Source organism: Camelus dromedarius, chromosome X, assembly GCF_036321535.1.
Source record: "Camelus dromedarius isolate mCamDro1 chromosome X, mCamDro1.pat, whole genome shotgun sequence".
NCBI classification, from domain to species: Eukaryota; Metazoa; Chordata; class Mammalia; order Artiodactyla; family Camelidae; genus Camelus; species Camelus dromedarius.
In genome coordinates, this window is record NC_087472.1 from 25,542,584 (window position 1) to 25,661,374 (window position 118,791).

The 118,791-nt window shown below is 43.2% G+C and overlaps 3 protein-coding genes and 1 pseudogene across 4 annotated transcripts; 2 read left to right on the forward strand and 2 right to left on the reverse strand.

The window, feature by feature from the left end:
* The first annotated feature begins 1,028 nt into the window (after positions 1–1,028).
* Positions 1,029–22,689, forward strand: STEEP1 (STING1 ER exit protein 1). The gene is made up of 8 exons (XM_010985865.3): positions 1,029–1,226; positions 3,837–3,954; positions 15,675–15,716; positions 17,734–17,872; positions 18,413–18,502; positions 19,109–19,201; positions 20,556–20,648; positions 22,269–22,689. The coding sequence occupies exons 1-7, from the start codon at positions 1,040–1,042 to the stop codon at positions 20,616–20,618; spliced, it is 732 nt and encodes a 243-aa protein (XP_010984167.2). The 5' UTR covers positions 1,029–1,039; the 3' UTR covers positions 20,619–20,648; positions 22,269–22,689.
* Positions 22,690–64,349: 41,660 nt separating this feature from the next.
* Positions 64,350–67,341, reverse strand: SLC25A5 (solute carrier family 25 member 5). Its single transcript, XM_031446281.2, has 4 exons — positions 67,142–67,341; positions 65,614–66,100; positions 65,140–65,280; positions 64,350–64,763 (listed from the first exon to the last, which is right to left on the reverse strand). The coding sequence occupies exons 1-4, from the start codon at positions 67,250–67,252 to the stop codon at positions 64,606–64,608; spliced, it is 897 nt and encodes a 298-aa protein (XP_031302141.2). The 5' UTR covers positions 67,253–67,341; the 3' UTR covers positions 64,350–64,605.
* Positions 67,342–74,820: 7,479 nt separating this feature from the next.
* SLC25A43 (solute carrier family 25 member 43) lies at positions 74,821–109,677 on the reverse strand. 2 transcript variants are annotated; one of them, XM_064482808.1, is made up of 5 exons: positions 109,325–109,673; positions 102,687–102,928; positions 99,517–99,689; positions 76,987–77,121; positions 74,821–76,112 (listed from the first exon to the last, which is right to left on the reverse strand). In XM_064482808.1, exons 1-5 carry the CDS (start codon positions 109,597–109,599, stop codon positions 75,912–75,914), a joined length of 1,026 nt encoding a protein of 341 aa, XP_064338878.1. In that variant the 5' UTR covers positions 109,600–109,673; the 3' UTR covers positions 74,821–75,911. The 2 variants fall into 2 exon arrangements, with proteins under 2 accessions (XP_064338878.1, XP_064338879.1); XM_064482809.1 differs by lacking the exon at positions 76,987–77,121 and having other exon boundaries at positions 109,325–109,677.
* On the forward strand, positions 84,281–85,990 carry LOC105093943 (tripartite motif-containing protein 60-like; annotated as a pseudogene).
* Positions 109,678–118,791: the final 9,114 nt, after the last annotated feature.

The following is a 118,791-nucleotide window of genomic DNA, read 5'->3' on the forward strand; positions in this document are numbered from 1 at the left end:
ACATACATTGCTGGTGGTAAATGTAGAATGGTAAGGTTGCTTTGGAAAACACTCTTGGCAGTTCCTCAAAAAGTTAAAGTTATATGACCCAGCAATTCCACTCCTAAGTATACACCCAAGAGAATATATGTCCTCACAAAAATATAAAAACATATGTTCTCACAAAAACTTGGATACAAATGTTCATAGTAGTACTAGTCATCATACCCAAAAAGTGGAAAGAACCCAAATGTCCACCAATTGATGAATGAATAAACAAAATGTGGTATATTCATACAACAGAACAACAGAATATCACTCAGCCATAAAAAGGAATGGAGTTCTTTTTTACTGACTTATTACTACCTTTTACTAATTCATGGTACAACACGGATGAACCTTGAAAACATTATGCTAAGTGAAAGAAGCCAGACACCAACAGCCACATGTTGTATGATTTCATTCATATGAAATATCAGAAGAGGCAAATCCATAGAGGCAAAGTAGATTAGGGATTGCCAGGGGCTCGGAAAGAGATGGAGAGAGTGACCACTAACAAATAGGGGATTTCTTTTGGGGATGATAAAAATATTCTGGAATTAAGTAGTGGTGATGATTGTACAACTTTGTGAATGTACTAAAACTCACAGAATTTGGTGAATTTTTACATTATGTGAATTAGAGCTCAATTTTTAAGAGATGTTTCTCTACTTCATTAGTTACTGATCCTGAATATAGCCATCAAAATCAAAATTATATTTAGAAGCACACCTAAAATCTGTATTATGCATGTAACGTGTAAATATAGACCTTTGTTATATCTAGTTATGTATTATGCATATACATATGCATACGTGTATAGAAATATAAATGAATAATTTATGTTATTAAGTGTGAACCAAGTAAAGCAGTCCCAGCGAACTCAGGGCAGGGAAAAGGAGGTTCTAGGAGGCTCAGGGCGTCCCCCGTGTATTTTAGCTTAATGGGACCGCCCGGAAGCTCACTTGACTTCTACAGACACGTGACCTGCCTTACCGTAGGGGAAAGCCCAGACGCGTGCATGACGTCATTTCTGCGCGACCCTTATTTCTGGCTTTGCGTTTTCCGGCTGCTCCTCTCAACTATGCCTAAAGTGGTATCCCGGTCCGTAGTCTGCTCCGACACTCGGGACAGGGAGGAGTATGACGACGGCGAGAAGCCTCTCCATGTCTACTACTGTTTGTGCGGCCAGATGGTCCTGGTGCTGGGTGAGTAGTCGGGAACTGGAGGCGTCTGCAAGGAGCGAAACTTAGGGTTCTGGAACGCAAATTTCCTCTGGCTGTGATCTGGGAGCCGCGTCTCTGATTTCCTCTCCATCAGAATCCTCTTTACACATCTCCGCCCCACTCCAGGGCAGATTTTCTGTTGTCTGTTTAACCTTGTAATTCTGTATCCAGACCTCCCTCAAAACTAAATCCCTCCTTCAGAAAAAATACACTCCCTCTCCTCCCACTCTGTCTCTAGAAACTTTGTAACCTTTCTGTCGGATACAACAATATTGTAATAGCTCTCATCTTAAGTGAAAATAAAACCTTCCCTTGATCTTACATTCTCCTCCAGCTATACCCTTATTTCTTTGCTTCTTTTATAGCAAAACTTCTAAAAAAATTGTCTGTATGGACTGCCTCTGCATCCTCATTTCCCATTCCCTGTTGCCCTCACTTCAGCCAGGCTTTCCTTCCCACCTTATCATCTAAACCATATTTGTCAAAGTTACTAACTGAACGTGTTACCACTTCCAGTGATCAATTATCAATGCTCATTTAATCCTCTTAGTGGCATTTGACAGAGATGATTAGTCTATCATTCTTGAAACACTTTCATTTGCATCCAAGACTCTACACCCTCCTGATTTTCCTCCTACCTCGATTTTTCCCCTTCTCAGTGTCTGGCTTCTTTTTCTGTCTCAGGCTTTTAGGCATTGCAGGGACCTAGGGCTCAGCCCTCTCACCTGTTCTCAATCTGTCCTTACTCCCTAGGTAATCTCAACCATTCCCAAGCTTTAAATACCATCTATATGTTGAGGACTCCCAAATGTTCCTCTTTAAACTGTACCTCTTCTCAAACTCCAACTGCCTATTCAGCATCTCCACTTGAATGTCTGATAGATGTCTCAAAGAGACCATGTTCAAAATTAACTTCATGATACCCCTACTTTCTGGTCTCCACTGTTCCTCTTAGACTTCCCCATCACAGCCAGTGGTACTATTATTCATCCAGTATCTCAGAGTCATTCTTGACTTCTGTTTCCCATCCATCAACAAATTCTGCAGGTGTTTCCTTGAAAATCTATCCAGAATCTGCTACTTCTTACCACCTCCACTTCTACCACTCTAGTCCAAGCCACCACCATCCCTCATCTGGATTGTCACAGTAGTCTCTTGCTCTCCACTGTTTGTCCCCAGAGTCCTGTTCCAAACCAGTGTTTTCCTGTAACACCAAGAATAAAACCAAAGTCCATACCAAGACTGTACGTGATCAAACCCCCAGCTAACTCTCAGACTTCATCTCCTAACACTCTTCCCCTTGCTCACTGCACTCCAGCTCCCATGGCCTTTTTGATTCTTCTCCATCATGTCAAAATGTTCCTACTCCCAAGACCTTTAGGATTGATATTTCTTCTGCTTCACTCTCCCCTCCATGCTTCCTTACTTTATTCAGGTCTCTGTTGAAATGTCACTTCCTTAGAGAACTCTTCCCTGACTATCTTATCTAAAATAGCACCCCTGTCACTCTTTGTCCTTTTACGCTGCCTGATTTTTCTTGGTAGCACTTACCACTATCTGGATCACTGTTCATCCTCTTTATATCACATGTAATTTTTTATTAGCACTTATAATTATCCAAGGTCACTTTATATAATTATTATTTAAAAAATTTCTGCCTCCTCCACTACACTGTAAACTTCATCAGGTCAGGAGCTTTGTCTGCTTTGTCTTTGCTGAATCCCCAGCACAAATTCAAACTGTGCTTGGTACATAGAGGGCCCTCAAATATCTTTTGAATAATGAATTCTCTTTTGATCACCTAGAGATGAGTCTGAGTTCTTGTTCTACTACTTATTAAATGTGTGGCTGATCTCATATCCTTCCAAAGCCTCAATTCCCTCACCTTTAAGCTAGGAATAGTAAGTGTCTACTGCAGCAGGTCATGGAGAAGAGTCGTGAGCTGACATGCAAACTGCCATCTCCCCTCTCACCTCCTCCATGATTCTGCAATCACTCTGATCACTTAACTTCTCTATCATCCTTTACATATTTAATTTGCACTATAGCAATTTTCCATCTGCTTTATAACTGTACCTAATTTGCTTCCTGTATGTTTTCATTGTTTTTGGATTGAAACTCCTCTAACTGGGATGAGTCATTCACATGTCATATATAGCATATCGCTAGCCCCTCTCTCCTTTCCTGAGCACTTATCCACCTTCCGCAATGCCTTCCTCATAGGCCTTCCAGGACACTCGGTTGTCTCTTCTCATTCTAATGCGTTATAACACAAACCAAGTGTATCATGATCAGAAATACTCATAGAAAACTCGAATTGCAGTGCTGAGAAAGACTTTTGAGATAATCAAATAAGGAAAAAGACCCCTAAAGAGGAAGTGATTTGCCAAAGATCACCAGTAACCGAGCTGGGGCTAGAATCCAGGTCTCCTGACACCAAGTCATTTTTAGTTGGAAAATTCAACAACAGGCTTCAATAAGCATAATAATCATGGTAAAAATTACAGTGCCAAGGGCGCCACTGAAAACTTCTGATTGCCTCAGTGTATTTTTCAGTGGCTCTCGTGACCAGATGTTTTTCCATTCTTTTAGACTGTCAGTTGGAGAAATTGCCCATGAGGCCCCGGGATCGGTCCCGTGTGATTGATGCTGCCAAACACGCCCACAAGTTTTGTAACACAGAAGACGAGGAGACCATGTATCTTCGAAGGTAAGAGGTTGATGTTCTCTGTCTAGGATTTCCTTGTTGTGTGGGGGTCTAGTTATTGCAGAATATGAACACCCCATCTAGTATTGTACAGGTCAATCTTTAGGCCCCATACTTTGATATTTGTGGTAGTTCAGTAAATTCCATTAATGCAGCCATATCTTTATTGTGCTTTGTTGAAATAGTGCTTAGATGTGATTCTATTGCCATTTGATAGCTGTAATTTGGTTTTTTTTGTGAATAGAATGAGTTCATTCAACCCGTAATCTCTTGGAGCACACCATGTGCCAGGCACTGAGCTAGTGAGCTGTCATCTGTGAAGATGAATAAGGTACTGTTCTTCCCATTGAAGAGCTCATGGCTCAGCAAGGGAACGTGCTCCATATTGTGATATGATAAAATACTGATGTGCTGAACAGAAGGCTGTGGGAAAACAGACAGGAGCAGGTCATCCTGCCTGAGTGGTGGTCAGGAAAAACACCAAAAGATGGTGGCATTTGTATTTGGCCTTGTGCTCGGATGTCACCAAGTAGATGAGGAGCATTCCAGGTAGAAGGACTCTGGGAGCATTAAAAACATCGAATATGGTATGCTTGGGAAATTTAAATAGTCCCTGTGTCTAGAGCCCAGGTTACTCTCCAGGATGCATCCTGGGGTGAGGACAGAGTGCAATGTTGAAGTAGACAAGTTTGGACTTTATCTTTAGGCAATGACTTTTTTTTTTTTAAAGCAGAGGAGTGGCGTGGTTAGATCTGTTTTAGATTTGGGAGTCCTTGATATATAGGGAATTGAAATCTGGGAAAGGATACAACTACATAGAAAGTGTGTGGAGCAAGAAGAAAGGACTGAAGATACAATCCCAGGAAGCACTGGCGTTTGAAAAGCAGACAAAATTGTTGGAACAGAATCAGTAGAACCTGGTGATGTGGAAAACAGGCAGGAGAGAGTTTCAAGAAGGGAGGGAGGTGGGTAGTCATCAATAGGTACCAAATGCCCCAGAAGGGGTCATCCTAGGGAATTTAAAAGTCCATCCATTCATTCAGCAAATATTTATTGAGGTCCTACTGTATTGCAGGTACAGTCCTAGAAGACTGGAATATACCAATAGATTAGTTTGTTAGGGCTGCTGCAATAAAGTACCATACACTGAGTGGCTTAAAACTACAAAAATTGTCTCACGGTTCTGGAGGCTAGAAGTCTGAGATTATGGTGTCAGTAGAGCCATGTTCTCTCTGAAGTTTCTAGGGGAGGAGCCTTCCTTGCCCCTTCCTAGATTCTGGTGTTTGCCAGCAATGCTTGGCTTTTCTTGGCATGTAGATGCATCACTCTAGTCACCGTTTGCATCATTAGATGGCCTCCCTGTGTGTCTGTCTCCTTGTTTCTTCTCTTCTTATAAGGACACCAATCATATTGAATTAAGGGCATATTTCTGCTCATCTACATGACCTCATCTTAACTAATTATATCTGCAATGACCCTCTTTTCAAATAAGGTAACATTCTGAGGTTCCTGGAAGGACATGACTTTTTAAGGGACACAGTCTAAACCAGTAAAACTAGTAAACAAGCAAAGAACCCTAGAGCTTACGTTCTAGTGTTGAACTGGAAAAAGCTACAGGCTGACATCTAGCTGTGTTTATTGAAGAAACCAAACTATTATCAGCTCACACTAATGAAAACAGTTATAAACTATTGCTAGGTGACATTCAATAGTAAGTCAGGTGTCATTGTAACAACTGGGCTTCTAGAATTATGCAGTTGAAGAGAAACTTGGATATATACAAGGTACAGATGGGGGCACAGATTATAAAACATGTGAATGTCACAAAAGAAGACCTTCCAGGAAACATTGGGAAGTCCTCCATTGTACTATAAAGGAAGGTTGATAAATAACATGCCCTGTCTAAAGCTAATCCATTCTCTTGTACTTTTTGCTCCTCTGTTAATCTTTATTTATGTTTCTGATTTTGAAAATTATCAACTATCTTTAGGATCTCTAAAGTATTTATTACATGTATTATAATTATAATCATATATAATAATTCTAAATAATATATATTACATGAATATATATTATTCAGTTAATACAGAAAGTAATCTAACAACACAACTAGGCCATAGGCCCTTACAGCACTATAAGGCAGATGCCGTCACGTCTGGGCCAGGAAACCAGGTGGCCCTAGGCTGAAGTGGCAACCCTGGAATCCAGTCATCCTGATCCTGGAAGTGAGCCAGCTTTGGGCCCAGGCTTAGTGCCGGGTATTGCCCAGGCCAGTGGCCTCTGACCAAGTCACTTTGTTGGGCCACAGAGTTCTCAGAGTTTACCAACAAGGCATGGTAAACTTCTCCCTTAACTCTGTTGTTCCCTGGTACCCTCTTTCCCTGGTCCGCCACTCCCCCATTTGCAAATCTGTATCTTTGTTGACCACGCCTCCCTTAATGCTGTCTCCTTCCTTGATTTCTGTGAAGCTACTCTTGCGATTCTGCTACTTCTTTGGCTTTTCTTCTGAATTCTTCTTCTTCCTGCCCCTTAAATGTTGGCATTCCCCAGGGTTCTGACCTTGATTTTATCCTCTGTCTCTTTATACTCTCCTTGGACATTACCACCATTTCATGGCATCAGTTACACTTATATGCTGATGACGCACAAAATCTAGATCTGTTTCTCTCCTGTGCCCAGAACTGTACATCTAATTGCATATTCTACCTCTTACCTGATGTTCTACCTCAGATCCAGCATGACCAAGGCCAAACTCATCATTTCTCTAATGTGGAAAATACCACAGATTGGTTCATTCAGCACCACTCTAACGCTTCTGTTTTACCTGCCTGTATACCAGTGTGTGTACAGTTAGGATACATATTCCAGCTTCCCCCCACTCCACAAAACCCCCTAAGATTCTGACTGCGACTTAGCTTTTGCCAAGTAGAAGGGATAGAAGTAGAAGCTGTTGCATGAGGCTTCCAAGGAAAGTTCTTTTTATTCTCTTATTCCTTCCTGCTTTTTGGAAAATGGACATGATAATTGGAGCACCAGTGACCATCCTGGGAGTGCAAAGGGAAGGTCACAAAAATTGCAGTTTTTGCCATGCTATGCTTGGATCTCAACCATTACCAGAAACTACCTTCCTCTAGACTTATTTTACATGAGAACAAACTCTTGTGTTGAAGCCTCTGTATTTGGGTCTCTGTAGCTATCAGCCAAACAGTTCTTTCTTTTTCCTCCTCCTCCAGTTGTACCACCATTCATGCAGTGGCCCAAGGCAGAAATCTGGGAGCCAGTCCTGTCTTGGTCTTATCTATCCCCGCCCCCCACCATCCCCTGCACACATCTAGTCACTCACCATGTACTGTCGATTCTCCCTTCTGGTCACTCTTGTGGCTGCCTCCTCTCATTCAGCCCTGACAGGCTGCCATCATTCTGGTACCCCACATCACTTGCCCAAGCTGTTGAAGTGTCCTCTGAACCTGTTTTTTCCACTTCTAGTTTTGCTCTTCTCCAGTCTGTCGTCTACTGCCTGAATGATCTCAGGTGCACGTTGTGTCTCTCTGCTGCTTCAAATTTTTCAGTGACTCTTCATCACCTACAGAAGTGCTTTTCAAACATTTTTATACAATTAATCCTTTCTTCAAATGAAATTTTTACCCAGAAGTATAAATATAAGTAGAAGCTTCTCTGACTAGGGAAGAGTTGAGCCCAACCCATTAAGGACTTCTTGCTCCCCTTTCTCCTATCCGATTTCATTTAGGAATCACTTTGGAGCACAATTTACAAAATCCTGGTTAGCAGGATAAAATCCAAGCCTGAAGGTTTTCTATGATCTGGCCTTGGTCTACCTGTTCATCTTCATCCTCATCTCCTGTTATTCCCTTGTGTTTTTTTTTAAAACAACAAATGTTTATTATCTCATATAGTTTCTGTGGGTCAGGAATTCAAGAATAGCTTAGCTGGGTGGTTCTGGTCTCTCACGAGGCTGTGATTAAGAGATTGACCTTGGATGCAGTCTTTTAAAGTTCCAGAGGTTCCACTTCCAAGGTGACTCACATGGTTGGCAATTGAGTGCTAACTGTTGGGAAGAAACATTTGTTCTTTACCACAAGGATCTTCCATAGGACTGCTTGAGTCTTCTCGTGACCTGGCAGCTGGCTTCCCACAGTGTGAGTAATCCAAGAGAGAGCAAGGCAGAAGCCATAATGTCTTTTATGACCAAGACTCAGAAGTCACACACCATCATTTCTGCAGTGTCCTACTGGTATCACAGGTCAGGCCTATTCATTGTAGGAGGGGAATTATACAAGGGGGTCAATACCAGGGGGCAAGGATCACTGGGGGCCATCTTAGACGCTGGCTCTTACAACCAGGGAGAATGTTTTGTTTTGTTTTTGGCCTTTCCTATCTCACATATTCCTAGAGATTAAAGATAAGAAAGAAAACCAAGATCAGTTAGTCCAAATATCTAGCTCATATTAATCACTTCTTTATGATTATACCATTTAAAAGCCTTGTCTCATTTGTATTAGAGTCTCAATATCTCAAGAAGATGAACTTCTGAAAGCAAGAACCCTGCCTTATGGGTTATTTCTGAAACTCTTAGGACATCTTGCCTGATTCTTGGCACATATTTAGGAGTAGATAAATTTTTGTAAACTTAACAAAATCCCATTTGTCATTGGTATTTGAAGATTAACTCATTGGGAAATATGCAGCCACCTTTATTTGATTTTCCTGTGTTTTGAAAGCTTGGGGTTTATGAGAATGACTGACTTCAGGATTCTAGAAGTCACTTGTATGGTGAATCTATCCCTTGGGGCTGAGGTTGGATTTAGAGTCCCAGTTGGAACCAGACGTGGTACACAGAACCGAAAATATTGCTAGTGCCCTAGTCCAGTGATGTTAGTGAATTAGAGCACATTTGACTTGAGCAATGCTAATAAGTGTAGAGGCAGAATGTTAAAGATGGTGGAGATCATAGACTGGAGTAACACCCCAAGCAGCACCACTCTGGAACTTTGGGCAAGTTGTCTAACCTTTTTGGGCCCTAGTTTCCTTATCCCTCAACTAGGAAAAGAATATCCCTGCATTGTCAAAGAGCAACTGGACGTCTCCTGCAGTGCTAGAAGAACCATAAATAGTTATAATGCCTTTGGAAAGCACTTTGGCAATATCCAGTTTGGCTAAAGATGCACATGATGTATGCTTCAGCAATTCTGCTCTTCACATGCACCCCCATAAAGTGATTCTCAACCCTGGCTGTGTTAGAACCACCTGGAATACTTTTTTTTAAAAGTCCCAATGTCTCAGCTTCACCCTCAGAAATTTAGTATTTTTAATTGTGGTATAATTCATATTCCATAAAACTCACCATTTTAAAGCATACAATTCAGTGGTTTTAGTATATTGACAAGGTTGTGCAAACAGCATCACTGTCTACTTCCAGAACATTTTCATCACCTCCCCCCAAATAAGCATTGTACCCATTAGCATTCATTCCCTATTTCCTCCTCCCCCAACCCCTGGCGACCACCAATCTACTTTCTGTCAATATGGATTTGCCTATTCTAGATATTTCATTAATATGTAGTGAATTTTATTTCATAAAATATATAGCTTTTGTGTCTGGCATCTTCCATTTTAGCATGTCTTCAAGGTTCATTCATGTTGTAGAATGACTCTGTACATTTTTTTTATGACTGAATAATATTTGGGACTGTTTCCTCTTTCTTTTTAACACTATTATGGCTAATGCTGCTATAAACATTTGTGTACAAGTTTTTGTGTAAACATATTTTTGGTTCTCATGGGTACATATGTATGAATTGCTGGGTCATATGGTAACTCTATGTTTAACCTTTTGAGTAACTGGCAGAGTAGTTTCAAAAGCAGTTGCACCATTTTACACTTTTGCCAGTAATGTATGAGGGTTCCAATTTCTCCACCTCCTTGCCAATAATTGTTATTGTCTATCTTTTTGATATAGCTATCCTATATCAAATGGTATCTCATTGTGGTTTTGGTTTGCATTTCCATGGTGGCTAATGATGTTGATCTTTTCATGTGCTTGTTGGTTATATACGTATCTTTGGTTTATTCAAATTCTTTGCCCATATTTTAATTGGAGTATTTGTCTTTTATTGTTGTAAGAATTCCTTATATTTTATGGATACTAGTCCCTTATCAGATATATGATTTGCAAATGTTTTCTCCCATTCTGTGGGTTGCCTTTTTGTTTCCCTGATAGTATTCTTGAAAATAAAAATTTTTAATTTTAATCAAGTCCCATTTATCTATTGTTTCTATGATTGCTTGTGCTTTAGGTATCGTATTTTAAAAACCATTGCCTAATCTTGGGGGACGGGGGGTGGGAAGGGACAGTCTGGGATTTCAAAATGTAGCCTAAAAAAACAAGACTGTACTGTGTAGCACAGGAAAATATATGCAGGATCTTGTGGCAGCTCACAGCGAAAGAGAATGTGACAATGAATGTATGTATGTTCATGTATAACTGAAAAATTGTGCTCTACACTGGAATTTGACACAACATTGTAAAACGACTGTAACTCAATAAAAAAAATGTTAAAAAAAAAACCATTGCCTAATCTCAGGTCTTGAAGATTGATGCCTATGTTTTCTCCTAAGAATTTTATAGTTTTAGTTCTTACATTTAAGTCTTTCATCCATTTTGAGTTAATTTTTGTATATGTTTTGTGGTAGGGATTTAAATTAATCTTTTGGGGGGTGGGAAGGGATAGACTGGGAGTTCAAAATTTGTACATACTGACAGGCATATGTAGAATAGATAAACAAGATTATACTGTATAGCACAGGGAAATATATACAAGATCTTATAGTAGCTCACAGTGAAAAAAAATGTGACAATGAATATATGTATGTTCATGTATAACTGAAAAATAGTGCTCTACACTGGAATTTGACACAACATTGTACAATGACTATAACTCAATAAAAAATGTTTAAAAAGGAAAAAAAATTAATCTTTTTATGTGTGTATAGCTAGTTGTCCCTGTACTGTTTATTGAAAAATGATTCTTTTCCCATTGAATGGTCTCAACACCCTTGTTGAAAATACATTAACCGTATATGTATGGGTTTATTGTGAACTCTCAGTTCTGTTCCATTGACCTAATGTATCTGTCCTTATGCCAGTACCACCCTGTCTTCTTTACTGTGGCTTTGTAGTAAGTTTTGAAATTGGTAAGTGTGAGTCCACCAACTTTGTTCTTTTTCAAGACTGTTTTGGCTATTCCATATTCCTTACAATTCCATGTAACTTTTAGAATCAGTTTGTCATTTCTGCAAAAAAGCCAGCTGGGATTTTGATAGAGATTGTGTTGAAGCTGTAGATTCATTTGGAGAGTATTACCGTCTTAACAATATTAAGTCTTCAATCCATGAACATGGGTTGTTGTTCCATTTACTTTGGTCTTTAATTTCTTTCAATGATGTTTTGTAGTTTTCAGTGCACAAGTTGTACACTTCTTTTGTTAAATGTATTCCTAAGTATTTTATTCTTATTGATGCTATTGTAACTGGAATTGTTTTCTTTCTTTTCTTTTTTAATTTATTTTTATTTTTTTATTGAAGTACAGTCAATTACAATGTGTCAATCTCTGGTGTACAGCACAATGTTCCAAACATGCATATACATACATATATTTGTTTTCATATTTTTCTGGAATTGTTTTCTTAACTTCATTTTTAGATTGTTCATTTCTAGTATATAGGTCTACCATTGATTTGTAAATATTGATCTTATATCCTGCAGCCTTGCTGAACTTGCTTATTAGCTCTAATAGTTTGTGTTTGTGTGTCTATGTGTTCTTTAGGGTTTCTGTTTATAAGATCGTGTCATCTGCAAATATAGATAGATGGTTTTACTTTTTCCCTTCCAATCTGGATGCTTTTTATTTTTCTTGCTTAATTGCCCTAGCTAGAACTTCCAGTACAATGTTGAATAGAAGTGTTGAGAGTGGATATCTTTGTCTTGTTCCTGACCTTAGGGGGAAAGCTTTCAGTCTCTCTCCATTAAGTATGATGTTAGCTTATGTGGCTTAGTAGATGCAGATTTTTCATAGATGCCCCTTATAAGGTAGAGGAAGTTCCCTTATGTTTCTAGTATATTGAAAGGGTTTTGAATTTTGTCAGATGCTTTTTTTTTTGCATCTGTTGAGATGATCATGTGTTTTTTCTCTTTTATTATTATTATTATTACTATATTAATAGTAATATTAATAATATTACTATTATTATAGTGTATTGCATTGATTGATTATTTTTGTATGTTGTACCAATCTTGCATTCTTGGAATAAATTCCACTTGGTCATGTGGTATAATCCTTTTTATATGCAACTGAATTCAATTTTGCCAGTATTTTGGGGGGGATTTTTGCATGTATATTCTTAAGTGATCTTGATCTCTAGTTTGTTGTTTTTATTGTTCTTGTGATATCTTTGTCTGGTATTGAGGTGATACTGGTCTTATAGGATGAGCTGGGAAGTGTTTCTTCTTCTTTTGAAAAGTTGGTAAAGCATTGCTATTAATTCTTCTTTGAACTTTGGGTAAAATTCCCCAGTGAAGCCACTGGTCCTGGGCTTTTCTTTGTGCAAAGTTTTTCAAATTTTCTATTTCTTTTCCAGTGAATTTCAGTAGTTTGTGTCATTCTAGGAATTTGTCCATTTCATCTAGTTTATATAGTTTGTTGGTGTATAGTTGTTCATAGTATCATCTTATTATCTTTTTTATGTCTCTAAGATCAATAGTTCTCCCTTAATTTTTTTAGGTCCCAAGAACATTAGACTGTTTGTAATTCTGAGTGTGCTCTGCTGTTTTGCCTTTGCACATGGTTTTCCCTCTGCCTGAAATACCATTTTCTGTGAGGACTGTTGGCTTAAACATCACCTCATCATGAAGCCTTCCATGACTGCCTCAGACAGACTTAGTGCTCCCACCTGTGTTCCCATTACACTGTATACACTCCTCCATTTAAGAACTTACCTCCATGATTATAATTTTCCTCACTAAAATTCTTTTAAGAATTCATTCAGTCAATATTTATTGCATGTCTACTTTGTTTCCAGTACTTTGCTCATCTCTGAGGTTAGAGTGGTCAGACAGATAGGTGTGGTCTCTGCTGATCTCTGATCTCATGGACCTAGTCTAGTGGGGTGACAGAAAAATAAAGTAATTTTGATTTTGGAAATTTAATGAATGAAACAAAGGGCTCATACAGAATCACATGAGAACATCTTCAAAAAGATGTTCAGCGAAGGCCTCTATGACTAGGTGAGATTAGAACTGAGACTAAAAATGAGAACAGGACAGCCTTGGCAAAGTGGTGAGAAGAGCATTCTAGGCAGAGATAAAAGTGTGTGTGATAGGTCAGAGGTGGGAAAGCACTTCTTTGTTCAAAGAACAGAGGCAGATGGGTGTGGATAGTGCATAGTGACGGAGGAGGGAGTGTAGGAGATGAGGCCGGGCTGATTCTGTGCTCAGTCAGTCCTCAGAAGGCTGTGGTAAGGGGTTTGCATTTTATTCTAGCTAGCTTGGAAAGCCATTCTTGCCTCTATTTAGAGAATGATTTGGAGTGAGACAGTAGTGGAAGCAGGTTCTAGAATAAGCGGTCAGAATTTTTATTTTGGATGTAAATTTAGAGTGGAGAAGGCCTCAGTATCCCATAAACACAATTGCCTTACTGCATAAAAATCTAAAATTTGCACATGGAGGAAAAAGTCAAAGATAAATGTCAAACTGGGGAAGAAATATTTGCAAGGTCCATTAATATAAACTAAAAAGACAACTTAATAGACAAAGAATATGAACTGATAGTTCACAAAAAAAGAAAATACAAATGCCTATTAAATATATGAAAAGATGCGTAACTTTACTCTTAAAAAATGCGAATTACAAGATAATATTTTTCACATGCCAAATTGGCAATAATGCATTTTAATAACATACTGTGTTGGTGAGACTGTAGGGAAACAGGAAGTCTCACATTGGTGGTGGCGGTATAAATTGGTTCAGCTTCTCTAGAGAGGAATTTGGCAGTATCTATCAGAATTTAAACTGGATACGTTTCTAGGAATTTATCCAGCAGGTAGAAGACATTTTAGTTCATCCATACAAATGGATAGAATGCAGCCCTTATGAAAGAATGAAGAGGAGGGAGGGTATAGCTCAAGCCATAGAACAAATGCTTAGCATGCGCAGGGTCCTGGATTCAATCCCCAGTACCTCCTCTAAAAATAAATAAACAAATAAAGCTAGTTACCTCTCCTCACCAAAAAAAAAAGTTTAAAAAAAATGAAAGAATGAAGAAACTCTTTATCAATTGTTTGGGAAGGATCACATATTTTTTTTAACCAAGATTCACTTTTTAAATGAACAAAAAGGTTGAGAACTGTATAACGTTTGTCTAAAAAGGAAAGGAAAAAATTAAATATTTTCTATTAGTACCAATAAGGACTCTTTGCTTGTATCATTGACTCTCTCTGGGAGGAACAGAAGAAACCAGAAACAGTATTTGCCGCTGGCGAAGAGAACTGGGTGTGTGGAAGATGAGTGGGGAGGATATTTACCTTTCACTTGATACTCCTACGTATACCATGTGCACAGAGTGCCTATTTTAAACATTGAAACAGGGAGGGGAAGTGCGGAGACCAGTCAGTAAGCTGTGACAGCAAGTAGTCCAGGGAAGAAATGTTGGTGGTCTGGGCTAACATGGTGGCAGGAAGGTAGAGAAAAGCAGACAGGTCCAAGGCCTTTTCTGGAGAGAAAATCCACAGGATTTGCTGATGACGTCAGTGTGGGAGATGAAGGCAAGAGAAGATTGGAGGATGAGTCCCAGGTTTTGTTAAGCAACTGCATGGATGGAAGAATTTTTATCTCTCAGTTGATAATCTCAGGCAGTGTTGTGTGGCTCTTGAGCTTGACTGCCTGGGCTTGAATTCAGCCTATTCTGCTTCCTAACTTGATGACCTTGGGCAGACTATGTAACTGCTTTATGCTTAGACACCCTCATCTGTAAAATGGGAATGATCATATGACCAACCTCACAGGGTTGTTGTAAGGAGTAAACGAGTTATTACACGTACAGTTTAGAACAGCTCCTGGCACACAATGAAAGCTGTACGAGTGGTGGTGGTGGTGTTGCTACAGCTCTGTGACTGTGACAGCACTGCTCCTCCTCCTCTGTTGGGAAGTTTTCCTGACCCATGTTAGGGGCTTAGTAAATTTTTGTGGAAAGAATGCTTTAAAATGAATACATGTGTAAATAAGCAGCTGATCTATGAAATGGAAACTTTTTGTTTGTTTGCTTTTGGGGGTGGAGGGAGGTAATTAGGTTTATTTACTTAATGGAGGTACTGGGGATTTAACCCAGGACCTCATGCGTGCTACGCACACGCTCTACCACTGAGCTGTACCCTACCCCTATGAAATGGAAACTTTTTAAAATTTTATTTTTATTTATTATTATTTGGGGGGAGGTAATTAGGTTTGCTATTTATGTTTAGAGGAGGTACTGGGAATTGTACCCAGGACCTTGTGCATGCTAAATATGCACTCTACCACTTGAGCTATATCCTCCCCCCTGAAATGGAAACTTTCGAAAGGCCCTTTTAGCATTTGAAGAAGTGAATTAGTGAGATTGGTAGGTTATGAGATTTGTGCATATCTTTTTTTTTAACTTCCATTTTCTGTGCAGGCCTGAAGGTATTGAACGCCAATACAGGAAGAAGTGTGCAAAGTAAGTATTATCAGTGTGGGTTTCTCTGAGCATAAGCAAGTAGAAGCAATGATGTGTTAGGAAAAGGATCATTTGGAGACAATTCTCTGTTATATCTTTACTCTTATAATCTCATCTCCCTTCGAACTTCCAACTATCCAGATACCAATATGCTTCCTGAGGAGACTGGCAAAGTTACCTATCTGACCAGCTGGCCACAAAAATGGGTTTTTAAACAGAGTATAATTTTTAAATTGAGATGTAACTTATATATAATAAAATTTGCCCTTCCTAAGTGTGTAGTTTGATGAGTGTTGGCAAAAGCATGCAGTCATGTAATACCATGTCTCCCATGATATAGAACGTTTCCAGGGCCCCTCTGCAGTCAGTCCCCTTCCTCACCCCTCCCCTGGCCACAAATGACAAATGCTGGAGAGGCTGTGGAGAAAAGGGAACCCTCCTACACTGCTGGTGGGAATGGAGTTTGGTGTAGCCGTTATGGAGAACAGTATGGAGATTCCTCAAAAAACTAAAAATAGACTTACCATATGATCCAGCAGTCCCACTCCTGGGTATATATCTGGAGGGAGCTCTAGTTCAAAAAGATACATGCACCCCAATATTCATAGCAACCCTATATACAATAGCCAAGACATTGAAGCAACCTAAATGTCCATCGACAGATGACTGGATTAAGAAGCTGTGGTATATTTATACAATGGAATACTACTCAGCCATAAAAAAAGAATAAAATAATGCCACTTGCAGCAACATGGATGGACCTGGAGATTGTCATTCTAAGTGAAGTGGGCCGGAAAGAGAAAGAAAAATATATGATATCATTCATATGTGGAATTTTAAAAAAAAGGAAAAGAAAAAAGAAGACACTAATGAACTCATCTACAAAACAGAAACAGACTCGTAGACATAGTAAACAATCTTATGGTTACGGGGGAAATGGAGTGGGAAGGTATAAATTTGGGAGTTTGCGATTTGCAAATGTTAACCACTATATATAAAAATAGATAAAAAACAGATTTCTTCTGTATAGTACAGGGAACTATATTCAATATTTTGTAATAACTTTTAATGAAAAAGAATATGAAAATGAATATATGTATATATATGCATGACTGGGACATAAGGCTGTATACCAGAAATTGACACATTGAAACTGACTATACTTCAATAAAAAAAAATAAATAAGTAAATGGGATTTTAAAATAGATAAATAGATAAAGGAAGGAAGGAAGAAAGAAAGGAAGGAAGAAAGGAAGGAAGGAAGAAAAAAGAAAAGAAAGAAAAAGAAAGGAAGAAAGAAAAAGAAAGAAAAGAAAGAAAATGATTTCCAGCTTTAGGTGGTTAACAATGACACTATTAAACTATAATTAGTTCAATCTTGATGTAATCACATCTCCACCTTGGCTCTCAGAAGACTCAGACTAGGAGAATTAAAGCAGGGAACTGGCTCAGAAGGCATTTTACTTCATAGCCACATTGGATTTGTTATATTAATTTTATCATATCTTATGAGTCTACTTCATTTAGCCGAAAAAGTATAATAAAACGGCCAACCGAAGAATGCATGACTATTGCTACAGGGCTGGGTGGGCCAACCACTGCAGTGGCGCCTTTACTCTCTTTCTTGACTCTGCAAAAACAAAACCACCCCCAAACTAGTTTCTCAGACTTCTGGGAAGAATGGCAGCAGTTTTAACTGGAAAGCAATCCGTAGCAGGAGCCAAACTTGTCTAATGGGCTAAGAATCACTTGGAATGCTAAGATTGAATCCCAGGCCCCACCCCCTAGGATTGCTGAATCAGGATCCTCTGGGGGTGGGACCTGGGAATCTGATCAGCAGTTTTAACATGCATGCACAGTGATTCTTACCAAGTAGTTTTGGGTAACAGTGGGAAGAGCTAATCATTAGTTTATGCCACAAACAAAAATATTCCCAGAGACTAAGCACGCTTTGCAAAGCACTGTTTTGGGCCTTTGGACTCTGAAGCCTCCTGGAGATCCACTCTTCCGTTTGCAGGTGTGGACTGCCACTCTTCTACCAGTCCCAGCCAAAGAATGCTCCGGTGACCTTCATCGTGGATGGAGCAGTAGTCAAGTTTGGCCAGGGTTTTGGGAAAACGAACATATATACTCAGAAACAAGAGCCTCCTAAGAAGGTAATTATCACTGAAGGAAACAGGCTGGCTAATATAGCTACAAATTTAGCCCGAAAATTTTAAATAAGATTATAGTGCAGGAGAAGCTGCTCTTTATGGATGCTCTTTTATATTAAGAGAATGCCATTTCTGTGTATAAGCAGGTGTTAACAAAATTGTATCATCTGTTATGTGTTTTTTTCCTTTCCTACAGCTGCCCTGTGAATAAAGTTAGAAATTGTATGCTTTTTATTAACACATACGTCTTTGAAATGTCTTCTTTTTCCAGTGTGAGCAATTAAAAATGGAATGAATCAGGCTAATCTTTATACTTTGAATACCCTTGATGGCAAATATTAGAAAAATATATTGCAAATAAAAAGATGGGCACTTTAGATAGGCCAGCCTGTCCCAAAGAGATGGGTGTCCCCCAACAGTCCCTTCCCTGCCCCCAGCGCCCAGGCTTGTGCGCTTGCATGCATACACTCACACAGATGCACACACACGGCTCGCGGAACCTATTGAGGTGTACTAAACTGATTCCTCTTCCTGTAACTCCAGGTGATGATGACCAAACGGACCAAAGACATGGGCAAGTTTAGCTCTGTCACTGTATCTACTATTGATGAAGAGGAAGAGGAGATTGAGGCTGTAAGTGCTTCTGCTTGCAGGGGAATTGGATTGGGAGGGCGGAGCTGAAAGGAAAGGGGACCCTTAAACTAGAGCACTGAGCCACAGAATAACTAGAAACTTCACTCAAGCCTTGCTCGGCTACTAAGGAATGCTGTGACCCCGGGCTGGTTCCTGTTTCCCCAGACCTCAGGGACATCTGTAAAATGAGGAGCAGGAAGTCGGACTAGATCGGTGATTTTTTTCATCCTGTTTTTAAAGATGCTTTAGGGGGCAAATCCCTCCTCATCCCTCGTCAGTTTAAAACCTGTTGGGCTCAATGATTTCAGGTCCCTTCCAGTCCAACTTTGAAGGTGTGGGCATCTGTCCTTAGCAGGAGCAGCAATTACCTTTATGGTACTTCAGTGTAATGATGTTTACAGAGAGATGTTATTGGTTATTTAAACACAGCTTCGACTGAAACCTGACTCTCCTGGATTATTGAAAAGCTGAAGAGTTGAAAGGGAGCAGGGTCTTGCCATTTCAGTAATGATTTCATAATTCGAGGAGTATGAATTGCTCCCGGGGTCTGCGTTGTTCCTGTTTGGTGAGACTGCTGGTCTAAGGACGCTTGTTTCTTCCCCCTAGAGGGAGGTGGCTGACTCGTATGCACAGAATGCCAAGGTGATCGAGAAGCAGCTGGAGCGCAAAGGCATGAGCAAAAGGCGGCTGCAGGAGCTGGTGAGTGGCAAGGGGCAGTGGGCGTGGGCGCTGGGCTGGGCTGGGCTGTTCAGGATCCTTGGTCTGAAAGACCCTCCGGCTGGCAGAGGAATACTTTAGGAAGTCTGTTGAGGGTTCCTGGTGTAGCTGGCTACCAGGCGTCTAACCCTGGGCTGTGACTGTTAGTATATATGCTGCTCTGGATAGTGACCACAGGATCCGGGCCCCAAATGACAGTTCTAGGTAGCCAGCCCTGACTGGAATGTTAACGTAATCTGCCACTGGGGTTCCAAGGTCAGGAGTTCAAGATCAGGGTTCACAGTTATTCTCCCAGGATGTAATGGCACACAATAGTGCCATGTTGGGGTGCCAGGATTGGGGCTGGTCACTGCTTTTTTAAAAAAAATTTTTTTTGTGTGTGTTTGGAGAGATAATTAGGTTTATATATTTATTTTTAGAAGTACTGGGGATTGAACCCAGGACCTTCTGTATGCTAAGCATGCGCTCTACCAGTTGAGCTATACCCTACCCCCTTGGACACTGCTTCTTAAAGTACCACCACCGCTTTCTGTGCTATTCTTGCTCATTGAGGTGCCTACATTTTTGTTTTCTTGATAATAATTTACTTATGATATTTCTTTAAAAGCAGACATCACAGCATTGGTGCCTCATCAAAAGGTATATCAGTCTATTCTAAAGACTGTAGAGGATTTTTTGGTGATGGAGGTGGTGGGTCTTGAGAGCTGCTTTACTTTGCCATCGTGATCTAGAGCAGAGCTTATCAGATTTTCTGAGGTGACGGACCAGTGCTTTCTTTTTTTTAAATTTCCAATTTGTCAAGAGCTGATTTGTAATTTATAAAATGCAATAAAAATGAATTTGCGTCAGTTCTTCTTATGAAACTATTTTATTTTCTTATGACTTGGTCAAATTGCTATGACAGCCTCTAAATGCTTACCCTCCGTTTTTTTGTGTATCTTCGTGGACTGATAACAAACAGTTCATGGACCACACAACTTTAAGTAGCACTGTTCTAGAACAGTGTTTTTCCTCCCTTTCTGCCAAGAATAAAATGCTGATGTGCCACAATATTGATTCCCTCAGCCCTTCAGAGGTGGTGGGGCTGTGGGATCCCTACACTGATCGCCTTTGAGCATAGCCCTATTGACCCCATTTTGCCGTATGGGTGTTATCATTTTCTCTGTGTGCCGTAACGTCAGAAAGCAGTTGCTAGAGTTTCCTCACAATTTTAAAACCACAATTCTAGTTTGTATACTAAATGAGCATGAGGGACTTGTGTTGGGGCAGTTAAAATAGGCAGGAAAATCAGAATTTCATGTCATGTATCAGGACATATACTTTTCTTCCTTTCCAGGCTGAACTGGAAGCCAAGAAAGCAAAAATGAAGGGAACCTTGATTGACAATCAGTTCAAATGATCAGGACCTTTCTGTGGACCCAGACTGGAGGCAAGCATTTAGATCAGGAGGAAAAAGAGTTTTTTCTTAACTACATAGGCTGGTCCCTACCTTTATGCCCCAGCAGAAGGCTTTACATGGCTCCACAGTGATTCTCCTACATTCAGTGAGGTCTTTGAGTCCATCTGACCTGCTTTCTAGAGATGGGTTGTTCTCAGTCTTTCTGTGTATAGGTCTTCTGTACTATTTTTTGTCCATTTGATGTAAACTTCTTCATCTGTGTAGAAGCTCTGTGAATAGATCAGTGCTTGAGTGTCTCTAGTTTCTAAAGTAGCTCTTATTCCTTCTTCAAAGTTAATAAAATGTTTAAAGATTTTTAAAAACAATATTATGATGTGTCATAGAAAAAAGTGGCAGGAACTATATTTAAAGTTACAGCAAGCTCGATCCTTTTAAGTGGCTCAGTCTCTATTAGACTGGCAGGTATTAGCTATGGTTTGACTCTCTCTACTGTCAGAGAAAATACATAAAAAGCCAGAATCTGCATAAAGCTTCCTTTACTTCAAATATTAAAACTATAGGTGAGCCATCCCTTATCAGATGTACTTAAAGAAAGAAAAGCCAGAATTGAGTGAGGGGGTTTAGGATAGCTCTGATCTGAATGAAAATGGGGTCTCAGTGAACAACCCAAGGGAGCTACCATCCTGTCAAGCAGCTAAGAGTATTGCTTCCTATGCGGGTACATGGGAAGGGGGCATGATAGAGTAAGAAATGATACTGAGATAAACAAAGGTATCTGTGACTGTCGTTTATTTCACATTTGCTATTTGTGGAGGAGTACTGTATACACAAATATTTAATGTCACGCTGCTTCAGTGACATCAGTCTGTAGTGTTTGTATCCATGCTTTTATCTGTTCACCTGTCTTGCAAGGTGTTGAGGCAGGAGGAGCGCTTTAGCCTCCTTGTGTTATCTGTGTGGGCTGTACCCAGTAGGCGCCCAAGGTGTGTATGTGAGGTGCTATTGGGAAATAGTAGGGTATTTTTCTTTGCTTTTTCCCTGATTTCCATATTTGGAAGGAAAAGTAGGTTGGAGTCGGGGTAGATGCGAGCTAGCAAGAACTGGAAGAAGGAGGGGTGGGGTCCTGGGAAAGCCCAGGGTGGGGCCGTGTGGCCATCTTCCCAGTTACTCTCCTGCATCCATCCAGGCCTTTGCCACCGAGTGTTCCTCTCCACCTTATTTCCTGTCCTCGTTCTGAGCAATCGTTAGGCATCATGTGCATAAGCAACCGTAACCTCACAGTTTCTTGACCTCGACTCCAGCCAGTGACATTCACCTTCACCCCACTTTAGCCACAAGCTCCCTGGATATCATCTTCACCACCTGTGAAATCCCATACTCTGCTCTCTGACCACAATCTCCTCCCATTGCTACTCTCATACTATTACTTCCACTAAACTTGTTTTGTTTTTAGATTTGAAGGGTGATTATTTTATTAGTAGTAATAATCAAAAATAGTAGCAGTAATAATAACAATACTACTTGTATCGAGTACTTACTATTTTTATTAAGTCAGGTGCCATAGAAAGCACTTTACAAGGTATTATCTTAATCTAAACAAGACATTAATCCTATGAGATAGGTTTAACGGTTATCATTCTCATTTTACAGATGGGTACTCTGAGGCTTCGAGAGTTTATGTTTCCCATCCAGGAAGCAATAAACCCGGAAATCTGACTAGAGAACTGTGCTGAATTGCTTCTCCTGTGAGATTTAGAAAAAAAAAATACACAATTGAGAACAGATCACAATTTCATTTGAGCAATCAAATAAAATGCAGTGTAAAGACCCTTGCACATGGGGACGGTGGGTGGAAAGGGACTGGGATTTCAAAATGCAGAATAGATAAACAAGACTGTACTGTGTAGCACAGGGAAATATATACAGGATCTTGTGGTGGCTCACAGTGAAAGAGAATGTGACAATGAATGTATGTATGTTCATGTATAACTGAAAAATTATGCTCTACACTGGAATTTGACACAACATTGTAAAATGACTGTAACTCAATAAAAAAAAACTGTGCTGAAAACCATGCTTCTCCAGAGCAGTTCCTCAGAGTTACCTGAGAGGTGTCTCCTGTGCTGTACTCCTCAGTTTGGCTCAAATAAAACTGTTTTCTATTCAAAAAAAAAAAAGACCCTTGCATAGAGGACTCCCTATAGCAAATGTGTGGTTACCTTTCTGCATATTTTCTGTGATATTTGTCCTTAGATACTAATCCTGAACCATTTCAACGTCTGGTTCAAATTACACATTTTGTTTAATCTGTAAGACTGCAAATTGTTATGTCACTAGCACCAAACAATTGTGTGCTCTTCATTGTGTTTTATTTTCATATCGAATTAGTTATTAAAATAAGATGACATAGTCTCTCTATTCTATTTACTTATAGTGTTTTAGCCACAGTTGTAGTGTTTTAATGTTAGTATAAGGAGCCATATTGAAATTTGGGAGTCTTTTCCACTTTTTTGTTTGGTTTTGCACATTATCAACTATGATATAATAGTAAAATGTTGCCACTGCATTAACTGGTAACATTTAAAAGTGTAACTTTATTGTTTAAGAGAAATTGTAAAGCTTTTTAAAAACTAGCTTGTGTCGACCATTTTAGGAGCCTTACCGCTGTGGAACACTTCCTTTTCTTAAGGGAAGATCTGCCCTTTTTTATTTCTTTCAGGTTTTATTCTGCTTTTTCACCTGACTACTCCTCTTTTTCACTCAATTTTAACAAAGCACAGTCCATTACTCTTGAGCTTTTAATCTTTTACATTCCTCCAGGGAAACAAAAAGCATCACTTACGGTGAACTCAACCTGTTTTTAAATTTCACAGAACCTTGGTCTTCCTGTTTTCTCCCAGTATTGCAGCTCTGTCACCCTCGGTCTGTCTTCTGACCCAGCCTGGGCCTGTGATTGATGATCAGAATTCTCACGAGCACCTTTAACTGTTCTTCTGTTCTTACCTTGATTTTTTTTTAACTTAAAAAAAAATCTTTGGATAATTTTAGATTTATGGAAAAGTTCCAAAAATAGTACCAAGTTCCCATGTACTCTTCCCTACAGTTCCCCTGATAGTAACATCTTTTGTAATGTTATGAGCTGCATTGTTTCCCTCTCAAAATTCATATGTTGAAGCCCTAACCCCCAATGTGATGGTATGTGGAGAAGGGCCTTTGGGAGGTAATTAGGTTTAAATGAGGTCATGAGGGTGGGACCCTCGTGATGGGATTAATGCCCTTATAAGGAGAGACCAGAGGGCCCTCACTCTCTCTTTCTGTGTCTCTCTGTCTTTCTCTTTTCCTCAACCTCTCTCTCTTCCACAGCAAGAAAGGTAGCCATCTACAAGCCAGGAAGAGAGCTCTCATCAGGAACAGAATCAGCCAGCACCTTAATCTTGGACTTACTGGTCTCCAGAACTGTGAGAAGTAAATGTTTATTGTTTAAGCCACCCAATCTATGGTGTTTTATTATAGCGCCCCAGCCAACTAATATATATAAAACCACAGTACATTGATCAAAACTAAGAAATTAACATTAGTACAACAACACTAAACTACAGACCTCATTTGATTTTCACCAGTTTTTCCACCATATCCTTCTTATGTTCCAGGATCCAATCCAGAATTTCACATTGCAGTTACCTTTCATGTCCCTCTAGTCTCCTCTGATCTATGACAGTTTTTCCAGTGGTATCTCCTGCTTTTAATTTACATTTCCCTAATGACAGATGATATTGAACATATTTTTCTTCTTTTTTATTATGATAAAAAACACAACATAAAATTTACCATCTTAACCATTTTTAAATGCACAGTTCAACAGTGTTAAGTATATTCACAGTGTTGAGAAACAGATCTCTGGAACTTTTTCATCTTATATTTCTGGAACTATATACCCATTAAATAAATAGCTCTCCCTTTCCCCCTCTCCCTAGCTGCTGGAAGCACTATTCTGCTTTCTGTTTCTATGAATTCTACTACTTTAGATACCTCATATAGGTGGAATCATACAGTATTTGTCCTTTTGTGATTGGCTTATTTCACATAGAATAATGTCCTTAAGGTTCATCCATGTTGTACTGTATGATAGAATTTCCTTCCTTTTTAAGGCTGAATAATATCCCAATGTATGTATAGACCACATTTTGTTTACACATTCCTCCATTGATGGACATTCAGGTTGCTTCCACCTCTTGGCTATAATGAACAGTGCTGCTGTGAACATCAGGTACAAATATCTCAAGACCCCGCTTTCAGTTCTTTTAGATATATATCCAGAAGTGGGATTGCTGGATCTGACAGTAATTCTGTTTAATCTTTTGAGGAACCGCCATATTGTTTTCCACAGCAGCTGCACCATTTTACATTCCCATCAGTAATGTATAGAGCTCCAGTTTCTCCACATCCTCACCAACACTTCTTATTTTCTGTTTTTTGATAGTAGCCATCCTAATAGCAGTGATATTGCATGGTTTTGATTTGCATTTCTCCAGTGATTAATGAATGATGTTGAGCCACTTTTCATGTGCTCTTTGGCCATTTCTAAACTATCTTTGGAGAAATGTCTGTTCAAGTACTTTGCCCATTTTTAATGTGGTTTTTTTCATTGTTGTGAACAGATTTTTATTTGCTAATTTTCCATCCGTGTATCTTCTTTGGTGAAGCATCTACTCAGATCTTTTGCCTATTCTTAAGCTGGGTTTGTTTTTATATTGTTGAGTTTTAAGAGCTCTTTATATAGTCTGGATGTAAACCTTTTATCAGACATGTGATTTGCAACATCTCCCAGTCTGTGGTTTGTCTTTTCATTCTCTTAATAGTGTAGTGCCTTTCACAACCCAGGATCATGCAGGTTTTCTTCTAGAAGTTTTATATTTACATTTAGATCTATGATCCATTTTGAATTAATTTTTGCATAATGTGTGATGAATGTGTTAAGGTTCATGTTTTCTGACTATTATAGCTTTATAGTAAGTCTTGAAATCAAGTAGTATGAATCTTTTTATTGGAATTGTGTAAAATCTAAAGATCAAGTTGAAGAGAATCAATATCTTAATAATATTGCATCTTATAACCCATGAACATGATATATCTCTCTATGTATTTAGATCTTTGATTTCTTTCACCAGTCTTTTGTAGTTTTTCACCTACAGATCCTGCAAATATTTTGTTCAAATTTATACATAAGTACTTCATTTTTTTCTGGTGCTATTGTAAACCTTACCTTTTTTCAAACAAGGAAAATAATCTCAGGATGTATTTGCAAACTCACTAGGCCTATTCTGATACAAACTTGGGCTGAAATTCCATTTATCTCCTGACCCCAGACTCTGAGCCCCCCAGTCTGACTTGTCTCACAGTGGCGTCCTGGCTCCCCAGAGACAGTGCCTGAGTATTGCCCTTTTCTAGTTGATAGTATACTCTAGTAATTGTTTCGGCACCTTCTGGGGAAGGCCAAAAAGAAACTTCATATTACATACTTGTGGCAAGGTCAAGGGGCTGCATTAACTCTTGGTTCAGAGGTCTCTGGGTAAACCAGTCTGGAATTGGCAACAGGCCTGGGAAGTGGGTGAGAGGCAATGACACTTCATTATAGGGACAATGATTAGAGTTAGTATACACGGTCCAGACCTGTAGTTCTTTATTTTTTAAATTACACAAATCTGTAGGGTAACAGTCTTCTGCCCAAATATTTTAAGCCACTGCCAATGAGTCCTAATTGTCAAACATTTTGATTAACACTTCGGACTTGATTTCTATTACAGCAGCCATGCTTCATTGAAAAAGAAGATAAATCTTACCTCCTTTTAATATTATAACACCTGCCCTGCAAGCTTCCAATATAGAATCAGTCCTACAACCTGCTTTCTCTATCTTTTACCCAAATAGATGAGTGTCCCTATCTTGTAAATTAGTGGAGACCAACAAGGAGACTAGGGTGGTAGCTCAGGTGAAAGATGAGGGTAGTTGGACTGGAGTAGGAAAGGAAGAGTTGGAGAAAGTGAATGGAGATGTGTTTTGGAGCTTTTGTTATCAGGACTAGCTGATAGATTGGATGAGGGAAGTGAAGGAGAGGGAAATCAAGGACAATGTCTCAATTTGTAGCTCAAATAACTTGGGTGAATTGAAGTGCCATTTACTGAGATGAGGTGAACAGCTGTCAGGGGAAAGCCAAGCGCTCTGTTTTGAACATGTTATGTTTGAAATGCCAGTTGGCTATCGAAGTGGAGATATCAGGTAGGCAGTTTAGGGTATGTAGTCTGGAGCTCAACTGGGGAGGTCCAGCTAGAGATAGAAATTTGGTGTTTTCAGCACATAGATGATAGTCAGAACTGTGAGACAGGATGAGATCCCCAAAGATGTAAATGTGAATAGCAAAGAGAATAGGTTCAAGGATTGACTCCTGGAGCACTCCATCATTTAATAGTCAAGAGATGAGGAGAAATCAGCAAAGACAACTGAGTAGAAATGGCTAGTAAATTTGAAGGGAAACAGGGTGAAATATCCTGAAAGCTAAGAGAAGCAGATGTTTTATATCAGATGTGCCAATTAGAAAACAGAAACCACATTCAAAATTTTTAACAGAAAGAATTTAACGTGAGGAATTGGTTACTTAGGTGAGAGCTGTTTTTCTTAGAACAGCTGAGAAGCCAAGGAAGGGATGGTGAATTAACCCAGAAATTTAGCAACAGCAGGAAACTGCTTCACCTCTACTGGAGGTAAAATTAGAAGGTGGTGTTGCCCAAGTCCAAGATCAGGGACCACACAGCAGAAGCAGGAAGGCTGGCCCAGCAGGGACCTGGTCCATGGAGGGAGGGCCTGTTCACTGGGAGTCACAGAGGACATACAGTCACTGCTAGAGAAGGCGCTCAGAACAGAGGGAAAGGAAGGGAAATACCCTGGCTTCTCCCCTTCTCCTGTTCTTTAATCTTCTGCCAGTGATTCCCACTGGTCAAACCTATCAGGAAGTCAGAGGGGAAGGGCAGCTGGGAAATGTAGTCTGTTCCACACAGCAGAGCAGGAGAAGAGGGAGAATGGGTCTGAGAGCAAATAGGCAAATGACCAGCAAATGTAAGTAATATGAGGACTTAGAAATGACTATTGCATTTAGCAATGTGGAGGTCATTGGTGATCTTGACAAGAGCAATTCAGTAGAGTGGTATGAGCAAAAGTCTGATAGGAGTGAGTTCAAGAGAGAACGGGAGATGAGGAATTGGAGGCAGTGAATACAGGCAACTTTTGGTGAGGGGGAGTTTTGCTGTAAAAGGAAAGAAATGGGTGTGTTATGTGGAGTGGGAAATAAAATTGACAGTAGATATTGTCAAGATGGGAGAAATAACAGCATATTTGAATGCTAATGAGGAAAAAGCCAAGAGAGAAGTAAAAATTGGTAATACAGGAAAGAGAAGAATTACTGGAGTGATGTGAATTGAGTAGGCAGGAGGGGATGAGATCCGTTGCAGAAGTGGTATAATAATAGGATTTGTAGAAGGTTATTCATAGAATCTTCATCACTTAAATTTGGAAAAGACCTTAAAAATCATGTGCTCTAATGTCCCATATGCAGGAATTCCCCGTGCAGCCTCCCAGACACGTATTGTTCAAGCCTTTGCTTGAAAGTCTCCATTGATGGTAGACTTACAATTTCCCAAAGCAACCATTTCCATTTTAAGATAGATAGAATTGTTAGAAACATTTTTCCTTTTCAAAACAACCAGATGAAATTTAGTGCCTTGTTCTGAATTGGATTATGGTTTGGACAAACCAGTTATAAGGGTCATTTTGGGGTCATATAGGAAAATATAAATATGTGGTATTAGATCAGATGAGAATTTATTAAAATGGTAGACATTGTTGGCAGAAAAAAGTTTGCAAAACAGTGTGCAGAGTGATCTTATTTGGTGTATTATATGAAATTCTAGAAGAACTTCAATAAATAATTCTTAAACTGTTTTAGAGACTAGAAAAAAAAGAATTTTTCCCAATTTTTGATATGAAAATAGGATAACTGAGACCAAACCTGACAGTGATAGCAGGAGAAAGAAATATCTGGACTAATCTCACCTGCAAATATAGATATAAAAATCCTGAATATAGATGTAAAAGTTCTAAATAAAATATTAACAAATAGGATCCAGATGAAATTCTAGAGGCAGTTTTCATTCATGTCAGGAACAAGACTAGCATACTTGCCATCATTGCTATTACTTAGCATTATTCTGAAAGTTGTACCTCACTGAATAAAATAAGAAAATTGAGAGTTATAAATAAGACAATGTCAAAATTATTATTGTCTTAATTAGGCTCTTTTGGATGTTTGGAACAGATACTCAAGTTATTGTAAATGATAGGGATTTATTGTAAGGATACACATGGGAATAAGGAACTAGGAATAGAAGTTTCTTAATTATGATAAAGAGTATCTATAAAAAAATCCTATAGCAAGTATACTTAAAAGCTTGCCTCTTGAAATTAGAATTGAGATAAAGTTTCCCCATATGACCATTGTGTTGGAAATCCTACCCAGTGTAATAAGAGAAGAAGAAAAAACAAAAAGTTTAAAGATTTGGAAAGGAAGAAGCAACACTGTCATTGTTTGTAGAAAACGTGATTGTGTACATAGAATATTCAAAAGAATTGAAGGATCAACACTTGAATTGATAAATGAATTTAGAAAGGTTGCTGAACATGTGGTTAATATCAAAAATTAATGGTATTTCTGTATATAATCAACAGTTGGCAACTTTAAAAATATAAATATTATGTCATTACAATAGCATAAAAATACCTAGAGATGAATCTAGAAAAACATGTGCAAAGCCTTTAGATAGAAAACTGTAAAAGATTACTGAGAAAAATTAAGACCTAGATCAATGAAGTGATATACTGTGTTCATAAATTGGAAGATGCAATAGCATTAAAGTGTCAGTTCTCCACAAACTGATTTATAGATTCAGTGAGAGTCCATTTAGAAATCTCAACAGTTGTATGTGTGTGTAAGTGAGTCAGACCTGACAAGCTAATTTAAATTATATGGAAATAAAAAGGTCCAAGAATAGCCAAAGTACTATTGAAGAACCAGGTGGGAAGATTTGTTCTGCTAGATATTATTGTCCTATATAGTGAAAGTAATTAAAACAACGTGATATTGGCCCAGTGATAGGCAAATAGATCAATGAAATAGAATAGCAAATCCAGAAACATCTGGACGTATCCTACACAGATATAACAGATACACAATAAAGGTGCCACTGCTCTTCAACAGGGAAAGGATTTTTTAAAAAATAAACTTTGCTAGGACAACTGTCTATCCATATGGCAAAAAGAAAACTTGACCACTACCTCATCTACAAAAATCAGTTTCAGGTGAATCATAGATCTAAATGTGCAAGGTAAAATGTAAACCTTCTAGAAAAAATATAACAAAATATTTTCATTATCTTTAGGAAATGAAAGACCTTTTAATCAAACCACAAAATTAGTAATAATAAAAGAAAAGGTGGATACATTTGACTAGATTAAAGTTAAGCTTCTGTTATTAAGAGTGAAAAAGTAAGCCACAGGGTAGGTAAAGATATCTGTAATACAGAAAAGTACGAAGCTTATATCCAAAATATCTGAAGAACTTCAGATCATCTTTTAGATAATAGAGGGTTTGACATTGGACTCTTTGGAGACAGTGCAGGCCACAGGACTCAGATACAGAGATCCCCAAAGGAAGGCAAGACTGCTTATTCTTTTTGCTCCTGAAGGCAGAGCCAGAGGAAGAGAGGGAGGTGGAAAAGTGGGACTTTGAAAGAGAATTTGCTATCTAAAGACCCTAACTGAGAGTTTTTTTTCTCTCAGAAGGACCAGAGGGAATAGGTGGCCACACCCCATCATGCCCACCACTGTAACACCTCAAAGAACAAGTGAGTGGAGTACTTTCTGGAGGTAGAAGGATGGACTGTGTAAACTCTAAAGGTCAATTCTTCATCTCAGCTTGTTCCTACCGGCTCGGCCCTAATCCCAGACTAAGGAGGAGTTTCAAGGAAGCCCTTGTCGGTCTGCCTAGGCCTCTGGGGGTTGGGGGTGGAGTGGGGAATCTGGTCTTGAGAATCCAGTGATACCTTTGGAATGGAGCTGGAGGGAGAATGAGTAATTAATAGGCATTCCTGTGGGGCCTCCCCCTGCCCCCAGGGAGTCCCAGCAGGATTTGGAGGCTGTGTGCTGTGTAGCTGGTTTGGTTCCCCTAGGCACCAGACACGCTCAACAGTACCTGTTCATTCACTCTGACCTCAGTTCATTCCCCTCAGCCACAGCGGTCTCCTCCCTGGCCCTCAAACTTGTGAGGCACATTTCCGCCCTGAGCCCTTCGCATTTGTTGGTCCCCTGCCTGGAACACTTTTCCCTCGGGTATTTGCATGACTCATTCTGTCCCCTGCTTCAGGTCTTGATTGAAATATCATTTTCTCAGAGAGGTCTTTGCTACCCATTCTATCCAAAAAATCATTACCTTCCCATACTTCCTGTCTTCCTTCCTTGCTTTCATTTCCCCCTAAGACCCTATATATTTTTGTTATTCATTTTGTTTATCGTCTGGCACTCCCACAGTGAGGACAGGGATTTTTTCCCCCCCGTCACTGTTGTATCCCAGGGCCTAGTAGTTCCTGGTAGTGTAGGACATGCTTAATAAATATTGGTTGAATGAATGAATTAGATAAACATTTAGTGAGTGCTGGGCACGGAGGGTGTGAAGGAGAAACAGGCAGGCCTTGGCCTTGCCCTCAGGGAGCTCTCTGTCTCTGCCAGAAAAGATCGACAAGGAAACAGGTCTGTAGGGTTCCCCCTGTTCTGATACCCCAGACAAGTGGGAGGACCCTTGCTTGGCTCCTGCAGTTCCTGATGGGAGCCTCATTCACAGCGGTTTGGCTTCCAGGCTTCAGAGTGGGAGCTGAACAGGAGGCCCTACCACCAGAAATGGTTCCCCTCCTGTTTGGCTCCTTGGATCCTGGGCCTAAGAAAGGAGTCCCTGCAACCTGTTGGCTGCTACTCTGGAGCCCTGCCCCATGGCCCTCTCTGGAGCACGGTTACAGCGTCCCCACCCTGATCGAGGAACACGTCACAATGTGCTGTAACTGCCCGTTGAATGCTCTGGGGCCAAACTAGAAGGTAAGCACCTAGTAGGCAGGGACCAAGTCTGTGCTGCTCACAGCTCTATCCTCTGTCGCCATCACTAGCCAGTCCCTGGACCATACTCGCCTCAGAGCATGCGTGCTGTGGGCCACATTGCCAGAATTTGGATCTCAGCTCCACCACTTACTAGCTGTATAACTTCGGGCGAGTCACTTCATCTTGTTTGAGCTCAAATGTGAACTCCACATCTCTTTGCTTCTGAGCTCTAGGACAGCTCAAAGCGACTGAATTTCCACAAATGGAGGCCAATCTGTACCACCCAGCCTGGAAGCCCTCAGAGCAGGTTTCTGTCTGTGTCTTTCTTGTATCCTTGTCTAACTTGATCTCCAGTTCTGACCTGTAGCAGTGCTTGGGGCACCCTCAGTGTCATGACTTTTCATCTGCTCTGCCAAGGAGCTTGGTTTCCCTCCCCCTCTGTTTTTGCATTTGGAGCACTGTGCCTTGATATGCTTGTGAAAGATCTTAGAGCTTTCTTATTGTCTTTAGGCCAGGGCTGGGCCAGCCCACCAGAAACCTCATCCTGGTGCAGCAGTAGATGACACTGGGCACAGTACAGCAGGAAAATGTGAGGTCACAAGTGTCACGTCACAAAGCCAGAGCATTCTGAACTTCAGCTGTGAGAGTAGCCCCGAAGCAGCAGACACAAGCTCTCCCGGAGGAATCTGAGGGCCTGCTGAGCCAGGTGGGGGTCTAGGCCAAGCTGCTTCCTGGAAGGAAACTAGCATATGGCTGAGCTTCTTAACTTGGGCTCCACAGGGTCCGGGTCGACCCAGAGAGTCCTTGAACCCTTTGAAAGTAATATATTGTGTGTATACATAAGCAGATGGGCACTTTTCTGTGGAGGGGATTCATTGGCTTTACTAGATTTTCAGAGGAGCCCATGAAGAGAAAATGATTAGAAATCACTGGTCTAGTCCTCAAAATGTGAGAGACATCATAGCGTTCTGGAAAAAGTACAACCTTGCCATCAGATTGCCTGTGTTTATGTGCCAGCTCTGTCACGTACTGCCTGTGATCTTGGGCAAGTCACTTTACCTCTTTGTGCTTCAATATCCTCATCTATAAAGTGGAGCTAATCGCAGTTACAGGCATACGTTGTAGATATTGTGGGTTTGGTTGCAGACCACCACAATAAAGCAAATATAGCAATAAAGTGAGTCACACACATTTTTTTTTTGGTTTCCCAGAGCATATAAAAGTTATGTTTATACTATACTATAGTCTATTAAGTGTGCAATAAAATAGCATTATATCTAGAAAAATACAATGTACATACTTTAATTTAAAAATCCTTTATTGCTAAAAAAGTGCTAACCACCATCTAAGCCTTTTTGCAATAGTAGCATCAAGGATCACTGATCACAGAGCACCATAACAATTATAATAATGATGAAAACATTTGAAATATGGTGAGAATTACCAAAATGTGTCACAGAGACATGAAGTGAGCAATTGCTATTGGAAAAATGGCACCAATAGACTTGCTCGACACAGGGTGGCCACAAACCTTCAATTTGTAAAAAACGGTATCTGCGAAGAGCAGTAAAGTGAAGTGCAATAAAACGAGGTCTGCCTGTACCTACTTTACAGGGTTCTTCAGAGGAAAACATGTGGAAATGAAGACAACGCCCTTAAGAGATAGTCTGGAGCGTGATAAAGTAGGCATTATCATTGTACTTTGTGCAAGTGTGTGCGCGCATGTGTGCTTCTGAGACTAGGGGCGGAAGGATAGGGAACAGTGGTTGGACCCTCTGGCATTCGTGCCTAGTGGTCTGGCAGGCTGCTAGAAGGAGCTATAGGGTGATACTTGGTGGGAGCCATCTGCCCCGGAGGCGGTGGGCAGCTCCATCTCTCTTCTAAGGTACAGCTGGAAGCAGGGCTGACTCCTCTTGTATCTGGAATGACTTTAGGGTACAGCAAGATAATGCTTCCCTATCGGTCTGCCATTCTTTGTGTCCTAAAATTTCTACAGTTAGAGTCGCCGATAGCTTGGGCAAAAAAAAAAAAAAATGTACACTTGGTGGCAAATCTGTGTGGGGAAGCAGAGTGAGGCCCCATCACAAATGTTGACTTTGTTCTTGAATTGGATATGTCATTTATTTCCTAGGAACCATATTGCTACTGCCAGTTATAAAAGTTGTTGCTACTCACTGACAGTTCCTCTTGGATGACAAGCTGGTTTCCTGAGCGAGGCACAGTTGGCTGCCTAGCTCACACTCTAAGCCAAGTGAGTTTACATTCTAACCCCTCCCTGTTGCGGGGACCCTCTCTTCTCTGAACAGCAAAGCATCATTTTGAAATGACTATCCACATAATTCCTGTTTGGATTTAAAAAGCCCATTTAATTGGGCAGCGTACTTGTTTTTTGTCACTCTAGTTACCTGGTGAGCCACCTGTTCTGTATTTTATCATTATAGCAGCGGCTTTTCCTTTGTGGCTTCATAATTAATTTTCCTTTGAAATTTCCTACATTTTTGTCTTTGCCTACTAGTTAGGTTTAATCCTGACTCCTGTAATTTTCATTCATCTGCTCATAGACAACTGTTTATTTTCTTTATTGAGAACTCTGAAATTGTTTTCTGATTGGTTTATAATGTTTAATATCCACATAGTTTTATTTGCCATTACCCAGATTGTTGCCGTTAGAATGAGTAACTGTTGTCATAGCAAAAATGAGAGTTATGTACTGAAGTCCTTGAATTTAGGTCTTGTTTAGGAAATAGTTTAGGTAAAAAGTTTGTGAATTTAGGAACAGTGTACCATAAAATGTTCCTCTCTAAATAATATGGATGTTTCGTGGTATAAGCTAACTAAATCCGTGGGAGGACAGATCCACGTGGCTAAGGGTGAGGGACCTTGAAATGTGAACGCCATTTGCGCCTGCCAAAATGATTACTTCTCCTGTTCCAGCTAAGACCCCAACGCCACCTGGGAATCCTGTCCTATGTCCCTGGGCAGCTCCTCTTCAGGGTCCCAAAGCTGCCATCCCACCACCATTGCACTTTCCTCCAGCCCCCAACCCCCAGCAGCCCCCTTTTGCAGCAAAAGAACTTGTTTCCATTTTCACAGAGCAAAATTCAGGTGGGCAGTGTAAACTCCTTCAGCCTCACCCTGACTGGCCCAGATTCAATTCAGATGCAATGGCGCCCCCTTCCTCTCTGTAGCGGGCACTGTATGTGCTTCCTGGACCCCCTTCAGGACTGAAGGACTCAGTGCGTACAGCCACAGCCCTCAGTGCTCAGACCCCTTTGGGAATTGCCTCAGCTCAAGAAAGCTGCTTTGCCCAAGAGCGTGCCCACTTCCCGGGGCAGCCTGTTTCCAGTGAATGACTGATGCTGGGGTAAAGAGCCAGTCCTCGGTCCCTACTCCTGGCTTCAGAGCTTCCCGTGGGGCTGGCCGAGTCCTGTGTTGAGCCTGCATTGCAGCCCAGCGTCTTCCTCCTCCAGTCCCTCCATCTCAGAGTCGGCTCCTCAGCAAACCCAGCTTGCAACACCTGCTCCCCCTACCCGCAACTCCCTCCTCCTGCCCACGGCTGAGACCCACCTCCCCCGTGTGCTCAGGTCCAGTCCCCTCGCCTCCCCTGGGGCATTGCTCCATCACTTATGTCCTCTCTCTATCCTGTAGCTTTAACCTCTCCCTCTTTCTCCATCTCTTCCACTCAGCATGGAAATTTGAACAGGTACCTTCAACAAAAACCACCTTTGACACAGAGCCCCCTTCTAGCTTCTGTTGTTTCTTCCCCTTCACAGTCTGAGCTTCTGGAACCAGCCCACTGCAGCCTGGCTGTGCCTCCAACCCTCTCCTGAAATATCTGTCCTCGTAGATCTGCTCCATCTGATTTGCCTTCTCTGGTGCATCTGGCTCTGGGGGCCGTTCTCTCCTCCCTGCATTTCTGGGACACTTGGCTCTCTCCCACTTTCTTTACATTTCTTAAGCGCTTGTGATCACCAGAGTTCCAGCCTTAGCCCCCTTCTCATTCGTCATCTCATTCCTGACCAAGGCTTCAGCTTACCTTACATGCTGAAGACCCCCAAACTCCAGCCCAGACCTCTGCTGAGTGATAACACTTTTATATCCAACTGGCTAGTAGACATCGCCACCTTGATATCCCACAAGTACCTCAAAGCCAGCATATCCACAGTGGCACTCATCTCCCTCCCCTGCCCCAGCCTGGGTCCTCCCTGTGTTCCCAACCTCAGGGAATGGCACCACCATGCCCAGTGACACAGGCCAGAAAACTGGCACTTCCCTTGGCACAACCTCTCTTCCCTTCCCACCTACTTCCATACAACCACCACGTTCTGTTGATTCTGCTCATTTCAGGGCTCTCGAATCCCTCCTTTAGATCCTCCCTGACTGTGCCCTAGTTCACGCTTTGAACCCACATAACCTCAGTGACTGCCACGGCCTCCTCAGCAGCCTCCCTGCCCTCCCCTCTGCCTCCAGAGCAGCCTTTCTTAGCACTGATTTGGACATTGGGACTCCCCTGTCCACAATGCCCTGGCTGCGCCCTATTGCCTTCAGATGAAGCAAAAACACCTTTAATCGGCACCTCTCTGACCTGGCCGCTGCCAGCCTGGCTTTGTCACCCATCCAGCACCCACCCCCATTCAGCACTTTATGTTCTAGTACAACTGGACTCCTTGATGTGCTTTGAACACGCCTCATTCTCCCCCGTCTCAGTGGCTCCTTGGTGCATGCCGTTCTTTCTGGAAAGCTGCCTCTTTACTCCCCAGGTCCTCTCCCATCCTCCCCTACAGCCACATTTATTCTTCAGGTGTCCTTGCGAACTTGCCCGACTCCCTGAGGCCGTCTCAGGCCCTCACACCTTCCCTCCTCTTTACAGCACCCATTGGACTTATCACACCTTATTCAGCGCCCCTCTTCCCATGTTTTTCTTTCTACCAGAGCCAGTTCCTTGAAGCCAGCAGTTCCATCCTGTAGTCCCAGTACTTGGCACGGGCTTTGGCAACTGGATACCACTCATCGAAGGCCTTTGTGATGAACGAGTCCGTGGGGTGCAAGTGGGTATCAGGGAGAGAAAAGAGAAGCAGCTTGCGGGGAGACAGACAGCAGGCGCCCCTGTCCCTCAGTTTTGCCCTGACCAGACACCCTGTCTTTGGTCTCAGATTATCCCCAGATGCAGTCTGCTTTGGCCCAGAGGCCTGTGGGGCCGCTGTCATCTCTCTGCATCAGCGAAGCGGAGCCTGCAGAGCACTGCCCTGGGGCCAGGGCAGGCATGCCAGGCCCTTACCCGCTGCTCAGCAGCCATTCTCACCTGTACCTATTGGTCACTGCAGGTCTCTGAGAGGCGGGGCCACCCACCAAACCCTTTGCTGGCTGTGTCACATGGAAAGAGGGGAAAGAGAATCCTGATAAGGCTCACCACTGCTTCTGTGACTACTTTATATACAGCGGCGCTTGCCACCCCAGGTGCTGTAAAAGGATTCCAGGAATGCTGAGCCATTGATGCCTTCAGGCTTTGGGGGAGCTGAGCCACCTCTTCCTTTATATCCCAGTGTGCTGGGCAAATGCCCTCTGTGTGTCCTGTGACATGAAAAAGGTTGATTCACTTTATGAAATAAGATCTAGTCATTTCTGTTCAGGTACCAAGAATTTCATGAGTGTGGCCCTGGCTCTTGGCATCTTGAATTTATCCATCCATTTCACCCCAATTAAAGCTTTTTCTCAGGTTTTAAAGTATGGCATGGGGACGGGGGTGGGTCTTTGTTTATCCCCATTTTATAGGTGAAGAAACTGAGGCACAGCAAGGTCGAGACCTACCCGCTGCAGTACTGGCACAGACAAATCAACCTGGTAGGGAAAGCCGACTTCCCCCAAACTGGAAGATGTGGGAGCACAGAGTGGCTGAGGGCCAAGCCTTCTAAGGCTGCCTGGCCGCGGTGCATTTACACTCTTCCCACAAGAGGTCAGTAGGTTCCATAGTAGCAGAGGGGGTACCTGGAGGCTCTCTGCAGTGCAAGGTGGAGCCATCCTCCGTGGGAGCAGCTCCCTAAAAGGAAATCCTTCTACCACCAGAACTTCCTGGATGTGCCTCCTCCCAGGACATAGAGGTCGTGACAGGCCAGGGGTGTGCCTATCCCAGGAGGTCTGTGCAAGTTCCCAGGGCAGCTGCCTTATCCTCAGGCCAATCCTCAGGATATGATGAGCCATTTGTGGCAGGTAGTGTCTGTAAACAGGGGCAGCTGTCATATATGCCCTCTGTGGGGAAGGCTGCCGCCATCTCCATACGCAGAATTGGAGCCAAAAATGTCACAGGGCTGTGTCTGCTGGGCCAGAACCTTCCCAGGTGAGAAAGACTTGAAGAGCCATATATAACATCCCCAGGAATTAGAATCAAACAGACCTGGGTTGGAGTCCTGACTTGTCCTCTTATAATCATGACCTTGGGCAAGTTACCTAACTTCCCTAAGCCTCAGTCTCATAATCAGTAGCATGGGGAATAATAATACCTGCTTTTCAGGGCTGTTCTGACGATTTATTTATTCATCCATTTGACAAATAGCGGAGGCCCTATCCTTGACTTGCTACTAGGGTTAGGAGACACGACACTTTGTTCAATGCCTAGCACATTGTAAGTACCAAATTAATGATAACTTCTCTTTGAAGGTCAGGCTATGGGTTTGGACTCAAGATAGCAGGCAGTTGGAGGCATCCTGAACAGAAGACTAACAGGAGAAAAACACTCTTAGGGAAGGCTCCACTCATATCTGCAGTGCGGAGGCAGGATTGAAAAAGGCCAGTCTTATCATTCCACGGGTTATCATGAGCATCGAAAAGTACAGGCAGAGCCAGAGGCCTAGGGCTAACTTGTCAGGAGTTGAGCCCACACTGCATTGGGGACCGGAGGTAGCAAAGAGGAGGAGGGGCCAGGAGGAAACCTCCTGTCTGTGCTCTGAAAGCTGCCACGCTTCATTTTCAGATCACCTTGCCTGTCTTTGGGCAGTGGTTTTTCAGGATGTGGGAAGAAGGTGTGGGCACGCACACGCAGCAGCGAGGATGTGAGCCAGGGCATTTGAAGGACGTGAGAACACAAGGGTATAAAAATGCTACTCTGGTGGGGAGGCCCCCATTCCTCTGACTCAGATGAGGGCATCATGGGATGCAAAGACCCCACCACTGTCCTTGAGTCCCTCAGTAAACTATCAGCCATGAATTTATCTGAGCCTTTCAGAAGCTGCAGTATTTCTTTTCAGCCTGCCTCACCAACTGGGATGTTTCTCACACATTTACTTCCTCCTGAAGAGAAAGTCTTAAAAGCACACCTCTCCCATGCATCACATCCTGCCCTTCCTCTGATGTAGCAGCCCTCCCAACCCGCCTTCTCAGATTGAGCTGATTGTGTGTGTCAGCAGAAGCCCCCAACACAGCAAGGCTGGAGGAAACCAAGGAGATCTTCTAGAGCGGCCCCTTTAGATCATTTTCTGCATAAGCAGACTGACGATCACTGAGTGGTAGGCAGAACTGGAATTCTCCATAGGTGTCTATTCAGGAGACTGGCCTATACTTCTTCTCAAGCCAAATGGTTTCCCATTTGGGTTGTATTTTTCTGGACTTTCCTCATTGCCTCTATTCTCCCCACCCTACCCCTCAATTTCTTTTCATTCTGTCCATTTGTCAGGTGGTGGAGGCACTATGCTAGCCTAGGCCAACTTCTGGAGAGCCAGCATCCAGGAAGTAAAGCGGTGGACATTCCTGTCAGGCACCACCGTGACATGCTGGGGCGGCAGTCCTCTCAGAGCCAAGGTGAAACAAGGAACCTGTGGAGAGGGGAATTTCTAGACTAAGGAGTCAGGGCCATCCCTGGGTGAGATCTTGGGGAAGAAGCTAAATCAAAGTTTAGTTGGCATAGAAGAACCATTAATTTTTTTTCAAGAAGAATTCACTGAGTACCTCCCACGTGCCAGGCACTGACTAGGCGCCAAAGAGTCCACTATGAATGAGCGAGGCAAAGTCCCTACTTTCCTAGAGTTTAAAGCCTAGTGAGATTACAAAAGAAAGAAAAAGCTTTTTACTTGTTTGCTTTTTTAAAAAAAACACATAGGTGTTTTTAGTCATGTGTCTGTCCTCTACCAGATTTTGGTCAGGGTTGGGGTACCTCTTGGACCTTTGAACCTTGTGTTTCTGGTACCAAAGTATTTCTGAACCTAGGGCCTAACCAGCGGTGTGTTGGTAAATGTTTAACAGTCGGCCCTCTTCGGGGAAGTATGTGTATGTATATTTGTATATAAGTTAATTATAAGCTTTACTGATGTAATGGATGTATAGCACACAAATTATACATAATTATAAAATAGACAATATAATAGATGGATTATATTGATATTAATATGAATTATAATAATATTATTAATCAATGGCCAACTGAGTCTCACAGAATGCTTTCATTGCCTCTTGTATTTGTAACCTGTGGTTGCCACTGATGTACTTCTGACATGAACGTTGGTTGATATTTCCATTTGTTTGTGAAACAACAAAGACATGTCAGAATCTCATTAATTCATCAATAATGAGGTTTCTTTGCTGAATAGGATAATGATTTTCAAACACTGGAAGATTATTGCCTCATGTTTTGGTGTTATTCACAATGTAACAGTGACAGGCATGGCTCACATGTGAGTTTAATCTGCATTATGAAATTCCCCCTCACTTTCTTAGGTCCAGATAATCAGTAAAACAACAACTCAAACCCTGATTCATAGCATTTACTGTCTTCTTTTTTTTATGAGGGGGTGGTAATTGGACTAATTCATTTATTTCTGTTTGGAGGAGGTGCTGGGGGTTGAACCTGGGACCTCATGCATGTCAAGCATGTGCTCTACCACTTAAGCTATACGCTCCCCCCGATTTCTGAGTTGTAAATACTCCCACCTTGCCTGATTTCAAGCTGCCAACTTCACTGTGATAGTGGGAAGCTGTGTAATTGCACACTGTTATACAGGATTTCAGTCACACAGATGTGATAGACAATAAATAACCTCAAGGGCACAGATAATAGTAAAATATATTAAAATGATTAGGAAGTGATGAGTTTGGGGATATTTGTTACCTTAGTTTTTAATAGGATTTATTTCATGGTAAGCATATATGTTTCTAAACAATAGATGTGTTTAACAACCAGCTCCCAACATGTCCAAAAATGTACCATTTGGCTCTCCTGGGCCCAAAGGCCTCGGCTCCAGCATCCCCTGGGCCTAACTATATTTCCAGGTCATGAATGACCCTCATCCCTACTCCCACTCCCCTCTGCCATTAATTCAGGACCCCCCCCCACCGAAGCCCACCACTGTGGATGGGGAGTTCCGGGATTCTACAGCTAACCCTAGCTGCCACCTTGATTGAGGGCCTTGGGGACAGATTGACAATAGTGGCTTTTCCCTGAGTGGGTGGCCTCTTTCTGCCTGAACAAAAGCAGAGGTGGAAGAGAGCCAGGAACACTTGCAGTGACTCTGGAAGGCACATCTGGCAAGCGCTCAAGACTCAGGGGAAGAGGAAGGATGCAGGAGAGGGGGCAGGGGAGCTGTGGCCTAGCCTCTGTCCACTTGGCCCTGCTCCTGGCTGGGTTCTAATTTACTGTTGAAGGCTTTCCAGAAAGGCTGGTGACACTGAAGACTGTAGGTTGAGGTGGGGAACCCTTCTCTTCATCCTCTAGGATATCAGCCAGAGTCCTGGCAGCTACCCCTGAGGGTGGCCCGGGGTTTGCCCTTGGAGTTTACATTTGGGTTCCTGTTTCCTTTTCAGCAGAAAGAAAGGGTGGGAGGGGGACTTTGGATGTGAGGTTGGGCTTCTTGCTGACTGGCTCTGTCTGCTTTGGAATCTGACCCTCTCTGGTGGAAAGCCTGCCCAGCCTTCTGGGCCATCCTCTGCTGCAGGCCATGAATGAACCCTGTCTCCTTCCGGGCCCCATGTGCTGTCTCCACTCCCAAGGTCACCCTGGGCAACTTAGCAGGCACAGCTGCATCTAGTGAGGCCCTATTGGGATGTTCTGCTCTGAGGTCATTGCAGGAATGAGTGTTTTGTGTTTGCACCTAGGCTGGTAGCTCTCCAAGGGCGCAGTCCCTAGCCCCACCCCTCCCAACGCTCAGTACAAAGACCAGCCCTCAATGACTGAATGAATCAATGAGTACATATTGGCTGACATTCAAGATTTCTTCCTGGTGAAACAGAAGCTCAGTGTGGAGTCCTATGTGGGAGCTCTCATCTCGTCATCTTCTACCAGGAGTGCCCTTTGTTATTCCTAAGACTTGGAGGGAGGTGGGGAGCTCCCCAGTCCTCACCCCCATGTACACACAAATTTTTACTAGCTAGCTATTCTGTAGCCAGGAAGTTCAGACAGCAATTGTTTTTCTTCCAACCTGGGAGAAAAGTCACCTCTGCCACTCCCCCGCGGCCCCACGCACACCACACACTGCTCCGCCTCATGCTTACCCAGGCGGGTGGAAGTGCTGACTGGGAGCGAGTTGCTCTTGGCATCAGCCTGAGAACATCCCGTGCAGCTGAGAGGGCTGTAGTCCACGGGATGGGAACTGACCAGGGTGAGGACACAGACACTAAGGGCTCAGTACACTCTGAAAGGGAAGGGATCACACAGGACAGATTTACAAGTGTTCCACTCCCTGCCAAGTGCCTACACCCCGCCCAACACCCACCCTGGCTTTCGCATGCATCCTCCATCCGGTGCCTGCTCACAACACCATTCACAGGGGTTTGGAAAAGAGGGGAGTCCTGCTATGTGGTCTGCGGACAGGCATGACTCTGGAGTTTCAGTACTCAGATGTCTCCAACCCACTATTACTGTTGTCCTTATGATGATGCACGATGACTATTAAGGAGGCCTTGTAAAACCACTGTGCAGGAACACTCCAGGCCCGTCTCCCAGGATGACATCCACACCTTATTCTGTCAACGTGCCCTGGGATGAATGACCTCGGGAGTTTACCAGGTTGGAAGTTCGTGGTGGTGGGTGGGGTAGGGGGGGTGGTGTATGTGTGTGAACATAATAAAACTTTGTTTCCAGGCCAGACTTTGCTCCTTGCTCCATATGGCCCCAATCCAAGCGCCTCCTGGATAGCCTCACTTGGATGTCCCGCAAGCAACTCAATTTTTTTAAGTGGAGGTACCAGGGATTGAACCCAGGACCTCCTGCATACTAAGCATGCTCTTTACCACTGAGACATTACCCTCCCCCCAAGCAACTCAAATTTGATGGACCCAGCCACACGATCATTTTTTCTTTCCCTCTCAAACCCATAGTCTGTCCTGCCTGATGATCCCTTTCTCAAGAAATGACACCACCACTCACCTACTTGGCCAAGAGGAAAACCTGGGCACTCCCTCTTCCCTTATCTCCAGGTCTCTGGGCACCAAGTCAGGCCTGTTCTGTCCTGACATTTTCGCTTCATCAACCTAGCCCTGCCTGCCCTTGCAAGATCTTAGGTCAGGCCATCGCCTCCTGGATGTGCAGCCATAGCCTCCTGATGTGCTTTCCTGTCCCTGCCTCCGGCTCCCTCATCACCCCTGCCCCACCCTACTCCATTCTCCAGTCTGTCCATCAGCCAGTCCCCATGACATGCCCAAGGCAGCAGGAAGAAGGCCCCGCCTGATCAAACAAGTCTTTCCACGTCACAGGTACTTGAAGTTTCTCTTATTTCAGTCAACTCTGGGGACATCTTCTGGCTTAACAGCTAACTCATTTTTGACCAAAACCCAGCTTATCTCATTTCTCCTACTGACACTAGATTTTCCTGAATAGAAAGAAGGAACATGAAATGAAAAGGAAGTTTTGACACCAACGAGGAAGTTGGGAAGGCCCAGGGTAGGGTAATGCGCACATCCACAGCTTCCTGGGATTTGGGGAAGTGGCTTCCAGAAAAGGGGTGGGCTGGGTCCCGCAGGGATGACCCGGAAGAAAGACAGGCCTGAGGAAGGGCCCACTCGGACTCAGGCGGCCAGCTCCTGCAGTGACTGGTGACTGGGACACTGCTTTCCTTCCAGGGCCTCTCTGGGGTGGAGCCTGCGAAGATTTCCCCCAGGGAGGGTGCTCAGATCTCCTGGAATGTGGTCTGGGCTTCCTTCCAGAAGGGAGGGAGAAACTGGGGAGAGGAAATTGGGAGCAAGGCTGGAGAGGCAGCTCCCATTCTCCCCGCTGAGACCTCTGACCTGAGGAGGTGACAGAGCCCTGGCTCTGCTCTGGGTAGGTGGGGCCTGATCCTCAGAGTCTGAAGCAGGCTTTCGCTTTTCTTTCGTTGTAATTCTTTACCAAACACGCATCTCTTCCTAACTCCCCATCCTCTAGGCCAGCTGGAGAGACAGCCCCCTCCAGTCCTGCAAGGCCAGGTTGAAGCCCAAGCCCTCTTGTGGCTGCTCTGACAAATCCGGGACACCGCCCCACCAGTCCTCCAGCAAGGTGACATCACCGGACTTCTTGGGAAGGGCCCACCACTCTCATTCATCTTTGTACCTCTAAGGTCACGTGTCACCCAGACATCACAGGCGCTCAGAAACTTACTACTATGCCTCCCTCTGCTCAGCCTGTAACGTGCCCATCTTTTCTCCATCCTTGTGTCTCCTTCCTCCTCCCTTGAACAATGTAGGGGAAGGGGCCCCAACCCTCCGAGCAGCTGAAAAGCTGAACGTCCATGTATAATTTATAGTATACAGATAACTCATACGTATCCGGGTTCCTGTGTATCCGGGGTTCCTCCATATCCACGGTTCCACATCTACAAGTCGTGTAGTGCAGTGGTATTTACTATTGAAAAAAATCCACGTATAACAGAATCCATATGGTTCAAACCTGTGTTGTTCACGGGTCAATTGTGCATCTCTAGGGGCTGGTGCTCTTGTTCACTCTCTCTCACTCATATATGCCCATATGTGTACACATTATGTATACACAATATATATACACACACCATACACATGATACATATACATTTGTATAACCATTTTATACTCGCACACACTTCTGTTCTGAGCCATTTGAGAATACGTTGTACACATCATGATCCTTTACCCCTATACTTCAGCATGTATCTCCCAAGCACAGAGACACCCTCTTCCATAGCCACAGACAGCTTTTCTCAGGTCATGAGTCAGACACTGTCATAATACTTGGATCTACTGTCCATACTGCAGTTTTGTCAGCTGACACACCGATGTCCTTTAGAACATTTCTTCCCCTCCAGCACAGGAGCTACTCTCGGGTCGGGTATTGAAATGAATTGCTTCTTCTATTTAGCTTTCATTGATCTGAAACATTCCATAGCATTTTCGGAATCTTTTATGACCTTGCAATCTTTGAAGAATACAGTTCCCCTCCTGCTCACACTTTCAACAGTGTTTGAACAGTGCTCCTCGTGTTGTGCTTGCTGTTTGCTCACCATTAGGCAGGGATCTGCATGTCTGCTGGTACACTGCATGGGTAACACGGTGTCCAATGGGGAGACAATGTATATCTGTCTCTCACTGGGGATGTTAATTGTGATCACCAGCTCAAAGTGCTGCCCGATTTCTCTACTCTATAGCTACTTAAAAATTTTTCCTTTGTACATAATGAGCAGTCTTTGGGGAGACACTTGAAGACCATGCAAATATCCTGCTTGTCATCAAAATCTCCACTAGATTCAGCATCCATTCATAATTCTTGTCTGATCGAATCTTTACAATGGTAGCCTTAAAATGATGAGTTTCCAAATCCCACACTACCTCCATCCACATTTACCAGGGTCAATTTGTAACCGAGCAGGACCCTATGGGGTCTTTCCCGGACAGACCCCACCCCCTACCATGTCCCCTGCCTACCTCTTGTCTGTAGAAAACTTTTAACCTCCTAGGCCTTTCCCGAGTTCCAAAGAGTAAATTTAATCAGAGAAGTGAGAAAATGCAGAAAGAAAGGAAAACAGTCAAGCAAGACAAAATAATAATAGTTTAGCCATTAAACACAGTCAGAAACCTTTAGTTCCTCCTCAAGGGCTAGAGATAATATTCTGCATCACGTCCTTTGAGCTCTATTGCAGACACTGAAATCCCCACTGGGTGGAAAAAGTTAACTGTATGCTGCCCACAAGCACGTAGACCCCAGACCGGTTGGAACCAGAAGGTTCATTCCTAGTTACCTCCCCACCAACCAATCAGGAGAATTTCCACGAGGTGATTATGCACCCCACAACTCCTCCTTCACAAAAACCTTTCCTTGAAAGCCATCAGGGAGTTGGGGCCTTTTAAGCACTAGCTACCTGGACTCCTTGCTGGGCGCCCTGCTATAAATGCTGCACTTTCCTTCACCACAACCCGGTGTCAGTAGATTGGCTTTACTGTGCTGGTGAGTAGAGCCAAGTCTGGTTCAGTAACAAACCGTATATATACAAAATGTGTGTGTGGAGAGAGAGAAGCCAAATGATAAAGGGAATAGGATACAATTTTAATTTCGTTTTAAAATTCACCACTCTAGCCATTTTGAGCCACTTTTGGTTCACCACACCTGCTAAATACTCTTGGCTAATTCCTATTCATCTTTCAGTCAGGGCTGCCACAGATGGTGCACAACTCCAGGGGGTGCCATTCACATTGTAGTCAGGCCAAATGGCAGCCATGGGTCTTGGGTTATTGGAACTTCCTGTAGGAAGCTTTCCCATATTCCCCAAGCGTCGGTTAGCATTTCTGCTGTTTGCTTCCAAAGCTCTGTCTGCTCTCCCCATCAGCATCCTTGTCACATTATATTGTAATTGTCAGCTTACTTCTCTGCCTCCCTCATTGGGATATAAGCTCCTCAAGGGTAGGACTTTCTCTCTCTCCTTTTCTGCTGTGCCCGGCCCAGAATATGTATTCAGCAAATGTCAAATCAGTTATAGAGGTGGGTCTCATATTATAGCTAGTTAAATAGATGGCTGGCTTCTCTGCTAGAGGACAAAGTCTTTAAAGGCAAGGACCACACTTAATTCATCTTTGTCTCCTCTTCCCCTCCCCTCAATACTTGGCACGGAGCCCTGTTCATAACAGGCACTAAACAAACCTTTGCTGAATGCGTCCATATGTGTATGCTGGTTGTTAAGGAAACGCTTTTGTTCCCTTTCCACAGAACTGTACTAAACTCTGTGTGCATAACACCTGGGGACCAGGTGACGTGCCCTTTGTACACCTGCTGTTCTGGCACAGCTGGGCCAAGCCCTGCCTTATCACAGTGCACAGGGAATGCAGGTGTATGTGATCGGGGTCATTAGAGTTCCTGTCACTGAGGTGACTTTGGACGTCTTTCTGGAGCTAGGTCACTTGGAAGGCACGCTGCTCTGTGTCGGGTTGATGCAGAAGCAGCAGGAGAGACCTGGCGAGCTGGCCTAGGAGGAGCTGGGCTGCCCACCCCGCCCTCTGAAGAGCACAGCCTGCCAATCCAGCAGAATGACCTCTGAGGACCGCCAGGTCTTGCTCCACAGTCTGCCGGCCGAGGCGCGTTGCCATGGCAGCACACACACCTTTGGGGAGGCTGAGCACTGCGCGGGGCTCAGCAGCCAGAGCAGCTCTTCTCAGAAGGCGGAAGGCAGAAGGGGAAGCTCTCGGGAGGGCTCTGCTCAGCCCTCTAGAGGCAGAGTTGGGCCCCAGGAGCAGCCCAAGGAAAAGTCAGCATAGTAACACAACCCTGCCTTTATACTGGATTTTTAGCCTCGATACAGGTTATTCTTGAGGTTTTCTTCTCTGTGTAAGACAGCTTTTCCCCAATAGGAATAAAAATGCACCAAGGGGCCCAGATCAGTAAGTGAAAGCCTTGAAACTCACAGCCAGGGAACAGGGGAAAAATAGATCTAACACAGGAACCCCTAACATTAAGTTTTAGTTTTATTTTGAAAGCACTTACAGCATTTACCATATGCTAGGGACTGATTTAAATGCTTTACAGTCTAACTTATTAAATCCACAAAACAATCATTTAAAGTAGGTCCGGTGATCACCCCCATTTTACAGTTGAAGAAACTAAGGCACAGAGAGGTTAAATGACGCCTAAGGTCACACAGCTGAGAAGTGGCAGAATCAGGACTCCAGCCCAGGTAGTGTGATCCCAGACTTTGTTCTCTTTACTCCTCTGCCCTGCAGCCTCCCTAGGTTTGCAAACCTTGTGAGAACAGAGCAGGAGAAGAGGTGGCCCTTTTCCTACTTGCCTTTCTTCCGGAGGATCTTTTCTACAGAGCAAATGGAGTGCAGCCTGTTCCCTAGTCACATGAGGAGAGAGAGAGAAAGAGAAGATGCGAATGAGGGCACTGTCTGATCGCTTGGATGCTTCTGGAAAAGCCAGCTCTGGCAGGGGCTGAGGCATACCGCAGTGGTTTAGAAACTCCTGCATTTTACTTCCTGAGCCAAAATTCTGAGCTGAATGTTCTTAGAGACTCCCTGAAGACGAGCGTGGCATCAAAATCTCTTTAACCTTCACCTCAGGCAACAACCACCACCAAAGAGCAGCCAGAGCTAAACTTTGGCTTGACACCAAACAGAGCAAGGGAGAAAATGAGTGAGTCAGGATGGCATTTCCGAGCTCTAATGTGAAAGATAATGAGTTGTTTACAGTAAACAAAGGCCCCAGTGGCCTCTTTGTAAATCTCAGTCCTGAGAAAGTATGGCCAGAGCTGCGAGCCCAAACAGGTAACCTGTTAATCCAACCTGTGGAAATATCACCTAGACGGTACAGACACCCAGGGCTGAGATGAGCAGGACAAACTTTGAAGCAAACGAACATGCCACCAACAAACTTATTTTGCAGGCCTATATGTTTGGGGGCTCTGCTGGGCACCTAGAGTATAAACACGAGTAAGAATGCTAGTACTTGTGCTAACGTATGGTGTGCTTGTGCCTGCATAGATGATCTCCAGAGCGGACGGGCAGAGCGTGGTAACAGAGATGACCTGGGGGTGGCTAGGGAACAGCGGTGGGAGGGAGACCACTGCAAACCCTTTATGCCTTGTGAATTTGCTATCAGAGGCACGTTACCCGTATATTACCATGCAAAAAATCAATGAGGCAAGAGGGAGAGACCAATGTGAAGATGTGTAAATAGGCAAGTAAACAGCATGATAAGAGCTCACAGGGGCTTGTTCAGAGTTTTCAGAGGTGGGGAGGATACAGCTCAGTGGTAGAGTATGTGCTTAGCATCCATGAGGTCCTAGGTTCAATCCCCAGTACCTCCTCTAAAAATAAATAAATAAATAAATAAATAAATAAATAAATAAATAAATAAATAAACAAACCTAATTACCTCCATCCCCCACAAAACAACAACAACAAAAACAAAGAGCTTTGGGTTGTAGACCATGGAAGGGCCACAGGAAAGGACTGAATTTACCAATGTGTCTTCCTGGCTTGGGCCACAGTCCGGCCTTTAGCCATAACAGTTACTTCCAAAAGGTCTTACCATGTCCTAGCTAGGAAAAAACAACAACTGTGTGTGTTCTAGTCTTCTTTTCAAACATGTCACAGGAAAAAACTGAAAACTGCTAATTGGACAAGAATGCGGAAGCAGGTGAGGCCACCCAAGGCAGAAGGGATTTTGTCCTTCCATAGGCTTTGGCCTCCTCCCCCCTCCTTCACGGATAAAGGTGACTGTGAGTAACAACCAGTCACCTCGCAAACATACACCTGTCCCCGGCCGGCCCGCCCTGGGCCCAGAGACGTGTCCAGCTGGTCTCGGGCTGATGTGGCCTGCTCACTCTAGCCTAAACCGGCTGAGGAACTAGCCCAAGCCTGAGAACATGGGTGGAGAAAGTAATTTGGGTGGTTTTCAGGATAACAAGTGGACACAGTCAACTTTCTGGTGTGGAGTATTTTTCTTTTCTGGATGATGTCTCGACAGTTTTTAATCCTGATCTCACTTCCCCTCAAATGCTGCTCCCCCCCGCTACCTTCAGGCTTCCTTCCTCCGAAGCCCAGCGAGTCTGCTGGGGAAATAATAATGTGAGAATAGTGATCGTAAATCACGACCCTTACGGAAGGCCTCCGTGGGCTGGGCTAAGTGCTTTACCTGCGTTCTATTTCCTGCCGTCCTCACAAGCCCCCGATGAGGAACGGGCTCTGGCTCTCTTCGTTTTGCGGATGAAGAAACTCAGTCCCAGAGAGACAAATAGCTAGTAAGTGGTGGTGACCAGACCGTGTGGTTACGAGCCCATAACCACTGTGCTAAAAAGACTTTTAAGCATCTGTTGTACTGCCTCTCATAAAGTTAGTTTTAATATTAGCCTAATCCAACTCTATTTAGGAAGGGTAATGTGCTGCCAAAAAATCACTTATGACATGCTAACGCTAAATATAAATGGCTTTTCTATTATCTCTTGTTTGGGGCTATTTAGGCCAAGGCTTCCCTCCAAGGGCCTATAGAAGCAAAGGTTTATATGCATGCATACCATTTGGGCCAACAGGAAATGGGCCCAGCTCTGCTGGCCCAGAGTCAAGGCCCTAAAAAGATCTGCTTATAAAATCAGCATGGAAATGAAAGCAGACCAGGCCCTGGTATTACGCATGCCAAGAACCTCCTTCCAGTTTATTGTCCCTGGGGTGAGGGAGGGGAGGGCACAGCCCCGGGATGAGCATTTTGGAGCTGAGAGCTGAGGGTTTTGTGGGGAGAAGCTGACTTCTAGGTCCCCTTTGGTCATCACCTTGTAATTGTAGAGATGTGTTTAGAGTCCAGAACAAAGAAACTTTCTGACTCCCTTGTTCTGTATTCCCGGTGGTTAATTCCCACCGGGGCTGCACCAGTGGGGGAGGGGTGCTGGCAGTCTTCTCTTCCTTAGCTTGCTGTCATGGTTAATTTTGTGTTGACTAGGCTAAGGATGTCCAGATAGCTGGTAAAACATTGTTTCTGGGTGTGGCTGTCAGGGTGTCTCGGGAAGAGATTAGCACTTGAATCGGTAGACAGAGTTAAGGTCACTCTCCCTGAAGTAGGTGGGCATTATCCAATCGTTGAAGGCCAGAATAGAACAAAAAAGGCATGAAAAAGTGCAAATTTGCTCTTTTCACTTGAGCTGGGACGCCCATCTTCTACTGATGCTCCCAGTTACTGGGCTTTTGGACGTGGATGTGGACTTATGCCATCAGCCACCAGGCACTCAGGCCTTCAGACTCCGACTGAGTTACACCACCAGCTTGCAGATGGCAGGTCTTGAGACTTCTCGGCCTGTATAATCACGTGAGCCAATTCCTATAATATATATACGTTCTGTTTCTCTGGAGAACCCAGACTCATGCCCTGGCTCTCATGGAGTTGCCTTCCTCTGTTAAAATGCTGAAGCTGGAGACCGAGAGACTTCTGGAGCAATAGTCATCTGAGACGCTTTTTCTCTCCTATCACTTCCCTGGCTTCTCGTGCTGAGATGAGGACTAAGCTGCCCCTCGTGCCTGGCCCGCAGACCTTGCAGCACCAGCCCCATAGCAGCAGCTTCTATCCCTGCTGATGCAGACCCAGTGGGCTGGCCAGGTGGTCACCTGCCAACCCTGAAGACATTGGCTCTTTCCCTCTGCCTGGAATGTCCTCCTTACTCCGCTCTCACAACTCCTACCTCTTCACCTTCAACAGCTCAGGGTAAAACCCACCTCCTACTCACCTGCCATTTTGTCTTCCAAGTTCTTTCTATAGTCAATATGTAGCACATTGCTTATGGTTACTACTAACAGTAACAAGGACTCCAGCTATCATTCTTGGAGCGTGGTTTGCCCGGCACTCTCTCATTTACACATTATCTCATTGAAACCTCACAACCACCTTGTGAGGTGGGTGCTGTTATAACTTGCCTCATTTTCCAGAGGAGGAAGCTGAGGCTGGGGAGGTTAAGTGGCTTGCCCTAGGACATAGAGCTAAGAAGTGGTAGAGCTGGGATCTGAACCCAGGTCTCTCAAATCCCAGAGCCATTCTCTGAACCAGTGGGTTTACCTATTCTTTTCCATTAGATTCAGTTGGTTAAAGGAGTCTTTTATCTCTTTTGGACTTTCACCTCCTGATACCCAATACTGGGCTCTGCTTGGAGTGGGCAGTCACCAGATTGATTTCAGTTTGCAGGAGTTCCACTTGCACCATCAGGGCCCGCTGGGCATCAGACTCTGCTTCTCCCTGGCCCTGCGAGGGAGAAGCAAACAGCAAGGTGGCCAGGAGCCAGAAGCAAGAGGCAGCGCCAAGTGTGAGCAATAACCAAGGTGCCTTGTAGTCAGGCACGGGCCCTGAGGCTTCCTGCTGCTCACCTCGCAGCCACATCACACTGGTACGCCTCTGGCAGTGCAGCACCTGCTAATGAGGCAGGGGAAACGAATGACACCGACATCCTGTTCGTGCCTGCCTGCTCGGACAGCTGGGGCATCTATGTGGGAAGATCGCCTTTTCAGATCACTGGATTTCCATGGAAATTAAACTCAGCCAGACATCATCTGCCCCCTTGTGGACTGTGCTTTTCTGACATCTTGGGAAAAGAGAAGGAAATAGTGCAGTCTCTAAAATTCCTGGGAAAATACCATTGCCTGAAAATCTTGAAGGGTCTGGAAACTGTCACTGTGACTTTCATTGACTAGGGGTGGCAGAGTCCCTTATGAGTCTTCTGGGTTCTTCTACCTTTTGACTACGGCTCCAGACAGCACACCTTGCTATTCGTAGTAAAATCCACGTGGCAGGTCTCTGCATCTTTCTGACCTTGTACCTGTCTCCCCTTTTGGTATAGCCATCTCCCAGCAGTCTCCTTTCAAAAACAACAAGTCCTCTTGCTTCTCCTTTTCCCATCTCCACTGCCATCACCCTGGCCTGTCCTAATCCCCTCCCTGTTACAGCAGCCTCTGCACCCACACCTCCCCTGCAGCCCAAGCCTCACACCACTTCGGGGCTAATCAGCCAACACCTCACTTTGCAGATGAGGCTCCCTGCTACCTACAGGGAAAAAGTTCAAAGTCCCCAACCTTCCCCTTGGTCAAGAATACGGATTGATGGCCTATTGTATGCAAAGCACTCCTCAGAAGTCTGCTCCAGTGGATCACAGGGGTGCAATCACACTGGCTATCAACTGTCCCTGTGGGTTGCAACAGGCACATTATACAGGCTCACAAGCATAGAAAACCAATTTATGGCTACCGAAGGGGAAAGTGGGGGCTGGGATGGATAAATTAGGAGTTTGGGATTAGCAGATACACACTACTATATATAAAATAGATACTACTTTATAGCACAGGGAACTATATTCAATACCTTGTAATAACCTATAATGGAAAAGAATCTGAAAAATATATATATATATATAACTGAATCAGTATGCTGTAGACCAGAAATGAACACTTTGTAAATCCACTATACTTCAATTAAAAATAAATAAATAAAAGGCAGAGGTGCCTGCCCAATGGCCCTTGCAGTTTCCAACCACTCATTCCTTCCTGCCTCGCACCTTTGCTCAGGCCACTCCTCTATCTAGATGGTCTTTCTTGTCTTTCTTTACCAAAGAAATCCAATCCAGTCCTCAAGGCTGATCTAGAGTCTCATGCCTGTGGTGGAGGCTCCCCTGACCATCCACCCACAGTGATTGCTGGAGTCATTTGACACTTAACATCTGGATAACTGAAGTGTCTGGACCAGTCACTTGGCACATGTCAGACCTTTTTGCATCCTTAACTTTTATGTTTATATATGGGTCTCCTTAACTTGACTGTTCATCTCATCACCTGGGAAACATTTTCATCCTCCTCAAGAAGCATTTACAAAGTGTCTACTATGTATTTTTAGCAGTGGAAAGTGATGAACCTTTGTGGAGCCTCTCTGAGTTAATAACTAAAAGCTTTCATAAAGATTTCACCGTTTGTCACGAAATGCTACCACTTCCATTTTATTTTTTGACTTAAAATGTAACTTAAATTACCTAATAAATAAATCTAGTCTTATGAAAGTGAAAACATTATAGGTCTGGTTACAGTATTCCTTGCCCACCCCTACCCCTCCTCACTCAAGACCCCTTAGAAATACGGATGAAGACACTGAGGCTCAGAGAAGTGCCACGATGTGCCCAAAGTCACACAGCTAGCGCATGTGGGAATTTTCTGACTCTAGAGCTCTTGTTTCCATTTTTTTCACGCTGCCTCCCGCGAAGGCAAGGACTCTGTTTGTACCTCTCTGTGTCCCGGATGCCCAGCACAGGGCTCTGCACCGAAGCTGGGGTTCTGCAAATGTTTCCATATCAGTGGGCTCCCCTGCAGACAGGTTTCCTCTGCATCAAGGCACTGCCTCCTGAGGCAGGCTATACCGGTCCCACCTGGTTAGTGAAGGCTCAAGTGGCAACTGAGGCCATGCAGGCACCCGGATAGGCGTCCTTCAGCCATCCCTGGGTTCTGTGACATCAGGGACCCCAGAAGTCTCCTTAGGGAGTGATTACAGCGAGACCTTGTAGAGGCAAGTCCAGTGTTGGCCGGGCACTCGCTATGTGGCTACCAGTGTGCCAGGGGTCGCTTGTCATGAGTGGAGAAATATAAAGTATTTTATTGTGGAACCAAGACTTCCCAATACCTCCGACACACTTAGCGAACCAGCCAGCACATATCCAAGTTCTAAATTATGCAAGTGTAGATGATGCTCTGAGGGATCAGGGAGGAAGAGTGTGACCACAGTGGTCAGAGCAGGCTTCTTAGAGGAGGTAAGTTGGCCGGAGAGAGGTGGGGAGCAGCCAGCGTGGAGGGCGCCGCGCTCCCAGCCGCGAGGCTGCAGCGCCCGGCGGAGCAGAGGAGCAGCGCGCCCTCTGCAGGCCGCTGTGAGGAGGCGGCTGAGCCCGGCGAGGCGAATTCGCCACTGGCTGCGGCGGCGGCTGCCGCGCGGCGGGTCTCCCAGCCTGTATCTCTCATCCAGCCTTGCATTTCCAGCGGCTTTCGGTGGCCATCCGGCCCACAGCAGCCGCGTTTTCCCCTCAGGGCATGCCCAGCCCTCTTCTCTCCCAGTTAGTTGCCTTCAGTCGCCCCCGTGGCAGAGGAGGCTTCTCCCTCTGCTTCCCCCTACCCCATCCGCAGCAAAGACTATTGTAGCCAACACGCCGAAAGCGCCCCCTACAACGTTTCCCTTGGGAAAGAAAAACCCCCCAAAATAAAAAACAGCGCCTAAAGGGACGAGGGTGGCGTGCCCCGTGGTCTGTCATTTAACACTTAAGCACATATTCTGTGCCAAGCTCTGTTCCACGTGCCTCGCAAGTACTGACTCATTTAATCCGCACTACAGTGCTGTTCTTGACCCCATTTTACAGCTGAGCAAGCTGAGGCACTGAGCGCTTAGTACCTTGGCCACCGCCTGGCCTCACAGTTGGAAAGAGGCAGCACCATCCTCTTAACCACCACACCAAGGCCTCTCCTGATGCTGCAGACATTGGGTCAGTGCCCCAAAGGCCGACGGTTCCCAGCCCAAGCCACTCCCCATCCTCAGGTCTCCCTGGTCATTTTCTGGGAACCACATCATCCTGCACTGCCTCCTGGCCCTCTCTAAGGGGGCCTCTGCTTTCAGGGTTTTCAGCTGCAGATGCTATATATGGCTTGCCTCAGTTATCCTCATCTGGAAAACAGTAATCATAGCACCTGCATCATAAAGCAGCTGAAAGGATCAAATGAGAGAATCCATACACAATTAGAAGAGTGGCCCACAATAAAAAGCACAAGAAATAACAATAGGTAAGAGACCAAGCCCCTGGTGGAACCCTAGGGGCTTCCCACCCACCTTCAAGAGAGACAGCAAACCCACTTGCCTTCAGAGCAGATCAAAGAGGGTCACATTCACTCTAGGGTTCTCACCGGCTTTCGGTGGCTGGGGCTGTCTTAGAAGCTGGGAACATCAGGCCCAGGCATAGGAGTATGTCTGGTCTAATCAGCCCTAATAAGTCACGTGGGTGTGCAGTTGGTACAGCTTTGATAGCAGCGTCCTCAGGTGCCCCAGTAACATGCCTGTTCCTCTCCCCTTGGAGTGGCCTGAGTCACCTTGTGTGGCAGTCAGTGTTCAGCATTGTCACCATCACAACCAGATACCTATCAAGTACTTACTATGCGGAGGGATCCGTGTTTGGGGTTCATGATCAAATGGGCAGCGTATGTTCACAGGCTGGTAGGAGGACTTGCTGTGGAGGCACACTGATTTTTCACACAAATTTTGGGAGGGGGTTTCCCCAGGCCTGGCGCTCTAGTTCTCTAGCATGGATGCTATAGCAGCAGTACAGAAACCAAGTGATTTCCAAACCCCAGCTGTATCCAGAGCCTCCCTCCAAGCCCAGAGGCTGGGCAAACGATAGATGCCAGACGAGAAGGCCATGTGCAGCTTATTATTGCAGAATCATTCCCTAGGAGCAAGGGGCCAAATCCAGCCAAAAGTCACTCCCACAGATCGATAACCAAAGGAGCCGTGTCCACCTGTTCATTCATTCATCCTCTCATTCATTTCTCCTCCCGATGGACATTTACAGCACATCCGCTGTGTTAAGTTCTCTGCTGTGTGTTAGGAATGTAAAGAGGAACAAGACATAGCCCCTAACAGAGACACACAAGTAAATACTTAGTCATCATACTATGACATAAACATTATAATTCATTGACTTAATTATTTCTTGAATACCTATTATGTGCCAGGCACTGTTCTAGGCACTGGGGATACAACCAGGAATTAAACAGACAACCTACCCGGGCTCATCGAGCTGACATAAATAGACTATGTTAGCAGTTCAAAGGAGAGGGCAAGATAAACAAGTTTCTTCTGCCTAGCACAGGGAACTATATTCAATATCTTGTAATAACCTATAATGAAAAAATATGAAAATGAATATGTGTATATATATTTATGACTGAAACATTATGCTGTACACTGGAAATTGACACACTGTAAACTAACTATACTTTTTTAAAAAACAAAAAAAAAAACAAAAACAAAGGAGAGGGCATTGAGTACCGGCTAGTGAAGAGTGGGAAGGTTCATAGAAGAGGTGTGCTCTCAGCTGGCTCTTGAAGGACTGTACCCGGGCACAGAGGCAGGGAAGGGTAGGCGGGGGTGGCGGGGAGTAACTGCGGGCAAAACTGCCTGCATTTTCAGTAAACAAAGAATGTTGCCTGCCATTCCAGTAAACAATGAACGCTGCCCGCCATCAAGCCATCAGCCGCTGCTGCTGCCTCCGACGGTGAGCCCTGAGGGGAATTCAGGATGGAAAAAAACAGGATACTGGCCCTACATAGTTAAGATGCATATCTAAGGAGTAACTTCAATGAGCTGAGATTCTTGCATCTTGCCATACGTAGAAAAGCACTAAAACCATTCACTTGAGTTATCTGTTTTTGTGATTAGCAGTTATCTTTTGATATTCTACCACATTCCCCCCGACCCCCCAGCAAAAACTCCTATATATCTGATTCCTCCCTTACCTCTTTGGAGCAGTTCCTCAGAGCTACCTGAGAGGCTGCCTCCGGGGCTGTAGTACTCAGTAAGCTCCCTGAACTCGCAGCTTTTAGATTGTGTGTTTTTCTACAGTCCACCTAATAGTACAACAAAGCTTGGAAACAAGTGACTTGGTTTGGGACTTCGGAGCATGCGCAGAAGTAGCAGAACAAGAGGTGCAAGTTACTGTCTCCATAGAAGGTGCAATCAGCTAAAATAGACCGACGCCCAGGTGTCAACATTTTTCTGAGACCCTCCCACCCCTAACCCTGGCGAGAGGTGAGGGGACGCCAAACACCACCTGGTCATGTGGTTGCATTAGTGGAGTTGGGCTTTACCCAAATGGCCCAATAACCCCAGCCTCAAGCAAGTGACCTTAGAAAGGGGCTGAGCATTGTTTGCTAAGAGCCTTCCTTTATAAGGAGAGTCCGTCCTGAAAAACATTAGGAAACTGGAATAAAATCAAATTTAGCTTTAGGTTCAAGTAATTATTCTTGAACAATGATTCTTAACTTGGCTGAAATAGTAAATAACCCGTACTCTAAAAAGGAACTCTAAACAGTGCTTTGGTTATTACAATGTCTATTTAATATTTGTCAAGTGTATTTTATCTGTTGCTATTAGCCAGATTTTGTATTTTAATATATTTCATGACTCAAAATCAATAGTTGGATAGGATCACCTTGAAATTTTCTTTGAAACCTTCTGTCAGGTCAGCCAGCTCACAGTACGTTACCTCACCTCTCTAAGCCTCAGTTTCATCAGCTGTAAAATGGAGTTAATAATAATACCTACCTCTCAGGGCTGCTGACAGAATGAGAAGAGTTAATCCACGCAAAGTGCTTAGCACAACATCTGCCATATAGGAGGTCAAAATAATCATCTCTGATCCTGATTCTGTGTGGTTTTAGAGAAATCACTGGTACTTGGTTGTATTGATTGTTTAATCAGCAGAAGTAGGCTTAACTTAATCCTATCTGTCTAGCTCTAGAAATTCTGAAAAGGGCCACAGCCCTCGGTAGAAGATTTAAGAAATGATATTGTAACCCAAACAAGAAAAGTTGCTTTCCAATTTTCCTTGTGGACAAACTGAGGCACAAACCCATGATGAGGTGTCATGTGACCCAAAACAGAGAAGCCTGAAGCTGAAGTGGGATTACAGTTTCAGTGGCCAAACCCCCAGCTTTCTGTCCTAATTGACAAAGAGCATGCTTTTACCCAGAAGTCCAAGCGCCTTTACCCTCTGACCTTCACTTCTAGGGTAAACCCATTACAAGGCTCAATTTTTATGATAAAGAGACTCCTGAGCCCTAAACTTAACTGCAAATATAACAGGAGATCTTTTGCTTCCAAAGGCCTCAGTGTGCGTTGCCTCTTCCCAGCAGCTTCTTTCCCCAGGGAGCAAAGTCATAGACCTGGGTAATCAGGTCAGGGCCTCATGGATTCCTTGAAATACTACAAGAGCAAAGGGAACTCCAGTGATCATATAGTGCCCCTGGGCTGGCAGGGGAGTGGGGTCTGGGTGTGAGGCAGGACAGATTTATTTTTGATCTTCTCCCTTGAATAATCAGTGATATAAAATAAGTGCTCTTAGAGTTCAGGATTATCACTATAACCACATATTCCCATTCAGTCCATTCCAAAAGTGTCCTCTTGATCTGTGTGTGTGTGTGTGTGAGAGAGAGAGAAATTCTATAGGGCATGTGGGATTTTCTTGAGACTGTTTTAGAAATCTGTAGGTCAGGGATATTTCCGTTACATCAGTCTCCCACGGATGAAATGCAGATCATCCAAAGCATTCCAATAAAACAATAACAGCCATAATAATAGCAAAATGGTGTAAAGCAGGTGCCTTTACACATAGTAACCCCACTGATCTTCACATTGTGCCTACGAGTTAGATATTGTTGCTATCCACGTATGCCTGATGGGGAAACAGGTACAAAGGAGTTAAGTAAAAATTGAACAGTTGTCAAGTGAGAAACTTTGGGATTTGAAAAATGAGACCTCTAGTCCAAAAGGGTCTCGAGCGAGTCCTGAGCAGGAAGATTAGGAGCAGTGGGGAGACCAGGGGATAAGGAAGTCCCAGACCTGGGTCACCCCTCTGCCCTGATGTACAGGGCTGCCTCCAAATTCCTTGTTCTGGTCCAGCTCCACCAGCAGGAGTAGATGCAGGTTTTCTGGGGATATCAGTTTATGTCAGTATATAATTTGGGTGCCCTCTTTAAACAAACACAAACATATTTTACTTTTGAAAATTTTACAAAACTGGATGACCAAATGAATATGTTGCTATCGCCCCTCCCAGAGCTGGGAAGGGGCTCGTGCAAGGAGGGTCTCTGAAGCTGAAGCATCATTAGGTTCAGGGTACATATCTCTCTACCATGAGATATCTGCTCCTCGCCCAGCAGGATACTGGAAGCTCATTTAGACAGAAGAGTTCTCCTTTTCACTCCCAAACATAAGGCCCTCAGAAGTTGATCTGTCAACAGCAGTTTAGCACAGACTTTGCCCTGGTTATGTCTTTATGGCCACAACCATCTCCACTCTGGGAGTGAAAACACTGGAGACCCAATGAAACGTGCCATGTGATTAGTTTCGGCACATTCTCTTAAATTTTGCCATTGCTAAATTTCCTCCCTGCATTACAAAAGTTGCCCAAGGGAATGAAGTCCCAGGACAGATATTTACCACCAAAATGAGACCTCTCTTTGACTGACAGTCATGGAAAAGCCATGGATTAATACTCTTTTCATTTAACTCAGTTGTGTCTTCGAAGAGGGTACAGGGAAAAGACTGCCCAATCTGTTATTTGAGCATTGTTTAGATTTGTTGCTGGGATACCAAAGGCTCTTTTAATTTAAGCCTTTGGCTAAGAAGAGCACCATGCATCTGAACTTGTTCACCTGCACTTAAAACAAATAATGGCTGAAATGAAGGGAAAGCTCCTCCAAACATTTTGAGTGGAACAAGGCATTTTTTGTGTGTCCAGAAATTGCAGCGTCCGATATTTGTTGTCCAAATAAATCTCCACCTGCATACCAAAATGCACATTACACATAATGAGATGAGGCTTTGAAAAGACAGATGTTAATTTTTTCGAGGTAAATCAGATCACCTTTGACCCAAACTCTGAGTGGTAATTTTGCTGCTCAGCTTCTTGGTCCTGAAACTAATGTAAATCTTTACATTTGTAATTTTACTTGCCAATGCCAACCCACCCACACAGTCTGCAAATGACTGTTCTGAGTCAGAGACTATTCACTTATGAATGTGTTAGATATGTTAAAATGTTCTTGGGAAGGATTAAATCACCTAATCCCAGTCCTTTCACAGATTGTGCTTTATGTAAAAATGATGGAGCTAGAGAACATAACTGGAAGGGACTTTAGGGGAGAAACTAAGGTTCTGATGTTAGAAGTGACTTGCCCCCAGGGTCACTCAGCAACCAAAGCTAAAACCGCAAAGGAGAGTGCTGGCTTCCTTTTAGGCTTTTATTACAGGATCACACTTGGAAATCTTTGCTCAGGGTCGAAAAGCTACCCCTTCCCCACCCTCCTGCCTCCCACAGCGTCTGTGAGTCCTGGTACCCCACAGTCTGACGCTGGTCTAAAAGAATCATGCCGTGTTGAATCCAAGCAGTCAGAATATTATTCAGATAAAAACAAATCAACTACTCTTACAACAATATGCATCAATTATTTTTTTGGTTCGATAGACAGGAATGTTCATAATGGTTACTTTTGAGGAGGGGGATTAGGGATGGCAGAGGGAGGACAGGAGATGTCTTTTCTCTACTGCTCAACTTTGATTACCATGTACAGACACTGTGTTAAAAACCTAAAAACAAATTAGAAATCCTATGCTCACAAACTTCACAGGAGAAATGAAATTTACCCCAGGAACACTGATGCTTGAAAATCTATTATCCAGCAACATGGGTGGACCTAGAGATTATCATACTAAGTGAAGTAAGTCAGACGGAGAAAGACAAATATCATAATATCACTTATATTTGGAATCTTAAAAAAGACACTAATGAACTTATTTACAAAACAGAAACAGACTCAGACATAAACAACAAACTTATGGATACCAAAGGGGAACAGGAGGCAGGGATAAATTAGGAGTTTGGGATTAGCAGATACAAACTACTATATATAAAGTAGATAAACAACCAGGTCCTACTGTATAGCACAGGGAACTATATTCAGTAGCTTGTAATAACCTATAATGAAAAAGAATATATACATGTATGGATAACTGAATCACTATACTGTACACCAGAAGCTAACACAACATCGTAAATCAACTATACTTCAATAAAAAAAGAATAAAATCTGTTATCCGGTAAAGCAGTATACTTGAAAATTTTTTCTACCGAACTATCCACAATGGCAGAGGAGGCTGACAGGGTTCCCCCTGGAGTCTGAGGGCAGTGCCAGAAACGGTCCTCTGTACACAAGAACTCTCTTTGCAGCTTTAAAATGCATTCAAATTGTGCAATAGACTCTCTAACATATCTGCATCTCTTTTAATACCAAAATAATGGCTCAAATGACTTACCATCCACGACAACTGCCCCTATGAGGAGACACCCCTGGTTTCTTTCTCCGGCGGTTGGAGCACCCGGACCACACTGCCTCCAGTGATTGAACAGAGTGGCCCCTGGAACGGGGAACGTGGCTGTGTACGTGCTGACCTGTATTCTGGCTCTCTCACCTGGAATTGGGCTTCCCGGATTCTGTTAGGCATTGAATAGTAACAAAACAACGGCATAAATTAGGAGGTTGCTAAGATTGTGTACCATCAATGTTCGCACGAGCATAATGGACATAATGAATGCTATAGCACTATCCTGCACAGCTTGGAGAGATTAAAACCACTTTGTCTTTAAATTAAATTTCAAAAATCATTGAACAACAAGAATAGAAAGAAGAGAGAGAAAAAAACCTCATCTATGTCAGCCACCCAATTGTAGGAGGCCCCACTTCTTGCTTTCTGATCATTAATGCTCGGTCCTAGGTTTATTTTAATAGCTGCTAGCTCTGTGAGTCCACATTTATTGTGATAACTATAAAGGGGGCTTGGGTTCTTGTATTGTGGTTTGCAGCCCTAAGTGGAGAGCCTCTTATCCCCTTTCAGGATCAAATTCTCTGAAGAAGACCTGAGCTGAAGTTTATTTTATATAAATTCTACTCAAAATAGTATGTCTAGGCTGTTGCAGAGAAAGAAAAGAGGGTTTGAATTCATTCTTAAGTAGTTCTCTGCTTGTGCAGATCTTCATTCAACAAAATGGATGCCTAATTGTGAAAAACTCATATTTGGAATGCTTACTAGATGCCAGTCACCATATTGATTGCTGTACATGCTTTGTTACTTCACCCTCACTCCCAACACCTCTAGGAAATACAGCTAGCACTATTACACCCCCATTTTACGGATGAGGAAACTGAGACTCAAGATAAGTGACTCAGCCAAGGCCATACAGGTAAGTAATCAGCAGAGCCCGGATTCAAATCTGGGTACTTCTGTTTCTGGAGCCCCTGAAATCTTAACTGTCTCTTAATAATGATCATAGTTATCATTTATAGACTGTTTATTATGTATGCTCTGTGGTAGATGCTTTGCATACATTCTTTAATCCTTGAAACAACCCTCTGAGGCAGGCATTATTATTATCCCTGTTTTGTAGATGAGGAAAACTGAGGCTTAGAGTAATTAGGTAACACAGTAAGTGGCAGAATCCAGGCTTCTCTGATACCAGTAGAGTTTTAGTTTCTTTTTTAAACAACTTTATTATGGTATCTTTTTTTTTAATTTTAGTCAGTTACAATGTGTCAATTTCTGGTGCACAGCATAATGTCCCAGTCATGCATATATATACATATATTTGTTTTCATATTTTTTCATTAAAGGTTATTATAAGATATTGAATATAGTTCCCTGTGCTATAGTTTTTTAAAATCTATTTTTATATATAGTGGTTAACATTTGCAAATCCCAAACTCCCAAATTTATCCCTTCCCACCCCCTTTCCCCTTAAGTCTGTTTACTATGTATTCAGACACCTTTAACATGCAAACATTGTATATATTTGAGGTAGACAACTTGATGTTTTGTATGTGTATACATTGTGAAGAGTTCTCAACAACTAAGCTATACCATTCAGGTGGTTGGCCAGGGGGCACATAACAAAAATTTCTAGGATGCCCTGGGCATTAATGCCTGCCATGCAGAGCAGCGCCTTAACATGCCAGTGTGCAGTGTTCCTTGGGAATGAGTTTTCCCTGTGTGCATGGCTCACCTATCCTATCACTTTCTACTTTGAATGTTGTGGCTTGACAGCCATGGTGCTTTATTCTTCATTCAAATCTCACGTTACAGGCAAAATCCACTTAATTTCTGAGTCCTAATCAAGAGCTATAGAAATTGCAAACATATTCTCACATGGATCCCAAAAAGAGTTTATTCAAAAGAAACAAGTATCCTCCACTGACTGGGCTTATCATTACTAGCATGTTAGGTAAAACGCAGATGCTCTATTTCCTCTTTGTAAAATGAGTTTTGAGGTCGTGGCAGCTCTCACCATTATCTTTAACAGCACTGCCATCTCAGCACTGTGCCAGCTCTAATCTCTGCTTTGAATAGGATTAAATTAAAATGACTTGAGACAGGTGAAGATGGCTGAGGCAAGGCCACTGGACAAAACTTGCTATCATTACCTCATATTTTACATTTTTTTGTTTACATAAGATGAAATTCATAGAACAATTTTAAAGTGAACAATTTAGCTTGTATTGCTTGACTAATAACCACAAGATACAAAAGGTGGGTACATAGTACTTTCTGGAGAAAGCTCATCAGCTAAGACTGTCCACAGGCAACAGACCAATGGTTTTTGGATGCTCTGGGCTTGAAATTCATTTTGCTAATGTATTGGGAATGCTGATGGATCACACAACCAAGTTATTCTTTGCTAAATGGATGGTTTTAGAAGAAAGTTCTTCATCTTGGGAGATACTGTAGCATTTATTAAACATGAAGCATTTACTCAACTGTAGCACTTACAATTATAAAATGTATTTTTATATGAAAATAAACCACAAACAAAATTGTGTTTCAGATATTTTTTATTTCTTCAAATTTGTTATTTATCAGGAGTGACTGAAATAAAAAATATAATTGGGTCCCATCATCATGGAAATGGCTTTAAGAGAAAACTGGTCCAGTGAATATTATTGCTTCCCATTTCAACCAGTAAGTAGTTGCCATTGATAAATAGACAGCCAACAGTCTGTCAAGAATGCTCAAGATATGTGATATAATACAACATGCCTGTTCACAGAGGGAGAAAAACTAGGAAATAACTTATGTGAACTTCTTGATCTCATCATACAAGACAAGCACAAAAGCACCACCCATGCCTCTGAGGACATTGGACCACGCGCCTTTGAAAAAGGCTTTGGCTCCTTCGTCACGAGCGATCTTCCGCCAGCAGTCAAGCGTGCCTGTGTACATGATATCAGCTGCAAAGAACAAAGACAAGGAGTTGGTGACCCCAGGCTGATGAAAAGGCCCTACGTTTACTAGACTAAACCAGAGCCCCACCTTATCTAAAAGCTAATGTCAGTTCAGAAAAAAATCAACACTTAAACACTGGTGTGGGTAATACTGAAATATCAATCTGGTGACTAGAGAACAGGGGTATGTAGACTAACTCTTAGTAGTCTTAACCTCTAACACCCTCATCATAGGCATCCAAAGGGCCCACTCAGACCTAACTGTGCAGTACACACAGACCAATCAATCCCACCCGCGATCTCCAGACTGACGTTTTTAAAGTCAGGTATCACTAGTTTGTGCCCATGTCCCATATCTATTTTCTGCTCAAGTGGAACTTACTTCCTTTGCGCCCTGACTGCATCATCATGCGGCGACGCACGGTGTCAAACGGATAGGAAGTCAACCCAGCAACCGCTGTGACCGACTGTGCAATCATCCAGCTGATGAAGATATGAGTATTCTTGGGATCTGGAAGCATTCCTGAGAATCGGAAAGAAACACTTTTACCAGAAAGCAGAGTCTTCCTGACTTGTTTTCCACACCCCCCACCCCCAAGATCTCCTCTGTACACAAGGGCTGTACGGGATGACCTTGACTTCCTTCAGCAATTACAAAAAAAAAAAAAAAAAAAAAAGCAAAAAACCCCTTTGGTTCCTGGAAAATTAGGATGGCAAATGATATTTTAACACATTGATCGCCACGTCACCCAAATCTGGGTGACAGTTGTTTCTTCAGGGGTACCTGATTCACAGTGGGCGATCAACATGTTAAATGGTCTCAGAAGAACAGTATCAAAGCACACAACAAACTTACCCTTTGCAGTGTCATAGATACCAAAGTAGGCAGCTCGGTAGATGATAATACCCTGCACAGACACGTTAAAGCCTTGGTATAGGCCCTTAATCCCATCAGATTTGTAGATCTTAACCAGGCAGTCACCAAGGCCTCTGAATTCCCTTTCAGCTCCAGCTTTGCCCACATCAGCTGCTAGACGGGTACGGGCAAAGTCAAGAGGGTACACAAAACACAAGGATGTGGCACCAGCGGCACCACCTGATGCCAGATTCCCTGCAAAGTAGCGCCAAAACTGGGTCCTCTTGTCCACACCACCCAGGAAGATCTGCTTGTATTTATCTTTGAAGGCAAAGTTGAGAGCCTGGGTGGGGAAGTATCTGATGACATTGGCCAGGTTACCACGCCAGAAGGACAGGACTCCCTGCTCCTTGGGGATACGAACCACGCAGTCTATGATGCCCTTGTACTGCTTATCTGCAGTGATTTGCTTGCTGGCATGCTGCACCTGACAGACAAGAAAGAGGCCAACAGGGAGAGTTATAACCATGGAGAAGGGAAAGAAAAGAAAATGTATCATCTCAATTGACACCCTTAAAGGTTAGTTGGCTCCCCTTGCCACATATCTAGTCTTCTACGTCCCACAGGCTGCACTCTCCCAATCCTCTGACGCTTTCACAGGTGGAAGAGATGACCTGTACCATCAGAGACATTATGCCTCCACCCCGTTGGGTGGGGAGGGGGCACCCTCAAGCGAACCCATGACCTTTAGACCTGGGAGAAAGGTCATTACCTCAGACCCACGTTCAGAGGCATTAGGGTGAGTCCCATGTCGGGCGCGGTCACCTGGGTGACCGTGGCCCACGCTTCAGGTCTCTGGAGCGGCTTCCCTCCCGCTCCGGCCCCACTCCTCTCCTGGAGGTGACCCGTCGGCCGCCACCCGTACGCCCGTGCCGGCGCGCCCTCTAGAGCCGGAGCGGGAGAGCGCGCGGCGCAAGAAGCCAGGCCGCGGGGACGCCGCGGCGGCTGCGCGGGGGAGGACGCAGTAGGGCCACGCGCTTCCCGGCGCCGGCTTCCGGCCCGGCCAGGTCGGAGCGCGCCTGCCGGCTGCCGGCTGCGAGGCCGCTCTACCGGCCTCATGGCCTCCCCTAAGCTGTTATCTCCTTGCCGCGACCTTGAGGTCTTCGGTAAGGACAGGTGTCCGTCTTCCCAGTGACGAATTTCAGGCTTTGCCCTTGACCCCAAGGCCTGGGAGCCAGCTACTACCGGGCTGCCCCATCCGAGTTCGCGGCCTCAGGGATGCCCAGGCCCTGGTCTTCCTCCCCGCCCTCCCCCGAGCCCCTACCCCTTCCTAGATCCTTAACTTCAGGCCACTATAAGCACTGCCCTTAAGTTTGCCTTTTGGTCCAACCCTGCGGCCAACCCTGCCCTCACGCTGCCACTTCACTGGTCCGGAGGGTTAGCTGCCCCTGCCCCCAACCCCGGGCACCGTTTCCCGCGCGACCCCTCCCCCCACTTCCTGGTCGGGCTCTCGGATCCCCGGACGTACCTGCAGCAGCAGCTTGACCCGCTCGATGGGCGCTACCGCGGTCTTGGAGATGGCCGCGGCCACTCCACCTGCCAGGAAGTCCTTGGCGAAGGACACAGCGGCATCTGTCATGTTGGAAGGCGAGAGGAAGCGGGCGACTGCAAGAATGGTAAGGGACCAGCTCGGACTCCGAGGCTGTGGGGCGGAGCGAAGCAAATGGCCGATTTATATAGGGGGAGTCGGCGCCCGGGCGGCCGGCGTCGGGGGCGGGCGCCGAGTCCCGGCGCGCGGGGCGGCGGGGCAGCTGAGTGGCTCCGCGCGCGGAGGGAGGAGCCGGGGAGTCGGGCAGGGGCCGCCCTCCGCGCCGCCGGGGCTCGTCCACAGCACCTGACCCGGCCCGAGGAAGGGGCGGCCCCAGGGAGTACCTGGGCCCCGACGCGGGACCCTGGGGGGGGGGTGCCTGGGGCGCAGAGGGACCGGGAAGTCACGGGGTGCCTGGATAAGGGTAGGGCGCAGTATTGAAGGGGACTCCAAAGAACAAAAAACCCCCACCCCCCAAAAAACTTGGTAGTTAAGATAAATACTATTTAATGCAATATAAAAAAATTCATATAGACAAATTACAGCGCGCTGGCCTGTCGCCTGTTTTTGTAAATAAAGTTTACTTGGGGCCCCAGGGCTGGGATGACGGTGAGGCACTTAAGGCAGAGCCCTGCAAGTGCAAGATGGGAGCCTGTCTTTATTTTAAATTTCGAAACGTTGTTCATCATGGGCTTTTGCATGACTTTTGAGCTTTTAAAATAGTGAGTTAAAAAATCATTCATCTTGGTTACTGAGTTGCTTGGCTCCCGTTTACATTTGGCGCCAAGGCCAAGTGCCTCACTCTTCTCACCTTAGACCTGGCGCTGGAGCTTTTGCCGGTGAAGCTAGAGGAAACTGAGGGAGCAGCTGAACTGGGACACTGTCAGCATGCACCAGACCCCGGTTTGCAAATGCTGTTTAACAAAGATCTTGTCAGGAATTGGCAGAGGAGGATCCAAAGGACTTGGCTGGGGTTGGGGAAATTATTTTCGCCGGAAGCCAAAGATACAAGGAAGGTTAAGAGTCTGTGTGAACCAAGTTGGTATTTGGTTCCCTGGACCCCAGGTAAAGTGCTCTTGAATTCGGTAAATTCCTGAAGTCCAGAAAAATTTAGAGGAATCAATAGAATTAGATTGACAGCCATTTTGTCAACGGACAAGTGCTTACCGAGCTCCTTAATCCCTGCACTGGGTAAGCATTTGCCACATGTGTCCTTAAAAACTTACTTTTAACTTGAGTGCAACCCCTCAGATTCAGAACAAGGAGATGAGAGTCATCACAAATCCTGTGTCTAAGTAATCACAACCATGTTTATAAAAGTAAGGATAACTGTTGAAAACTCCAACTGCAGCTGAACCCTAGGTGCCCAGCATGCTGAAAACATAGGTGGTGTACCCCTCACTTTACTTTCTTTTCCCCTCCCATCTTCTCCAGTTCTGCCTCTTAAAGGATCCAATTCTAGGGTTCCTCCAGGAATATCAGGTCCTTCCTCTAAGTATACTTTGCAGTTCGTTAGTCTTCCCAAGGACCCCAGCAATTCGAAGTGATGAGCACACACAGCAAGTGTTCAAAGAAGAGCAATTTTGACTCTAGCTTTGTTGATTCTGGGGCCTATCTTTGACCTGTGTTCGTGAGAGGCCGCTACGTTATCATTAGCTGATTGTAACAGTAATGCAGCTGAATACAGAAATGGCCTTGTGCAGTTTCAGTGGTAGAGTATGTTCTCTGAAATTGATAGTCACTCCTCTAACTCTACAATAAGAGAATTAATAGCTAAAACAAACAAACAAAAATCTATGGAGCATCCTATTTAAAGGGAGGTGGTTTTTAGAATGCATTTCAAAATAAAATTCAAAACCTTTCTAGTTTGACCTTTTGACATTCTGATTAATGCATTTTTATTCAAATATTAATTTCTCTACTCTGCCTCATCATTACTCATGTACCTTTTCCTTCTTTTCAGTGGCCACATCTGCTATTCCCTTTGAGCATGATGGACCTACCATATTCTGTTCCGAAGCTCTTTTACTGTTTCAAGCACCTCCACATTTACTGTTCTGTTAGATTTCTCTCTCTGCACAAAACGATGATCAAATACTTACATAGAATTTGTCCCTTCTGAGTTTTTGGATGCTTAAGTGTAGTTTTACTGAATTGCAATACAAGATGGGTCATTTAAAAGCGACTTCATGTGATGACTTGGTATTTTGCTAAATCAACTGTGAGCTGGAGCTCTCCTGGTTGCCTGTGACCAGGTATACTTCAAGGAGTCAGATGTTCTCAAAAGTGTCAAGGTCATGAAAGGCAAAGAAAGACTGAGGAACTGTCACAGATTAGAGGAGATTAAAGACAATGACGGGTTAATGCAATGTGTGAACCTGGGTTGGATCCTGGACCAGAAAATTGGTGGTACTATTGGTGAAATTTGGATACCGAAATACAGATTAGTTAATAATATTCTACCAATACTATTCTTTTTTTAAAATATATTTTTATTGAAGTATAGTCAGTTTACAATGTTGTGTCAATTTCTGGTGTACAGCACAATACTTCAGTCATATAGGAACATACATAGATTCGTTTTCATATTCTCTTTCACTATAAGTTACTACAAGATATTGAATATAGTTCCCTGTGCTAAACGGTATAAACTTGTTGTTTATTGGATTTTGTGAGAATCCTCCTGTATTTCGAAGTGAGAGACACTCTGCCAGAGTTCAGTAGGCACTCTGTGTGATTCAGTGGGTTTGTAGATGTAATTCTTGGTGTATTTGTGGGAGAAGAAGAGCTGTGTGTCCCTCTGCTCTGCCATTTTGGCTCCTCCTCTCTCTGTGACAGATGCCAATATTATTCTTGTTTACAGTGGTCATGTAAGATGTTAACATTTGGAGAAGCTGAGTGAAGGATACATGGAAATTCTTTACAGTTTTTTTTTGGGGGGGGCAACATTTTTATGTCTGAAAATTAAAAAATTAGAAAGTCAAAAGAAAAAGAAAGAGGGGAAAAAAAGAAACCAGGAGCAAGAGTTCAGGAAAACAGACTCATATTAGTAATAATAATGATAATGTTGGTAATGATATATGGTTAGTCAATTCATTAAAAACGAATTCCTCCAGTGAGACATAGTGGGAGCTCTGTGTTGGTAACTATTATGTTTCTGATAGTTACGTAGAATACATGTATAATTAAGAAAGAGAAACTAAAGCTAAGACAGTGCCTAATAATTCTCAGAAAAAACAAGGAAGAAGTCAGGAATGATCCTTAAGGCTGCAGTTATCTGTGTACCAACACACCCAGAGTATGGGTAATAAAGTGAATGTAACATGTTAATACAAGCAAGGAAACACAATTTTATAGGTATTGTTCAAACTTGGTGGAATAGGATTTCTGACTGGTATCTGGAAAAGAAAGGGTAAGCCTGGTTCAGAGAGATACCATATAGAAATAGAGCAAAGTAGTAATCAAATAGTAAGCAAGAAGGTAAAACCAGTCATTCATTGGTGGGAGGGTGAAAAGCATTCTGTGAAAATGAAAGGGAGAAATGAAAGTGATTGCCATTGTGGAAGCACATAAGAGACTGCCTAGATAGTTAAGAGCTATGAGTAGTACTTCATAAAACCAGCTCATAGGTGAGAAATGTTGATCAGAGATAAAAACCATCTGATTATCTGTTGTAAGTTTCATTATTCTGATAGGGACACATTGTATAAGTTTTTGACTCTCTTGCCGATAATTACAGTTCTCTGAAGACTGAAGAAGCAATGAGGTAAATTGCTAAAATAGGCTTAATCCTGGCAATAAATAAAATCTGGATAGCAAGGTGAAAGTGACAAGAATCTTAGGGAAACTGACCAAGACTGACTGGTCTGGATCTGCTAAAGAAAAGAATGCTGGGCATGGGGTCAGATAGGTTAACTAACCTGCAGGGTGTGAGGGTGTGTGTGTGTGAGAGACCTCAAAAGGATCAAAGATAAATATGATCTCTTGACCAAAGTCCAAAAGAGAAAGATAGCTCAAGAGTGAGAGATTCCAAAGATAAAATTCAGACCTGTAGAATTTGGAAAATTCCAATGAGAAATTAAAAAGGTAGAGATATCTAATAAATTAAGCTTTCCTTCCAGATTATTCTCCGATGAGCTCAGATTTTTAAAGTACATATATAAATGACAGGGTGAGGGCTAGACTTCCAAGGACAAAGACCAAAGTGTATCACAAACCTCTAGGAACTGAGTCAGAAGGGCTAAAGTTCAGAATAAACCCAGGCTTATAAAATGGGAAGGACCACAATAAAGGTTTCTAATGCTCTATTTAGTGCAGGGCACTTAAGGATAATGAGCTAAAGCATGTGTGAAAAGAACTGAGTCTTAGTTGACTGTGAGTTGGCAATGCCAAAAAATGCTAATGAGTCTTGAGTTGGGTCAGGATGCGGGTCATGAACAGATCAGAGGAATTTCAGTCCCATTTGGGCCTCTGCTGATTGGCCCATAGAGCTTTATGCTCACTTCTGGATACCATGTTTAAGAGGACATTAACAAACTAGAACATATTCAAAGAAGGCAGTCAGGAAGGTGAAGTGCCTGTAAATCACGTTGTAGGAGAAATGGCTGAATGAATGAGAGATATTTAACTGGGAAAGAGCTTTGAGTGAAGGAGGGACATCATAACTGTCTTAATAAAGGAAAGATTGTCAGGTAGAAGAAAATTAGACATTCTGTATGGAATCAACACCAGCTGGTAGAAGTGTCATGAAGGTAGACTTCAGCTGAACAAGAAATAACTTTCTAAAATGTGAGCTACTTAAAGGTGGAGTGGGTTGCTTTATGATGTGGGAAACTTGTCTCTGGAAATGTTAAGAGATGGGGTGAAATGGCCACTTGTTAGGGACACTGTAGATGAGATTGCCATGTTGGCTGGGAGGAGAGCTCTGCACCCTTCCATTGCTAAGATCCTGTGGCTTTGTTCCTTTGTATCTGTAAGATTGAATGGACTGAGCATCTGGGTTTGGAAATCTGGGACAAAAGAGGAAGACAGAGGTAATTTGGCCCAGTGGTCAAGAGGATGGGCTCTGGAGCCAGACTGCTGGAGTCAGACACTGGCTCTGCCACTTGCTGTCAGGATTTGGATAAGTTGCTTAACCTCTCTAAATTTCAATGTCTTCAGGTGTAAATGGGAATGATAATGGTACCTATACCTTGAAGGATTATAGGGACAATTAAATGAGATAATGTATGCATGAACAGTCTAGTACATAGTAAGCATCCAATACATGTTAGGTTTTATTAATCCTAAGAAAAATACTAACTTAGGTTGACTAACTCTGACTTTTAATGAACAAATCAATCCACCCCGCTTAAGTAGGGTGGTAAGCCAGTTCTCTGTCCCAGATAAAGACCCTACCTATGATCTAGTAACCACATCAGAGACCATTGAAGGAGGAGTTGAGTCTCTAAGAGATACCCCAGAAAAAGCACTTCATTTTTTAGACTGGGCTCGCATTTGCAATACGGAAGTCTGTAACCTCATACTTGTGTTTGTAGTGTAATTACTGAAGAGAAAACAGTGCTCCTCGTTTCTCTTCCTGTCTCTAGCCTCTCATTTCTATTTTGGCTTCTGGAACAATCTTGCTCACATCCAGTTTTCATCACCTCACCTATGTTGCTCAATAAACCAGTGACTCTCTTTTGCATAGTGGGTCAATCCTAAATTCCTCAGCTTAGCATTTGAAGCCCTGCCCCCCACCCCAAGGGCTGTGTTTCTGGCCCCTTTGGACCGGTTTAGAAAGTGTTTGATGTATCCCAGCCCTGGGGTATTACAGCTTAAAATAAAACAAAGTAACAGTCTTATTGAGGTATAATTATATACAATAAAACTTACATATTTAAAGCATACAATTTGGTACTTTTTAACATACCTCTACACCTATGAAATCATCACCACTGTTAAGGCTCTATGGAGTGTGTATCTACTTTTACTTTAACCCCCCACCCCCACCCCGTGTACATCTCTCTAAATAAATCTACTTTTACTCAACTGTGGCTCGATCTTGAATTCTTTCCTGCGTGAAGCCAAGGACCTTCATTTGGCGGGGCGAGCCACAGGGACTCACCTGAGACCTGGGACATGGCCATCCTCTTGTGCCACACCCCTACTTTTTCCTGTATCATCTTTGGCGACCATGAAGGGATGGGAAGAAAAACGGGCCATTACCACAATTAAGATAGTGAACATATCCATCACCACACTAAATTTTCTTGTGCTCTGTTGTAATCCCTCTCCAAGCAATCATTGATCTGCTTTGTCGGTATAGTTTGCATTTCCTAGAATTTCATATAAATGGAATCATATAGTATGTACCCTTTTTTTGGGGGGGGCCTGGTTTCTCTCACTCACAATTTATACACACACACACACACACACATACACACATACACTCTGAGATTAATTTATGCTTTTTCTATGTATCAATAGTTCCTTTCTATTGCTAAGTGGCTCCATTGTACAGCTATACCACCTTTTGTTTAGCCATTCATCAGTTGATAGGCATTTGGATCATTTCCACTTTTTGTCTATGATGACACTGCTGTAAACACTCCTGTACAGGTTTTTGTGTGGACATACATTTTCATTTCTCTTGGATAGATACCTAGGAGTGGAATTGCTGGGTCATATGGTGACTCCGTGCAGAACCAATTGAGGAGTTGCCAGGCTGTTTTCCAGAATGACTGTACCATTTTACACCCCCAGCAGCAGGGCACAGGAGTTCTAGTTCCTCCATGTCTTGAGGCCTTTCTTTAGCCACCATCTCCTCAATGTCATTGCTAGTTGCTTCTCCCTCCCCTAGGAGTTTCTTCTCATCCATTCCTTTGGTGGTCTCACTCGACAGTCTCTTGGCTTTAAATGCCATCTGTCTTCAAAACTTAGTTCAAGACTCATTAACTCCTAAACTTCCTGCTCATCAGTAGCCCTTCTCACCTATGATTATCCCTTTAATCACTGATTCAATAGGTATACAAGGGGCCCCTTGGCAATCTTGGACATCTTTGCTACTACATTATCATGCCCTGGCTTGTATTTGCTTTGTAATGATAGTCCTTTCATGTATGTAGGTATGTGTTGTTGCCTACAACTGTAAGTTACTCCTGGGTCAGTGCTGCATCACACTTCTTTATAATCCTCTTGAAGTACTTAGTCCAGTTTGCTGGTGCACACTGCCAGCCATAAAGTGGACAAGCAGAACCCTCCCTTCATACCTCTGAGAAAATATGAAGAGCTGGAAGTTCATTTTTAGGAACAGAACTAGAGGTTTAAGATAATTTTTTGCAGCTTTCATAATTTTTAAAAAGTTGTTCACCTCAAGGAAAATAAATAGTAACAAACATGAACTATTCACTATAGGTTAAGAATCTGCTACCTTCTCTAACAGTTTGGGCTACAGATGAGATTTTCATGTGTATTAGCTGCTATTCCCTACAAAATCCAGTCTGCCCCAGCAGTTGGAAAAGTGAGTTATTTTGATATATTTCAATAGGACAAGTTTATGAGAGTTTAAAGATTTTGGCCAGTATATATTTAGCCATAGTTTTATAACTCAAATTAGTAATAAATGACCAACATATCACTTTTATTTGGAAAATAAATTTAATAGGGAAAATACTTTCAACATACTGAAAGCCTGTGTGTGTGTGTGTGTGTGTGTGTGTATATACAACTTAACATTAGATATTGTTTTTTAGTGCACAGATAACCACTATTCAAAAGGTACAGTTATATAAACTTGACATAGAATCCCTAAGGTGGAATAAACAAGAAATTTGGTTTAAAAAAAATCTAGTAGAGATGATTAGCCTGAAGTGTTTTTGTTTAGTTACATTCTGTGTTTACACATGTGTATGTATGTCAAATGCTCTATTTGATCCTTTCTAGGCAATGGGGACATGTGAGAATAAGTTGACTAAATAATTTATTTTCAGGGTAGGCTTGCAAAGCAATTTAAAAAGACAGAGAATTCAGGCCACTTGAACTACACATGACTTCAACGGAAGAAGGTCTTTTGGGACATAATGAAGCAGTCATGGTATAAACCACCATCCAGAAACACAAGATGTTAAGCCTAAGATGCTTCAAATTTAAAGGATGGTTCTACTATGACAGTGGTAATGTTTAATGTTAAATATTTTCACTTAGTTTCTGATAAGCATAATTTACACTGTGGTGTGTGCACTCAGAAGCCAGCAAAGATTATGAGTTCCAGAATGACTGTTTTGGGAATCCGGGGGTTAATTTGGGTGAAACTAGGCTGACATGCGTTAGCGCAAGCTGTGAGCCTGTGGTGGAGCTCACAATGTGCTATCTGCTCAGCCATTTCAACTACATGTTGCTTTGAGGAGTCATGGCAATGTCCCCCTTTGGTGTCATGTGAATTACATATTCATATTCAGATTGTAAATTGCACATTTCATTACTGCTAGGTTTTGTTCTAAAATCTGGTGGGATGCCATCGTGAGACGGTCATATTGGGAAACCTTCTGGTGGCTCAGGTGTTCATAGGGCCATCAGGAGCTCAGAGGTGGTATATGGCTGAATCTTCTCATTTCCAAGAGCAGCAGACAGGAGCACCCTCTCATCACTCCATGCGTGCACAATTCTGAGGCTACATTTATTTCTGATTGCAACATGCCTTCAGTCCATGCACTTCAAGATCCATTCAGTTTTAAAGAGTTGGTTTTTTAGACTTCAGTTGTCCAGTTTTGAAGAACTTCTTTAATTCCCGTAATTCCTGGGGCTTCAAACTCTGATCCACTCCTGGGGTCAATTTATAGCTCAGGGGAGACATGATGTAACCATTTTGGTAAAGACAGATTCTCTTGCAGAACTCAAAGGTGCTAAACATAACTCCAAAATACGGAACTATCTGTTTACAAAGAAAATGAAAATCATGTTAAAATCTTAAAGAAAAATGTCTGTGCATTTACAATCAACTTGGATCAGGGTAAACCGAGATAAAGGCTGTGGACAATACAACATGGTCCTTTTTGGAATCAAGGAAGATGGCAAAATAAAAGCTGTCTTAGTGTGAGTCGGGGAGAGGAATGGCAGAGCCACTGAAGGGCAAGCCCTGGGGAAGCCTGGGTCTGAGTTAATGTACATGTAGACAGTCTGACATTGCCTGTCAGCATATGCTTGTCTTTTTGTGTGGCAGGGGTAGGTAATTAGATTTTTATTTATTTATTTTAATGGAGGTATGGAAGATTGAACCCAGGACCTCGTGCATACTAAGCACGTGCTCTACCACTGAGCTACACCCTCCCCTCAACATATGCTTGTCTTGATTGGAATCATTTATGTGTCAACTAGTGCAAGGTTAGTCCACAGTACTTAACCTTTTCTTTTTCTTCTTCTTTTTTTTTTGGTCATGGAGTTTTTTGGGAATATGATGAAAGCTGTGGGTCTTCTACCCAGAGAGATAGATGCACATATGCCCATAGACATATTTTTGCATACAGTTTAAGGAAAGGAGGTTAAGTTCCCCTTAGAGTCCACGAACCCTCATTTTGGGAACCTCTAACTAAATGCTCCGCTCCTCTGGGATGGGGTATCAGATGCCCCAACAGTGTGCTGGGTCCCCTCTCTTCAGGGCTGATGGCCAGCTGCATTCATGGGCCTTGTGCTACTGTCAGTGCTAGAGGAGGTGTTTCCATGCCAACTGTAGGGGGAGCAGCAAAGACACAGAAAAGGGTGGAATTGGAAGAGGCAGAGAAGCAGTAGAGACTGACCACTCCTCTCACCTTCAGCAAGTTGGCTGCCAATCCATTCCACAGCCCCAGGACCCCTTGGGCTTTCACTACCTGCCGGAAGCAATCCACTGCCCCTGAGAAATGGACATCTACTCCTCCACAGTGGGGAAGGTAGGGGCTCTGAGCCTGGCAGAAAATAGAAGATGGGATGAGGCGATTTAGTCACCAGGAAATAAAGGTTCCAGTCAAGTAGCCAAGGTCTCAAGTCTGGGCTCTGGATGCAATATCCTGGCCAAGGTGATGAGAAAGAATGGCTGCCATGGGGCTTAACTCGTTCCATGGGCTTAGAATGAATAGTAACCTACAGTAAAGCCATGACACCCCATTCACATATTTTTGGCTATTTTTTCTTGGAAGGAAGCAGCCGTTTGGGACAGACTCAACTTTACACTTAATGCTGCTTCCTAACCTACGCCCTCTGGACATGGTAGAGACGCTCCCAGGCCTTTACCCTTTTTAAAGTGCCTCCTATTCCCTTGTCATAACCAATCCCTCCCCAACCAAGCTCTCAAGTAGGGGCCACTTATTTCCCCCATCACAGACGTCCCACGGTTGGGGCAGAGGAAAGGGCATTCTTCCAGTTCCTTTTTCTGTTCCCGGAACCTGACTCCTCCACTCTCCTGCCAGAAGCTCTCAGCTGGGGCTTGTATGGCTGAACCATACTCCTTGTCACTGCTCTCAGCCACTGACCTCCTGGCCACTCTTCCACATTCACTGAGGACTGGGACACCTGGTGCCTTCTCCTCTCCCACACTTACCACCACTGTAGGGAACTTCAGCATTTACAGTCATAACCCATCTCATACCAAGTTTCTGGACCTCTCTGACCAGAGTATGAGGAACAGAACAAGAAATGGACCAGCTGAGTCTCCAGCCTGGAGTTACAGGTACCAAAATGATCAGGGGTCTTTGGTGAATGTCTTAATTGAAAGCGTTTACCTTAGCACTGTTCCGACTCAGCCTCCTTTCCATCTTACTCCATTGGTAAAGAACTGCTGTCAAACAGATAATAAGCCTCCTTTCCCCTTCAAAAGAATCTGCCTAATTATAAGACTTGAAGTTCCTCCTGCTACTGTCAGACCAAAATATTGAAATGAAGAGATTGTGTTCACGCAGGAAATTAGCTGTCTTATTCTGCTATGAGATAATATTATTGATTTATCTTCTGCTGGTGTCTAGAACTGCAAAAAACCCTGAGTCATGAGTCAAGGTAATAATTTTGCAACCTGGGTGCCCCCCCCCCCCAACTAGAACAAAAGACACTAAGCAAGTTACATGAGTTGTATGACAGGTCCATTATAATCAGTTGTGATGAATCAGGGGCATCTATAGTCAATCTCAGAACCTTAATATTCCACATGTCTTTTCTTCACTTTGCCTTCACTGCCAAGCCACCATTGGTGCTCACACGGACCGCTGCAGCAGCTTCCTTAGTTGTCTCTTTGGGACATAAAAAATTTGAGACTTCTTGTCTTCCTTCTCTATAGAATGGCCAAAGTATTTTTTTAAATCAGATCTTTTTACTCACCTGCTTAAAATAGTTTAATGGCTTTATATAACATTAAGGATAAAAATCTAAATTTCTTACTGTTGCCTGTAAGCTGTAGTGGTGATACAGTGGTAAATATTTAACAAGCAGTTCTCTGGGTGGGGAAGCCCCAAGTTGTAGCATTTGCTGATTTCAATGGTGTAAATACTCCCATTGTGGCCGATTCCAGGCTACCAACTGTAAGGTCAATCAGCTCCCAAATTTGCTGCAATTTAATAACCAGCTCTTCTGAGCTAGTGGGAGCTGGCTGTAGCACATTGCTTGAAGGCTCCAGGCCCTACGTGATCTGCGCCTGCATATAGTTGCAGCTTCATCTTGTGCCGCTCTCTTGCTCACATACAACACTTCAATTGCACTGGCCTTTCTGTTCTCTGCCTGATGATGTCTAAATTTCTATCACCAGCCCCTCTCTCTCCTCTGAGCCACAGGATCATGTAACCAATTACCTACTTGACATCTCCACTTAAAAGGGTAATAAACACCTCCAACTTTATATGTCCCATGCAGAACTCCACCTCAACCCTAACTGTCTGGAGTTGTCCTCATGTCAGTCAATGGCACTGCCATTGACTTATTTGCTCAGGCCCAGAACCTGAGTCCCCCTTAAGTTCTCTTCATCCCTCACCTCTCACTATCTCATCAATCACCAGCTCATGCCAGTGCTCCAAATATATCCCAAATCTGTCCACTTTTCCTCCTTCCCACGATCATCATCCCTAGTCCGAACCACCATCATCTTTCACTTTCACTACAACTGCTTCTAGCTCATCTACCTGCCCCTATTCCCCATAGAGCAGCCAGAGTGACCGAGCAGACTACTCCCTTGACTTCAGCTCTTCAGGGGGTCCCCACTGACCTCAAAATGAAGTCCAAGCTCTTTCATCTGGCTTACTAGGCCCTCCATGACTTGGCCTCCACCTGCTTCTCAGTCTGATCACTTGCTCCTTCCTGCATTATATTCTATGCTTCAGGTACTTTTCATTTCCACTGCCAGTACTTCTCATCATCTCTCTTGCGTGAGGGCCACAGTTTCCTTACTCAGTCCCTGGTCTCTGCCCTCTTCAGTCCATCCTCCACACTGCGGCTGGGTACCATTCAAAACTCAGCAGATATTGTTATTGCTTTGCTTAGCAACCTTCACCAGACCCCAATTTTCCAAAGAAAATCTTCCAGAAGGAAAGTTTCCAAGGAAAACTTAACAGAATTCAAAACCGTCTACGATTAGAATCCCAACTGTCTTCCCAGTATCATTTCCCACTACCACCCTATGATAGTTAGTTGGCTAGGCACCCAGATATTTGGTTAAATACCAATCAGTCTGGATGTTACTGTAAAGGTATTTTTTAAATGAAATTAACATTTAAATCACTCTGAGTGAAGCAAATTACCCTTCATAAATGTGGGTGGGCCTTATCCAATTAGTTGAAGGCCTTCAGAGAAAAAAGACTTAGGTGCCCTGACAAAGAGGGAATTCGGTCAGCAGTCTGCCTTTGGACTTAAACTGCAGCGTCTCCAGCCTGCTAGCCTGCCCTGCAGATTTCAGATGTGCCAGCCCCCACAATTGTGTGAGCCGAGTCCTGAAAATCAATCTCTTTCTCTCTACATACACATACCCATCCTATGGGCTCTGTTTTTATGGAGAACCCTAATACCTACCCCCACCCCAGGAACCATACATCCAGTCACACTCAGTGTCTCCTGAACACTACGTACACTTTTCTGATAGACAAAATCCTAGTCACCCCAGGCCAGGTCAGATGGCACCTTATTTTGAAATGTCTTGATGCTGCAATTGGAACTGCTGGTTTCCTTGCCCGCCCCCCCCCCCCACCTTGTCTCTCTCCCTCCTTCCCTGCTCCCTTTTTTCCTTCAAATTTACCTCTCTGTTTTTTTAAAAAAATCTTTTATTGTGGAAAATATCAAACATATACGAAAGTTGAGAAGATAGTAAAATTCCATCACCTAGCTTCAACAATTAGCAATGTCTAGTCAATCTTTTTTTCATCTCTACCTCTTGCAAGACATCATTTCAATTCATCTGTTTAATCTTAACTTAGTCTAATTTTAATTCAAAATGTCATTTAAATTTAATCATGTTTCTCTAAAATACAATGGCTTCCTAAAATAGAAAATAAAATAATTATGTATATAGAAATATACCATTATTACACCTATAATATTTTTCCTTAATATTGTCATGTATCCAGTCAGTGTTCACACTTCCTTAATTGCCTTAGGATCGTTTTGTAGCATCTCTGAATTTAGGTTCTTTTCCTGGTTTGTGCTCCCTTAGCTATGGCTTAGACCTCTGCTGTGGCGCAGGCTATCTCGTATGCATTATCTGGATGCAGTCTCTGGGCTGGCAGCCAGCAAGCTGATGGGAGCAGGCACTAGGCCTTCCTCACTGTCCCAGCCCTTCAGGATCGAATACCCTTCATTGCACATATCAGGTGCTCATTAAATGTCAAACTTTCCCTCAGTATCAGTGTCACGTGTAGCTTTTGCTAAATACAACTGTTTACCTGTGACCAGGCTCAAAGAAGCCATATGGATGGTCATGAAGTTAAAAAATGGCCAATATTTACAGAGTGTTAGGTGTCAGGCATTACACTGAGCACTTGGCATGTACCAGCTCATTTAATCCTCACAGAAGCCTCATGAAATAGGTAGTATTATCTTATTAGCCCTATTATATAGATGATAAAATGGAGCCTATGAAAGGATAAATCTCCAAAATTAGACCATAGGAGAAAAAGCATCAACTTGAATCTGGGTCTGATCGACTCAGAATCCAGCTCTACCCCACTGAGCTACACTGTTTCCTGATGCCCAGAACTGAGAATACTACCTTAGCCCTCAACAAACTTGTTACCACACATCATCCTTGAATGAGGGTGCTACAGCATGCACACTGAATGAATTCTTTAGGTGAAGACTGGAGCTCAGGGTGCAGTATGAATACATGCCTCTACAAGTGTCATGCTAAATGGATACCCAGGTCAAAAAGGCAAGCCCGTATTGCTGGTTGCCCCCTGGACTGAATGTGTGTGTGCCCCCAAAGGTCATATGTTGAAGTCCTAACCCCCACTGTGATGGTATTTGGAGGTGCAGTCTCTGGGAGATGACTAGGTTATGAGGGTGGAACCCTCATGAATGGGATTAGTGCCCTTGTAAGGAGAGACACAGCAGAGAGACTCTCTCTCTCACTTCACCATGGGAGGACACAGCAAGAAGGTGGCCATCTGCAAACCAGGGAGTGGGTTCTCACCAGAGACCAAATCTGCTGGCACCTTGATCTTGGACTTCTCAGCCTCCAGAACCATGAGAAATAAGTGTGTGTTGTTTAAGCCACCCTGTCTATGGTATTTCTTTCATAGCAGCCTAAACTAAGTTACCCCCAAAGGAAGAAGGAATGGTAAGGCTATATAGAAGTGCTTCTCAACACTTCACTGCATATTAGGCTAACCAGGGAAGCTTTTCAAAACCATCAATGATTGGGATCCACCCCTAGAGACTGCGATTTAACTGACCTAGGGTGAGGTCTGGACGTCAGCATTTTTGGCAAGCTCCCCAAATGAGTCTGATACGCAGACAGGTTGAGGATCACTGGTGTAGGCCCTCCACAGCACAGGGCAGCTCAGGGCTCAGAGCTGAGCCCACCAGCCTGCTGCTGACGCTGAGAGCACCTAGGGAAAGCATACGGGCCCCAAGGCCAGACTGCTTAGACTGAGACCTCGCTTTGCCACTCACTAGCTCTGGGACTTTGAGCAAATGCCTTGACCTTTCTGAGCCTCAATTTCCTCATCTGTAAAATGGAATAATAATAACACCTATCTTATAGGACTGTTGTCAAGATTAAATGAAATACATGTAAAGCGCTTAGAACAGCATTTGACATATAGTAACCACCATTATTATCATTATTATTTAGTATCTAAACTTGGAGAAGTGACAAGTATGCTGCAGACTAAACCAACGCACTAGGCTTGAATGCTAGACTGCCACTTGCCCAAACTGTATGTTACTAGCAAAGAGAAAACATGTCAGGCTACTAGCACAAGGCCCTGAACTTAAATCCTCCCTCCACACAAACCCCGGCAACTATCCTGTTGCTGTCTCATTCCAATCTGCAGCGCCAGGACTGGCATGTGGCATTCTGCAGCAGACACCCTCAGAGAAAAGTCAGAGGATCCAGGTCCTAGTCCTGGCTCTGCCACTATTTGCTTAACCTTGACCAAGTCCTTTAGTTCTTTGAACCTTTGCTTCCTCACATTTCAGGTAAGGAGGCTAGAACTAAATGACTTTGAAGGCCCTTTCTTGCTCCCATAATCAATGCTGCAGGTCCTCCTCCGTGTTCCTTCCTGCCTCTAGGACATCAAACCTGCCATTCCCTCTGTCTCTCTTCCTGATCAGAGCAAACATCACCTCTTCGGGGAAGTCTTCTCAGATTCCCAGCCTAAGTCAGGAGCCTAGTAAACACTTCTGGTCACCCTGTACTTCCCCTTCATGGCACATGATACAGTTTGTAATGATTTAGTGTATAATTCTTTCTTTCCTGTCTACCCCCTACCCTGACAACCTCCCGGACTGTACATACCATGAGGGCAGTGACCATGTCTGTCTTGTTTGTGGTTTTTATCCCCAAAGTCTACCAACAGGCCTGGCACCGAGTATGTGCTTAATACACATTGAAGGAAAGAAGGAACGAACTTGTGGTAGATGGAAATGAAAGATAAATACTTCAAAGCAAAGTGCTTGATTGTTTCTTTGATAAACTTCATAGAGGCCTTCCAACAGAGGCAATGTTTTAGGTTGTTCAGTCTTTCCATGAGTACTGAAGTAATTGAACAATATTTATAAAGATGTAAAACTCATATATTCTTGACCAAAGCAATCCTAATTCTAGGAATCTATCCTACAGATGTATGTGGGAAATGATGTATGTGTTACAAAGATTTTTGTTGCAGCATTGTTAGTAACAGCAGTAAACTGAAAATAATCTAAATGCCCACCAATAGGGAGCTAGTTAAAGGAACAGTTTGTCTGCGGGGCGGGGGGGGGGGGGAGGGTATAGCTTAGTGGTAGAGTGCATGCTTAGCATGCATGAGGTCCTGGGTTCAATTCCCAGTACCTCCATAAAAAAAAAAAAAGAAACAGTATGTCATACTATAAAATACAATGTCATCATTTAAAAATACGTGGCAGCTCTGCTCTGGGACCTGCCACTCAGGGGTACAAGGCCTGCGTCCTGCACCTCCAGGCTCCTCACAGATGCTGGCCTGAGAGGACTGAGCTGCATTCTCCAGTGGTTCACGAAGTATGGCCCCCAGGCCAGCAGCATCACATGGGAACATCTTAGAAATACAGAAGACCAGCTGAATCAGAAACTGGCCATGCGACCCAGCAGTCTTTTACCGAGACCTTTAGGAACCTCCATACTGTTCTCCATAGTGGCTGCACCAAGTTACATTCCCCACTGACAGTGAAGGATTCCTTATCTTGGACCTAAGACTACTTTCTTGAACAAGAAAGCCATTAAGCTTGACTTCACCTAATTGAGTGGGAAGAGCAGAAGCCCAGCTACTATGTTTTAGTATTCGACAGACTGCAGCCTGTGGAGTTGGAGTCTTCTTGGCAACAGACGCTGGAGCTAAGGTGGAGAGGAATAAACCAGCCTGTAGACGCTGCCATCAACATGCCAAGCCAGTGAAACTGAAAGCTGGTCCATTTGTGAGGTCTGGGGGAAGACGTCTGCTGCTTACTGAGTCTTGAGCACCAAAGACCCAGGTCTTACTACAGGAGCCGTTACCTTACCACTTTTGTTCGCGGGTCAATGGAGTTTGTGACAGCCCTGGCAGACCTCCAAGCAGGGATGAGCTGTCCCATCTGTCTGGACTACCTGGAAGACCCAGGGACTGTCCTCTGTGGGCATAACTTGTCGATCCTGTATCAGTATGTCCTGGAAGGATCTAAATGATACTTTGCTCTGCCCTTTTTGCAGATCTTGCTATCCAGAAAGGAAATTCATGCGCAGTCTCCAGCCGGGCAATTTGACTAAAATTGCTAAGCTACTCCAGATGAGGAGAAGGAAGAGGAAAAGGGAGGAAGAGAAGCTTATGTGTGAAAAGCACAGTCAGGTTTTGATCTTTTTCTGTCAGAAAGACCGAGAGGTTTTATGTCCACAGTGCAGTTTCTCCACTGATGACCAGAATCCCTACATTTGGCCCATAGAAAAAGCTGTCCTCTATCGTAGGAAAATATTGGAGCATTGCACTGAGCTTTGGAAGGAAAGGGTGGAACAAGCTGAAAGATGATAACTATGCAAACCAGAACATCACTGGAACTGAAGAAGGTAAAAGATAGGAGAGAAGAAACAAAGGCTGATTTTGAGCAACTTGTGTTGTTTCTCCAAAATGAGCAAAAGACTGTTGTTTGGCAATTATAAGATAAAGAAATGGAGATTTTAACAAAACTAAATGAGAATCTAACAAAATTTTCAGATCATGTTTCCACATTAAAATATCTATTAAAGGAGACAGAGAGCAAATATGTGAAGTCAGAACTAGAATTACTGACAGATGTTAAAAGTATCTACCTTTCTTGTAATAGCTTTTAATGAAAAAGAATATGAATATGAATATATGTATGTATATGCATGACTGGGACACTGTGCTGTACATCAGAAATTGACACATTATAACTGACTACACTTTAATAAAAAAAGTATCTACCTTAGATATAAAACCATAGGGTCTCCTGAACCTTTTTCTTTCCAGTTGAAGGAATATGGTTACTGTCTTCCTCTACAGAATTTTGGCCTACAGAAAATTATTAAGCAGTTTCAAGTAGGTGTAATTCTAGATCCTGAAACAGCACATTGTAAACTTATTGTCTCAGAAGATAGAAAAATTGTACAATATGGAAATAAAATGAAAAGTTTATCTTATAACCTAAGGAGATTTTATCTCTGCCCAAGTGTTCTGGGTTCTAAGGGCTATAACTCTGGCAGGCATTACTGGGAGGTAGAAGTGAAAGACAAGCCTGAATGGACTGTGGGTGTCTGTGAAGACTCGAAAGGAGAAAGCGTCAGAATCAGTGGATTTTAGTACAGGATGGATTATGGGGTTTGGGGCGATGTAGTCAGAGTAATCATGTTGCATTGGGCTCTAAAAAAATCTTCTGCCAAGAGTAACACCTGGTAAGATTGGCATTTTTTTAAGACTGAATTGAGTGAGGCTTCCTTTTACAATTTGAGTGATAGAGCTCTTCTCTGTATTTTTATGTTTTTTTTTTAAATGACTGTTTCACAGGAGCACTTTGGCCCTATTTATGTGCTGGAACTGACTCTAAAACTCTTAAAATCTGTACAGTAGCACATTCTGAATGATGAACTATTTTAAGACTCATTAATTTTTTTTCTTCCTTTTCAGTGAGTGGATAAAACTAAGCCAGTGAATCTCATCTCAGCAATTCTCTATTTATTTAAGTTTTTCCTTTAAACAACTAGGCTGGTTTTTATCTCAGTTTCAGAAACTTCTAAAAAGTGTGGTTATAATGCCTACCTTACAGATAAATTATGGGATCCAATTGGAAAGTGCTTTAGAAATTGTAAGATGAAATACTTCTAAAATATATTACTTTAGAAGTCCAATAATAATCAATAAAACTCCAATACATTTTTTTTTCTGTTAAAAAAAATATGTGGCAGCTCCATTTGGACTGATAAAGTCCCATCTTCAAGGTACATTTTAGGTGAAAACAACAGTGCAGAAGAGTATATGTAGCATGCTGCTGGTCATCTACAAACAAAAAGAACATCACATGCATGTTTATGTGTATCCTTGTGTAGACCATGTTTGGAAAGATTCAGGTAAGAAACTAGAAACAACAGTGTTTTCTCTGCAGAGAACTGGGAGGCCAAGGAATAAAGGTAGGGGAAGACTTACTTTCAATGTATACTCTTTGTACCTGTTGGATTTTGTATCATCTGCATATGTTACCTATGCAAAAAGGTAGAATACTAATTTTAAAAGAGCATAGTCAAGAAAATGAGAAGACAGGCCACAGACTAGGAGAAAATATTGGCAAAAGACATATCTGATAAAGGACCGTTATCCAAAACATACAAAGAACTCTTAAAACTCAACAGTAAGAAAGCAAACAACCCAATAAAACATGGGCCAAAGACCTTAACAGACACCTCACCAAAGACATACAGATGGCAAATAAGCATATGAAAAGATGCTCCACATTATATGTCATCAGGGAAAGCAAATAAAAGAACAAGAAATCAGTACACACCAATTAGAACAGCAAAATCCAGAACACTGACAACATCAAATGCTGGTGAGAATGTGGAGCAGTAGAAATGCTCATTCATTGCTGGTGGGAATGCAAAATGGTACAGCTACTTTGGAAGACAGTTTGGTGTTTTCTTAGAAAACTAAATATACTCTTAGCATAGGATCTAGCAGCTGTGTTGATTAGATTAGATCTTAGGATTTACCTAAAGGAGGTAAAAACTTATGTCTACACAAAAACCCGCACATGGATGTTTAAAGCAGCGATATTCATCATTGTCAAAGCTTGGAAGCAACAAGATGTCCTTCAGTATGTGAATGGATAAATAAAAACGTGGTATGCAGACAATGAAATATTACCAAGCATGAAAAAGAAATGAACTATCAAGCCACAAAAAGACACAGAGGAAAGTTAAATGCATATTATTAAAAGAAGCCAACCTGAAAGCACTACATACTGCATGATTCCAACTATATGCCATTCTGGAAAAGGTAAAATATGAAGACAGTAAAAAGATCAGTGGTTCCCAGGGGTTTGGGGGAGAGGATGAATAGAGCACAGAGGAATTTTAGGGCAGTGAAAATACTGTGTATACTATAATGATGGATACATCATTTTACATTTGTACAAATCTATAGAATGTACAACACCAAGAGTGAACCATAAAGTAAACTTCGGACTTTGGGTGATTATGATGTGTCAGTGCAGCTTCATCAATTGTAACAAATGTACCACTCTGGTGGGGGATGTGGATAGTGGGGGAGGCTGTGCCTGTGTTGGGGCAGGGGATATATGGGAAATCTCTGTACCATCCTCTCAATTTTGCTGTGAACCTAAAACTGCTCTTAAAAAACCAAAGTTTTAAGGAAAGAAAAAGTATTTAAAAGGAGAGACAAAAGAAAGAAAATGAACAAAAGAGAAGAGTCCTAGTTGGAGCAAACAGGAGCTCAGAACTTTTCACTTGTTATTTGGAAACAACTTTTATCTTCCCTAGACATATAGGACATAACCTGGAGACCATGCGGTCCAATTCCCAAGCCATCTGAGGACATATATGTGTGGAAGGCAGTTGTGGTAGGAGGCTTTTGTCTTTTGGCAAATCCCCAATAGTCAAACAAACAAACAAAAAAGCCAGTGGTATTGAAGTAAAAGGACCTTTATGTCCTGTGAGCCACATGGCCTAAGTTTCTCTTGGCAAAGCCAGGTCCCCAAGAGCTGTCCTCATACAGCTGGGAAGCCCCCTGGCTCTGCGGTAGGGATGTCTGCACCAGTGGGTGTTAGTGGTGCCCCGGGCTCGGCACACCTACAAGCCACCCCTCATCCGGCTTCAGTGCACGCGCACATTTCAGTAGCAAGCCAGAGGACCCACTAGCTGCTCGGAAAGCCCGTGATGACACGAGGGAAGCGAGCAAATGGACAGCAGGTTAGTATTCTGCTTGGGAAGAGAGAAGAGAAAGTTCCTGTGTGCTGACTGGGGTTGGGGGCAGGGAAACCAAACATGCAGCGAGGCCAGAAAGCAATTGAGATGCATACAAGTGAGCAGCAAGGCCCTGGAGGCGCACGCAGAGCAGCAGAGCCAACTTTTAGTGTCACCTTGATGGGGAGTAAGATTGGGTAGGAAAGGTGAGGGAGAAGATTTGGAAGATGACAGTTTTCAGAAGACTGGGAATACAGAGACATATACAGTACCTCTAGGTAAATGCGTGTTAACCCAACAAATGAACAACTCTCCTACCATCCCTGCTCACCATTATCTATAGGGATGGAGGATCTTTTGAGGTTTTGTGATGCTAGCGCATTGTGTGTTTATAGCCATCACAGGAAACACAGAAACACACCTGGACCGGCTTTTATAGTTCTAATCAGGCCTTCGATGCCATGCGTAGATTCTGAAGAGATGCTTCAAGAACAATAACAATAGTACCTCAGCGTTATTGAATATTTATCATGTGTCCAGCTCTGTATCTGTATTAACCCAATTCAGTCTTCTCCACGGGGATCTGAGCCAGGCGCTAGGCTTTTCCTTGTGTTTTACAGATGAGGAAAATGAGGCTTACCCAAGTTCACGCAGGAGGAAGGGACAGGGCTGGCATCCAGAGCCCACACTCTGGGCCACCGAGCTAGTCTGTCCATGAAAGCTTTGAGATGAATACAGCAGTCAAAAACAAATGAGCAACAGCTACACGGGAAAGAGGAGGTGAATAGTGGCGCTGCGTTTCTAAAGCTGGCGTGAGGCCAGCAGAGGGATGGGCAAACCCCAGTGTTCAACTCCTCCTGACGGCAGAGCCGCAGATGACTGCTCACAGCTGCAGGTCTTTCCTGGCTGACAGCAGGCCTTTTCTAGGACCTTTCTTTACCCCTTCCCCTTCCTCTCTTCACCCCTACTCTGGAGGCGGGTCGGGGTTGGGGGGCAGCTCCTGTCGTAGCTGCTGTTATTGTTCAGGCGGAGCTCAAAGAAGTCTGCTTAGCAGAGGGTGGCCATTTTGATTCCCAGACTTGATCTCTCCTAAGGGATAAGCCGGCTCAGGTCAGTAGGAAAGGGCAGAGTGATTTCACACTGAGAGGAGTTAGGAAGGCCCCTCCCTGCTCCCTCCTTGCCTGCCCTCTAGGGGACAGTCTTGTTTCCATGATCAACAACTGCCATCCCTGAAGTATTTAGGGCACGCTATACCTTTGGAGAAAACAAAGGGGAGGCTTTTCCTTTCCTTACACCTTAACAGTGATGCTCAAACAAAGCCACCTAGCCCGAGGGATGTCCAGACATCTACATGGATCCGAAAAGTGGCCTTTTCTCAGAATACCAAGGCAAAGCTGCTGACTTAGGCAGAAGTCAGTCCCCAAAGGGGCCAGCCCTCAAAGTAAGATGATGGCAAAGAGTTGAAGATGCAGCAAACTAAAGGTAATGTTCCCATCCTCCACCAGGACCCCAAGAGCTTAGAACCCAGCAGTGTTCGTACTTCAGCTCTGTTGGGAAAATAGAGCTCTATTCCTACTGAGAATAGATGCAATGTCAACCAAGAAACGTTGAACCACGCAGAAAACCTGAAACTGGGTTAGTGCTTCCTGACAAGTGTGATGAGGACAATCTACTCTCCCCTCCTGGGGCTCTGCACCTGCTCTCCTAGGGGATCGGCGAGCCAGGGTGGCTTTCTTCCCAGCCTGTCCGAGCAGTGTGGCTGGTCTGCAGCAGGCCAAAGGTCCGTGGCTGCTGAATGTTCTCTGCTCCTCATTCCAATCTGCCGGCTCCAAGCCTTCCATTGTCAGGCTGCCAGCGACCAAAGCCAGAGCCCCTGACAGCCTGGTTTTCTAAAGATTTTCTTCCCTTCAACTTGAGTTAACCATTCCCTGGCCAAAGCCAGACTCCTGCTAGTCTCTGAGCCTGTGCACTACTGTTTTTTTCAACTAAGGTGGAGAGCTCCCAAGTCTCAAGATCAGATTTCCCTCTCTCCCTCATCTTCTACTCCCAAACCCAGGGCAAGGGAACTGAAAAAAAAAATTAACTGATTACCTAACATCTAGGAACAAGCCCCTGTAGTCCAAGTGGATAAAGCATGGGTCTGAAGGAGAGACCTGGGTTCAATCCCAACCCCCCTCCTGGCTAGCTGAATGACTGTTGGGACAGATTACTTACCCTCTCTGTGCCTCATCTCCTCACTAGAAACTAGGAATAATAACAGGACTTACTTCATAGGGTCGATAAAGAGGATGGAATGGGACAATAAAATGCCTTGTCCATATTAAATGACCAATAAATGCTAGTTATCACATTATTACAATTTCTTATTCCTAGGGAAGACTTCCCTTTCGTTACCTCCTCCAGCCATATTTTGTCCCCATCCTTGCCCCTGACAAAGGTCTCCCCACCAAAGGAGAGCACAGATTTAGCCCTGTTCATTCATATCCCATCACGTTTACTGAAATCAACAAGCTAATGAATAACAATTCTATGGTGCTGATTTTCCAAGCACTTCTAGGTACCACACAAAACGGTGTGAGGTTTGAAGACCTTTTTGAATGGTCTGTTTGTTGAATGAACGGAGGGTGTTCATCAAAACGGTGTCAAGACTGTTTTACTCTGTCCTTTTAGTGTATTTACTTATTTTGAAATGTTCACAGCTGGAGCTGAGATGCACAGAACCTGAGTGCTAAGGCAGGGGGTGGGAGATAGCACATTATCAGGGCGAGGACTGTAGGCAGTTTTAGACAGGGGACAAGCAGAGGTTTCCTTACGTCAGCAGGCTGGGGAAGGAGCAGACTGTTCTTACCTTCAGCAGAGGTGCGGACGAGCACACAGACTTGAGGCTCACCTAGCAGCAGCTAAGGTTCAGTTCTGTTCTCAGAAGGCAGTGAAATCTTATAAGCCAGCCCTGAACTTCATTCATTTTTTAACAAGTATCAGGTGCCTGCTACATGAGGCTACATGCTGTGGGGACATAACAAATGTGTAAGACACACGTCCCAAAGGCAGAGAGCTCAAAGTCTAAAAGGAATAGTGGTCACAGAAGATTACAACACAAGGAAGCATGTGACTACAGCGAGTGAGCTATGGGCATTCGGGATGGGGAGCCTCCTTCCTCTTGAGGGGTTGAGAAGAAACTTCAGGAGGGGACTCTGACAGGGTGGAGATGCTGAGCAATGGTGCAGAGATGGCAGAAGGTGGGGCATGTACAAAATAAACTGGCTGGATCAGAGCACACATGCAGGCTAACAGCATCATTTAAAACGGGTTGTGCACCCACAAAGCTCTTGAAACAAAATATGCCCTGGAGGAGGTAACAAAAGGAAAGTCTTCCCTGGAAATAAGAAATTGTAATAATGTGATAATAACTACCATTTACTGGTCATTTAATATGGACAAGGCATTTTATTGTCCCATTCCATCCTCTTTATTGACACTATGAAGTAAGGGGTGGGGTGGGGGGGAACAGTAAAAACACAGCGTCTGCAGTTATTGACAGAGCACATAGTTAACTTGGATTCTCTTGCCCCTGCATCCCCTCCAAAGTGGTCTGGAACACCCTCATTGTGGTTCTACAAAGGTGAAATAACCTGCCTTTATCTGTCACGATAGGGTAGCTGTTGGCGGGGGTGGGGGGAGGTTGGGAAAAACCAACTCATTTATCAAAGGAAAGCAACAGATGTGTGCTACTGTAGGTCAGAAGAGGCAGCCACCACGAGGCAGATCTCAGTTGAGGGGGAGATGATGCTCCAGGCAGAGGTGATAGAAATGTGAAATACACTTATTCTTTAGGGGGATGTGGGAGGGTGACGCTAAGATCATTTTGATTGAATTGCAGGTGGGAACAGAACAGAGGTCAGAAATAGGCATGTTTTGTTTGGCCCAGGCAGGATTTAACAATTTTTATTTGCCAACATTGAAAAATTGGGAGATTTCATGTAAACATCTGGATTTTAGGTTCCCTTGGAAAGTGAGCCCACATTTCTAAATGGCATCCATCCTTTTGAGGAGAGGACCTTGCTGAAGCCTCCTCTGGCCCACTTTATTCTGCGCTGCAGTTCATATTTAGATGCTAATCACATTTTGTGAGCACAGTGCTGTTAGTTCTCTGGAAGGCTTCTGAAAGCCAGGATGGCTCCGAATGTATCTGAAGGCTTATTTTTTAGGGGGTGTGTGTCATGTTATCTAGGTTTCCCTACTTTCTCTTTTTCCCATTACTTCCAAGTTCCTGCTGGCACCTGATTTTGCAACTCCTGATACAGAGAGCACAGTGAGGGTGGCAAAGTTGGTAAGGGCAGCATGCCAGGCCAAGGGGCTCAGCCTTTATTCTCTCAGGGCAATAGAGGACACAACACAGGCAGATCTTAAAATTCATCTAGCAGAAGCCCCTGGGCTGAGCTGGAGGTGACTGAAATGAATATTGACCCTGGTGATAAGCTACCCAGTCTTACCTCTCAAGTTACTCAGTTACTGAGTGGGTAGACTTGGGCAGGCAACAGAGCCTCTCGGTGCCTCACTTTTCTCCTCTGTCAAATGGGCTTGATAAGAACAGTATGCACCTAGTAGGGTTGCTGCCAGGATTAAATGAGATGATGAGCAGAAAGCACTTAGCCCACTGCCTGGCACATGAGTGCCCGATGCTTCTGATCATTTTTAAAATGAATCCTGAGACCAAGGAGAGGGTGACTGCAATAGCCTAGGTATGAGCTGATAAGGTCATAGATTAAGGCAGGGACAGTTACAAAAAAAAAGACCAATGTGGGAGCATTGGGAATGAAGACCCAACTGGGTCCAACTGGGTTGACTGGGCAATGGGGAAGAGGGAGAGTCAAAGACAACTTCTGGATCTCCAGCCTGGGTAACTGGGGGAATGCTGGCACTGAAATGGAAAACTTGGGAAGACACTCTGATACAGCCTAAGTTAGAGGTGACCCTGGAGAGGTGACAGCCAAATGGCAGTGTCCAGCAAGCAGTGTGAAGTGTTGGACTAAGGCTCAAGAGATGTGGCTCAGGCCCGAGGATGTAGACTTGAGCCTGAGGAACCACCAGAGGGGAGGGGCACCCTGGAGGGAATGGATGAAGCTGTGCGCCCAGGTCAGCATCTCAGGAGGTTTAGCATCTCTGTTTGAACAGCTGGGGCCTCTCTTCACTCAGGGACCGTGTGTATTCTGCTCAGTCAGCTGCGCCACTTGGACACTACCTTTGTCCTTCATCTTGTGTGCTTTCAGTTCAAATGCTGACCTGGCCCAATCCTGCTTGCCTTGTGAGCCCTGATGGGATCAAAGTCCCCTGGGGTAGTAAGCAACAGGCTGACACTTGGTTTTATGTTTGATGAAATGCAGACACCTAATATGGGCCATGGGGAGAGGGTGTCAGGCAGAGTTGTGGGGGTACGAGCTTGTGCCTGCTGCCTCCCTCCTGGTCCTCTCGGAAGGCCCGCCATGTTCCAAGGCTCCACCTTCTCATCTGCTCTGCGGATGTTCCTGGCAGCTTGTCTCCCTCTTTTTCCACATGAACTGTCCAGAGAACCATGTGCACTGGACTCCTTGGTCCTTACAAGGGGCCCATAGATTAATCAGACAAATGAATCTCCATCAATATTTTACTCTTCTACTTGTTCTCTCAATACACTAAGTGCTGCCAGCCTCTTCAGACCCAAACTCTGGGCCAGGTATGCGAGAGGCAAAGGCGAAAAGCCTGGGCCGTCCCTGGAAGAGCTTGAGCTGAAATGCACTGAAGTGTGTGGCCAGGGGATTTCAGGCCGGGTGGTCCTGGGCTCCAAGAAGGCGCACCAAGTGGGGATACCTCATCCCATGTGTGCATAAGACTGACCCACCCCTCTTCCCACCGGAAACCACCCCATCAAAACATGCACATGCATAATTTATTTACCTCTCCAGTCTCTAGCATGCCAGCCAGGAGCCAGGGTAAGAAAAAGAAAAAGGAACAAAATGAGTGTAAGCACGGTGATGGAAGGGCTCAGCTGGTTAAACAAGACTTCCAATTACTGTCATTAGTGTTCAGGAGAGTTCCAACCTGATGTGGCATTAAACGGGCAGATTGTGTGTGTATGTGTGTATCTGGATAAAAGCATATATTAGGAGAAAGAGACATTCATACAAAGTGGCCAGCCAGTGTTGGGGTTGAGGAAATTCCCTGTCCAGCTGGTTATCTAACAGACACCTGACTTTGATTTGCTTCCTGATGGACAGTGTAAGGAGGAAAGCCAATGGAATGCAGATGTTACCATTAAATGTGCTCAGTTCAGAGGAGCCTGGCTGCCCTGTAAAGCTCTCTCAAAAATTCTGCTGGCAAACGCAGCCGGCTCCAGTGGGGGATGAATGTTATTAAAGCTCTCTCTTCTTGGAGAAGTTGGATTGTGTGCTTTGCAGGAACAAACAACCACAACAGAATTTCAGGTTAGCCTGCTGTTTCTAGGCTTCTTATCCTCCCAACTGAAGATGTATTTCGAGCAGGGATTAGGAGACTGTTAACTGGACACCCATCACTAGCTGCAAGGCTCTGTCTGAGATTGGCAGGTAGTGCTCAGATATGCTCCATTTACTGCAGCGACATCTAATGGCCAGAGAAAGCAATGCATGTTTGCATTTAAAAGCAGCCTGTGATTCTGTCTTGTGGGGGGTGTCTTTTTTTTTTAAGTAGCGTGGACAAGGTATTATTGTTTATTAACCCCTGTAAAATAACACTTTGACCACAACCCTAAGAATTAGCTTCTGTATCTTTGGATGACATTTATGTTGTCATTCATAACTGGATACTGATCATACTTTATGAAAACTGCACGATTGCCTCTTTGGATTTTTTTCCTTAACAACCATCATGACTTTGCATTTATTTTAAAGCTTCTTGTTGAAGCTGTGTATGCAGTATGCAGAAGGTTTCCATGCAAGGGAAAAGATTATCAAATTTACCCCCAAATACCCACTTCTAGTGTATAGAAGATTGTTGTGGTAAGTACATATTCTAGAGTAGAATGTAGTGTTAGCTAGATTTTCCCAGTAAGTAGTGGTGGCTTCTCCCCTAGAAGAGGTCATTGTTCTAGCTCTCAGGTGGAGAAAGGAAAGCCAAAAGTTAATGGTGAAGGCTGAAACCTCCACCCCCACATTTAGCTGTCACTGAATTTCATCTGAAACCCTTTGTGATATTGTGATTTATAATAAGAAATATATACATGGTCTTTGTCCCCATTTCTGGCACAGAGTTCCTATAACCCTTGAAATTAGGATTCCTAAGTGACAAGATCAATAAAGGTGTCTTGATACTTACAAAAAACCCCTTTCAACCACATCTGAGTTTATGTTAATGTGGTGACTTCTGGAAAGCACTTAAAGATGGGGGCTGGTTGCCAGTAATCTAGTGAGTAAACTGGTTTCCTGAGTTCTGTGCTCTAGCAATTTTTTTTTTGCTTAATCAAACAATTTAATCAGGTTAATCAAAGGATAGGGTTGTGGGAACCTCTCACTTATATATACCTCAGAAGCACAGGTAACAACCTAGGCTTGAGATTGGCATCCGAAGTGTGGGGCAGTCTTGTGGGACTGAGCCCTTAACCTGTGGAATATGATGCTATCTCCCAGTAGAGAATGTCACAATTGAGTTGAATTGCAGAACACTCAGCTGGCATTGGAGAATTGCTTGGTGTGGGGGGAAAAACCCACACACACATTGGAGCCAGTCCCAGAATCTTACCCTTTCTCACTGAGTACCCCAACCCTCAGGCTCAAGGCCCTGGGTCTGCACAGGCTCACTCTGGGGAGGAAGCTGGGCTCAACAAGCGTGAACTATATGCATAAGGAATACTCAGTTATAAGAAGTGGCAGAAAGTCCTGGATAGATGCCTCTGACTCTACTAGTTCAAAAACTGATCCTCCAAGTGTGGAAGCCAGGGTATAAGTAGCCTTTGTTTCATCCATCTTCTGATGGTCAACCAGCGAGAGCCCATTCTCACTCCTGACAGGAAGAGAAATTCTTAGGGCCAGGATTTTAAAAAATGAATTAAAAACTTATAGTATATCATATTTCCTTCCCACTCAACCTCACCCTGGATTTTTTTTTAAAAGAAGCTATCTTAGAAACAGCATAATTACCATATGAAGAAATCAACTTTCCTAAGAGTTGACCATATGAAGTTGCCATTTGGGTATGTCACAAAGGGAAGATGTTGGCAATTTCATATGGTTCAGTATAAGAAAGAGGACTGAAACTAAAGGAGAGATATACTGTATTCCTGAATAAAAGGCAGAATAATTTACACAAATTATTCTGAATATATAGGTTTAACACAATTCCAGTCATAACCACAAGGTAATTCTAAAGTTCATCAGGAAGAACTAATGCCTGAGAATAATCAAGGAAATGTTGAAAAGAAGAGTGGTGAGGTGATAGATGCCCTGCCAGATATTAAAAGGTATTATAAAGCTCTAGGAATTGAAATAGCGTGGCACCGGCACGAGAACGGACTGACAAGTCTGCAGAGCCGGATACACAGCCCTGAGACAGACTCTAGCACACCAGAACATTTAGGATGTGGTAAAAGTTGCATCACAAAGTAGTGGGCAAAAGAAAGATTATTCTAAAAATGGTGCTTAAACAATTGGTAAACTATCTTAAAAAAAAATCAGTTGATTATCTCACATTGCACCCCAGGTAAATTCTAGATATGTCAAAGTATTAAGTGTAAAAGTTACAATGAAAATATTGTTTTTCATAAGTCACATGATTGGAGGATGGGGTATACCTTTTACACAGAAGAGCAAAGTTAGAAACAAAAAAACAGTAATAGATACAATTGCATAAAAATGTAAAAATATGTACAACAACACAAGCAGCATCAGAAGCCAAATGTTGAACTGGGAAAAATGTGTGCAGTGTTTGACAAAGGGTTAATATCTTTAACACATAAAGACTTTTTACCAACTAGTAGGAAAAGCTGAATAGCCTAGAAAAATAGGCAATTTGGACATAGTAGAAAATTTACAAAGAAATACAAAGGACCAAGAGATATATGAAATACATGCAGTTTGCTTATAATCAATGAAATTCAAATTGAAACAATGTGATAGCATTTTTCAGCTATTAGGTTCTTCAGGATTTAAAGTGATAAGAATTACTCTTGACAGGAGTTGAGGAGATGAACCACCCTCACTCATGGCTGGTGCATGTGGAAACTTACAACCTTTCTGGGGTGCAAACTTCATTAAGAGCCTTAGAATTATTTTTATCTTGTGACCTGTATTTCGAGGAATATAGCTAAAGAGTGTCATCACAGATGTGAAACAATACAAGGGTTTTCACTGCAGTGTTATCACACTGAAGAATTAGAAACAGTCTAAATATTAAAAAACTGAGAAATTGTTATTTATGGTATGATGGAGGTAGAGACTGAAGTTATTCTGCACAAACCAAGGAATGCTTAGGGCTGTTAGAAGCTGGAAGAGACAAAGAAGAATCCTCCCCCAGAGCCTTCAAATGGGGCATGGCTCTGCCAACACCTTAATATTAAACTTCTAGCCTCCAGAACCTTGAGAGAATAAATCTATTATTTAAAAAAAATTATAGCACATCCATATGGTAGAATACTACGTGATAATTAGAAAAGATGTTCTCAATACTTGATGGCCTGAGGCAATATCCGTTGAATGATAAGTGAAAAAAGCAGGATACTAAATTTTATATACAATAGGAACACAGTTTTGTAGAAAAATAACTTTCTATATACATGTATTATATCTGTATTTATGCACACATATATATATACATACACATATGAATATACACACAAGTAAAACTATTAATCATTAAAGTGCATAGGTATTCGGCTTATAGGTAATTATTGTTTCTTTTTCGTGCTTTTCTGTATTTCCCAAATTTTCTATGATCTATGCACATTCCCTTTTTTATTGTGATAAAACAGACATAACATAAAATTGACCATTTTTAAGTGTATGTACATTATTCTTAAAATTAGGAATAATGGATTTTATAAAGAAGTCTGTGCTAAGCAGGCTCTAAACTTGTATCTACGTTGCAATTACAATACTGTGACAATTTTTAAAATTTGCTCGGACAAAGGACAAGAAAGGAACACAAGCCAGAGAGATGAAAATTGTGGTTGACTGGAGCAGCAAAATTGGGTGTAATCGTGATGTTATTATTCTGAAAGCAGCTTTTCTTTCTAGGTGGAGATAAGTACTTGCTGGCTTTTTAGTGCTGAGGGAGATGAGGCCCGGCCCGGCAGAGAAAGTCATGAGGGGAAGCTGGGGGCCATTGAGATAGCAGAGGGACAAGTTAGAGCCACGGGGAAACACAAACTCACCTGGGACTGATCATTTAAAATTGGATTCAGCTGGCCCCAAATTAATATCCGCGCAGCTCTTCAGGAATATATCAATTGTATAAATCAGGATTTGCCCAGAAGAGGCCAGGAAGGCAGGCAAGCCTGTGGATGTGGAGTTTTAAGGGAGGCTAGCGGTGAGTGAGCAGGGCAGATGAAAAGCCCTGCTTGATTCTGAGTCCACCCCACTGTGTGGACCTGCCTGTAAGCCCAACGTGACTTGGACCATTCTGATTTTTCTTTGATAAAAATTGGCTGATCCTAGGCTAAGCCAGTTCCTCACTTGGAGACCTTGGATAGCAGGCTTTTGCTTCTGTGGCCTGTAGCGAAACTGAGTCTCTTAGGTAATAATTAGGAAAATGCAGGTCCAATCCCACAAAGACACCAACACATTTTAAATGCAGTTACTTCCCCAGGAGGGGAATCAGGGACCACTGGGCCCTTGTTATTGATAGTCCCTGGCTTATTTTCGTTCTTTCCAGTCTGTTTCACTGAGGTAAGGAGAGTGCCGTGTCCTCGCCATGAAGGCTGCAGGAAAAAGGAGACATGGGAGGCTGCACTGATGTACTGGGCAGTGGCAGCCATGAGGAAGAGAGGAAAGAAAAATGGGCCTCCTCTGGAGGCTTCATCAGAGACCTAAAAAAGCAGAGGGTGGGAATGGGGAGATGGCTTGGACTCAAGCCCATTGCCCTGAGGTTAAGTTAGCAGCAGAAATGCCACGGAACAGGGGTTTGCAGAATGTTTGTACGAGCAGTCACTAGCTCCTTGGAAACCTGGCACTGCTCAGGCGCAGTGTTCTTTGCTGTTGTTACCCACCCACAAACACTTCAAGGCACCCCCTCAAACATAACTCCTCACCTGCATCTTTCTCTTCACGGTGTCGAAGGGGAAGGAGAGTGTCTGGGTCACAGCAGCAGCCAGGCAGACATTGGCAAAGTTCTGGAAGAGAGAGAATCGATCTCGGGGTCCATTCCAGATTTTCTCCAGGTTCATGTAAACTAGAAGGGAGCCAGCAGAGAAAGGGACAGCACCTGAAAAACAACACCAGGGAGAGGTTGTGATGTCTCCGGAGACACCTGGCTTGAGAACATAAATGCCTGTGGGGAACCCAGGGGAAGTAAATAGGACCATCTCTGGGCTTGTTAAAATCATTCCAGCCGAAGCAGCAGGAGCTTTCTTGGGTGAGGACGACATGCTGTATTTTGATAGGGGTTGTGTCATTGGTCAAAATGCATCAAATGGTTCCCTAAAGGTTTGTGTAGTCTATGTAAATTTTACTTTTAAAAGAGCCATAAAGAAATATTGAACTCTAGTTAATGATATGCATGTTGAAGGGTTGAGGGGCAAAGTTTATTGATGTTTGCAACTTACATGGAAATTACTAAAAAATATATGAGTGATGAGTGGCCAGAAATGGATAGCTGTGATATAGAGCAAAACGTTAACTGAAGGATATGGTATATGGTGGGTATATGGATGTTTTCAATTCTTTTAACTTTTCTGGGTGTTTGAAGTTTAAAAACATAAGAGTGTTGAAGAAAAAAAATCATTCATTAAAAAAAAGTTAGTGGGCATCACTTAACCAAGTTTAGGAGGCTAGGAGGGACTCATCTCTAGCTGAGAAGAAACATTCTTAAAAACTGAAAAGTGAGACAGTAGTGGTGAGGGGGGTTACTTGACCTGGCCTCTAGGAATGATGTGGCCATAATAGGGTCCAGTGGGCACCCTGCACTGTGTGGCAGCCTCATCTTTCTAGGGAAAGACGGTGAGCAGGTAGGGCAAGAGTTGGCACTTAGAAACTTCCAGAAACTTTGGGAGCAATCTCAAGTTTACACAGGGACTAAATTTCTCCCTCAAAATGAGATTTAAAAGAGGGGCTAACACTAGTGGGGTTGCTCATCTTTAGAAAGATGTAATACTTATTTAATAAACACATTAAAAATGATGCACCAACTCTGTATCTTCCTTCATTTGGAAAACGTGTGTAGTAACCTATAATGAAAAAGAATATGAAAATATATGTATGTATATGTATGACTGAAATATTATGCTGTACACCAGAAATTGACACATTGTAACTGACTATACTTCAATTAAAAAAAAAAAGAAAAAAAGAAAAAAAGAAAAAAGATGTGGAGCTTATGCTATGTGATGTGCCTTATGCCAGGTGCCAGGAAGACAAAGAAGGTAAGTAGGCTAATTCCTGGAGGTGCTTACCATCTAGTGGAAGAGACAGACAGCTGATATGTGCCATAACAGGAGGGCTGTACAAAGTGCTCTAGGTACACAAGGATCAGAGGGATGAATTTTGCCTGGGGGAACCAGGAAGGATGTCACAGAAGACAGAACTTTTCAACTGGGTCTTGAGGAACGAGTAGGAGTTCATCAGATATCGAGAGAGCAGGCAGAGAGAACAGCATGTACAAAGAGAGTGGTATTTCCAAGAAATGCAAGTATTTCTGTATGGCTAAAGCAGGAGTGCAGATAGAGGCGTGGTAGGAGATTGGGTAGGAGAAGCTGGCCAAGGCCAGGTCTGAAGGATCTAGTTTGCCATAAGGAATCTGGGCTTTTCCCTGTAGCTCATAGGAGTCAGTGAAGGCTTTTAAGGAGGGAAGGGGCAAGAGGGTGGTGAAATGATCAACTTGCACTTAGAAAGATCACCACACCCTGGCAGCAGGGCACAGGGTGGACTTGGGCAGAGAGACCCAAGACTGGGACCAGGTAGGAGCCTCTAGTAAGTGTCTGTAGGAAGGATGATGATGAGAGTGTCACTTGGGGCAGAGAAGATGGGGATGGAGAAGGGGGCAGACTTGAGAGTTAAAAGAGGTGAAACTGACAGCACTTGGCAGCTGAAGCGGAGAAGAGGAGTCAAGTTGAGGCGACTCTAGGTTTCTTCAGGTTTGGGCCACTGAGTGAAAGAAAGGCGGTTTGGTTCTTTAGGGAACAAAAGAGGGGAGCAGGTGTGCCACTAATGAAGACATCAGGTTTAGCCTTGACTTTGATGTGCCAAGGGAGCGTCAGGTGAGGGTGTCCAATAGCAGGCATTTGTACTGCCATTGGGAATTAGTAGTAGTCAGTGGTTAAGAAAGAGGGCTCTGGGGTTATATTGCTAGGTTCTTCCACTTTCTATCTATGTGACCTTGGGCAAGTTACTTAGCTTCCCTAAGTATCTATTTCATCTGTAAAGTGAGGTTTAAATGAGAAACTGTATGCAGAGCATTTAGCACAATGCCTGGCACATAGTAAACACCAATAGATGTTAGTCATTGTTATTATAGAGAGGAGATTGGGAGTCATTAGAGTATAATGATGCTTGTTCAACCCACTAGCTTAGATGAGGCCTCCTAGGGAGGGTATGGAGTGTGAGAAGAAAGCTAAGGAAGGAGCTGGGGGAGCAGAGACATGTAGGGGGCTGGTGGCATCAGATGAGCCAGACAAGAAAGAGCTGCAGAGAGGTGGGAGAGACATCTAGGAGACAGTGGAGTCCTAGAAGCCAAATTTCCAGAATAAAGGGTGATCAATCTCATCAAATGCTGCAACAAAGGTCAGATAAAAGGTGAAAGTCTACTGGGTTGGCAACGGGGGTCCCAATGACCTGGCAAAGTTTCCAAAGATCACAGAAGCTACAGTTGCTGCCCTGGTTGTGCTCATACATGCATGGCTGCACACTGAGACTCCTTCCTCAGTAAGATGGGGAGTGGGTGGGATTGTCTTCCCATCAATTTATGCTGAGCCATCTCCACTCTGTCCTACCCACCTCCCAGGGATGTTTAACAGGCCAATGTTAGGAGTAGGGTGTATGGCTCTGGAATAGAATGAAGCTAATCAACTCTATATGGATTGAATCCATATGACCTTGGACTCAGTTAAATGGATTTAACTGGTTACAAATGTCTATAATACATTCATATATATCCCTTGAAGTCAGTAAAATGGATTTAATTGGTTACCAACAAAGGTATACAATCCAGTTGTATATATCAAAGAACACAGCCTTTTCTTGGACAAGGTGAAAAGTTCCATCTTACCTAAAACAGTAAGGGAAACCCCTCGATAAAAGGCCAGGAAGCCTTCCTGTTGATAAATAGTAGAAAAAGCATGGAAGATCCCCCTGTAAGATGGTTCCAGCATGTTCTGCACAATTAACCGGGTTTTGATGAGGTCAGTAGGATATGTCACAATGGTGGAAACCATGCCTGCGAGACTCCCAGCCATGATGGAGTGCCACTGGGAAATATGGCCCAGGTCATCTGTGAACAGCACGACAAACCTGGGAGAAAACAGGGAGAGAAGCCCAAGGGAATCAGCTATGGATTGTGCTAGAGTACTCTATGCTACTTACTTAAATTTTTTTAAAATTTAGGTATAGTTGATTTATTCTACACTACTTACTGCAACATTTTCCAGCATTTGGAAATCCTTTACAAAGTGAAAATTACTATACTAATATATTACGATTAGTGAATAACATGTTCAGTTCTACTATATTTATGTAATTCTTGTCAGCTCTAAGGAGGAGATTCTTAACCCTCTTATTTGTAACTACCCTAAGTCCTTCCCACTTCATCTTAAGCATTTCCCCCTGTTATCTGTGTAACTGTCATTCCTGGCTTGCCTGTGGGGTGTAAAGGAACAGATGTACTTGGTAAATGCTGAACTGGAATGCCCTCCTTTGATTCTGTTGAAACTGAAATGAAATTGCTTGAAATGGTGAATTTGAGCATCCCCAGTTATTGAGTTTTTAAAATATATTGGTTTAATAATTACACAAGAAGATATGCCACCCCACCCAGTGTCAGGAAAATGACAAATAGAAATAACAAGATACCATTTCTCACCCAGCAGACTGGGAAAAATTAAAAAGTCTGATAATATCAAGCGATGGTGAGAAAGTGTGGAAACAGGAACTCCCACTCACTGCTGGTAGAAGTGTAAATTGGTAGGTCACTGAAGTATCTAGTACAGTTGCAAGAATGCCTACTTTGACCCCAGTGATTCCATTTCTAGGTGCATATCCTAGAGCAACTTTTGCACATGTACATATGAAGACACATACTTCATTGTATGTGTTGTTTGTAAGTAAAATCAAACAATCTAACTGTCCATTGGGAAGGGAATGGATAAATTGTATCCATACAATGGATACTACAGTTAAAATGAATGAGCTTTAGAACTATATATTAACATGGATAAGTTATAAAAAGCATAAAATTGAGTAAAAAAAGCAAGCTGCAGAGTGACCTTTAGTGTATGGTAACTATCTCACATTGTCGCTCTATATCCACAGGTTTCAGGACCCTCCACAGATACCAAAATCTGTGGATGCTCAAGTCCCTCATATAAAATGGTGTAGTATTTGCCCTCTAGTATACTTTAAATCATCTCTAGATTACTTATAATACCTAATACAGTGTAAATGCTATGTAAATAGTTGTGGAGCATGGTATATTCAAGTTTTGCTTTTTGGAACTTTCTGGAATTTTTTTCCCAAATATTTTTGATCTGTGATTGGTTGAATACATGGATGCAGAAGCTGAAGATACAGAGGGCTGACTATATTTAAATTAAGAAGCACATCCACAAAACCATATCTTAGAGTAATCATGGATAGCTATAGATACACATGAAGAATTATAAAACAGACCTCCAGGAAGGTGGAGAGTGGATGGGACTGGGGATGAGAATGAAGAGGACTTCAGCTTTATCTCTAGTATTTTATTTCTTGTATTAAAAAGAGATACTTGAAGTATCTTTTAAACTAAATATATTTCATGTTGTCAATTCTGCATGGTGGGTATGAGTGTTTGCTAGACTATTCTTTGTGTTTTTCTGTAGTTTCATAATTTAGTAAAAAATGGCTTTGGGTGGACTTTTCTAAATGCAAAACAGAAAGTCACTCTGTTATAATCTCTTTTTGGAAGCACTGCATTCCCAGTCATGAGGGCCCACCTCAGCAGGAATCGTAAGGGCACTTGTACACGGTGCACGTTCCCTGGCCAGAAAGCAAAGGAATTTTGCTTATTCTTGCTGATGAAGACAAAATACAAAAGGGCTTGGAAACCAGGAAAAATAATGTTTTCTGTCAGAGTGAGGGAGGAGGAGAGGGAGAGCAAGGATTTGAATAAAAGGAAAGTGAACAGAGCTAGGCTAAAATAAAGGCATTGTATCTTTTTGAAAAAAATGAGAGCATCCCAGTTCTTTGGCTTTCAAAGCTCCAGAGAAAAGGTGTATTTCCTGCTTTTTCAGTTTGGCCCAGGCCAGGGCCCCCTGCCTGATAAATAAGACGTGTGGCTGTTCGGGTGACATCACTGAAGGGGATCTGGGACAGCTCCTTTGCTCTCAAGTCAACCCTCATTGATTAAAAACGCCTCCTTCAAGCTATAGGAAAGTCTTGACTTCATTTTGTCAACTGACCTTAACTGCGCCAGCTGAAACAGTCACTTGAGATGACCAGCTACCTTTTAAAGATGCAGGTAACTAAGCTAGCATTCACCAATGGGCCATCTGCCTCAGTTTCAGTGCCTGCACCCTTCCCTGCTTCTCCCTCTGCTCTCCCCTGGCCAATCAAGTGGAGAGGAACCTTAGCAGGGGGAGGGGAGACGAAGTAGAAATGCTTGTCTGGAGGGCTGGTCTGCAGCAAGCTGGAACAACCTAGAAGAAGGAGGAGTTTGAATGCCAAAAGAAACACTGTTCATTCTTATCACCTCACCCTTATTCCCCACCCCACTCACCACTTCCAGGACACTAATGAATTCATTACCCAGTCACTGAACATCCACAACGTGCCAGACACTGTGCTCGTATTCAGCATAGATCATAAGAGGGTTCAGCAGTCCTGCCAAAGAGATGACTAATAGGGGCAACAGGAGTGGAATTAGGCCCTTGGTTCACTGAATGACATAAATTGGGAAGAGGAACCCTGTCTTTTATCAGTTTGTTTGATAAAGTAGGGTCTTACTATCCAATACACAAAATTAAAAAGAAAAACCAAAGAAAGTCCTTTCTTTTCAGACTCTTACTATCTGATACGGAGACCAGGACTACACATCGTTCCTCCTATAATCAGAGTCAAGGCAGGCAACCCTGATAGGCCATCAATGATGTCATCCTGGTCCCTGCATCTTAAGCTCTTGTCTGATTGGCTGGGGCAGCAGTGTTCCCCTTTCTGCTCTTCCTCCCACTCCCACACACGCACAGAAGCTTCTTCCAGCGAGACTGGATAAGCTGATGAACAGCAGTAACCCCTTCCTTTCAGGCACACGGATATTACACACACCCTGGTTACATGTAGTTAGAACTGTCAACACTTCAACCTAACACAGGTTAACAGCCAAACACAAGCTCATGAGTCCATTGCACAATAAGGAAATGGTGTTGGTTATGAACAGTTTCAGAGTTTCAGCGACCCAAACCAATGTTTATACAGCTAGACAAACAGTTGTGGCATAACGTTGGGTGAGGGTCTACTGTGTGATTTCTTTGAAAGCCATCCACTGGGTTAGGTTTTATTTGTTTAGTACAAGGACCTAGTTCCTAATAGACTCTACTGAGTGGATCCTTTTAGTTGGAAATCCAAGTAAGGAGACACTTCAGCATCACAGTGCTGGGCAGAGCCCTGGACTAAGGAGCGAGAAGACCTGGTTTCAAGCTCTAGCTCTGCCATTAATTGTGTTTGTGGACAAATCACTGAACCGCTCCATTCCCTGAACATTCTGGATGTTTCTGCTTTGTTCAAATCCATAATCATAGGCTGTACTATTACCCTCAAAGAACTGATTTGCAAATTCATGGTCAGGAGGGTAGAGATTAGTCAGTGTAATGATGGACCAAAGGTATTGTCTTTACGTAGGAAGGATGGCACCATGATTAATCAATCACTTTGCTGTCCATCACTGAAATATTTCCTTTTTAGTTTCCAGAAACTAATCTTGCAGAAAAAAATTAGCAGACCTAGCCTGGGTAATTATCCATTCTTTCTCTCCCACACATCTCATCTTCTCCATTCCCACTGTCACCAGCCTATTTCAGGTGCCCTCAGCCACCACATGGGCTAGTGCAGCAGGTTCCTAACTGGTCCTGCCACCCCTAGTCTTCCTCCTCTCTAGTCATCCTCGCCTGCTACCAGGTGACAGTAATCCCTGTTGAACTGCTTTAATCACAGCATTCCTCCCATCAACCTCCCCCCCCCCACAGCTACCTTTGCATTCCAAGTAAAGTCCAAACTCCTTAATCTGGCCCTCCAAGATCTCATTCCAACCTGCTCTTCTGGCTGTATTTCCCATTATAGCCAGAGACACACCTTATGCTCCAGTCGGGCTGCATGCCTTCCCACCTCTGTGCCTTTGCTCTTGGCATTACTGGCAATATCTTTCTCCCCATCTTTGCCTGAAAACTCCTACTCATTCTCCCAAGCCCAAACTCAGATGTTTTTTCTCTGCTGTGAAGTCTTCACATCTCCTCTACCTCCCTCATCAGAAGTGTGAATTTCTATAGGACTTTATCCTTGGTAGTCACATGCTACGAACATAGAATGGTTATTCCATTGCTCTGTAAGCTCTGGGGCACAGGGACCATGCCCCTTTCATCCTTGCATTGTCTCAAGCATCATGCACACAGTGGGCACTTAATGAGTGCAGAGAGAAAGGCAGCATGATGTAACAGGGCATGGGAATTGGAGTCAGAAGGCCAGGTGGTGGGGCTCAGCTCTGTTACTGATGAGTGGTGTGGCCAATCTGAGCCCAACTCTGCATCTGTAAAATGGGCATAATACTTCCTGCCTTGTGGACCTTACAGGGCAGGAGGCAAGAGTTGTAAAATCCAACGATACACACACACATAAAATGGTAACTAGGTGGAGATGGGATATGTTAATTAGCTCGATTGTGGTGATCATTTCACAATGTACATATATCAAAACATCAAGCTGTATACAATTTTTCTGTGTCAATGGTATCTCAATAAAGCTGTTAAAAAGCCAATGATATGCAGTCAGCTCACCGTATACATGGGCTCTACAACTAACTATGGATTGAAAATATTCAGGGAAAAAATTGCAGAAAGTTCCAAAAAGCAAAACTTGAATTTGCTGCATATCAGCAAATATTTACATAGTATTTACAACTATTTACATAGTATTTATATTGCATTAGGTGGTATAAGCAATCTAGAGATGATTTGAAGTATGTAGGAGGATGTGTGTAGGTTATATGCAAATACTACTCCATTTTATATAACAGATTTGAGCATCTGTGGATTTTGGTGTGTGTGTGTGGGGATGTCCTGGAAGCAATCCCCTCTGCAGATACTGGGGGATGACTGTATATATTCTAGATGGTGAGCAGCAAAGCCACAATACTTAAACCAGCCTTTGAAGTTTTGCCTCCCTCCTCTTGGTACACATTCCAAAGGAAGATTTCCATACTACTTTGTGGAGAATGGAGTGAAGTGGGGAGAAACTGAATCATTAAAACTCAGAGGAGAACTGTTTACAGACTGCAGGCCAGATGCTGCTGAGGGCAACGGGGCTGGGGGGGAAAGAGCTCTATTCCGAGGCATAAGTGAAATGAGCGCTAGCCTCAAAGACCTAGTAGTGATAAGGAAGATTCCCTAGGGCTTGTCAGCTGCCAGGTGAGACTTCCACTTCTGGCCTCCCAGAGCCAAAGGCAAAATCCTTTGACTGTCAGCCTCCAAGGCTGACCTGTGTGGTCAAGACTGTGTGCTGTTTCTCTAATTCCCAACCAAGGCCGTCTTTGAAGTTGGCACCGTGCCCACCCAATGAGGAACACAGAAACCGTCCTGCCCTCCCCCCCCCAAATATAGAAACATCCCTTCTCCCTGAAATTACATCACTACCATTTCATTCTTTTAGTCTTTGTTTCCAGTTAAAATGCAAAGATCTCTGAGCTCTGAGGAAGCTTTAAAGCTCATCCTGCATTACATATTTAGATGTTTTCCTAAGAGGCAGCTGTTGTGGGAGAAGATGTTAAAAGCCCAAAAGGAGGCCAGTGGGCAGCGAGTGGGGCTGTTTGCAGTTTGGGGAGGTGAAGCTGCAGCCTGTTGAGCCCTAAAGGCCAGCTTCTGGCGTGGGGTGCAGAACTCCGTGGCCTTTTTGTCGCCATAGATTGGGCTCTCTGCCCCTAGCGAGCACTTTCTTCCGGGGGCTTTGATCACACGGACACACTTCCATACACGCACCTTCAAAAGGATCTCTGTCCTAAGCCAGCGAAGGCAAAATTTCCAAGTTGGTAGACGGTGGGAAGGGTTAGGAGCCATCTCTCCGGAGATCTCTTCACTCCTTCCCCCAAATCTCCTTTGGCTCCCCTTCCACCTCCTCGCCCATCCAACCCGGTCAGCCTCTCTGCGCCAGAGCTGCGCCCGCACAGAACTGTACCCGGCGGGGCAGGAATCCTAAGAGAACGTAAAAGACCTGGGGACTGAGCTTTGGGGGTCATAGATGTCGCCGTCTGGCCAGACGGGCCCAAGGGGCTCCTACGCGATCCGGAAGCGGGCCGTGGCGCACCGCCCGACCCCGATCCCGGGTACCTCGGCGGCGTCGGGCCGCGGGACCCCCAGCGGAACCCCCGCGGCACCACGGCGGCGGCCTCCCGGGCCCTGGGCCCCGCCCACGCCGCCCGCGCCGCCCTCGCGGCCCGCGCCCGGCTCTTACTTGCGGTAGGCGGTCAGCTGCACGGCGCTGCAGGGGAAGAGGCGCAGGCAGGCCACCGCGTTCCCCTTCCACAGCGCGCGGGGCCCCTCGGTCCGCCACACGCGGAGCCCCGCTGCCCACGGCCCCCGGGCGCGGCCGCGCACGACGCCGACCTGGGCCAGCACGGTGGCGAGCTCCAGCGGCGCGGTGAGGCTGAGGCTGAGCGACCCCGCCAGCCCCGCGCACAGCAGCCGTTGGCTGCCCGTCAGCCGGCCGTCTCGCCGCCAAGTCGCCATCGCGCCCCGCCGGCCCGAGGCCCCCGCCGGCCCGCAGATCGCGTGGCTCGGGCCTGGGGCTCCCGGGTTCCCGGCGCAGGGGGCGGGCCAGGCCCCGCCCGGCGTGGGGCGGACCCGCGGCCCGGACGGGAAGCCGGGTCCTCTCCCGGGCCGAGCCTGCCTGAGGCTCGGGAGGGGCTGAGGAGGCCGGGCCTGGAGGTGAGGCCGGCCCGGGGCTGAGGCCGCTCCGGTTTAATGTCTGCTCTTTGGCCGGCCCGTTTCTGTTTGCCGCTGAGAGTCCCCGTGTTCTCTCCAGGCCTAGCCCGCTCGACCTCTTGTGTCCTGAGTATTCAGCGTCACCCCGCTCCCCTCCCCCGCCTTGTTTACCTCCTTTCTCCCTTTCCACATTCCACCTCGCCCCCTTTCTCCCCTCGCCTCTGTTCTTGTCCCTCCAACTTGTTTTCTTCCCTGAGAAAGCGCCTTACAGATTTCCCAGTGCAGAAGGAAAAAACCTTCTATAACATAAACACGGTATCAAGTATTAGGCTTTTCATACATTATCTCATTTAATCCTCAAAACAGCTCTTAGTAGATGTGCCTCATTTATTGCTGTCAATTGGAGAGGCTGTGGAGGCTAGAGCCTGGCCTCCAACCTTTGTTAGAATCTTAGCTCTGCAGTTTAGCAGTTGTGAGACCTTGGGGAAGTCACTCAACCTCTCTGAGCCTCAGTTGCTTCATCTACAGGTTGTAAGGATTAAATGAACAACCATATAGGTAAGTGTATAGATGTGTTAGCTATGATTAGATGCTATTTTACAGAAGAGGAAACCAAGACAGAGAGATTGATTTGCTCTAGGTGACACAGCTGCAGTCAGGATTCAAATCTATGTCTGGTTTTGTGCCAACCTCCACTATCAGCTATGCTGTACGTCCACTGCCACTGCAGAGTGTAACTCGAGTAGGGACATATTCAGTGGTTCTGTTAGCTAAGAGGACAACAAAGGCAAAGAAGGGCTAGGAGTGACTTGGCCAGAGTTTAAGAATCGTTTTGATAAGTTAAAAAAGTTCCATATTTCTCCCTGTTTTCTCTTTTTAAAAAGCCATATCAATAATAATAATGAAAAGGCAGTCCAGCAGTCTGTTAGTATAATACATCCCAGGTACACAGTTGCTTTTAGGTTTATATCGTTATTTTCTACATTTACTAATAGACATGATGATAAAAGAATCTCTTCTAAAAGGCGTTGCAGGGTTTAGACAGAGAGGACCTGTTCTAGTTACAGAAGCCTTGCTCGGGGATGCTTATATTTCTTGTTTTGTGAATTCTCCTGTCTTGCTTAAGCTAATTTCACAGCTGTGGGAGGTTGGAGAAAGTAGGTTTATGACTCTGAGGACCAGAGGATACTGGCTTTTAAGAGGGTTGGAATTGGAATTTGGAGACTACAGTAAGGGATCTTCAGGTACCAGCTGTGTTCTAAAGCACTCTGTTGGACCACGGGACCAGATTCTAAAACTCCTTCCAGGAGCTCTGCCCTGGGAATGGAACAGTTGATATAATAACTATATTGTATGGAGATTGGCTCCATTGGTTTTGTTTTAAGGCAACTTGTGTGAGAGATTCAGCTGCACCCACCTTGAGAACAGAGTATACCCTTTGCTTTTTTAGCACTGCCATCCTTTTTTTTTTTCCCAGCACGAATAAGATGTTTAAGTGAGCCACAGGCAAGACGAGCCAACAGCTAGGGGCCAGGAGAGATCGTGAGTTGATGGTCTATTTTAACCTCTAAAGCAAAAGTGTATAATTTTTCACAACAGGTACACACACGTACATCGAACAGTAAAATGAGTCGCAGCAAAATTTTGATTTGCTGCCTTCTGTCTTTTCATGATAATGTGCTAACATAACAAGGTGTGTTAATATTTTACTCAGCCACAGTCTCATTCATTTGCTAAGCACTGGCAACATTATGTAGATTGATCTTAAACATAAATCAGTCCCCGAGGGTGTCCTGTATTTGGATTGTGACTTGTAGAATCAAGATAACCTCCTTGCCTCTTTTTCACACTTGTTGGAGAGTCTGTGATGAACACAGTAAGTTAAGGATCTCCAACTTTGGAAAAGGCACATGATGTGAAATCGGGATGCTGTGTTAAAAATAAATGTGTGATAACTAAAAAAGAAAAAAAAGGGAAAGAGGCAGTAATAAAATAATAAAATAATCTTACAAGTAGTATTGTAACATGAGGAGAAAGGGTGGCTGGCTGATTCAAGCCAGTAGGCAGCCTCCTGTCCCCCTAGTCAGGCCCTGGGAGGTGCCAACAGTTTTTGATTCTCCAACTCTCATTTTTTTGTTTCTCGTCTCACTGAGTGAAATCTCTCAGCTCATTACCTTAGTTTAACTTGCTGATGTTTCTTTTGTTTTTTTACTGAAGTATAGTCGATTTACAATGTTGTGTTTATTTCTGGTGTACTACATAGTGATTCACTTATACATTTATACATACGTCTATTCCTTTTCATATTCATCCCCAGTTTATCCCTTCCCACCACCTTACTGATGTTTCTAAGATTATAATTTATCTTGCTGTATTTATGCCAATATTGGTTGATTCCTGCTCTCTTAATTTGTATTTTATTCTTTAACCTTATGGAATTTTGTAAATTGCAAAAGTAGTGTATACCTGTCGTACCGAGAAAAACAGTACAGAAGTGTATTAAAGAAGGTTAAGTTCCCCCTGCACATGCTCTGAGGTAACATTAGAGCAATCAACATTAAGAGCTTGATGTGTGTGTGTATGTGTGCATGCAGGCACACACGTGTACCCTTCCTCATCTTTTTTTTTCCATGCTCAGACAAATACTCATTTATATGGATTTTTCCCCTCCCTCCCTCACTTCCTTCTAAACAAAAAGGAGATAATTCTCTGGAAGGATTAAAAAGACCCTGATAATCAGATTATTTCTAGGGATAAAAACTGGGAGAGATGAGAACAGAGGTGGAAGGGAGACTGACTTTTGCCTGTGTGCGCTTTTGTACTGTTTGCTTTCTCCCTCTTTTCTTTTTAACAGGGGTGTGTATTATCAATTTAAAGAAATCTCTCCTCCACCGTGGATTTTCTCCGAGGCATTCCCATTAGGGGCAGTGTTTTCAGTGACATTTACTTTGTTATCAGGGAGGTATTGGTTTTGAAATGTTGAACAACTCTTGGTGAGGTTCTGAATGAAACAAAATACAATCTGCTTTCTATTTACATGGTAATTGCATTCCTGGGAAATTCCACGTACATAAACACTGTGCGAAAAATATTTTGTCTTTATGAGTTAAGCAGAGTTTTCTTTCCTTTTTTTAAAAATTCTTATTTTTTACTGAAGTGTAGTCGATTTACAATGTTAGTTTCAGGTGTAGAGCAAAGTAGATTCAGTTATACATATACATATATATGTGTGTATATATATATTTTTTTTTCAGATTCTTTTCCATTACAGTTCATTACAAGAAATTGAATATAGTTCTTTGTGCTATATAGTAGGTCCTTATTGTTTATCTGTTTTGTATATAGTAATGTATATCTATTAATCCCAAACTCCTAATCTGTCCTTTCCTCCCCTGCTTTCACTCTGGTAACCACAGTTTGTTTTCTATGTCCGTGAGTCTACTTCTGGTTTGTAAATAAAATTTGTATCTTTTCTTTTTTTTTTAAGTTCCACATATAAATGACGTCATATGATATTTGTTTTTCTCTGTCTGACTTACTTCACATAATATAATAATCTCTGTGTCCATTTATGTTGCTGCAAATGGCATTATTTCATTCTTTTTTATGTTTGAGTAATATTTCATTGTATATATGTGTGCGTGTATGTGTGTGTGTGTGTGTCTGTGTGTGTGTCCTTATCCAGTCATCTGTTGATGGACATTTAGGTTGTTTCCATGTCTTGGCTGTTGTAAATAGTGCTGCTATGAACATTGGGGTGCATATGTCTTTTCAAATTATAGCTTCCTCTGGATATATGCCCGGGAGTGAGATTGCTGGATCATATGATAAGTCTATTTTTATTTTTTTAAGGAACCTCCACACTGTTTTCCATAGTGGCTGCACCAGTTTACATTTCTACCAACAGTATACGAGGGTGTCTTTTTCTCCACACCCTCTCCAGCATTTATTATTTGTAGACTTTTTAAAGATGGCCATTCTGACTGGTGTGAGGTGATATCTCATTGTAGTTTTGATTTGCATTTCTCTAATAATTAGTGATATTGAGCATCTTTTCATGTACCTGTTGGCCTTCTGGATGTCTTTTTTGAAGAAATGTCTATTTAGGTCTTTTGCCCATTTTTTGATTGGGTTGCTTTTTTTTTTTCATTTTAAGCTGTACGAGCTGTTTGTATATTTTGGAAATTAGTTCCTTATCGGTCACATCATTTGCAAATATTTTTCCCATTCTGTAGGTTGTTTTTTAATTTTGTTTATGATATCCTTAGCTGTGCAAAAACTTTTAAGTTTAATGAGGTCCAATTTGTTTAGTTTTGCTTTTATTTCCATTACTCTAGGAGCTGGTTTGAAAAAAATACCACTGCAGTTTATGTCAAACAGTGTTCTGCCTACATTTTCCTCTAGGAGTTTTATAGTATCCAGTCTTACATTTAGGTCTTTAAGTTTATTCTTGTATATGGTGTTAGAGAATGTTGTAATTTCATTCTTTTACTTGTAGCTGTTCAGTTTTCCCAGCACCACTTATTGAAGAGACTGTCTTTTCTCCATTGTATATTGATGCCACCTTTGTCATAGATTAATTGACCATAAGTGCATGAATTTATTTCTGGACTTTTTATCCTGTTCCATTGATCGATGTGTCTGTTTTTGTGTCAGTACCATACTGTTTTGATTCCTGTAGCTTTGTAGTATAGTCTGAAGTCAGGGCACATGATTCCCTCAGCCCTGCTTCTTATTCTCAAGATTGTTTTGGCTATTGGAGTTCTTTTGTGTTTCCATACAAATTTTAACATTTTTTTTGTTCCAGCTTTGTGAAAAATGTCATTGGTAACTTGATAGGGATTGCATTAAGTCTGTATATTCCCTTGGGTAATATGGCCATTTTAACAATATTGATTCTTCCAATCCAAGAACATGGTATATCTTTCCATCTGTTTGTATCATCTTAAATTTCTTTCATCAGTGCCTCATGGTTTTCAGAGTACAGATCCTTTGCCTCCTTAGGTAGGTTTATTTCTAGGTTATTTTATTCTTTTTGATGCAGTGGTAAATGGGATTGTTTCTTTAATTTATTTTTCTAATATTTCATGGTTAGTGTATAGAAATGCAACTGATTTCTGTATATTAATTTTGTATCCTGCAACTTTACCGAATTCATTGATGAGCTCTAGTAGTGTTCTGTTAGCATCTTTAGGATTTTCTATGTATAGTATCATGTCACCTGCAAACAGTGACAGTTTTACTTCTTTTCCAATTTTGATTCCTTTTGTTTATTTTTGTTTTCTGATTGCTATGCCTAGGACTTCCAAAACTATGTTGAATGAAAGTGGTGAGAGTGGGCATCCTTATATTGTTTCTGATCTTAGAGGAAATGCTTTCAGCTTTTCACCATTGAGTATGATGTAGCTGTGGGTTTGTCATATATGGCCTTTATTATGTTGAGGTATGTTCCCTCTATGCCCACTCTCTGGAAGTTTTTATCATAAATGGATGTTGAATTTTATCAAGAGCTTTTTTTTTTTTTGCATCTATTGAGATGATCATATAGTTTTTGGAGTCAATTTGCTAGTATTTTGTTGAGGATTTTTGCATCTATGTTCATCAGTGATACTGGCCTGTAATTTTCTTTTTCTTTTTTTTTGTGATATCTTTGTCTGGTTTTGGTATCAGGGAGATGGTGGCCATATAGAATGAGTTTGTAAGTGTTCCTTCCTCTGCAATTTTTTGAAATAGTTTCAGAAGGATAGGGGTTAATGTTTCTCTAAATGTCTTATAGAATTCACCCGTGAAGCCATCTCATCCTGGAATTTTCTTTGTTGGGAATTTTTAAATTACTGGTTTGATTTCAGTACTGGTAATTGGTCTATTCATATTTTCTATTTCTTCCTGGTTCAGTCTTGGCAAATTGTACCTTTCTAAGAAATTGTCCATTTCTTCTATGTTGTCCTTTTGGTTGGTGTATAGTTGCTCATAGTAGCCTCCTATGATCCCTTGTATTTCTGTGGTGTTGGTTGTAACTTCTCCTTTTTCATTTCTTTCTTTTTTTTTAAAGCTTTTTTTTTTTTTTTGCAGGGGGAAGTAGGTTTATTTATTTATTTGGTTTTTCAGTGTAGGTACTGGAGTAGAACCCAGGACCTTGTGCATGCTAAGCATGTGCTCTCCCACTTGAGCTATACCCTCCCCCCCTTTTTCATTTCTGATTTTATTGATTTGGGCCCTCTCCCTTTTTTTCTTGATGAGTTAAGCAGAGTTTTCAACTCTGATAATTATAAACAGCTTTTCCACTGACATGGATGTCTGGTTGGATCTTTGAAAGCCATGAGGGATTCAGGACAGTCTTGTTCATTGCAGATACACAGCATCCCTGACCGTGCCCATTAAATGCTTGTAGAGTACCCCAACCGCTGCCACATCCCTCCCCCTAGTTCCCTAAATGCCCTCTAGGAGGCAGTGCCATTCCTTTTGAGAATCACTGCTCTAGTTTTTCCCTCTGCTTGGAAAGTTTTTTCCTCAGTTATTTGCAGAGGTGGTTCTTTCCTGTCATTCTGAGCTCAGCTTAAATGTTGTATCCTGTCAGAGGGCTGACCTGACCACCCAGTCTACACAGCCCTCATTCACTCTACCACATCACCCCATTGCAGTTCTCTGTGTAGCATGTATCCCTATCTGCTCTTTTTCTTTTGTTGGTTTATCATCTCCTTCCAGCTACCAGAATATAAGATCCATGAGGGAAGAGATCTTGTCTCTTTTCACATCTGTGCCCCTATGCTTGGAACACTGATGGGCACATAGTGCTCAGTAATCATTAGTTAGATGAATGAAGGAAGAAGGATGGAAGGAAGAAAGGGGGAAAAGAAGGAAGAAAGTAAGGAAGGAAAGAAAGAAACCTCTTTTTCAATTCTAGAAGTTGGAAAAGATTAGCAGAACATAATGTCTTCATGAAATTATTTATTTAGGTCATATAGGATAAATAGCAAAAGATTAACTAGGCTCACAAGATTGGTGGATTCCTTAGTTCTCAGTGAATAATATCAGCCTTGTCAGAAGTTGAATATTTGCCATTTTAAATTTCTAGCCACATCTGTAATCCTAAAGTGAACTCTGATATTTGCCAGAGACACTTTTCCCCAATCATCATTTTCACCACGTCTTTAGCTGCGGTTTTGGCAAGTGCGTCAACAATGACTTCAGCAGCTCTAACCTTTGCAGTTAAATATAACACTAGAAAGGGTGGCTTCCACAGCTTTTGCATTATTCTCCTTTGGTGCACTATATTTATCTTGAAGCAATGCTTTAATGTCCTTCCGTTCTGCTTTAAAATTTTTGATGATGTTGAAGCAGGAAAGTTTCATATCAAAATGTGTGAGCCTTTTCATTCATTCATTCACTCACTCATTTATGCATCCCATAAATGTTTATTGAATACTTAACTCTATATCAGGAACTATGTTGGGGAGACATATTTCACGTAATGGAATTTCATTTGCTCCCATTACCTGGCCATGGTAATCCAAATTTCAATGGTTTTTCATAGTAGTCACACAATACTTTTAGTTTCTTTGCTGCTGATATTTTTACAACACTAAGAGATGGTCCAGGTGATGAAATGATACATCTCTAGTACCTATCTAAAGACCTAGGACTAACCTCATCACATTTTATTCAGCAGCTTCACCTCTACACTTTTTGCAATTTGTGTACATATAGTAAAATGACCTTGTTTTGGTGTAGAGTTAGTTATATGTGTTTTAACACATGTATAGATCTGGGTGACCAGCCCCACAATCAGGATACAGAGCTGCTCCATCAGCCCCCAGAATCCTCATGTGCTGCCCCTTTGTCATCAAGGCCTCCTCCACCCCCAGCTGTGGTAACCAGTGATCTATTGCCTGTTCTTACAATTGTGACCTTGAAGAATGTCATATAAATGGAAACATATAACATGTAACCTTTTGAGACAGGCTCTTTTACTTGGCATGATGCCTTTGAGAGTCACCCATGTTGCTGTGTTCATCAGTAGTTTCTTCCTTTTTATTGCTCAGTCATATTCCGTTGTATGGATGTACCACGATTTGGTTAGCTATACATCCATTGGTGGATGTTTGGGCTGATTCCAGTTTTTGGCTCTTATGAATAAAGCTGCTGTGAGCATTCATGTACAGGTGCTTATATGAAAATATCTCCTTTTATTAAATAAAAGGTAACATTCTATAGATATAACTTTGACACTTTGCTTTTTTCACTATATACTATATCCTGGGAGTTACTCCAACTCAGTTGGTAGATATTGTTCTTACTTTTTTTTATAGCCACATAGTATTCTACTGTATGGATGTACCATAGTTTATTCTATCACACAGCTAGGAATGAACATTTAGGTTATATCCAATATTTTACAATTACAAACAATGTTGCAATGCATAACCTTGTGCATGTGTAGTTTTGTATTGTTGAGGGTTTGTTTTCATCCACTGTTAAACTTTAAAATCCCATTTGTAGACACTGACCCATGGTGAGTTCAATGGAAAACAAAACAGAAGAGAATGAAGCATAGCCTAATTCCTAATAAAAATTATATGTGCCTTTATATACTTCCTGTATTAAAGGTTTGTCAGCTTCTGGGAATCATGTGTTGATGTGTGAATGAAAAGAATGCATTGATGTATATGGACCTTCAAGATACAGGGCTCCATACTGGTGCACCGGGTTGTGAAGTGCTTTGCAAAGTGGCAGCGATCACTGGCAATGGGCAGATTAAGGGAACAAGAGGCCAGGGTGCTGGGTGGTTGACCTTATGAATGTTGAGATCACTGAGAATGTTGGGACAAGTTGGGACTAAGAGTACAGATAGTAGAACTAAAGCCTTCATAAATGAGGGCAGTGACCAGGAGGGTGACAGAAGACCACCATCAGGATGGGGAGAGGATGAAATAACAGGATGGTGGAGGCCAAGGAGGAGCCGGAGATTTCTCAAGGGTGGGGAGGAGCAAAGATCAG

Coding starts and splice junctions, on each gene's coding strand:
- STEEP1 (XM_010985865.3), top strand. CDS start 1,040: ATGACGTCATTTCTGCGCGACCCTTATTTCTGGCTTTGCGTTTTCCGG. Junction 3,955..15,674: donor GAGACCATGTATCTTCGAAG/GTAAGAGGTTGA, acceptor TTTTCTGTGCAG/GCCTGAAGGTATTGAACGCC. Junction 15,717..17,733: donor TACAGGAAGAAGTGTGCAAA/GTAAGTATTATC, acceptor TTCCGTTTGCAG/GTGTGGACTGCCACTCTTCT.
- SLC25A5 (XM_031446281.2), bottom strand. CDS start 67,252: ATGACAGATGCCGCTGTGTCCTTCGCCAAGGACTTCCTGGCAGGTGGA. Junction 65,281..65,613: donor TATCTATGACACTGCAAAGG/GTAAGTTTGTTG, acceptor TCCGATTCTCAG/GAATGCTTCCAGATCCCAAG. Junction 64,764..65,139: donor GCAGTCAGGGCGCAAAGGAA/GTAAGTTCCACT, acceptor TGTTCTTTGCAG/CTGATATCATGTACACAGGC.
- SLC25A43 (XM_064482808.1), bottom strand. CDS start 109,599: ATGGCGACTTGGCGGCGAGACGGCCGGCTGACGGGCAGCCAACGGCTG. Junction 102,929..109,324: donor CAGCTGACCGCCTACCGCAA/GTAAGAGCCGGG, acceptor GTTTTCTCCCAG/GTTTGTCGTGCTGTTCACAG. Junction 99,690..102,686: donor GGTTTCCCTTACTGTTTTAG/GTAAGATGGAAC, acceptor GTTGTTTTTCAG/GTGCTGTCCCTTTCTCTGCT.